The following is a 144,179-nucleotide window of genomic DNA, read 5'->3' as shown; positions in this document are numbered from 1 at the left end:
AAGAGAAGATGCTTTTTTGTATTAATTTAGGAAGGAAGGTGGGTTCAAACAGCTGAGAGGTGAACAGATGGCAGTGCATGCTGGGAGTTCCTGGCAAAAAATCAGTCGCTAGAAGGGGTGGTTGAACGAATGCTTTTGTGTCCAGGTTGCAGGAGAAACAGGAAGCTGAAACTAGATTTGGCAGCTTCTAATACAAAATTTGTTAAAGTGAAATGAATTTTATTATAAACAAATGACAATTTATTTTTCATATCGCTACTCAATTTCCTCAGAGACATTTCCTGTAAGAGTTGAGCCTCTTAAATCACTATTTTCAGGGAGTAGAAAATTCAAATATGACAATGGGGTTTCAACAGTCCATCCACATCATTAAGCTTTGAAAAGATGTCAGGAATCTATGAAAAAGATCCAAATATTGAGAAGATGTATTCCTTGCTTTTCATGAGGAAAATCACAGAAAAAAAATTGCATAATCATAGTGTTAATAAAATATTCAGATCTTGATCTGTCAATGAGAAAGCCAGAGCCTCTGGACAGCTCTAGAAAAAGCCACTGGAAGCTGCTGCTCTTTGTAATGAAGGGTTCTTCTTCCAGATAACATGTGCTGTTGAAAGGCAAGTCTTTGCCGCATGTTACTCTAAGCATGCCTCTGACAAGGACACTCTAGAGGTAGCCACTGTGTCTGAACCATGACAGTACCAAATACTCTTCCTTGCCCAGCAATGGACGCTACTTCTTTTCTCACTTTGAGGCCCGTCCCAAAAGCTGCCTAATAAGCCTTGCAGCAGATACCAAAGGCAATTCAAATTCACTCTGAACCACGCTTCAGGAATCAGCAGCAGCAAACAATGGTGCAATGACACATGCAAATTTCAAATAGCTAAGATACTTTAATGAGGCTTTACAACATCAGCTCTATTTTCAAGTCAAAGATAAATGTGTCTACTGTTTTTCTCTGAGGTCATCAGGTTGCTGCACTCAAGGGGAAACTTCTACCATGTCTGTCCACTCAGTATTTTTCATCCTTCTCCCTGTCCAGCAGAATGCCTGGCAGGTTACTGGCACTGTGCTGGATAGCAAAAATAAAATTTCCAGGGGCACAAGAAGGTCTTTTTAGTCCTTATAGAATCCCATGGAAAGGAAATTCAACAAGTCATATGATGAAGTGTGTTAACTATTTTGATAGAGGAAGTAGATTGCTGCGGGGATACAGAAAAGTGTTTCTAATCTAGACAAGAAGAAAACAGAGAATGTTTCCTAAAGAGAAGCTTTTAAGCCAAATGAGCAGAAGAGAGCCAGGGAAGGAAGAAAGGAGCATGTGCAATTAGTCAACAAAATCACAGCCCCTACCTTAACTCAGTGATTGGTTCACCAATGACCCAATTGCTTCTATCAACCTCTCCCCCAAGATATCCATTTGGTTCACTCCTTAATTTCATGTGGGTCTTTACACAGATGTCACCTTCTTACTGAGGTCTCCTCTCACCCCCCTATTTTAAATTATGCTACATCCCCAACACTATCAATTTATCTTCATAACATTCACCTAAATACATATTTTGTTTGTTGTTTCTTTTTTGTCTATTTTCTTCCACAGAACTATATGCTCCCTGAGAACAATTTTTTTTTTCTGTTATTTTCACTGCCGTATCTCAAGAATCTAAGACAGTGTTTACAATGTAACAGGCTCTTCGTAAATACATTTGGGCAGTCTATAAATACTTGCTGCCACTAATTGATTAAGGAGTCAAAATGAGTTTGTGGGACACGGTATGCTAATGTTGATGACCTTCACCCAAATCTTCTGACAGTTGCCAGTCATGATCTCAGTAAGTGAGCCTTGGCAGCAGAAAATAATAATAATATTTAATGTTTATTGAATGATCATGGTATGCCAGACCTGCTTAATAATCAAAGACATCACAGTTTCCTCAAAATAACTTTATGAGATAGGGACTATTATCATCTCCATTTTACAGATAAGGCAACAGAGACACAGAATGCTAAGCAACTTGCTCAATGTCTCACACGCAGACGTTTAGTCACACCTCTAATAAATCGGGAGCCAGGATCCAAACCCCAACAATGGATACAGAAGACTAGCAATCTCCAGAAACAGAACCCATTCTGTACTCTGAAAACACTGGAGACTGATGTGAAAGATTAAATCTATGCTGGTAAGAAGAACTACAAGAGCTTTGATTCAATATTTTACGCAGGAATAGATAATGCTTTGTTGCAGGGAACCTGTCCTGTGTGCTATCGCCTGGTTAGTGGTGTCTCCCTGGTCTCTACTCACTAGATGCTGCATGTTCCAAGTTGTGACAATCATAGTTATCTTCAGACGTTACCAATGTCTTCTTGGGGGAAGCAGTCAGGGGAGCAAAATCACCCCCAGTTGAGAATCACTGGCTTAATGTACTATAATAAAACTCATTATTCCATAGTGCAGCATTTTTTTTTTTGCCCAGTGTAATTATGGTATCATTTCTGAAAGTTATTTACAGAAGTTCCTCAAATACTTTTATTCAGCATTTCCATGGGGACTGTGTTTGCAGCTGCCCCTAAAGATGAGATTGTTCTAGAAGTCAGTAGAGACTGACAGGGGAGATAAAATAGCAAAAATGACAAAAGAAGATACTACGTAAATTTCCATTCTATTTACTTATTCTCCTTTTTTTTTTTTTTAGATTAGGGCTTTGCTGCCTAGGGGCCTTGTGTTTCCCTAGATTTGAAACATCAACTGACTGCAGGGCCCTGGTGATATCAGAGCTTCTGCCGTGGCTCCTAGAAGCCTCTGAAGCTGACAAAGAAAGGATGGAATCCACCTTCATCTGCACTTGCTATTTTTGCATATGATGTTCCCTCTACCTGAAATGCTCACTTCCACCTTCCTTCATCACTTGCAGTGGTAACCCCCAGGTCTATTTCCTTTGTAAATGTTACCTTCAGAAATAATCACGTTTGTTCATTGGCTTATCTGCTGAATGTCTGTCTTCTTCACCACTCCCTTGTTTTATCACTAGAATGTAAGCTCAATGGAGCAGGGACCCATAACTCTATCCCTAATTCCCAGACAAAAACATGACTGATGCATAATGTATGTTCAATAAATATGTGTTGAACTAATTCAATAATTCCAGACCCTAACTTATACTATTCAAGCCTTTTACCTGTCTCTCTCTGAACCACAGGCAAACCAATCATGAAATGATCTTTATGGAGAAGGCATGACACGAGTTAAAAGGAAGAATCTTAAGAGTTGAGTCACTGAACATCACACTATTGTAAGTCTAGAGGGATGGTTTGGTTTAAGCAACCAAGCAACCCTGGAAAGCCTCACAGACAAACTGTTGTCTATCTACCAAGATCTTCCTATCCTAGTGTGGGAACATTAGTCTCTCTGTGACTCAGCAACTTTTTGCTCCTACTGTGCACTCCACCCTTGTTATTCCTTCTTATGAAGAAAGCCTTGGGACTTTTCCCAACTGACGCTGTTCTCACACTTCATTGTTTTGTCCTCTCTTCCTTCTCATTCAAGAGCTCTCTTGGGAATAGAAGATTTTATGTGGGATTAAGAGAAACACAAATGTAATAAAAAAACAAAACTGGGAAAGAAAAAAATGTTTTTAAATGAAGCTATGTAATGACTATAGGTTGATTCATCAGTAGAAACACATGGAAACACGTATCTCAAAATTCAACAGTTATGAAACTTGAAACCCACTTCAATGTTTTATTCAGAACTATGTATTTGACCTTCAGGAATTCCATGTTAACTTTCTGCTCAAAGACCAAGGAAACATCTAATAGACTGATCAAAAGGTTCATAATTCGATCTATTTTTTAATCCTGAATCCATATTGGAGAAACAAGAAATAGATCACCTAAAGAAAAATAAAAGCCTTGAGTGGATATCTCAGCAGCCAGGAAAATTCCAAATAAAGTCTGCTTCGTGTCAAGGGCTGAAATGAGGCAAATATAATAGAAGTGATAGCAGGGAGCAGATTGCTATTCTGAACTTCGTCTACTCAGTCTGCTCCAGGCATGGCCATCATTATACAGAAAGTCCAGTCACATCAGGTGGACAGAAACTGGACATTAACTTCAAGTTTTCTTTCCAGTTTTTATCTCTTGTATGCCATTCCTCTCCTGGTATAATGACATAATACCACATGGATGTTGGCAAACCAATGATTCCAAAACTTATTTTCAAAAGTTATACAGTAACCATTACCATAGTGGTACGTCACCAGGACAATTCAATTTCAAGTCTCCTCAACAACTCCATGGGGGAAGGGAGAGGATGAAGGAGTAATCACCTTGTTCTGCAGTTTCTGAGTCAGGCACCTAATATTCTCATTCTCTCTCTCTCTCTCTCTTTCTCTCTCTCTCTCTCTCTCTCTCTCTCTCTCTCTTTCTCTCTGTCTCTCTCTCTCTCTCTCTCTCTCTCTCTCTCTCTCTCTCTCTCTCTCTCTCTTTCTCTCTGTCTCCTCTCTCCTCTTTCTCTCTCTCCAATCAGATGAATTACTCTTGCCTCCTCTAAGGTCTTTAGATTTTTTTTTTTTTTTTTTTTGCTATCAGAAAACAGACTTTGGAATCTCTGCTTCAATATCTTCATCTGAATATTAAAAAAAGAAGCGAAGTACCAACTGTCAGCCTATGTTTATAAAGCAAACTATCTGAGACAATAATAGAAGTTCATTGACTTAGACCAAACAGGCTACATATAGTGGCTCTAATATATTAAATATTTTTATAGTACACTCATATTTGAACATATACAGTCAACCAAAAGCCAAAGGTCTAATTAATTAAGCAAAAACCAGAAAATGTATTATTAAATTTTAGTGTAACAAACACCATAACACAGGAAGGTACCACAGAGATGAGCTTCAGAGGACTATTCGGGCAAAGAGATCTAGAAATAAACTTCTTTATGGAAAGAAAATTGAAAAGAGAACATTGCCAAATAAAAAAATTTTTGCTCCGAACACTTGTTACAAACGGCAAAGATATTCAAGACTATTGCAAAAGTGGAGAGGGATTGAATTAAACTACTAATTATAGCAAAGACAGCTGGAGATTTACAGCCAATGAGGAGAGTGAGGGGGTCAGTGGATCAAAAATTTCTAAAGATGAGAGATTGTTGCTAAACTGATTTAGCAGGACTGTTTGCAAAAATGGGGCTCAACAGGCCAAATTAGAAGCCTAGATGAGAAGAAGTCTCGAAAAAGCCTGACTAAAGTTGGCATAGGAGAGAAACTTTGTCAATGTGCAGGTGATGGATAGAAACAGACACTAAAAGCCACTGTCCTACACAAAGGTGGAGAAAATTCTATATGTGGTGTATTGAGTTTAGGGAGATAAAAAGCAGCCTGGTGAAAAGGACCTGCCCACCAAGTAGCCTGGGGCCTCCCAGAGTATTTGGAATGGAGCATGACATTCTAAGGACATCAGGAAATGTTTATTGAGAAACCTGAGAGAAAGTTTGTCTGAGTCACATGCAACAACAATCATGAAGTCAGGAACGTATGGAACTCTTAGTTCATCCACTCACCATTCACTCAGCAAGTATTTATGGAGAGCCCAAATGTATTTATGGAGAGCCTATTATGTTACAAGCACTGTCTTAGGTGCTTAAGATATAGCAGTAAAAATAACAGAAAACAAAATTGTTCTCAGGGAGCATATATTCATATAGGATGTAAGAGACAGTTTAAAAAACAACAAATAAGTAAAATACGTAGCTAAATGAATGCCACGGAGAGAAATTGGTAGTGTGGGGGTGTGGTGTGATTTAAATAGGGTGGTGAAGAGAGAGCTCAGTAAGATGACATCTGGACCAGGCACGGTGGCTCACGCCTGTAATCCCAGCACTTTGGGAGGCTGAGGCCTATGGATCATGAGGTCAAGAGATTGGGACCATCCTGGCCAACATGGTGAAATCCCATCTCTACTAAAAACGCAAAAAAAAAAAATTAGCTGGATATGGTGGCACATACTACTTAGGAGGCTGAGGCAGGAGAATCACTTGAACCCAGGCGGGTGGAGGTTGCAGTGGGCCAAGATTGTGTCGCTGCACTCCAGCCTGACAAGAGAGCAAGACTCCATCCCTCCGCCAAAAAGAGTGACATCTGAATAAAGACCCAAATGAAATTAAAGAGTGCACCTGTGGATATTGGGGGACGAAGTTAATAGAAGCAATTTGGATGATTTGTGAACCAAATCATTGACCATATTCCTTTCTTTCTTCCTTGGCTCGTTCTACTCCTCGCCCAGGTCTTGACTTAATAAGCTTCTCCTTTGGAAGCATTCTCTGTTTTCTTCTTGTCTAGATTAGAAACACTTTTCTGTATCCCCACAGCATTGTACTTTCTCTATCAAAAAAGTTATCACACTTCATCATATAACTTGTTGAATTTTGTTTCCATATTATTCTATAAAGACTAAAAAAACCTTCTTGTGCCACTCAAAATTATGTCTCTGATATCCAGCACAAAGCGGGAGGCAGCACTGTGCTGGGATAAGACTATCTGGATTTAGATAGTGGCCGCACCACTTTCTTAATATGCGCCTGTGGGCAAGTTACTTGCCCTTTTTGTGCCTCATTTTTAACCATGGGAGAACAGACCTAGCAAGTGCCTGGCCCAGAGTAGATGCTTGATATAGAAATCTAACAATTGCTACTTCCTCCGGAAAGATTTCAGTCTGCAGAGAGGACTTCCTTCTGTGAATGTCAAGGAGGGGGTGGCCCAATGAAATGAACATGAATTTTAAATTCAGATAAAATGAGTCAGTTTGAATACTCATATCCAATATTTTACAATTACATAAATTGGTATAAAAATCTTTATTTCAAAAGTTGGTTGAGGATTAAAAATAGACAACACACACTGGGGCCTGGCATTCAGTAGGTGCTCAACAGATGCTTATTCTGTCATCATCATTACTCATATTTATCTATTATCATCCTTCCTTTGCACTTCACTGTCTGATACCTCATAAACATCTCTTGTGTAGTCATTTAACTTTTCCTTAGGCCCACACTCTGGCTGCCCCAGTCGAGTGTAAGTTATTTGGAGTAGAACTATGTGTTTCACTTCTCAGAGATTCTCATAAGGCTTTGCACAAGACCATTCCCAGAGTAGGCACTCAATATGAATTGAATGAATAATAAATAGCAGAAAAAGAGGTTTTCATAAGTCAAGGGTTGTATGAAGAATAGACCTAGGAATGGTTCATGGAAATCGATGTAAATGACTCTTGCAAATGAACAGATTGAAGTATATTTAGAGCTCCCTTAGGGGAAAAAAATTTCATTTCCATTCCTAGGATAGATATTTATCTGTTCAGAATGCTTCAGATATAGTCCTGCCACCTGAAGAAAGAGGTAACCTCTCAAGATTCTTTCTTGACCTATTATATATATATCCTCACTCTCTCTGTTTCTGTGTGTGTATGAGTGTTTTTAAAATCAATGTATCAATAAATGTAGAGAGAGTGAAAACAACATGATTGCCTGAATGAGATGTCTATGTTTCCACGGGTACAAATGAGATATTCCGAGCGATAACACAGTTACAGTTCAAAGTATTACAAAGAAAAACTAGATATATTTTTATTAGATGAAAGAATCTCACTGCAAATAAACCAATGTGCTATTTTAATACAAAACATAAAAACTTTGAATTATGCAAAAAAGTAATGCCCCGCTTCTGATGATTATAAAATGCATTACTAAAGGCCATGATGCATCATTTATACACTACTATTGGAAATCTGAGCTCTGAGAGATGATTAGTTTAAATAACTCTCAGGGAAAGTGGCTTGGCATAGAGGAAAGATATCTATTTCACAAAATAAACCCACCAAATGTGAAACAACGAATTAAAGAATTTACAAGTCTGCTCAACAAAAGCATAGGTAAAAAGAAAAACCTAGGAATCCTTTTATCAATTGCTTAAGTATGTATGTATGTACTATTCATTTATTTATTTTTAATTAATGTATTTTTGTTGAAACAGGTCCACTCTGTCTTCCAGGCTGAGTGCAGGGGCATGACCACAGCTCATGCATTCTCAACCTCTTGGGTTCAAGCGATCCTCCCACCTCAGCCTGCCCAGTAGCAGGACTACAGGTGCACACCACCCGACCCAGCCTCCCAAAGTGCTGGGATTACAGGTGTCAGCCACTGTGCCTGGCATCTTCTTAAATATTTAAAAACAGCAGCGTTTCTCACTCTGAGAACCAAGGACGCTGGACTATCCAGAGACATCATTTCAGAGGTCATAAATTATGTAAAATTTTAAAATTATTTTGCATGTTAACAATCTTTTACAGTCTTAACAACAAAACTGTATTAGTTTTCTATTACTGCCATAACAAAGTGCCACAAACTTAGTGGGTTAAAACAACAAAATTTGTTATCTTACAGTTCTGGAAGTCAGACAGCTAACCCAGGTCTCACTAGACTAATATCTAGGTGTCAGCCATCCTGGGCTTTTTCCGGAGGCTCGAAAGGAGAATCCACTTTCTTGCCTTTGCAGCTTCTAGAGGCTAGCCACATTCCTTGACCTTCTTCCTTCTTCAAAGCCAGTGATGAAGCATGTGTCTGACTGCTACCACCGTCACTTCTCTTTCTCTGACCAGAGCCTGGAAAGGTTCTGCAAATATATGAATTCAGGTGATTAGATTAGGCTGACCTGAATATGCTCCCTGTTTCGAGATCCTTAAACATAATCACATGTAAGGTAACATATTTATAGATTAGAATGTAGATGTGTTTGGTGAGCCATTCATTATTCTGCAAAACACAAGAACTCTTTCCATGTACAACTGGAACTATAAAACATTTTTTTGGAATAATACTTTAGCTTTATAAATCAGCATTTTTCAAGTTGGAGTAGGTAGACATGCAATCTTGAATACCTTTGTTAATTTTAAGTTATTGGGACATTTAGTTTTTTCTATTAGTTGTAGACGTGTTGTCTAATCAGAGGTAAGATTCCTATAGGAAACAGTTAACTTTGTTCAGCTCTATCACCAAAGACCTCCTCTGATAGGGATGCCATCTTGCAAATATATACTTTGAGTTCAAGAGGGTCTATGCTAAAGGACACAGACAGCATTATACACAATTATTCTCATTTCTGGAAAACCAACTCAGCAATCATTTTCTACTCTAGTGTGTCAGTATCATCATTACCTAGTAGAAAGAAGAGTCCATTAGACAACTCTTCATAGAATAACATAGGAGACTCTTACCAAGGGACTGCAAGCCTGAAGGAACTCACGTTTCCTGCTCTGTTCTTTCACTTCTTATACAGAAGAAACAGGACTCTGCTCAATCAGCATTAGAAACAGAAACAGTTTGCCAAGTAGCAAGTGAAAGGTGTTATAAGCAGACAAGGAGCAGTGGGACAATGTTAGAGATAAATGGAAAATAAGATCATAGAGAATGGTGGTTCTTTATCAAGAGCCTATTGAACTCCTGAGGATCTCTGGACTTCCTGCTATTCTGAGTCCTTGTAAATTTTTCTTTTTTCTTTTTCTTTTTCTTTTTAAGTGATAGTGTATTCCTCTGTCATCTAGGCAAGACCACAGCTCACTGCAGCCTGGAGTTCCTAGATTCAAGCAGTCTTCCTGCCTCAGCCAAGTAGCTGCAACCACAGGTGTGTGCTACCACATCCCCCTAATTTTATTTTATTTTTTAATTCTTTTGGACACAGGGTCTTGCTTTGTTGCCCAGGCTGATTTTGAACTCCTAGCTTCAAACAATCCTCCCACACTGGCCTCCCAAAATGCTGGGATTACAGGTATGAGTCATCACCATTACAGGTATAAGCCCTGGGGAAAACTCAGCCTATAAATTTTTCTTAAGAGAAAAATCCTACTATTTATGGGATTCTCGAAAGTATGACTCCCACAAAATTGAGAACCACTGTTCTCACATGAAAAAAAAGCACTAATCCGAGAATTCTAAGAAATATGGTAATCAACCAATAAAATGGAAAGTGAGAATGATTGGCAGGGAAGAGGAGAAGGCAGAAGACATATTTATATGTTCATGAGTAAATGTTTCAAGAATGATATGAGCAGGGAAGACTCACAGATTTTTTTCATCACCAGTTGCCTTTTCTTTTCTACCACACTGCACAGCCCAGCACAGCCACCTGATCCTCACAGCAGCATGGAACTTGGCTTTTGCTTTTGGTTCTTGACACCATTCATTATTGTGTCCTCAAGTGTAGAGTCACTGCATTTATAAAACATAAGGAGTGCACATGTTCTAAAGACACATTTACACACCCGCGTACAAACACCAGCACACATCCAGACACAGAGCCTGTTGTAAAGGGAGCTATTACCATTTACTCACATCTCCCTAAATGTACTTTTCCTATCAAATTAACCCAAAATATATATATTTTAGAAATACCACTCTGAGATGCTTTTTTTACAGCTCATTTTTAATGACTCAGTTTACCACCAGCAGCAGCAACAGCAGCCCCACAAAAGAAGAAAGTGCATTACTGGCAAAAGTATTGGAACTGTACCCCAGAAACAGAAAGGGTGTGAGATGAGTCTTTTGGAATTATTTACTCACATTAACCTATGTTTAATGTGTCGAATGCCAAATTCTATGACTGAGTCAACATACTCTGATCTCTCATTGTGTCTTTTTATCACTTTTTCTCACATAAATAGTTTGAGTTTCCAAATCGCTGCCATTCCTTTATAAATACAGCTCATTCATGTTTTGTTAAAACAGTCCATTGCGACTTCTTGGGTTCCAATTGCCCAACAGAAGGTGCATTGAATTTTCCTGGGAAACAGGGACAATATCTGATTGTAAAAGTTGACGACATTCCCTCTCTTCCCTCAGAGCATTTTAGACATCTAAGAAAGTTAAAGCCTGGGGGAAAATATGAACAAGATGCTTGGAATATACACACAATTACATATCTTATTTGTAAAAGTTGCTGCCACCATCTTGCTAGGCAATACAAAAAGCAAACATCTATCCCTATGTAACTTACGCCGCTATTCTTTCCTTCATCTCCTCCAATGGCTAAATGGCCTAAACGATAACTACATCGCATCATTTGGCATAAACATACCAAGATTCCAAGTATAAAACTGTGAGACTGAATTTTGCTTTTATTAATAAGTGAGGCAGTAAATATTAGATAACATCAATAGCCTCACAGAAAATGATAGCACCAAAATTCCAAGAATAGCCCAGCAAAGAAATATATTTAAACAATCTTTTTTGGGGATTGGAAAAGACATTTAATTTCCAAAAAGCAAGAGACTTCATCACATATACATACACATATACATATATATGCACACATATACATACATACACACAAACATACACGTATCTCACACTGGATCTTGAACCTATAAGCACCTCATAAATTCAATAAAATTGATTGTATAATATGGGCCAGAGGGAAAAAATTAAGGATTTGGACTCACGTGAACCCATAACCTGGATTAGAATTTTATATTTGCTACTCACCAGCTGTTTTATTTGGGACAAAAGATGTTACCTCTCTGAGCCTTGGTTGTTTTCCTCAAGTACAAATGAAGAAAAAAATGTCTTCTTGTAAGAGTATCAAGAAGACTTACTTGTACCTAGCATATGGTAGGCATTGGATAAATGAAAGCTGTTAGTATTAATCATGTAATTGATCAATTCATTCACCAGACACTGAGATCCTACTCTCTTCGGCACTGCCATCATAAAACCCTGAATATACTCTGATTTAATGCAATAGTACGTATTTCAGCTCACATTTTTTATATTGTTCAATTTAATTTATATATCCATATCTACCATCCATATTATGTATAGTTTGTTGGTTTGTTTGTTTTTGAGACAAAATTTCACTCCATCACCCAGGCTGGAGTGCCGTGTTTGTTTGTCTTTTAGACAAAGTTTCACTCAGTTGCACAGGCTGGAGTGCAGTGGCGCCGTCTCAGATCACTACAACCTCCACCTCCCCAGGTTCAAAGTTTTCCTACCTCAGCCTCCCAAGTAGCTGGGATTATAGCCATGTGTCACCACACCTGGGTAATTTCTGTATTTTTGGTAAATAAGCGGTTTCACCATGATGGCCAGGATGGTCTGGAACCCCTGACCTCAAGTGATCTGCCCACCTCGCTCTCAGAGTGTGAAATGACAGGTATGAGCCACCATGCCTGGCCTAATTTATATTATTTTAAAATTTATCTTATTTTATTTAGAGGCAGGCTGGACTGCAGTGGCATGACCATAGCTCACTGTAACCTTGCACTCTTGGCCTCAAGCAATCCTCTTACCATAGCTCATGTGTGAGACACCCCACCTGGCCTTAATTTATATTCTGTACCCTCATTCTACCTGTTGAAGATACCTAATTCAGGTAAATCAATCTTTCCATCTTTTCTCTGGTGTTATTACAGGATTTAGAGAGTAATTAAAAGGAAAGATGTAAGTTCATGGTCTGGGAAAGGAAAAAAATAAATAAAAATTAAAAACCAATGATCAATATTAAAACAATATAAGTTCTATTGCAGTGTGATGATATTTTGAAATACTGGCACCATTTCTTATTTAGAACCCCATTCTTTTGCCCCATTTTAGTATTATGGGGTTTTTATTTTGGTTTTGGCAAGAGGGTATTATAGTAAAAAAGCAGAGGTAAAGTTTTTGAGTTTCAAAAGCCTAGCCCCAAGCCAACTCAGAGACAACAAAATGGGGTTAGATAGAGACTTCCCATATGCTTCCTCCCACCTTCCACCCATCTCACTCTCTACTAAGTAACACTTTTCAGAGTGTAGGGAGGGAAAGAGTCAGAAGAAACCAAAGAACTGAGAGGCAGCTGGGTCTCTATGAAAGGTCTGTATGCAGGTGAAAGGGGAATGACATGAGCCCCAAATAAAATGAAGAGCTCCCTGAATAGAAGAATTCAACCCCAGAAAAGAAATGTCAGCATGCTGTATCTGGGCAGGTTGGGGCCCCAGACAGCCTCTTTGAGTTAACAGAATGGCCTCTTCTTTCTGAGAGCAATCCAGAAAGAGACAAGAGTCCTAGCACCCTGAACATTCACATTTTCCAACGCTGCTTGGAAATACACACTTTCACGTGCTCAAGAAGGGCACCAAAGTAGGGAGTTTGGCTGAATATGAGGGTCTTTCAAACCTGAGGATAAGAGTGGTGCTATAGTCACCTGTCTGGACCAACAATCAAAAGAAGAGAAAAGGCAGAGAATGAGCTTCAAGTGGAGGTTAGCAAGAGTAGGTGATGACTAAGAACACATTCCTTATCTCATTTGCTTTGGGACTGTATAAGCCCTTTAAACTGCATAGCTTTAGACAGAACCCCAGAGAAAAGACAGAAATAATACCCTGATTTATCTGAGCTTAGATAGCAAGAGGTAGAATGAGGGTTCCAACTGCAAATTGTACTGGGCAATAGAAAAAAAATTGTGAGCTGAAATGTATACCTATTGCACTAAGATCAAGGTGTATCCAGGGTCACAGAATTCCACAGAGGAGAGGCTGGAGAAATCAGAAAAGGGAGCTTAACTTTATAATTGAAGGACGAAAAGGAGTTCTATGCAGGACCAGAAGTGCTCTGGACAGAGAGAAAAGCTCCATGCAATGGTACAAAAGTGGGCATGGTAAGTTTGGGAACTAGGAAGTAACTGGGTGTGTTTGGTCTTAAGGGACCAGACGTGGAATGGGAGGGGGTACAGCTGGAAAGGAAAACCTGGATCAGACCATGAAGACTATTAAATTGAATGCCCTAGTAATGTAGGGGGAACATTCCAGCAATTACATAGAGAGTGATTTAGGAGGGAGAGATGAGAGGCTTATCCTAAAATAAGAGACCACAAGTCCAATCTAGCTCAGACAGAAAATGAAAACAGGACAGATGAAGGCAGAAAGCAAATAAAATGCAAAAGGAGGCACTGAATACATCTAGGAAGAATTAATATAAACGAACAGGCAGAAATTGATTTAAATGGCATTTGTTTCACTTACGGAAGTCCTAGTTGTATGTCTAATTTTGATTTTCTTTTTCAGAAATCTTTTATAAAAAACATCAAATCCTAAGACAATGAAATATCTACATTCTGATTTGATATTTCTGGTTAGATAGATGTTCCCATTTCTGTACATTTTTAAAGGAGAGCTATGTGGCTAAGACATGAATGTGGTTAGCTTTGAAACAATGTTTACTTTTTCCATCAAAGTAAGTTTTCAATGAGATCCAGCTCTTCAAGGTAACATTCTTTTAGGCAAGTACAAGATTTCTCAGGATTTCCTTCATTATTGATGGATATAGTTCTTGTTTGGTTATGATTTTTCTTTTCTATTCTTGTTTAAAATTATTCAATTTACTCTTCTTGTTTCACTATAGTTAGGTGAGGTCATGTAATAAGAGGAATTCAGTATTTCTAAAAAAGATGGCAAACATGCAGAAAGATGGATCAGAGAAAGACACCTTGTTTGCTAATTTTAATTCCTTTCCATTTGCCTAGTTACACATTGCAGCTTCTCAGGTGCCTTTTAGTTTCCTGCTGTGATACATACCAAAATTGCTGGAATATAAAAATATTTCCTTCGGACAGAGAAATAAATACTTAAAAAGCAAAATTTAGTTCTTGAAAGCCAGAAAACAAAGTTCCTGTGTACTGCTATGTCCAAATGCACAATCAGCAAGGCTAGGTTTAAGCATTATGTATCTCTTAATCATTATGTCAATGCTAAACCATAGTAGAGAGAAGTGATGAAATGGCCTGACCATCCTAATTCTGTATCTCAAGCAGTGTTTTCCCTAATGTTTTTCTCTATTATATTCATTTTTTTCTGTTATAAAAGTAGTTTAATCATATGACTCAAAGAAAACTGGAAAAAAAATGGCACTTAAAAGACTAGAGTGGAGAAAGACTGCCTAAGGCCAATGAAACTGGAGTGTAATTGATTAGAAGCATTAGAGCACACAGGAAAGAATATATTGTAGAGAATGGGGCTGGAACAACAGTAGAAGCATAGAAAAAAAGAAAATCAGAGGGATAAAAATAATCCTACACTAGCTGGGTGCAGTGGCACACACCTATAATCCCAGCTACTCAGGAGGCTGAGGCTGAAGGATTGCTTGAGCTCAGGAGTTCAAAACCAGCATGGGCAACATGGCAAGAACCCATCTCGAAGAAAGAGAAAAATAAGAATAATCTTGTTTGATATGCAGTAATACTGCTAGATGTCCCATATCCTGCAAACAAGGGCAAATAGGGAAAGATTTCACATGCAGACCTGCTGGAGTCACATTGTGGGGAGAACTCACAGTAACAGCAATGGTGGCAAGTAGTGTGGGATTCTCTTGCTCATCAATTGGCAAATTGAAAAGACCAGGTATCAGACTCCAGGAGAAAGACCCCAACTCTTGGTTGAGAGGCCGTTAAATTACATGAGTAATATTGAATCCTCTCCTGACCTGATCAGGGACCAGGAAACAAGAGCGATATGAAATAGAAGAACTGGGATTCTAAAAGTGATCAGAAGCTGGGGCACAAGCCTTGCAAGTGTCCTGTATGATGTCGCAGAGTAGCAGCAGGGTTAGCTACATCTATTTTCACAGATGCGGAAGCACTCACCTTTCCCTGGAATGATGAGAACTGGGATCTAAACCTTGGGAGATCAGCCTTGGACAATAATCCCATTCTCAACTTTGTCCATCCTGATAAAGACCCTGATTTTTGGCAGATCATTTGGCTATGTAAGATAGAGACTTCATTATTCTGGTTTTCGATGGAGTTTCCAAGAGCCCATTCCAGAGAAGCTAAGCTTCCCAGTGGACTGACCAAATGAGGTTTTTGCAAACTTGTAGGCCAGTTCCTGAACAGAGCAAACTTCTCAAGATTATGGCAACTTATAAAGTCCCTTTGAATAATCACCTCACTTCTCCTTCCACTTCTTCACTCTTGCCTCACGCTTTCTTTTTTTGTTTTGTTTTGTTGTTTTTCTTTCTTTTTGAGACAGGGGTCTCACTCTGTCACCCAGGGTGGAATGCAGTGGTGCAATCTCCACTCACCGTAACTTCCACCTCCCAGACTCCAGTGATTCTTCCAACTCAGTCTCCCAAATAGCTGCGACCACACGTGCATGCCATGCCCAGCTAATTTTTGTATTTTTTTGTAGAGATGGGGTTTCACCATCTTGCCCAGGCTGGTATCAAACTCCTGGACTCATGCGATCCGCCCACCTTGGCCTGTCAAAGTGCTGGGATTACAGGCGTGAGCCACTGCGCCCGGCCATTGCCTCACGCTTTGTCTTCTAAACTTTTAACAATCATAATCGTAATAGAATGCAGTAAACTTTTAACAATCACCTGAATTGATTAAAAGAGTATGATATTTCAATACAATCCAATTCACAGAAAATAAAAAGAGTTTATGATAGTCTGTTGTGCTAGCTCTCATTAGCCAGGAACATATGGTACACAATAAACATGGGGGCAAAATATATATTCAGTGTCCTGTAATCACTGTCATATACATTTTGTTTTTAGAAAGTATTTTAAAGAAAAAATAAAAATGGATCGACTGCACAACTTGACTAAAAGACTTTTCTGGAGTCCTGCTGTCCTTGAGTGTAATTACTGGCTATAACACTTAGCAGCTGTGTGTGTGACAATGAGCAAGTTATTTGGTTTCTCTAAGCCTCAGTTTTCTCATCTGTCAAAAAGGGAGAAGAACAGCATGGTCTCATTAGGTTGTCCTCATGATTAGACCAGTATGATGTATGTAAAGCTCTGAGAACAGTGCCAGGCATACAGTTAGTGCTACTGGCTGTTATTCTTGTAAAACACTTAGCTTTCTGCCTGGCTCAATTTGTACGATCATTAGATGTTGGCTATTACCACTATTATTAGCCAGTCACTTAACATACCCCTCTCCTTGTTCAGCCAGCAAGGGGCAGGGCTGGTAGCAGCAGGAAGTGGACTCTTGCTGGGGGGGCCGTGTTAGTAAAGAGGGCTTCTGCTGTTATCTAGCCATCCTCCCCAAGAAGGATGCTCTTGCTACTGCGCAACTCTGGTAAGAAAGGGGAAGGATTTCCCAAAAAGACCTTCTATAACTCAAATGAGAAGTATCCCTCCACTTTCTTTCCCTCATCTTCAAGAAACAGACGCAAGGAAGGGCCAGGAATGCTTGTCTGAAAGGTTCTGAACCTTTTCAGGCTGAGATGACCCACAGTCCTCATAGGCACCTCAATAAACCATAACACTTGCATTATTAAAATAGGCTTTCTTTTGAGAGCAGTTTCAGGATCACAGCAAAACTGAATGGGAAGTTTTCATAATCCCTCTGCCTCCATGCACAGCGTCCCCACTCAACATCCCCCACCGAGTGGCACATTTGTTATAATGGATGAAGCTGCATTGACACAGTATCACCTGAAGTCTATAGTTTACATTAGAGTTCACTTTAGTGTGTTTCCCATGGGTTAGAACAAATATATGACATGTATCCACCTTTATAGTATCTTACTGAGTCATCTCACTGCCCTGGAAATCCTCTGTACTCTGTCTATTCATTCCTCCTTCCCACCTAACCTCTAGCAACCACTAATCTTTTGCTGTTGACATTTCCATGGAATCACACAGTATCCAACCTCTTCAGATTGATATCTTTCACTTAGTAATAGGCATATAAGACTTTTCCTTATCTTTTCATGATTGGTAGTTCATTTACTTTGTTTTTTGTTTGTTTGCCTGCTTGTTTTGAAAACAGGGTCTCACTCTGTCACCCAGGCTGGAGTGCAGTGGTGAAATCATGGCTTACTGCCACCTTGAATTCCTGGGCTCAAGTGATCCTCCCACCTCAGCCTCCCTAATAGCTGGGACCACAGGTGCACACCCAGACAATTTTTGCATTTTTGTAGAGATGGAGTTTCACCATGTTGCCCAGGCTGGTCTCAAACTGCTGGACTCAAACAAAACACGTGCCCTGCCCTCCCAAAGCACTAGGATTACAGGTATGAGCCACTGCACCTGGCCAACTTCATTTGTTTTTATCTCTGAATATGAGTTCATTGTCTGGATATACCACAGTTTATTTATCCATTCACCTACTGAAGGACATATTGGTTGCTTCCAAATTTTGGCAATTATGAATAAAGCTGCTATAAACACCCATCTGCAGGTTTTTGTGTGGACATAAGTTTTTAATTCCATTAAGTAAGTCAAGGAGTGTGATAGCTGCAACTTTTAACCATATGCTAAGAGGATATTTAGTTACATAAGAACTGCCAAACTCTTCTAAAGTGACTGTACTATTTTGCATTCCCACTAGCAATGTATGAGAGTTGCTGTCGCTCCCCTTCTCACCAGTATTTCATGTTGTCAGTGTTTTAGATTCTGTCTATTCTAATAGGTGTATAGTGGCACATCATTGTTATTCTAATTTGGAATCTCCTAATTACATAGGATGATCATTTGCCATCTGTGTATCTTCTTTAGCATGGCAACTGTTCAGGTCTTTCTCCTATTTCTTTCTTTCATTGTTTTCCTTCCCCTTCGCCTTCCCCTTCCTTCTTTCTTTTAGAGACAGGGTCTTGCTCTGTTATTCAGGCTGGAGTCCAATGGTGCATTTATATCTCACTGCAGCCTTGAGTTCTTGGGCTCAAGTAATCCTCATGCCTCAGCCCTCTGAGTAACTGGGACTACTGGCATGTAACACTGTGCCCGGCTAAGGTTGTTTTTTGTTTGTTTGTTTGTTTTTGTAAAGATTGGTATGTTGCCCATCCTAACCTTAAGAGATACTCAGCCTCCCAAAATGCAGGGATTATAGGCATGAGTCACCCTGCCTGGCCTGTTTGCTTATTGCTAATTATAAGAATTCTTTTTATATTTTGCATAGCAGTTCTTTATCAGATATTTATTTTTCAGGCTGGATGTGGTGGCTCACCCCTGTAATCCCAGGGAGTAATTTGGGAGGCTGAGGTGGGAGATTGCTTGAGCCCAAGAGTTCAAGATTAGCCTGGGCAGCAAAGTGAAACACCCACACCACCAGTCTCTACAAATAACAAGAAAAATTAGCCAGACATGGTGGTGCATGCCTGTGGTCCCAGCTACTCAGGAAGCTGAGGCAAGAAGATCACCTGAGTTCATGAAGTCAGGGCTGCAGTGAGCTGTGATCACACCACTGCACTCCAGCCTGGGTGATGGAGTGAGACCCTGTTTCCAAAAAAAGAAAAAAAGACATGTATTTTGCAAATATCTTCTCCCAGTCTTTTCATTCTCTTGATACCATTTACATTATAATATCCATTATAAAACTGTTTTTCTTTCTTTGCAGCAAGGCTAATGCTGTTGCTTTTGTGTCCATCATGAAAAGAATACAAATAGATGGCAGAAAGAGAGACCACAGTGCAAGAAACAACACACATTGCAGACACACCCAACTCAGGAAGGCCCGAGTGGTTCTCATTGGCTGAATGCGTACAGTCCAGTTTGCTGAGCCACTGCTTATTGGCCAAGTGCCTATGACAACAGAGCATGAAAACAATATTGATCACGATGTAGTGTAATAGATTATTAAGTATAATTTGTTTTAGGGAAATATTTTAGAGACAAATGCCATTCTGATGAGTCAAGCACATAAAATCCATGATAAAGAGAATGTTTTGGATGGGTAGCGGAGGTTAGTTTCAAGGGACCATTCCTCCTCCTGGAGGACTGCAGTGTTGCCCTTCCAAGTTGAAACAAAAGCTGCCTGGAGAAATGCAAGGGGTCTTTGTGGGACCCCGAAGACCTCCTGAATCTGGATTAAAAAGTGTATCTGTATTTGGTTAAGAAGACAAGAGTGCATAAATCCTGGAATCTGTCATAGAAGAAGGGTAGTCTGAGTCTGGTATGGTATTTGTATACTGTGCTGAAGAGTACAGCACTTTCTGAGAGATTATGCACAGAAGTAGGTCTTGAGTTACCTAAGTGCACTGTTCCTGACATGTGAAAATTGTACACAGAAGTGTCTTAGGTGTTGCCCAAACCACGCAAGACCTTTGAAGGAGATACCTTACTCTCTTATGCGATGCCAGGTATCAGACACACACATCTCCAAACTTAATATAAAATGCTGAGCTCTGATATTACATATAAAATATTAAACATACTATAAAGGTCACTTGCTGTTGGAAGTAACCGCTTGAGGAGAGGCTAAGGCCCAACACACTGCGTGTGGGAGTGGCCATTTACTTCAGCCATTCTCCATCCAATCCGCCACTAAGGAAGGGCTGCAAGATCTTGTAAGTCCAAGAAATGAATTCCCAGAGCTGCCTTCTAACGTCAGAAGGCTCTCTGCTCACATTATTATAATGTCACAGAGCTCAATGTGAAAGAGGTTAGAGCTTCCACTCTCAGCTACACCCATCCAAGTAGAAGCTGTGCTACATGTGCTCCTGGAGCCGGCTTACAACTAAGTGTCCCCACTCCAGGCACACTGACCCAGCAGAGATCCTGAGACACACCCTTTCTTTGTCTCTCTTCCTATAGCTTATCAAGTAGGGGAAACAGTAAATTAGAAGCCTCTGAGATTGATCACACCAGCTTTCAAGAAACTTGCATTTTAATTCAACATCATCCATAGGTTCAGAAAAAAAGAAGAAAAAAAACCCACCCATTTTAGACCTATACTCAATGCTGGCTTTTATGCCAAAAACCAACTGCCATAATAAAGGCCAAATACTCCATTTCTACTTCACTTCAACAGACTGTATTTGCCATTCTGATGTTTTACATTTAATACCTCTTTAAAAATACTCTGAAAAAAATACACTGAGTCATAGCCCATAAATTAGGATGTAATCTTAAAAACACAAGTCTAACCTCTTCATTTTAGAGAAAAGTAAACTATATTCAATTGAGATGAAATGTTTTCCCAGGTTATCTGTGATAGATCTCATGCTTCCAAGGATCTTATTTAAGCTAAAAGACATGATATAATACAGTTGTGCTGTTTTTGCTATCCAAAATCCATTTACCATTCTCTTGGGCCTCAATTTTTTGAAGAGAACACTTGCCTCCCTTGACCCCACTCCTCCATAAACTATGTGCAAAAACGGACACATAGATAGATACCCTCTCAGTCTATGCCCTTCTGGTAGAGTAAGTGACACAAACATAAAACAATCAGCACATGGCATTTGCGCTGACCATGGTGATTGGTTCAGAAATGGGCAGTAACTCAATCAGAGCAAAAAAGAGAAAATGAGACTTTTACTAGCAATGCTGAGACAAAGCCCTTCACTCTACCCACAGAGTTGAAGTACAAAGACGTAAGAACCAGAGGTATTATAGCTATCTATCTTACAGCCACAAAAGGCCAGCCTGTGTCAGAAGAAAACAACACAGCGGAAAGCAAAGCAGAGGATGTTCTCTTAATCCTTTTATCAAACCACATCTGAAGCCAGTCTTGAGCCCTCGACTTTTCAGATACATTGAGTGAATAAATTCCTTTTTTAACCTCGTCTCAGAAGTTAGTTTTGAACTAATTGTTCCTCTGCCTGGAACACCTTCCCCAACTGATAACCACACGGTTAGCTCTATCTCTTCCTTCAGACCTTTATTTTAAATAAAATACTTTTCAACAACAAAGCATTTTCAGACCACCATATTTAAAATTGCAACCTGACCTTTAACTTTTATTTTTAGACATAGGATCTTGCTGTTTTGCCCAGGCTGGTCTTGAACCCCTGGACTAAAGTGATCCTTCTGTCTTGGCCTTCCGAAGTGCTAGGATCACAAACGTGAGCTACCACACCCAGCCTCATCTTTAACATTGTCTATACTCCTTCCAGTTTTTCCCTCTGTGGCAATTATCAACATCCAATACTCTTTATGTTTTATTAACTTCCTTCATTGTCTCACACTAGAACGTCAGCTCAGTGAAATCACTTATCTTTGCAATGTTCATTGTTGAATTTACAGTCTCTGGAAGAACCCCTGGCACAGAGTAGGCACTCAAAGAAAACTGGTTGAATTGAGTGGATGAATTAATTCACTATATTTATCACACTGTCCACAAGTGATTTTCATTTTAGGAGACATTTTTTACTTTTTTTTTTTATTTTGACAGAGTCTCTCTGTCGCTCAGGCTAGAGTGCAGTGGCACAATCTTGGTTCACCACGATCTCCGCCACCTGGGTTCAAGCAATTCTCTTGCCTCAGCCTCCCAAGCACCTGGGATTACAGGTGTGTACTACCATGCCCAGCTAATTTTGTATTTTTAGTACAGATGGGGTTTTGCAATGTTAACCAGGTGGGTCTCAAACTCCTGATCTCAAGTGATCCCCTCACCTCAGCCTCCCAAAGTGCTGGGATTATAGGTGTGAGCCACCATGCCTGGTCAAGATTTTAATTTTAAACTTTATGCTGATAGTCATCATGGGCGCAGAGAACGACCACAGTAACAAATATGGACACGTTACGAAAGTACCAGAACCTGACAATAATCTCATTGTCTTTCTTTCTGGTCTCATTGTCTTTCTTTCTTTCTTTCTGACCTGTAGATACTGACTCCCCACTAACAGGATTACCTGAAATCCCAAACACCTTGGCTTTTTCTTCTAAAACATTGGAGTTTGCCTGTTTCCTCTGCTGGCCCTTACCTTTAGGCAAAGAGGTGTACTCCTACCTTCAGGAAAGAACAATTCAATCAAAGAAACAATAAAGTCAGCCTGGACAATATAGTAAGATCCAATCTCGACAAAAAGTGAAAAAAAAAGCCAGGCATGTTGATGCACCTGTCTTCCCAGCTACTCAGGAAGGCTGAAGCAGGAGAATCACTTGAGCCTAGGAGTTCAAGGATGCAGTGAGCTATAATTGTACCACTGCTGATGGAGCGAGATCCTGTCTGCAAAAAATAAAAATAAAAAACGAAGAAGAAACATACTAGGTTCTGTTTTATTAAATTGAGTAATTTGCATCTCACCACCCACAGAGATCAAGATAAAACCTTTTCTGACTCTCAGAAGAATAATCTGTCTTAGGAGATTTCCCATATTTTTCAATAACAAGAAAGATAAATTAGTATATTTTCTGTTATTAAAACCTATCCCCAGCACCCTTCTAATGGCTAAGATAAGAAAATACCCATAATGCAGCCCTGCATGAGGCCATTACCATTGATATTAACCTCCTCGGCAGCTCTAGGATAGAGTGTAACCACAGCTATTCTTGTTCCTTCCCATGTTCTTTCCTGTGACTTTAAATTAACACATAGGCCCCAGGAAATTCTCCAAACTCTGTGGCAGTCCAAAGCTAATGGTGCTATATCACTTTTTGAGCAGTTTTTTGAAACAGACCATCTATTAGTCCAAATGAAAACTTGGCAAAACAAGGCTGAAGGACACTCATTTTTGCAGTGAGTAGAATGAAGAGCAATAAACCAGCAGCCCTTAGATTTCTGTTGGAAGGGTGGAAAAAAAAAAAAAAAAGAAAGGGGAAAAAAAGCCCTGCAGCCTTGGCAGAACTCATGCATTACCTTTCATTTGTGTGAGCACATTTAAATAAACAAAGGCCAGATTTTCCCATGAGGACTCATGTTCCCAGGTAGAGTGCAGTTAACAGGATAAACAGAGACTAATAATTATTTCCTGCCATTTCCTGGTTATCACAATCTGCTGGAATTTATTAACAAGATTATAAAGGTAGGTGTGCAAAAGAAAACCAAAGAAGAATGTAAGAAGATGATACTATCTTCTTACACCAGTACTATAGCATGGATTTCTACTTATGGGTGTGGATTCCCACTGAATTCATTACAGATTCCATCCCAGTCTCCCTAATTAACACCCTCATGCATTCATGAATTGACTAGCTAAGTTTAAGGTACAAAGGACACTATTTCACATCAACTTTTGACTCAGCTTTCATATCATTAGAAACATGACATAATACTTTGAACGTTTCAAACTTAACCAAGATTTCAACTTTCACACACCTTTATTATTTACTCCTATGGACAAAGCCCAGTGCTAGTGTTCATCCTTAAACACAAACCTGTCCATTTTCCTGACTTAACTACTCTCTGGAGCTACCACCAACTAGAGAAGAGGTTAAACATGATGGGATTGGAAAAATAGAGAAATGAGTTCAAAATGGCAGGTCTCAGACAGTTTCTGAGAGGAGATGGGGTGAGGAGCATGGCCAGGGCTTTTAGAGCCATTGATGCATTGGTTCCTTGGGTATGGAGTGTGTACTGCTGGGTTCAGTAGAAGGAATACAATGGTGAACAAAGTGGTCTAGATCTCTTTATCCACAGAGTTTAGAGTGCAATGGGGAGATGGTCCTTACTCAGATGGTCTCACAAATATGTGTATAATTAAGAACTGTGGACTACAGTGACCTAGTATCTAACTGTATTAGTCTGTTCTCATGCTGCTATAAGGACATATCAAGACAGCATAACTTATAAGGGAAATAGGTTTAAAGGATTCACAGTTCTACACAGCTTGGAAGGCCCTACAATCATGGTAGAAGGTACATCTTACATGGCAGCAGGCAATAGAGGATATGCTGGGGAACTGCTTTTTATAAAACCACCAGATCTCATGAGACTTATTCACTATCACGAGAACAGCATGGGAAAAACCCGCCCCTGTGATTCTTACCTCCCACTGAGTCCCTCTCATGACATGTGGAGATTATGGGAGCTACAATTCTCATAATCCCAAAATGGAATTTGGCTGGAAACATAGCCAAATCGTATCACTGACCTAGTATAAAGGTAGGAAATGGGCAGTGACAGATCATGGAAGGCTTCCCTGAGAAGTGATCCTGGAGTGAGATCTGGAGAGTGAGTAACCATTATGCAGCAAGTACTGCTGTGAGAACAACCAAAAAGGGCCCTGCTGGCCATGACTGTTGAGAGAGGTCAGGGAGGACCATCAACTGAGAGGGGGCCTGTGTGGCTGAAGCCCAAAGAGACAGAACAAAGAAAGTGTGGGATGTGTTCAAGGAATGACAGTACACAATCCTGGCTGGAGAATAACATGCATGGCGATATACAAATTAAACTGGAAATCATGATTTGGGCCTTGCACATTCTGGAAGAATATGCAAATTAGGCTCAAGAGTTTGAAGGGCATTCTCTAGGCAATAAGAAATTATTATAGGCACATAGTGACCAGGTCAACCCTGTTAAAGGATGATCGTACTGGAAGCAATATTGAAACAGATGTTGGCAAAGAGGGAGAGTAGGGAGAGCCCTGGAAGGAAAAGAGAGTAATTATGGGCAATTGTAATAGCCAACTGAGAGAGAGCAAAATCCCAAACTAGGGCAGTGGGAACTGAGAAAAATGAACGGGTGTAGAGACACCGTAAAGGAGAATCAGCACATGTCATGATTAATTGGGTACAGACATGAAGGTGGTGGGGGATGTTGGGGAAACAGAGAGGGAAGCTCACAAATGAAAGAAAAGGTTTCAGCCTGAACATAATGAGAAGGAGGAGGATGCTAATAACAGAGTTTGGGAATAAGAGGCCTTTGAGAGGCCAAGGTAGGCGGATCGTTTGAGCCCAGGAGTTTGAGACCAGCCTGGGCAACATCACAAAACCCCATCTTGAAATTAATTAATTAATGCATTAATTCTAAAGAAGAGTCAGAGGCTTTGTGTCAGATCTGTTTCAGATATGCTGTAATGGCATCTGGGGAAGCCAAATAGCTAATTCTGATTATCTAACATCCTTCAAAAGTTGCGTTTGGAAACATAGATAGGCAGGTGAGTCAACGGACCATATCTACTGGGTGGCTACCATGTGCCATGCATTTTTTTTGCTTAATTTTACTCATGTTTACAGAAATGGGGTCTCCCTCTGTCTGCCCAGGCTGGAGTGCAATGATGCAATCATTGCTCACTGCAGCCTCAAACTCCTGGCTTCAAGAGATTCTCCCACCTCAGCCTCCCAGATAGCTAGGGCTACAGGCACATGTCACTGCATCCAGCCAGGCATTATTTTATGCAATGAAGACAGAATTAGAAATTAGACCAAATTTCTGCCTTCATGGAGTATGTCTTGTATATAAAAGGTAGTTTAAAAAAAAAAACCCATATGGAACCAAAGGTTATGTGGTTAATCCAAAAATAAACTGTAAACAAGTGATATATAAGCAAGACGTAAGTTCAAAGAGTTGGTCATTATCTCCTATCAAATTCACAAAACACAACTTTGTGAAGGTTAAGGCTCTCCCCTTAGGAGAGAGCCTTGCATTAGAATGCAAATTCAAATCACCAACTATTATCAAAGGGCAAAGTAGACTCTACAAGCTCCTTGTGAATTTCATCCAGGAATTTAGAGGACACAGCAAAGGACATGATAAATAATAGATTTCTATTCTGTGGGAAAGAGAAAGAGGACATACGGAAATCCCTCTAGCAAGGCCACTTAAATATCTGGGCCCTTCGTCAACACTCAGAGTACGTAATGAATTTCAAAAATATAAATAAACCTTCTTTGCCATTTTTACTTCCACATAGGTACCAAAATAATATCACATGGAGCAGCAGAAGTGCAAGGGCTTTCAGGCCTAATCATTTTTGAAAATGAACAGATAAGGGACAAAATGTAATATACTAAGTAAAATTATCTTCAGAAGGAAGAAATAACAGAAGATCATAAAGACTCAAAATAAAATCTGAAAACAGAAATAAAATAAATAAATATGATTAATCTAAAAGCTGAACATCAAACATGGGGAATACACAAAAATATCTACACATCTATATCTATATGTAAAAATCAAGGCAAGAGGTTAAACTTTTAATGGTAGGAGATGAAAATTAAAATGCCTGATTTGAGCAGCTTGCCAATGATTTATTAAAAATCTGGTTTATTTAATTAACTGGTGCTAAAGTTTCATGGCAGAGTAAATGTGAGAGAACAGCCAACAAAATGTTGAAAAATAATTCAGATGGCAGGGAGAGGGACTTAGTCAATGAGTTATCAATACTGCTTTTTGTTTTATTTATTTATTTATTTATTTATTCAGAGATGGATTCTCATTCTGTTGCCCAGTCTGGAGTGCAGTGGCATGATCTCAGCTTACTGCAAACTCCACCTCCTGGGTTCAAGTGATTCTCCTGTCTCAGCCTCCTGAGTAGCTGAGATTACAGGTGCCCAGCATCAGACCTGATTAATTTTTGCATTTTCAGTAGAGACAGGATTTCACCCTCTTGGCCAGGTTGGTCTTGAACTCCTGACCTCAAGTGATCCACCCACCTCAGCTTCCCAAAGTGCTGAGATTATAGGCACAAGCTACAGCGCCAGGCCTCAACACTACTTTTAATCTACAATAATTAAAAGCAGTGCTTTTTAGGCAAACAGTTCACAAAAATGAAGAGTATAGGCATAGACCAAAGTATGGGAATTCAGTAAATTAAGTTTTATTTCCGGCGGCTCATGCCTGTAATCCCAGCACTTTGGGAGGCCAAGGCGGGTAGATCACGAGGTCAAGAGATTGAGACCATCCTCGTCAACATGGTGAAACCACGTCTCTACTAAAAATACAAAAAATTAGCTGGGCATGGTGGTGCGCACCTGTAATCCCAGCTACTCAGGAGGCTGAGGCAGGAGAATTGCTTGAACCCAGGAGGCGGTGGTTGCGGTGAGCTGAGATCGCGCCATTGCACTCCAGCCTGGGTAACAAGAGCAAAACTCCGTCTAAAAAAAAAAAAAAAAAAAAAGAAGCTTTATTTCAATCCAGTTAAGAAAGAATTGATTGAAGTCTGCATAACTGGTATCAGAATAATGAGCAGCTTACTTAGAAAAATAAAATATATTCTCCACAGACAAAGTACATCTTGGCTCCATTGATTTAGCCCAAGACATTTTTGTACTAGTTTTATTAATACATTTTTTAAAATAATAATTTACCAATATTGATGAATTTTCCATGAGAAATTATTTGGGATTAAATCAGTTTTGTTTTTCCTTAACCAATTTGCCAATAGCATAATTAAAACATTCCGAATTATCACCATTTCTAATTTTTGTTTGTTTTTTTCCCCATTTCAATTTTTATCTTATTAAAATGATTTTCATTAAGACCAAAATTTATTTTCATTTAAATCTTCTAATGATTTGCAGCAAAAAAAAAATTTTAACAAACCTTTCCATTTGTTAGGAAAAAACTAGTGTTAGAAAAAATAGATTTTTTATTTTTATAATCTTACAGTAGAAAAAGATTCTATACATCACCCAAAAAGCCAAAGCCATAGGGAAGTTTTCTTCTATTACCACTGTTTCTACCAAGTCAAATATTACAGATAACAGTGTGTCAAAATATTCTATTCTTCTGGATGTAACTAGTTAATAACTTATTTTTACTATGTGCACTTGTAACTGTCAGCTTTAATTTGTATTGATGACTAAATAATAAGGTCAAAAATTCTATATCCAATTATTAGCTTACAGTTAATACACAAATAATTCCAGATGGATTAGAAATTGCACAATACAATAATCCCAAATAACAGAATATTGGGAAAAAAGCAGATTTTTTTCAAAATAACCTTGGAGTAGAAAAAGCTTTTCTATGCATAACCCAAAAAGCCAAAGCCATAAAGAAAGTTTAACGGCTTTACACATCCCAGATCAGCTATAATAGTAACGTTTTCCAAATTTTCCATGGTGGGGAATATTAGGGCTAAGCGACAGTTTCTTTCTGTGGAAGAGTGGGAATAAGGGGCTGATTAATAACAGATGTAGGTGGGACCACTGGATATTCAAAGATCTGTGGAAATATATGTGAGATCGGGATTTTAAAATTATTTTCAATTTTTTTATCATTACAAATGTAACACATAATCACAATTAAAATTCAAAACAAACCAACAAGTTTAGCATAAAGTAAAAATACTCAGGAACCGTGAATCTACTTAGAGATAACTACTGTTGACAATTCAGTGAGTACCATTCCAGCTTTTTGGGTTTTTTTTGTTTTGTTGGGTTATGTTTGTTTGTTTGTTCAGCTTTTTAAATTTTTTTGAGACAGAGTCTTGCTCTGTTAGCCAAGCTGTAGTGCAGTGGAGCAATATTGACACACTGCAAACTCCACCTCCTTGGTTCAAGCAATTAATTCTTCTGCCTCAGCCTCCCAAGTGCCTGGGACTACAGGTACACATTGCCATGCATGGCTGATTTTTAGTATTTTTTGTAAAGATGGGATTTCACCATGTTGGCCTGTCTGGTCTCAAAGTCTTGCCTTCAAGTGATTCACCCACCTTGGCCTCTCAAAGTGCTGGGATTATAGGTGTGAGCCACCACACCCAGTCATTGTTCAGCTTTTTACTTGTCCTTACATGCTGGACCACAAACCAGAAGTCCAAGTCTCTTTTAACACAAATACACAATATTCTTAGATACTTTCTCTCTCACACACACACACCTAATGTTTTTAATAGGGTCTTATTAGACAGAATTGATCTATCTGGTTTCATTGATTGAAATACTATCTGCATATGTCTGGGCACTCTTCAATAAGAAATGGAAAGAAGGAATGTAGACACACATTAGTAAATAGAGATTACCACTACACTGGTACTTTCAGAATCTTAGTTTAAACTTTCTTCTCTTTGATAGAAAAGAAATACATGTTTTCCTTAGAAGACATCGAAAAGTACAAAGAGAAAAACAGTCACCCACAATTCACCACATAGAGCCACTACTGTTAACTTTTGATGAAGGAAGATTCCATACTTAATAGACACAGAATAGCTGTGGCCAACAATCTTGTGAAAGTTGGAGTTCAAAAAGAAGGTCCCAGCACCTTAAGACAAAGTGAAGTCAGTAGAAAATCATAAGACCACACGCCCAGTAGACCTTACAAATAGGATGAAGAGGAAGCAAAAATGTGGTCCGCACCTTCTTTTGAAAAATATGCTGCTGAAATTAACAAAGGCAGAGCTAAAGGCAGAAAACCAGACACCTGGTTGGGGATGCACAGATTCATTTCTGTTGGCTCAGGTAAGCTTGCAACCTTGGGCTGCCAACCCAACACTGTGGACTGGCAGAGGGTGTCTGGAATGTGAAAATATCGTAATAAGAAGCTTTATCAGATCCCCTCTTTTGCCCTCAAATTTGCACTCAGGCTGCACAGACATCCTTGGAACATTTCACACCTGAAGTATTTGTTTGAAGGCCAGTATAGGATTGACTGTGGAGAGGGCAAGTACAGAAAGAAAGCTTTAGAAAAAACTTCAAAAATTTGTTCCATTTTAAACTAAAAAGAGGGGAAAGTGTAGAGGAAATGGTAGCATTGACGTTTTTCAGACAAAGGTGATGGAAACGCTGGGATTATGGACAGCTTCTCACCCAGCTAAACTTATCCTCAGACTTTAGAAATGGTCAAAAAGGATGGTTTAAGCCAGGCAAAAAGCTCAAAGCAGGGATGGAACTTTTTCTGTAAAGGACCCGAGAATATTTACCGTTCAGGCTGTAAAGGAACTCTGCCGGTGTTGCACAAAAGTGGCCATAGAGAATGCACAAATGATTTGGGGTTCGAGTAACAATTTACCTCTGGACAGTGACGTCTGCATTTCACAGAATTATCATATGCCACCAAATAGTCTTCTTTTGATTTTTTTTTCTGTCATTTAAAATATTAAAAACTCTCCGTAGCTTTTGACTGTACAAAACCAGGTGGCAGCTGGACACAGTGGCTTGCACCTGCAATCCCAGCGCTTTGGAAGACCTAGGCAGAAGGACTATTTGAGCCCAGGAGTTCGAAACAAGCCCAAACAATAAAGTGAGACCCTGTCTCTACAAAATATCAAAAATATTAGCTGAATGTGGTGGCACAGACCTGTAGTCCCAGCTACTCAGAAGGCTGAGGCAGGAGGATTGCTTGAGCCTGGGAAGTCGAGGCTGCAGCGAACCGTGTTTGCACCAATTTTACTCTAACCTGGGTGACAGAGGGAGACTCTAGCTCTAAAATAAAATAAAGAAAGAAAGAGAGAGAGAAAAGAAAGAAAAAAATAAAAAGGAAAGAAAAAAATAAAAGGAAAGAAAGAAAAAAGAAAGAGAAGAAAGAAAAGAAAGAAGAAAGAAAGAGAAAGAAAGAAAGGAAAAAAGAAAGAAAGAAAGAAAAAGAGAGAGAGAGAAAGAAAGAGAGGAAGGGAAAGAAAAGAAAACAGATGGCAAGCTGGCTTTGGTTCACAGGCTGGCCTGTGGTTTGCTGACCTCTTGTCAGCAGAGATCCTGACCCAAGTTATTCTAACATAGATAAGGGCAAACTGGAGAACAGGGAAGCATTTTAAACACAGAAAATTTCTGGTAAAATGGGAGGAGCGGTCTAGATGGTGAACACACTTTTAGTGTCAGCAATTCAGCTGGGATTCGAGTGGAGTTGTAGGGGGAGAGGGGTATAGGAAACAGGAAGACTCCCCAAAGGAGCCCATACCCAAGGTGTCTCTCCATGGAGTTGGCCTGTAGCAGCAAGGGAGAGAGGGGTGAGAAAACGCCTCCCTATCCAATTATGCATGCTCTACTTTCCCAGTGAATCAGGCCAGTGAAAAGATCAGCAGCAGCAAAGTTGAATTTAATTCAGAAGACTTTTTTTTTTTGGCATAAAGATGAGGCCCTACTTTGTTCACAGTTCTCCAATCACCTCCACATTGGTAATTCCAGGAAGTCTTTGTTTACCTGTATGTACAAGGCTCTTATGCAAATTTTAGCAGTCTGCAAAATAAGCCTGAGCTTGGCCTTGATGGATTTATTTCTCATTTGCTGCAGGCACAGACCACTTCTATTGAAGGGAGAAAAATAACCAACCCCTCCACAGCCGCTTGCCCAGGAGTCCCGGGCCTGCCTGGCAACGAGCCTCTTTGCCCCTTCTCCAGCTCCAGCCTGACATTACCTAGCCATTGAATAGTCTGATGGGAAGGGTTCAATGCAGGGTTTGCACTTTCCCAGCCATTAGCCAGCTGCAACGCATTTCATTATCTTAGGAGTGTTTTGTACATCAAAGAGAGCCCCAAACAGTGTGATCAAGTGGAAGTAACAGTGCCTGGTCAACATTATAACTTGCAGCATTTTTTTTTCATGGATATAATGCCATCTGGCACCCAGGAACAGCAAAGGCCAGTGATGGAAAAACCCCGCTGCCCTGTTTTGCTTATTGGTGTAACAGTTAATCCTGATAAAGGACAATGCCACAAAGCAACTGCCCTGTTATTATCTTGTATATCCATTGTCTTACCCAGGCCAGGCTGCCCTGAACTGGCAAAAGCAAAGGTTGCACATGGGATTGCCTGGGGGGAAAAAAATATCTAGGAGACCTGGGAAAAACGACATTTTTGTCTTTTTATTTAATTGTTTAGCATGTGCATACACATGCACACACGCGTGCACGCACGTGCACACACACACACAAACACACACGGGAAGAGAAAATCACTTAAAGGCTTATTCTTTCCAAACTTTCTGGGTAAACATCAAGCAACTGGCTTTGAAATCCACTAACTAGAAATGTCTTATAACAAAACATCAAGTCTTCTGCGTATCCCCTGCTTTCAATTATTTTGAAAAATCCTTTATCATCTCAGATTTTAGATTACAGAACACCAAGCATCCCCTAAATAAAAGACTTCTAAACTGGTTTCTGGTGGAAAATTTCTCACTAAAACCTTCATTGCTCTTTTAAAATTAAGGAAAAGAAAATTCTGAAATGACAGGTAATAGAGACTCTGAATAAACTCATCTGTAGTGTTTGTTGGGTAGTTTTCAACTGACAAATTAGGAAATAAAATGCTATGAATACATTGTTTTTCTTTTGACAATCTTTAAAAGGTGAAAGAACAAAAGCCAAACAGACAATCACCTCCCCTGTAAAAGGAGGACAAACGATTAGGTTTACAGTATTTCTTTCCACAGTTCTCAAATGTCATCTCTCTAGCGCAGAGACTGTTTATAAACTCTTCAGTGATGTTTTTCTGCTCATTACACAAACTCCTCCCCTCTTCCTATCTTCCTTACTAGCCCTCCCCTCCCCGCTACCGTCCCTTCCTCTCTGCAGGAGGGAAAGCCTGAAATTTTGAGTAAGATACTTTCTTCTCTGGTGTAAATTCGCGTCAGGGAATTATTTTGCAATTGCCATATGAGCAATTATGTAAGCTTTTCAAAAGCATAGAAAATTTCTAGGGCAATTGTCATCTATACACCATTGTAACAATCTAGATGGTTTTAAAAATAAGTAGATATCACCCAATAACAAACCTGTGGTCTGAAATTTTTCCCAGAAAATCCAACTGAATCTCTCTTCTCCCACTGTTTTTCTCTTCCCTGTCATAAATTGTAGTAGAATTATAATACGCATAAGAAAAGGCACTGGGTTGCTATTTTAGGTTGGCATGGAAATTGAATTCAAAGAAATTAAGCTCCTAGCCGCCAGTATTAAGAACAAAGTTCTCCTGCCTTAAGTATCCTCAATACAATCACTGTTTTCTTCATTCCTTTCCCTGCCTAAGAATCAGTGAAAAAGAGACAAAATAAGCCAGAATGAAGTGTAAATGAAATTTCTGGCAATGTGAGAAAAAAGCATATATGATAGCAAGCTTTCCAACACGTGGCAATCAGATATTAAAACTTAAATTATTCGTTTAAAACAAGCTTATTGCTTCACATTTTACAAAATGCTGTGGATCTCTTGCTATGGAAATAAACATTTGCTGGATTCAACTGCAGAAGAAGCAGCATTAAATCGAGAAGAAACATTAACTGCTCAAAGTAACTTAGTTAATGAAAGAGCATGAATTAGAATCCAGGACATTAATTAATTAATTTATTTTTATTTTTTTATTTAGTGAGACAGGATCTCACTCTGTCACCCAGGCTGCAGTGCAGTGGCATAATCAAGGTTCACCACAGCCCCTGTCTTCCAGGCTCAAAAGATTCTTCTGCCTCCATCCCCCAAGTAGCTGGGACCACAGGTGCATGCCATTATGCCTGGCTAAAAATGCCTAGCTAATTTTTGTGTTTTTTTGTAGAGACAGGGTTTCACCGTGTTGCCCAGGCTGGTCTCAAACTCCTGAGCTCAAGCGATCAGCCCATCTCGGCCTCTCAAATTGCTGGGATTACAGGCATAAGCCACTGTGCCCAGCCCAGGCCTTTTAACTACTAATGTATAATACTCATGTCATGACATGCATTCACTCACTAAGCATTAAATAACTGCCTGCCATGGACCAGACACTGTAGCAAACATTTATAAATTTTACAAGGGTAAATAAAAAGAGATTCCTGCTCTCACGGAACTCACAATCTAAGAGCGGAGGCAGGCATTTAAACTAAGAATTATAACAGAGCATGACAGGTACCAACATAAAAGGGGCAGTACAGTGGCTGCCAAAAGAAAAAACAGGTCAGTTAGATTAGAAAAGGTCTTCACTCTTCCTGCTTCACATTAATGTTAAAATAATGACCCACTATTGTGTTAAGTCAAATAAGCCCTTGCCCTCAAATTATCCTAGAAAAAATCAATTACTTGTGGCATGTTTTAAATTCCACTTTAGGTATAACTTCATCTGTTGAGTACTTCCTCTGATTTTTTGTTGGTGCATAATTTTAAAGTGGGGCTCCATGGTTCCCCATTCTCATTGTTCGAAAGAGATGTTCACTGCAGGATTTTGCTGACATGCTAAGTATTATAGCTGAAATTCAGAAAGGAGTGGGCAAAAGGAGACTAGTTTAGATTAGAAAATTATGCATAATTCCTTTCCTCTCATTTTGTGAAAAATCTAAGACTCACAGTTGCTAGGGATTAGAAAGAACTTTAAGCAAACCTCTGCCTTCTGCAAGGGTTTGTGTGTCGGAGGCGGGGGGTGCAGAATTTAAGTCCAAGTTTTTACTTTCTAAATTGACTATTCAACCATCATTTCCCTGTGGAATTAATTCCAGTCTTAAGGTATCCGTTGACATCTCCCTGATAGTTGTTTCAAAGTCTCAAATGTTGATTCATTTTTTTACTCACAACCAGGTTAAGTGTTCCTAAGGGAAAGTTAATGACTACCTGGAGTTAGTACCTGGTTTAAGGCAAATGTGGTTAAGTGGGAGATAAATGATCAACAAATAGTATAGTGCTTACTTTGAGTCTGACTTGATAGACAGATACAGGAGACAAAAACCTGGACTGCTTGAAATTCAGTATATCTTCCAGAATTTTTAATTCAGCACCCATCAGTTTCAAACTAAGCAAAATCAGTGAGATAGAATAATATTCTTATAGGATAGAATTTGTCCTCTTTTCTTTCTAAATTAGTTTTAAAAAGGAAAACAAAACTCATACTGCAATCAGGCATAATAATTTCTTAAAGATCTTCCCTTTTCCTCTCCCTCCTCTCTCTCTCTTTCTCCCCCTGTCTGTGCGTGCGTGTGTGTATCTCTTCTATCTTTGTCTCTGTCTCTCCAGACAACAATGTAAAACTAGAGAAAAGAGAGGCATGAAAGAAAAATAAGGAGCAGTTGAGACCTATTGTACATATAAAGAGCATAAAATACCCTACCATTATTACTTGTATAGTGTTTTTACTGGTTTATAAAATGTTTTCTGATATACATAATAATAACATCTGCCTCACAGAGGTATTGTGAGGACTAAATATGCAAGCAAAATTAAAAGATCCTACAATGGTTTCTGGCACATAAAAAGCCATCAATAAGTGTTAGATGGTATTACTATTATTATTCATGGTAATTATTTTTATCACTGTTATTATTGTCATAGCTTGCTAACCATATACTGAAAACAGTTCGGCAAGTCCAAGTTGACATTTAGTTGATTTAACATACTTAATTTAAAAATGAAGGATTCTATTTCTAAACCCTAAATTACTATCAATACTTATTTCACTACTGTGGGAACATTCATATTGAATTTCTTCCACAAACTAAAAAGTATAACCATACCTTAAGTATAACTTTATTTGAAGGTTTACTATAAAAGATTTTCCCTTTGTTAGGAGTGGTGGTGCACGCCTGTAGTCCCAGCTAAACAAGAGGCTGAGGCGGAAGGATGGCTTGAAACCAGGAAGTCAAGGCTGCCTTGAGCCATGATCACACCACTGTACTGTAGCCTGGGTGACAGAGTGAGACCTTCTCAAAAAAAAAAAAAAGATTGGCTATTAAAATTATTCTGAATAATTCTAAATTCCTTAGAAAAATAGTTCCTATTCTGCTTCCTATTCTGTACATTTGATGAACTAGACACAATGGACAACTTGCCACTCCCCAAGCATACGTGCACTTTCACATCATTCTACCTCTGCACTCATGCTGTTCTTTATCTCTTCAATATCCTCTTCTGCCTCTCCTTCGAAGGTTCAACTCCTCTCCTATCCCTTGTGAAGTCTTCCTTAGCCAGAAAATATCCTTCTTCCTCTTCTCTGCTTCCAGAGTTCATTCTTCATGCTACGTGCTGAGATATGTTCTTCCTCTATTTTGTTCTATCCCTCTGCATAGGAATCCTTCATTCATGGGTCTGTGAGCTCCTTTGAGGGTACAACCTATGTTTTCCTAAAGAATATTCACAGTACCAACTTTATAGTGCCTTAAAGATGCCTTTATTGTTTGCCAGATTTCAGCAAATATATTTCAAGTGGTAAAGACCAGACCCACGACAAATTACTAAGCTCCCGGTTCATGATTAAGAGTTGAGAACACAGCAAGAAAAAAAAAAGGCTGTTTTAGATTTTTCATTTGGTGTCCTTAGGCTTTCTAAATCAGCATTTAACAGAATTATCAAAACTATATCCCTTGTAATAGTCATAATAATAATAGTAGCCAGTTATTGAGCCAGCCACTTTCTCATATTTCATGTTTTTGTTTAATTCTCCCAACAACTCTATTAGTTATGTTCTTCTATTATTCCCATTTTATGGACAAAGAAACAAAGACACAGAGAGATTAAGAGTTTCTACCCATGGAATACAACCGGAAGAACTGGATGCACAGTGAGAGAATAAAATTTGAACCCAGGCAAATCCCTCAAGCCAGAGCTCTTAACTACCACTACACTATTTGTGGTTGGTCAAGGAAACTATGGTGTTTTATTGAAGACTTTAACACTTACAGTAGATAAAGGAATAGAGTTTTTCTAATCATTTAAGTGCTGTTAATGATGCTGACAATAACACGTTTTAAAATTTTTCATTACCACTAAAGACAGATACACCAGATTCTCATTTATTAAATTCATGACCAAATGCAGGCTTTGTACACTTTTCCTAATCTGGATGCATCTTTCCAATTCTGTGTCATCTCCCACCAGTTTCTAGCACACATGCTACACACTCACTGACCTGATCGCCCCCTATTCTGCCCCCACCCCTCAGTAGACAGCCAGAATACCTCACGGGCATTACTTAATACCGTTTTCCTGCTCTCCCTCTTCTCCACCCCCAACTATTTTTTCTTCACTTTTCATAAACCTATTTTTAATAATACAGCCATCACAGCTTTCTTTTGCATGATATAATCAGTTTTTGCATGATATAATTTCCCATCTTTATATTCAACCTCTTCAGTATATTTTAGGTATTTTTTTTATAAACAACATAGTTCTTGGTGGTTGCTTTTTTTTAAATCTAATCTGACAGTATTGGTCTTTTAGTTGCAGTATTTAGCCCACTTATATTTAATATAATAATTATTAATGCATTTAGGTCTATGACTTTGCTATTTGCTTTTTATCTGTACTCTCTGTCTATATTTTCTTTCTTTTGTATTTTTATGATTCCATTTTTTACCCTCTATTAACCGGGTAGCTATACATTCTTTTATTTTATTTTATTGTCACCCTAGAGATTTTTACACTCATTTATTTTAGACACATAGCTTACTGAAGTCTAAAATAAATACCATAGAACCAATTCCATTAATATGCTAAGCCACTTTTGTATTACATGGTGGTTTTTTCTGAATTTCTTGTTCTGTTCCACTAATTATTTATTTTTGTGCCAGTATTCCATTGTTTTTAATTACTATAGCTTTATATTATATTATGATTTATATATATAGTCAGCAAACACTTCTTTCTTTCACATAGGCCCATGATGCCTGGGCTTGTCTGTTTGTTTGCTTGTTTTTTCTGGCTAGTCTAGCATAATTAGTTTTATCACATAGACTTTAAAATCTTTTGTCTTGGCAGCCAGATCTATCCTCCCAAAAAAGAACGTCATTGTGGTTATTTATTAGGATTGTAATAATTTTAGAAACTAAGGAGAACACATCTTTATACTATTGAGCTCTTTTAGCTAGAAACATCTTAGATCTCTCAGTTAAACTGCATATATTTTCATATAAATAGTGCATGTTTCTTAATAAATATTTCAGCACATTTTATATCTAATAAATGAAATTCTTTTAATTGCATTTTTTAATTGGTTATTTTAATATACAAACTATTGATTTTTTTCCATTATTAATCTTATAAAAACAATCTTACTTATTATTTCTGATTATTTCTGACACATTTTACTAGTTCATCCATTTGGCTTTTGAAGATATGCTTATCTAGTAGTGAGAAATGTACTAACTTCTTTACAATATTTATAGTACTTACTCTGTTCCTTTGAATAATAGCACATTAACTTGAGTGGGAATGAATCTCAAGCTTCAACATTAGGCTTCAGCCTTAATTTACATAAACTAACCATTATCATAATGCCGATCCCCTCACCAAAGTGATTGGTTCAAGGATAAGTAGCACAGACCCAGACTCAGTGTGGCATGGCATACCATCATAGGGATGTGCTGGGGAGATAGATACGATTCGAGATCTATACGATTCAAGATCTTTCAAGGTTTTCAGAAGGGGAGCTCTTTCTTCTGCTGAACTATAGGGTATAAACACATGAAAGGCCTGGAACCAAACCTCTGTGGCCATTTTGCTGCCATGAAAGAAGCTGCACAACACACCAGGAAAAGAGAGCTGAAATAATGGAGAGAAATCAAGCCACAACATGCAAACCATGCCTGAAACCAGATCTGTCCTAGAACTTTATAAAAGCAAATGTATCTCACTCCGTTTTTTAAATCCTTGTGCATTATTTGCAACCCAAATTATCCTAACAGATACACCAGCTCATTACTATATTCAAGAAACATGCCTAAATCCAAATGACGAAGTTTTAAAATAAAGGCACATGGAAAATTACACCACGTAAATTTATGCAAACAAAAAGCAGAAATGTCAAAATTAAAATCAGATAAGAATTCAAGATCAAGATAATTAAGCAGGGGGAAAAAAAAAGGCATACTATGAAATCTAAAAACGTAATTCATGAATTCTTGTAGACCAGAATCTATAGCAGTAAAATATATGAAACAAAACTGTAACAAACACAGGCATACCCTTTATAAAAATCACAGTCATGATGGGGAATTCTATATCAGAATTTACTTTTTTTATTTGTTTTAATTATATTTTTTTATTAAAATTTAATTCATTTTATAGATTTGGGGTCTCACTTGGTTGCCCAACCTGGTTCTTGAACTCCTGAGCTCAAGCAATTCTCCCCTCTTGGCCTCCCAAAGTTCTAGAATTACAAGTGTGAGCCACTGCACCCAACCTGGCAATTTTACATCAGAATTTAATACATCAAATAGATAAAAATAAATAAGGATATAGAGAACATAAGTAATACAATGTAAAGAAAAGTGGAAAAAATTCTACTTCTCTTCTTCCTCATCAAATTTCCCCCTACCACATCTTTCTCATACAAACATGTTGTTTCTCCTGTCATTAGAAAAATGAAAAACACTCCTAACTCCGTCCCATTTTCAGCCACCATCCATTTTTCTGTATCTCTTCAAAGCAGAATTGTCCACACTCCCTACCCAAAATGCTTTCATTCTCACCTGAACTAATTCCAAGCAGGCTTCTTCTGCCATCATTGACAGAAACTGCTCTTGTCTCTATCACTAATGACCACATGTTGCTACCTCTGAGTACCTCCCCAGCCTCACCCTACCTGACCTATTAGCATCACTAATACATCCATCAATCATCCCTCCTCTTGGAAACACTTTCCCCACTTGATTTGCAGCATGAACTTTGTTCAGGGATATATCCAAGATCCCTGTGACATAAAATTTTCATAGTTTGAGAGTGGAAAGCATATCTTAAAGAACATATAAAACTATGTTTTTAATATTAAGCTGAAAATTAATTGTGTAATGAATATTATATGACAAAAGATATCTCAAAAATAAATTTTAAAAAGTTGGCAAAATCACAAACATCGCAAACTCAAAATATGCATTGTTATTAGGCATTAATTCAGTGCCTAACATATCTTATTTAGTGCACTTTTTGACCACATCTTTGATTGTCTTTTCATTTAACAACCACTTTGTTACATGTGTCCATAGAGACAAAAGGAAGACACTTCAGTCTGTTCTTTAGCATGATTGATGAATATTTGCTATTCATGCTGTCTGAAGTGCTAATTCCTCAATATTTATTATTATTATTATACTTTAAGTTCTGGGGTACATGCACAGAATGTGCAGATTTGTTAATTAGGTATACACTAGCCATGGTGGTTTGCTGCACTCATCAAACCGTCATCTATATTAGGTACTTCTCCTAATGTCTCAATCTTAACTAAAAAGTCAATTTCTCAGACAGAGCTTCTCTGACCAAGCCTAAATTTGAAACCACCTATCAGTATTTTCTATTCCACCTTTGAGTATTCTCATTTGCTATTCTGTCTGCCTGCAATTCCCTTTCTCTAGGCACCTTCACAACTCATTTTCTTACTTCCTTAGGTGTTTACCCAAATGGCCATAAGACCCTCCCTGACGATTCCATTTAACATTGCAACTATCCACCTCTCCCTCCACAATATTACAACACTCCCATCTTCCTGCCTGCTTGATTTTTCTCCATAGCATTTGTCACCATAAAACATTCCATTTTCTAAGATTTATTTTTATTTTTATTTATTGCATTGATATAAAGAAATGAATATTTGTTTTGTTTATTGTTTATACACGTGCATGAAAGTGGAAGCCCATAAAAGAGTAAGGCAAACTCAGTTGCCTGTTTTGTTTGCTTCTGTATCCTCTGCACTGAGAACAGTGCTTTGAACATTGTAGGCTCTCAACAATTTGTATTGAACTAATAAATTTTTGTTTTATGCCCACCTTAATAAATTTTCTAAAGTAGAGATATTAATTAGCCATTATCTAGTAAAACAAGGTAAAAAAATGACCAAGAAAGTTAAATGCTTGAATATTAGGAACGAGCCTTCTAAAAAATTAGTTTATCTTAAGATAAAATCAAAACTGAGAATGCAAATTATCTAGAATATCTTCATATAAAGACTAATAGAATAAGGTTTTTAAGTTGTATAAGAAAAAATGATAGATTTAAATGTTTGTTATTAAGAATGTTTAATTTATGGAGTATACAACTTAGGACACTTAAAAAATAACCACAATAACTGAAAAAAATTTATTAAAAGAAAATTAATAATGGCTGAAATTAATGAAGCAGCAAACAAAAATAATAGAAACATTAAATAAGTAAAGCTTAGATCCCTGAAATAAAAACAATAAAACAAATAAACTCCTAGACATACTGATCCAAAAAAGAATTACAACTTTGAAAATGGAAAAAGAAATATAACCACAGATACAGAAGATATTAAAATAAGTATAATTGCTGAAGAAAATTAAGTACAAATTAATATCAATACATCTATAAGTCTAAAGGAATCAGATTATTTTTTAGAAAATATTAATAATCATCTGGGTGTGGTGGCTCACACCTGTAATCCCAGCACTTTGGGAGGCCAAGGCAGGTGGATCATGAGGTCTGGAGTTCAAGACCATCCTGGCTAACATAGTGAAACCCCGTCTCTACTAAAAATACAAATATATATATATAATCAAAGTTGACCTTAGAATAAAAATAAAAGAAAACATGAAGAGACCAAAGAATAAATTGAAGCATCATGAAAACCGTAGACCAAGAAAGGAACTAGACCCAAACAGTTTCATTGCAGAATTCAATTTAACCTTCATAATAATAAATAAAAGTTCAGGGAGTATTTCTCTCTATCTCAGCTCTCACTATGCAACTTAAGAGCTGAATATATTCTGAAAATTTTACCAGATCCTTTGGTTTTTGAACTTTTGCTACTCACCATCCAAACCTCAAAAAATCAAATATGACCAGATATTCTGGTACCCATCTGAACTTTTGCTTTCTGAACTCCAGCACCAAATAAATTTGAATGTTAAGAAAATGTTTTTCATTCCTAATTTACCCATTTTATTCAAAATACACTGGACTTCCAATGGTAATTAAAAACTAACAAGATGATCTATTAACACAAGAATATCCAAACTTACTAATTTTAAAAAGCACAAAAAGAGAAAAATAATTTACTTACAAATATAAGTGCTAATGTTCTAAATAAAATATCAAAAGGTATTAAAAGAGTAACATAACCTGGCCAAGTAGAAATATTTCAGAAAACTATAGTTAGTATAGTAAATTTTAAAAACATATATCGTTAGATGCCAAAATGTAGATACATTTAAGTAAATGCCACCAAAAATTCCAAATAAAAATTCTGAATAAAATTTTAAAAATTACTTGTCATTTATCTAAATATTCTTGATCTTATTTCTATTTATTATTCTTATAGTTTTTTAAAGAAATCTAAATATAGGGGTCTCCAAAAAGTTCATAGAAAATACAGATTATAAAAAAAAGCAAGCATAAATTTCAAAATTTTGTTGCACCAAAATAAACCTGTACTAACTTGTTCTAACATGTCTGAACAGGATCTAGTTTGAGGCATGAAAAAGGACAACATCAGTTAGAAAAAAGTCCCTATGAGAGTAACATGAATTCTGCTAACATCGAAGTAAGAACAAACATCAAATTTATGGTGAAGCTTGGGTGGAAGAGTGGTGAAATCATGGATGTTTTACAAAAAACTTATGGAAACAATGCTCCAAAGAAATCAGCAGTTAACAAATGGATAATTCATTTTAAGAAGGCATGAGGCCAGGCATGATGGTGTGTGCCTGTAGTCCCACCTACTAAGGAGGCTGAGGTGAGAGGACTGCTTGAGCCCAGAAGTTCAAGTCCAACCTGGGCAATATAGTGAAACTCTGTCTCTAAAAAAAAAAAAAAAAGAGAGAGAGATGAGACAATGTTGACAATGAAACCCACAGCAGCAGACAATCCACATCAATTTGCCAGGCAAAATTCATTTCGTTCATGCCCTAATTGAAGAGGACTGATGATTAACAGCAGAAACAATACCCAACACTACAGACATCTCAGTTGGTTCAGCTTACAAAATTCTGACTGAAAACATGAAGTTGAGGAACTTTCCATTCCATGGGTGACAAAACTTTTGCATCCAGATCACCTACACACAAAAGCAGTTTTCCATGGAAATTCTAAACAAGTGAGATCAAGATTTTAAATTATTTCTTCAAAGAATTGTAATGAGATAAAACATGGCTCTCAAAGTATAATCCTGAAGACAAAGCACAAACAAAGCAATGGCTGCTAGGAAGTGAAAGTACTCCAGTCAAAGTCAACGTGGACCAGTCAACAGCAAAGATCACGGCAACCGTTTCTTTGGATGCTCAAGGCATTTGGCTTCTTCACTTTCTGGAGGGCCAAAGAACAACAACATTTGCTTATTTTGAGAGTGTTTTGATAAAGTTAGAGCTTTAGCAGAAAAACATCCAGGAAACCTTCACCAGGGAGTTCTTCTCCACCATGACAATGTTCCTGCTTGTTCATGTCATCGAACATGGGCAATTTTGTGAGTTTCAGTAAGAAATCATTAGTCATCCACCTTACAGTCCTGATTTGGCCCCATTGTTTGACTTCATTTTATTTCCTAGTCTTGAAAAATCTGTAAAGGGTGCCTATTTTTATTTTGTTAACAATATAAAAAAATATTTTATTCCCATGGTTAAATTCCCAGGACCCTCAGTTCTCTAGGGATGGACTAAATGGCTGGCATCATAATTTACAAAATTGTCTTGAATTTGATGCAGCTTATGTTAAGAAGTAAAGTCTATTTCTTTTTACTTTTATCTTTTAATTCCATTTTTCACAAACTCTTTGAAGTCTCCTCAAATATTAAGTAACTTTTAATAAAAGCAGCAATAAATGTGTTATAAATGATAACATTTAAAAGCCGATGCCACTAAATTCAGGATCAAATCAGAAATTCTTATCACTATTATTTTTTCAAAATTATTTTGGAGGATCCGAATAATGCAATAAGGCAAGAAAACTAAATAAACATTTCATATTAGAAAGATAAATTATGTTTATTTGTAGGTTTTATATTGTGTCCTTAGAAAACCCAAGAAATACAACTACAAAACTATTAAGACTAATAGGAAAACTTGGCAAAGAATCAAAATATGAAAAAAAATAGACAAACTAATCACTTTCATTATATCAATATTATAGATTTGGTAAAAGCATATACAATTATCTTATTTACAATAAGGATATAGAATAAAAAGTATCTAGAAATATATTTAACAAGAAAAAACCTACAAAAATATGTTTTATGTAAGTAAGATATGAATAAATATAAAGTTATACAGTTTCCTAAATGAAATGACTTGGTACTATTAAAATATCAATCCTACCAAATAAGAACATGTTAATACAACTACAATTAAAATTTCAAAAGCTTTTTGTTAAACATTGTCATAGATATTATTTTATAATATAAAAATTTAAGATATAATAGAAAAAAATTTTTCTGAATAAAGAAAGTCCTGAATATAAATTTTGAAAATGCCATTAAGCCACAGGAATAATTTAGTAGATCTCACAGTCATTTGCAAAGTATGAGAAATCTTATTCTCCCACATCCTCACCAGTACAAAACAGAGAGACATAAATAAAAATACCATGAACATCCAGCTTCCCACTACCTTACCTTAAAATACTAACCAATGCAGTTGAAGTTCACTGTGTATACATTTTAGATTCCATTCCCCAACCTCCTGGCTTAGCCGTTTTCTTGAATTTGGAGTTTATTATTCTCAACCATTGCTTTATAGTCTCATGTTATACACATAGAAATGTTTACATGTTTTCAAACTTTACAGTTTATAGGATTAAAAACTTGCATGCCTTCTTCTGCCATTTACTTTGTTTTCTTTTGGATAACAGTATGTTTATAAAATACTGATGCATTATTTAGCTCCAGCTCATTTTAGTTTTTCATCTCCCAGTACACAAATCATTCCCAATTTGTCTCTCCACATCAGAGTTCCTAGTTAATTCTTTCCATTGCCTTGTATTTTTCCGCTGCCTTCTCTGTGGTTTCTTCTCATGCCTACCCTCTTTACCTCTGATCTATTTTCAGTGTTGATTCTACTCCTTCTAAAGCAGTTTTTATTTCAAAACTGATTATATTTTCTCCTTCCATTTCTTAAACATGCCAGCTCTCCTTTCCATTCTCCATGACTTGAATTCCTTTGAGAGGACAAAGGAAATTTAGTCTATTATTTTTATTTTCTTAAGTAATTCTCTTTTGAATATGTATTATTTACCTTTCTTTTACACACCATGTATTTTTTTTTATTATATTTTTCTTTATGAATTTCAGGGAAGCCTCACTTTTCCTAATTCTTATTTATCTTTTATTAGACATAATTTCATCTAGTCCTGATATTTGCCCAACAGCGTTGGTGGATTACCATCATATCTGTTCAATGTTTACCTGATCCTCTTAAATTACTGTTCCTTACAACTTATGCTGGAAAGCTGGACACTTAGTGGTTGCAGTATTTTTTTCAATGATTCAGGTAACTAAAGAAGGAAGAGAAGGTAGGGATAGGTGGTGAGTAGCTAAAGTTCAGGTATGGTTATGTTACCTATAGGCACTTTCCCAATTAATTTATTCTCATTCCTGCCAATTCTGAGGAAACTATAGTCTTTCTCCTCTTCAAGGTGACAAGTTAATTCTATAGAAAGCCAGGCCAGTGTGAGAGCCCTTGGCTCAAAGACCTTTTGTTAGTAGCTATTAGAATTCTTACTTATCTCTGTTTAGTCAGCTTTTCTCAGGAGATATTTGACTCCCAGCTACCCCTAGCCCCACTCCTGTCCCAACCCAGTTTCCTTCTAGACTGCTGTCTTTTTGAGAGCAAGGCAAATAAAAATGTGCCTGATTAGGTCTCTCTTCTCCAGTGCCGCCCTTACTTTTGGGTATGCAAATGTACTCAGAATAAAGATAAGTCCCTCCAGTCCTCATCTCTCTGAGCATTCTTGAATAGGCCTTACAACGCTCAGTTATTTCCCGTCAACTTCACTATTTGAAACGGGACTAGATCTATGTGAACTCTGTGTCTTTGCTGAAATTATCACTGTTTAATAGAAATTCCTCTTAGTGTGTAGTATTAGACTGTGGCTGTTCCCTAGTTGATGAAGCATCACTATAAACATGAAGTTATCATGGAAAATAGGGGAATTGTGTGTACTAATATGTATATGATTTATTTAAAGATCTTGTTTAAATTGCAGGATAAGGGCCTGAGAATATGCATTGCTAATAAGCTCACAGATTATGCCAATGCTGCTAGCTGCAAACCACACATTAGTCAGTGTTCTCCAGAAAAAACAGAAAAACAGAACCAACAGAATATACACATAGAGTGATTACATAAAGATATAATGTACACACACTGTGTGTGTGTGTATGTGTGTGTGTGTATTTTTATTAGTAGTAGTAGTATTAGTAGAGAGGGGGTTTCACTGTTGCCCAGGCTGGTTGCAAACTTCTGACCTCAAGTGATCCTCCTGCCTTGGCCTCCCAAAGTGTGTGAGCCACTGCACCCAGGCCATATATGTATATTTACATATACATTTATACATATATGTATATTTACATATACATTTATACATATATGTATAAAGATAATTATTATAAAGAATTAGATCACCCAATGATAGAGACTGAGAGAAGTCCCATGATCCAGTCCACAAGCTAGAGACCCAGAAAAGCTAGGGGTAGCATTTGAAAGCCTGAGAGCCAGAGAGGAAATGGTGTGGATTCCAGTCCGAGTGTAAAAGCCAGAGAATCCAGAGCAGCAAGGACAGAAGATGGGTCCCAGCTCAGACAGTCAGGTAGATCTAGAATTCGACTTTCTTCTGCATTTTTGTTCTATTCAGACCTCAACAGATTAGATGAGGAAGAACAATGTGAGGTCTCCCCACACTGAGGAGGGCCATCTGCTTTATTCAGTCCACCAATTCACATGTTAAATTCTGCAAGAGTGCAGCAGAAACAGCCCCATATTATTAAATAATGTTTAACCAGATTTCTGGGCATCCCATTTCCCAGTTCAAGTTGATGAATAAAATTAACTACTATAGGCTGTCCTCATGCATCATCCAAAGGATGAAAGGGCTAAATGGCTGGCCAAAACATTAAAAATAATAGCTAATATTTATTAAAATGTTGACTACATCCCAGCCATGGCACTAAATGCTCTCTGTGGATTATCTCATTTAATTCTCACAATGGTCCTGTAAGGTACATTACAATCATGCATCACTTAATGACAGGAATACATTCTGAGAAATATATCAGTAGGAGATTTCTTGTTGTGTGAACATCATAGAGTGTGGTTACACAAACCTAGATGGTATGGCCTACTACACTACACACCTAGGCTATATGGTGTAGCCTACTGCTCCAATGCTACACACCTGTACAGCATGTTGCTATATTGAATACCTTTGGCAACTGTCACACAATGGTAAGCATTTGCATCTGAACATATAAAAATACAGTATTATAATCCCCTTGGACAACCATAGTATACACACAGTTCATTGTTGGCTAAAATATCACTAAGTGGCACAGGACTGTATTTCCATTTTATAGAGGAAGAAATTGAGGCACAGAGGCATTGGGTAACTTGAGATTAAACCTTTAGCAAGTGACAGAATTGAGCAATCAAACTTCAGAACCTCAACTTGAAACATCATTTCCTGGTGCAAACCCGAGGACTTATTATTCTACCATAGAGAAAGCAGGGTGGCTGCCATGCTTGTATAACAACTGTTTTTTTTTTTTTTTTTTTTTTTTTTTTTTTTATTGAAACTGAAGGGATGTTGGGAAAGACAGGCTGGGAGCTTTCTTTAAATTTTAATACAGCATCTGTGCTTCCTACAACGTCCAGGTTAGGAGGGAAGCGAATGGAACTTTACTAAGGAAGAGAAAGTGATCAATACCAGTGAGAAGAGGTGGCAAAACAAAACAAAACCTAAGAGAATTCAGTGAAAAAAAGAAAAAGCAGAACTTAGAATCTTTGCCCTTCAATTTAGGGAAAGAGAATTATTGCCTAGCAGAATCTTGAAATAAAATTTCCTTAGAAAGCCCCAGAAAGTTTTTGTGTGTATTACAAGTCCAAAGGATAAGGAGAACTTACATATGCTTTCTTCTTATTTCTACTGGGCAAAGTACTGCTCCATCAAAATTCAGCCTGCCATGAAGCTTTCCAATCGACCGTCGAATAGCACCTCAGTTAAGGCTTTTCCCTCTATGTTCCAAAACACTTTCTGCATAACTCAGAATGCAAAATGTATTCATTCATTTGTTTATTTACATTTTTTCCTCACTAGACTAATTTTTTTTTTTACAAGGCCTTACTTATACACATAACTTGTGCTCTAGGTAAACTGGAATACTCTATTCACGAAACACAGCCTGAGCATTTCAGTCCTGACAAATTCCCTTTTCACTATTGGCATCCTTCAACTCATCATGAATTCTACTAAATGCCACTTTTACAATGAAGCCTTCCCTCTGCTTCCTTCCCGAAACTCATTTCACTGTACCTATATCATAACATAAAACACTGCCTTGTTATGCTTTGTAAAGCTCTTTTCTGCATTAGTTTATAGACTTTTGGTGGTTATGACTATGTTTTCATCACCTTTGAAGTCTCATTGGGATTACTTAGCTGAATCCTGCACAATAGCAGACATTCACAAATCAGATATTGAATGCCTATTTAAAGAGAAAGGGCCAGGCGCAGTGGGTCAAGCCTATAATCCTAGCACTTTGGGAGGCTGAGGTGGGTGGATCACCAGGTCAAGAGATCGAGACCATCCTGGCCAATGTGGTGAAACCACATCTCTAAAAATAAAAAAAATAAATATAAATAAATAAATAAATAAAGGAAATGGGTCAGGCTTAGTGGTTCACACCTGTAATCTCAGCAATTTTGGAAGCCAAAGCAGGAGGATTGTTTGAGTTCGGGAGTTCAAGACAAGCCTGGGCAACTGTCTCTATCCAAAATACGAAAAAAAATTAGCTGGGGTGTGGTAGCACACACCTGTGGTCCTAGCTATTCAGGAGGTTGAGGCTGAAGGATTGCTTGAGCCTGGGAGACAGAGGTTGCGGTGAGTGAAGATCATGCCACTGCACTCCAGCCTGGGGGACAGAGTGAGACCCCATTTCAAAAAGAAAAAGAAGGAAGAAATTAAAAGGGAATTAAAACAAATTAAAAAAAAAAGGAAAAGATGTTTAGTTATAATGAATCTTCCTGGATTGGTTAACATGGGCTCACAACAGCTTAAAACAAAGTTTAAAAACCTCACAGGCCCCGTTAGAGAGATCTTCCAGATCCTTTCAAATACAGACCCTTTCCAGATCCTGATTTCTTTTTCTATTGATCACATCACTCAAACCAGGAGCCGTTTTTCCCCTTGTTCTTCAGAAAGTTATTATGTACATGTTCTGGGTATAGGAGAAAGGATACAGGAGCCACATTTATCTTCAAACTAAAATCAAAACTGAAACAACCAGATTGAAAAAAAAGAAGGAATTCAGAAAGGAATTTATGAGACAAAAATGTATTAAATTCAATTTTGTTTGAGAGGAAGCTCAAACTTTGCTTGTTGTTGGGGTGCCATACCTAGAGACTGAATAAATGTGGTGCTGATGATGGGGGAATTACTGATTTATTCTCAAGTGTGTGTGGGCCAGACGCATCTTAGAGAAGGCCAAGAAAAATGTGGTTATTTGCCCTCTTCCGTTACAGAAGAAGGAGAGATCTTTTGCAATTTCCTTCTTTTCCTTTAACTCCAAATGTAAGTGCTTTCATTTCCTACATATTGCTTATTTTTTCCTTGAGGCAACATTATTGGGGAGGGGCTGCTGTGCCATAAAGAACCAAGAAAGCCATTACAATTAAAGAGCAAAGTGTGGATTCTATTAAGAAAACAAAAACAGAGAATCATAGTAATTGTGGGTAAGACAAATTTATTTCTTCAGCTTCTAAAGTAACTGTCAGCAAGAACTGACTAGTGGCTGAGTGTACAAAGCAAACATAAAATTGTATCAAAACTAAGATTCTCAGTGCTCTATCTACATCTCCTTTTTACTTACGATAGTTTATTCCATTCCTTGTCTTTTTATGAAGACAACACAGAAATCCAGATCTTAGACTAGGATCTGAGAACGCATCTTAAGAGCAAAATAAAACACAACAAAAGCAAACACCAAGACTACTTTTAACAACTTAAAATATGTAATGGGGTACATACTCAGAAATAAAGTCTCCCTTTGCCAGTGTGGAAAACTGGCATGGACAGGCAAAATGAATTCACAACTTGCTGCCAGTTTGTTATTTGTTGTTGTTGTTGTTGTTCTTTTTTATTTTATTTTATTTTTTTAGAGACGGGATTTCACCATGTTGGCCAGGATGGTCTCAATCTCTTGACCTCGTGATCTGCCCACCTCTGCCTCCCAAAGTGCTGGGATTACAGGCGTGAGCCACAGCACCTGGCCCTAGTTTGTTCTTTTTTTTCTTACTAAGCATCAAGTTTTGGGTTTTTTTAATAATTATTTTATCACCATGGGACAAAAAGTCTTTTTTATTTCAATCAATACAGTTCTTCCAGTCTAGACCCATTTATTCTTATTCATACTCAACTTCCTAAATTTATGTTTAGGAAAAAGAAGTTTACCTTACCTCAGGCAACAGGCCTTACAATGGAGAAAACACCAAACAAAATGCCATTTGCTCCCACCCCTCAAATCATCTTGCATTTGTAGCCAAAGTTTTATATCGTGTGTATTCATTTTCCATTTCCCTCACTAAGTTGTCCCTGTTGAGAAGTTCTTAGCACCTGGCCTCTAAGAAAATGGCCTGAGAGCTTTATGGAATGACTGTTTCACATTTAGCATCTTTTAACTATTAATCACTACTCTCAGAGAAAAGCCCTGCAGCCTCCAAAGTAACCAGCTCTCTAGTTCCCTGAGATCAGAGGAAAAGGGCTTTTGAGCAACAGACACACACACACACACACACACACACACACACACACACACACGGGGGGGGGAGACAGAGAGAGAGAGAGAGAAGAGAGCGCAGGGAAGAAGAGGAGGGAGGATGAAAGGAGAGGAGCAGAGGAATAGAGAGGAAAAGAATACTATTTTTCCTCAGTTAACGAAGTGGAGTTAACGCCAAACGCAGTGGCTCACACCTGTAATCCCAGCACTTTGGGAGGCCAAGGCAGGTGGATCACTTGAGGCCAGGAGTTTGAGACCAGCCTGGCCAACATGGCCAAACCCCATCTCTACTAAAAATACAAAAATTAGCTGGAGGTGGTGGCGCATGTCTGTAATCCCAGCTACTTGGGGGGCTGAGGCAAGAGAATCACTGGAACCCGGGACGTGGAAGTTGCAGTGAGCTGAAATCATGTCACTGCACTCCAGCCTGGGTGACAGAACAAGACCTGTCTCAATAAATAAATAAATAAGTGAAGTTATGAGGGCAATGAGAAGAGATCTAAAAAGAAAATCAAAACCAACTTCAATACTCAAGACAGATATAAACCACAGATATAAAAGAAGCCTGTGTGTAAACTGCACAGTATTGTGCGCTTCCTACCACTATTGCAAAGTTTCATGGCTGTTCCTGGAGACAGACATACTTGCACGTGTTCAAGACCACAATACCATGATGGTCATAGCAGCCAACACTTACTAAAGTGTTATTACTGTGCCTCATCCTACATGTATTACCCCATTCAGTATTCCAAATACCCTCTGAGGTGGATATCCTTATCCAAAGCCCATAGGGCCAGTTGTATTTCTGGAGCTGAGCATTTTTTGGATTTTTAGAAAGACAAGATGGAGCATGTTCCTATAGCATGAATCATCTCCCATGGGAGCTGGAATTCAAATGCATTAATCTTCCTGCAGTACAATGTATAGATAGACACTAACGCATGTTGAAGACCACGTTAAATAGTGTCACATTGGGGCACCTCAGGTATTACTGCCGAAAGTGGTTTTACAAATCTGGATTTTTGTTTTAATCTGTTTTCAGAGTTTGAATTCTAGAGTTGAAGAATGAATATATTATCGACTGCACTTTAAAGGCAAAGGAACTGGGAGTCAAAAAGGATGAAGTGCTTTGCCTCTTGGCACTGCTGCCAGTGTTTGAGCTGGGATCCAACCAGGAAATGTCTGATTCCAGAAACTGTGCCTACGACTCCATTCTCCTGGCCCTCTGGCTGTCTCTGGGTGCCTAAGCAAATGCAGGGTTCTCTACAGTCTTTCTGCCTATCCTGAAAACTTTATCCATTCTCTCTGTTCTTCAGTATTTTTCTCTGCAACCTTACCCAAAAAAAAGGACTGCAGAAAAAAAGAAAAAACACTGTTTTTCCCTCCCTGATAGCAGAGAGAGACAACATCAGCTTTGGTCTCCTGAGACACAAAGAGAAGGGAAGGGAAAGGAGGGGAGGAGAGAGAAGACTGCATGGAGGGAGGGGGAAGGGAGAAGGAAGGGGAGATGGGGTATAAAAAGGAGAGGGGAAGCGGGGAGGGTAATGGATAAAGGACCTGGAGCCTGGATCAGGAAATCACCAAAGCATTAATAAATCCTAACAATTCAAGACATAGTTGTTGTTTCAGTGTAAGTCTCTGTTGTCATCTCACACCTTCTGCAGAGATGCCTTAAGTGAATGTTTGCAGTAGAAAGATGAGAGGAAGCTTCACATCTAGGTAGTAGGCAAAAAGGACAGCCCACAGAGGCTGATAACATGATCACCAAACTGACCTAATCTAGTAGCTGCAGGGGTCCAAGACCAGAGGTCAGAAGAGAGGATGTGCCACAAGGGAAGGTGCAAAAACTGGACAGTGACATTGGACCTTATCAGGCCAGAAGGATGGGGGTTGATCAATGCAGCTCTGGAGGTACAGGGTGACCCTGGCTGAAATGGAGGTAACCTTTTGCAGGCATGCATCTAGGGCTCTCAGCACTGTTACCCTTACCCTCCCATATGCTAATGTGCTTTCCTCAAGGAAAGAAAGGAGTAGTCACAATGAGTATACCTGGAATTACATGTAACCCTGAAATGTCCATGGGAGTATGTGGTTTGTGAATGTTTTCACTATGCCTATCAAATCAAGAAAAGGGCTGAGACCCATCATTTGTGCTTTTCATTTGAAATCCTAATGTTTAAACTTGAACTTGGTAGTCAGACTAACACTCCAAAAAATCAACCCCACATAAATCAGAGATGTGTAAGGGCAGGCACAGCAGATTCTGTGTCAATATTCTGGCCTTCAAATCAGGGCAGCTTGCCCGATCATAAGTACTCTACAGTGTTACATTCACAGATGGGCATTTGATCTAGGTCTAAGGTTAAAGGTAGGCTTTTAACATCACCCCTTCTTTCTGTAACCTGAGGCTTAACTTGTTATAATACGTCATCCTTTTTAAATGGTGTGGCATGTGGCACTTTACCACCAATGCACAGCTGAGGTCTTGTCAATCTGCCCACCTTGTATATTTCACGTTCCCAACATGAAGAGAGCACTTAATGCTAATGAGAGCCGCTGCACACAGCAGGCATTCCCTAAATGTTGGTGATCTGAAAAGCATATGAAAACTCTACCCTCTGGATTCATAAATTTTGTAGGTCCTTTAGCTTAAATTAAAAATAAATAAATAAATAAGGCTTCTTCCTGAGCTACAGCTAAAAAAGAAAGAAAAAATAAGGCTTTGCCGTCATGAACGCAAGTGCATTCTTTTCTGGTGTGTTGACAGATGGTAGTAAAAGTAGTATTTTTTAAATTTCTCTTTGTAACTTTATAAAAATCAGTGGACAGACATCAAAATAAACCATATCTTTAAAAAAAAAACTAACCTAGGCCAGGTGTGGTTGCTCAGGCCTCTAATCCCAGCACTTTGGGAGGCTGAGGGATGCAATCGCTTGAGCCTAGGAGTTTTAGACCAGTCTGGGCAACATGGCAAACCCTGTCTGTACTAAAAAAACAAAAACTGAGATGGGAGGATCACCTGAACCTGGGGAGGGCCAGGCTGCAGTGAACCGTGATTGCACCAATGCACTCAAAGCTGGGCAACAAAGTGAGACCCTATCTCAAATAAAATAAAGTAAATAGCCAACGCTGGACTGTGAGTCTTGCAAGAAGGAAAAATTAAAAAACTGGAAAAAAAAAAAAAACCACAGACATTTAAAAGAACTAATCAGCACTTTACTCTCCCTACACTAATTTAAGAAGGGCAAAGGTATACACATATGACTCACAAATGTAGGCAGAAATCTTCCTTTTGCACCATTTCTTGAGTTTTACTCTTTCTTCCTTCCAGTGCTAACTCTGCCCATCCTACTCTCCCAGCAAGGACATATGTAACACACCCACACACATACACACACAACTCTATTTTGTTCCTTTGAAATAAATTTCTAGTGAAAGTTTCCGCTGAAAAAACACAGCAGAGATCTGTGCTTGAGATATTGAAATATATTTTTACTCAACAATACCCTAAAAACCTTGAACTATGAAATAGGCTACTAAGCAACCTCATTTCAATTACGTTTATCGTAACTTTCTTGCCTAACATAAAGTGTTACACCAAATGACTAAGGTTAAAAATAACTTTGTCCAACTACACATTTGGAAGTTTTTATTTCATTCTACACAGCAGAGTATTTTCCTAAGTTGACAAGTTCAGTGTGAGTAGGTGGAAGAATAAAAACAAAGGGATACTCATTAAGAAATGAAGGCAGGACTTTTTTCATGAACAGAAGGGCAAAAACACCTTTCAGAGCCAGAGAATCTTAGCCAGCATTTTGATAAAGGACAAACTTTGATCTGCATTGATGAATCTGAGAGATCTTCTGGGAGAGATGCCACAGATCATTACAACAAATTATCAGCAGATCCGCAAGGCTATAATCACTATCTGTATCCATGGTACCCAGTTTCAAATTAACATGGTTATTTTACTTGTGTTCCCAAATTTAACGTTAGGGAATTTTTGGTTGTGGGTCTATTATCACTAGGCAAATACATATATTGGTGCTGAAGATAATTTTGAGATAATTAGACAAGATAGTTCAGCATTTACAAGAACAATTTTGGCAGTTGAAGAATCTATTTATATGACTTAAAAAGAAAAAATGATGTCAAGGCACCTGTGGTAAATGTTTGCTTTGGATAAAATTTCTAGATCTGCATAAAACCTCACATAATATCACCACTGCTTTTCAAAGTATAGTTCCTTTTCTTTTTTTCATTCATTCCCTTCCTCTTTCCCCCACAATCTTATCCCACCATTTTTAATCAAGTGGCCAGAATTACCTGGTTATTTTTAACTGGGAGCTTTGACAGGGATTCTTAAACCGAGAGATTTCTGCCTCCTTTTTAGCTTTGCTTAGACTCTCAAGAGTGGGAGAGAATCATATCTGATAGTGATATGGACCCAACGTTAACATTCCAGAAGTACTTATTCCATTTTTATGCAGCAAAAGGAAGATAACTTAGACTAGATAACTACAGCGTTTCAAAATGGAAGGAGACTTTCTCACTTCTTAGGCTGGGGAACAGGGGTGGGGTAGAATTCATGGTGAAACATATTTGAGAAAGTACCTTTTCATCCATCTTTGTTAAGGAAAGTGAAACCAGAGAAATACTTATTTTTATATTTTAACACCAGGGGCTTTCTGTAATGCAAGAATAGGTCAGATACTTGCCAGCACCCTGAAATAAGTTAAATGTTCCATGATGTTTGAGTGACTATGATGACGTCAATGCATTCTTGCTTTTCTCTTCAGTCACATATACAAAAGACCAGGGGCTCTAAATGATAACAAGTGTCTGTACTATAATCTCAGATTTTGTAAGTAATAGGCGTTTGAGATAACTTAATTTCCTAGGTATCTGTATATCAGCAAGCAAACATTTGTTTTCAACACTTGTCTGTTAGCTTTCCTAGCCCTATGTCCTACCAAAATATTGAGTGCCTCTCTGAACCTGTTCATTATACTGACCATCAATTCTTATTCTATATTTATTGATATATAGTTTTTAAAAAAATCAGACTTAAAAGTTCAGGTCTTCTTATCAGCCTGTTTATGATGATTTGCAATTATCTCTAAAAGGGAGAAGGTGTGTGGGGGCGGGGTGGAAACCCTGTTGAATTTTCCAGTGATCAAAGTTGTGCTGACTCCTATGGTATGCAATCACCAGGAAACAAAGAGTGGTCAGGAAAACAACTGCCATAAATCAGGTTGGTTGACATTATAATACAGCACCCAAGAATACCAAATTATAATTGTGTATTTGGGGAGAAGTGATTCTGGAAGAATTTTGGAATTCACTCAACTATTTGGAATGTTCTTTATCCAGATATCTCCTGAGCTGTTCCTCTGGTCTCCAAGTTTCTGCTCCAATGTCACCTTATCAGTGAGGCCTTCCCTGACTATTTTACTTAAAATAGTTCCACTTCAGCAACTAACTCCCTCCCTCTCTCCTTTTTCTGACAAGCTCACGCACAGTTTTGCACAACTCCAGGAAGTAATATTCACAGAACCAACACAGCAGCTCTGATCCTCAGCACCTGTCACCATTTAATATAGCAAACATTTTCCTTGCTTGTTTCCCTCTCTGAGGGTAGGGTTTTTGTTTGGTTCACTGCTATATCTCCAAGTGCCTAGAACAATGCTGGGCACATCGTAGGTGCTAAATAAATATGTATAAATGAACAACCTGTTAAATCCAATTTTGGCATCTTATAAAGCTCTGGTCTAAGAGTCGTCTCTGACTTTAGTATCTTCCTAATGGGAAAATCAGACATGACTGCAAACAACTACAATGCAATAGGATCAGAAAAGAAACCTAGTCAACACTGATAGACCTACCTGGAAGAAAAAGAATAACAAGAAACGAATGCTTGAGGAGGTGATATGCATTGGTTAGAAGCTAGTGCTTGATCTTTGACAAATCTGGATGCTAGCCCCAAATCAGCCCATAGTTGTGTAACCCTGGGCAAGTTATATAACATCTCTGTATCATAAAAGCCTCAAATGACAGATGACTATAACAACAAATGTCTATGCTTACAGGCTTGTGATGAGGAGTCAGTGATGAGATGTGCAGAGGTCCCTAGCACAGCCCTGGCACTCAGGAAAGCTGCAGGAAGTCCCTAAAGCATCAGGACAGAATTTTACAGAAGCAGAGCAGCAGAACAAGGGGTATAAAGCTGCCTAGCAGCACTGGGACAGCTTGCCAGGAAGAGGACTGAAGTAGGAATGGAGGAAAACTTGTCTCCAGTATGCGTAGAGTTAAATATCACATTGATTCGTCCTGTGCTTGATGAGCAAGATTTCCTTTTTAAAATGAGGAACAAACCTATTAGAGAAATGAATGTATAATCAGAGTAGGAGCTTTTCCAGTTGAAAATGGGTTATTAACAAGCCTTTCCACTGACCAAATCTGGCTTGAACCCACCTTATATCTTCACTGATTTGCCATTCTTTGTAAAATGGAGTATAGAGGGGGAAAAAAAAAGCAAAAAGCCCAACTGGTACTGAAATACTATGTATTACTGTACTGAGAAAGAAATGCCTAAAAACCACCACCACAGCCCACCAGGGCTTTGATAACAGAGGTTTTGCTAAGCAGAATACTTGTACCCTCTCAGGAAAAAACAGTTAATTCAAGATCTGGTTCCAGATCAGGTTCCAAACAAGAACCTGAAAACTACAGGGGAAAAAAGGAGTAAGTTCCCCTTTCAATCACTATCCCTCAGCAGATCCCAAACTCATTAAGAAGAGTGTTTTTAGGACAAGTCTTTGTCTCTGATTCAATAATCTTTCAAGATAGTGACATATAACCCTTCAATTGAATCAATTTCACAACTAATTGCACTGTAACTTAGGTCAGTATTCTAACTGCTCTCTGGCAACTGATGTTGAGAATTTTGGGAGGAAAAGAAGTACTCAAGGCTAGGACTCAGCTATATAACACTGGCTTGACGCTTGTCCCCCCTTCTTATTTTCATAACTCACTATAGAGTGACATAAACAGACTAAAACGAAAAATAGGAGAGAGAAGGGTATTATGTAACTAACATTATCACAATCTTTTTTGACCGATCAAGATTCTATTGCTTAGGCCTAATAATAAACAGGCAATCCTTAGTGAGCTTATGAGTCAGTGACGGGGATATGACTCAGATTTTACTACTCACTTTAAAGGATGAAAAAGCCATAGCAAATTGGGCAGGGATATACTATATTAGTAACCACTAAATCATAACTAGTCGAAAGGCAACAGTTTCTTCTGATGACAATTTGGTTTATGTTTAAAGTAACCACACACAGCCACATGTTTAGGGAGCAAAAATAAAGTTATAAAAGGAGAGGGAAAACAACTTATTTCTAATTTGAGGTCTGGCTGCACAGCCATATTCCTTAATCAAATTTTAAGTGTCCCAAAAGGGAATTTTCTGGGGTGGCAAAAGTGTCCTATCTCTTGAACAGGGTGCAGATTATATGACTGTGCAAAATCCCCTGAACTCTTTGCATTTTACTCTACAGATTTTTACATCAATTTAAAGAAAAAAATTTAAGTGGGCTATACTTTGAAAATTATTGTCCACGAGGTACTTATACTCAAAATGTAAACCTAAAATCATACTACTTTTTAAATCCTATTTAGGCCTGGTACAGTGGCCCATGCTTGTAATCCTCAGCACGTTGGGAGGCTGAGACAGGTGGATGGCTTGAGGTCAAAAGTTCAAGACTAGCCCGACCAACATGGTGAAACCCATCTCTACTAAAAATACAAAAACTAGCTGGGCGTGGTGGTGCATGCCTGTAATCTCAGCTACTCAGGAGGTTGAGGCAGGAGAATCACGTGAACCTGGGAGACAGAGGTTGCAGTGAGCTGAGATTGTACCACTGAACTCCAGCCTGGGCACTCAAGCCTGGGCAACAGAATGAGACTCTGTCTCAAAAACAAAAAATTATATTTAAATAAAAATCCTTTGCAAAAATGACAAGTGCTATAATTTTAAGATGTAATTGAAGATCTGTTTGAACCGTGCTGTTTCATACACCATGAAAGTGAGTTGAATCTAGTAGCACACATTAAAACCCATCTTTTTATGCCAAACTATTAAAACATGAAAGAGTCACTAATATCTGTATCAGAAAAAAAATTAAAACAATCAATCTAGCTGTTTGGAAAAACCCAGCCTTTGAGTTCTATTTGGTTCCTTTTTGGACTAACTCCCTGACACTTTCATTAGGAAGTAAACACACTGCTGGTTGCCAAGTCTTTAAAAAGGGATAATACTGTTAACAGCAAGGTGACCATATGTCCTGGCCGATGCTTATAGTCTGTGTTTAATAATTAATAGCACCCTTTTTTACTCTCAAGAATCACGGTTTGGTTGATAAATTTCTCAAAGTATATGGTCACTCTACCTGTAAAGCCCCACGATTTCGCCTCACTCACGTTAATTTCTCTCCACTCCAGTTGCACTGGTCTTCGTCCAACCCCTTCCATTCACCATCATTCTGGAGCCAGATTTTGTGCATATTGCTCTCTTTTGCCTGTTTTCTCCACTTAAACTCCTACTCATTCTTCAGATCTCAGCTCAAGTGTCCCTTCCTGTGGGAAACCTTTCTATAGCAGTCATATCTCTCTATGATAGCTCTCAGCCGGGCCCGGTGGCTCACGCCTGCAATCCCAGCACTTTGGGGGGCTAAGGTGGGTGGATCACGAGGTCAAAAAATTGAGACCAACCTGGCCAACATGGTAAAACCCTGTCTTTACTAAAAATAGGAAAATGAGGTGGGCATGGTGGTACCCGCCTGCAGTCTCAGCTACTAGAGAGGTTGAGGCAGAATAATCACTTGAAGCTGAAAGGCAGAGGTTGCAGTGAGCTGAGATCGTGCCACTGTACTTCAGCCTGGCGACAGAGTGAGACTCCGTCTCAAAAAAAAAAATATATAGCTCTCAGGACACTGCTTCACCACTTCCCTTTTCCTTAGCATGTCTCAGATCCAGTCCAATTTTTACATTCCTTGGTTAACCCTCTCTCTGCCACTGGGTTCCAAGCTCATTGAGGGCAAAGACAGTGACTATCTTTGCAACCCTAGCGCTTACCACAGTACTTGGCACATAGAGGGACTCAATACTCGATAAGTATGTGTTTAACAAATGTAAGAGATACAGATGATAGACACAAGACAAAACACCACTTGTATTTTAACTACCAGAAAAGACCTCAGGAAAGTTAAAAAATGACAGACTTAAAGGGTAGTGGGAAAAAAATGCAAGAAGCTGAGAGTTAGGAAAAAAGAGCTTGTATCTAGTCATATTAGCTAAGAGCTCCATCCTTAACTGTAACAATGACTATCTCCAGAGATAACTATTCCTGACAACCTTGGCCACCTAACCCTTGTTTTAATGGGTTCCAAACTCTTATTCTTACATCACAATCTTAGACATTATAGGGGCACATTGACTGATTTATAAGGCTATACACAACTTCAAGCAATGGCATGAACCACACAGGGGCTTTAAGATGCAGGACTTCTGAAGGGTTAGAGGCTAATTTTCCCTATAAGTCTCTTGAGGTTCTTTTAAGAATGGGTCCTTTGTTTCCTATACCATTGTAAAATAAATCAGCACAAAGCTCTGCTGGCTATCTACTTCACTCATGTATACCATAATGCTATACAAGCCCAACAGCAAGCTATTCATTCCATAGCTGCACATAGAAAAAGCAACTTGAGTATAGACTAAAAGAATCCATGGTCACTGACTCATTTATGACTGGCTAAAGGAAAATCAATTACATTATTATTGATTCAGGCAAACATTGCATCAGTTTACATCACAAGAAGAAACTCAAATCCAGCTGACAATTTATAAAAAGGCTGCTTTTCTTTGCAGTTAAAGAAAACACTCATACCACTCTAGATTAAGAAGAGATTGAGAACCACTGAGTTCTGTTTAAAAATCACTGTAAGTCTCTTGCAAAAGCATGGCCAAATACAAATGGTTTGAAGGACTAAAAACCCTGGGAAAAGTCAACTTCATATAGCAAAGGGCAGTTGTGAGGATTTAAAAACATAATGGAAGCAAACATGCTTTGTACAGGGCTACATTGCTACATATGTCGGGTCGCATTACTCCATCTCTCAACTTAAGGTGTCTTCAGTATAGACAAAGATCTGAAGGACTCTTTTTTACTGAGAAAATAGCTCTGAAAACACAATGTTTACGGACGCGGCTCAGGAAGGCTCTATAAACTAAGATACAAGGCCTGGGTTGTCTATTTCCATCCTTCATAATGGAAGAGCAGTTCATTTTCCTTCCTATATTACTGTATTCCAAAAACACAAGCACATTTCTAGCAACTACAGGCTAAAGCAATCTTTCAAGAAACTCCTACCATACTATGATCAAATTGTTACACACACACACACACACACACACACACACACGAAAACAATCTGCTATATTTTGTTGGCCTCCATCAAGTATTCAAATTCCAAGAATCCAAACATTCACTAGCTATATTTCATGTTTACCTTGACAACAAATGAGCTGTCTCCATTATTAAACATGGAATGATGGGCACAGAGAGGCTAAGCAACTGGTCCAAAGTCACATGTTGGTACAAGTCAAGGTTGCAACTTATTAGACTGAGTCTTAGACTAGCATTCTTTACGCTAAATTGCAACTGCCTCTCAAAGAAAGAAGCCTAATTGTAGACTGCTATATGCCTCTTGAACATAGAGAGTGAAAGAGTTTCAAGGCTGAAAATGACCAAAGATGGCCAACTGACAGAGAGAAGTTAAAATGCATGTTCCAACAGTGTGAAAGAAGGTAGACAAATCATGCATCACAGTGTAACTATAGTTAGAGCCTGGATTCTGTGATCAGAAAAGCCTGAATTCAAATTGTGAATTAGCTGTTTACTAGCTGTCTGGCTTTAGGGCAAATTACTTAAGCTCCCTAAGCCTCAGTTTTCTATACATAAAATGAAAATAAAAAATACTGACCTACTTGTCAATCTCATCCAGTTGTTGGAGGGTCAAATAAGAATATAAAGATAACTTGAAGACTCACAAGTACAGTTTGTGGGAATACAACCCCATTTAGTCTATTGACTTGAGGGGACAAAACTGGCATAAATAAAGACAACTCCTAGAAAGTGCACTCAAATCTGCTTACAGTACAATTGTCAGGTCTAACAATTTTACAGCTATGGTCATTTGTGGAATCTTCTCAAATAAAGTCCAATGTGTTAGCCATCTTTTCCTTCAAAAATTTAGGGATGGCTCAGAACAAGAGGGAAAAGATACAGGGCCTTTCTGTCTAAGCCATATCTACTAAAATAATTAAATCACCCATCTACAACTTCGATAATTCAGTTCTCTTATAACCATGCATATCAGTGTTATAAAGACCCTAACATTAAAAAAGCTTCTGAGAAACAAAAAAGTAAATTTCAACACACAGCATCATATAGTTGAATATATAGGAACATAGATTGGTGTAATACATTTAGATATCTGTTGGCTATAAAGGCTAACTTAATTTTATTATTACAAAGACTTAGGCAGATAAGCTAAACTTATATAAGACAACCCCCTTTGCAGTGCTACAATAGCTTTTCATTTTAAGACTTACCAATTAAAGGAAGAACATAATTATGAACTATTTGGGGGAAGGCAAATATTCATCTACTTTAGTGAAAATCTAAAGAAATAGTCTAAACATTTCTGATCATGCATTCTATCAACAAAATTTTTAGTGTATGTCAAATATATGTATATTTGTTTAGAAAATGTGCCAAATGCTTTTGCATGCACACATGAAAATACATACGAAAATATTCTAAAAGAATGACAAATCAACTTTGGAGATGACCATCAAGAGAATCATTAAATGGACCCATGGGTGAAGTATCTCCTATCAATGCTACAATTTAAAATTATAAGTAGTGTCTGATGTAGTATTTTCCAAATACAGAAATCCAGTTAACTACAATGGTACTAATATAATGTTAGATGTCTGGCCTACTCTTGGTCATTCATCTACCACCGGGGTCGCAAATGGCCTTCACAACTTAAAGGTACAAGACACTATAATCATCGAGAGATACCTAAAAAATATTCTCCCTTTAGAAAATACTGAGACGTGTGCATCCCATCCACACTCCCCAAGACCAGTTTCCATGAAGTTCCACCTGCAGTACCACTCTGACCTGCATGTTTAAAGAAACAAATTGAGTGCAGTGTCTGCCCCACAATTCGTGAACTGCAGAATCCTTAGTGATTCCCAAACTCTGCCAAGAGACTGTGCTATGCAAACCTGTCGATATACACCTATGGCCACAGCAAATGAATTTTTATCAACAAATCTTCACATTCCCTCTCAGTTGAGCTTCCCAATTTTCCTTTTCTCCGTCCTTTCCCTTTTTATCCAACTCGAGATTCAAATCATTTCACCTCCGAGCCTCAGTACTCTTAAGCATACATGACTCCCAGAATACTGCATCTTCAACACTAAAATGACAAATATCATGAAAAGGCTCATAAATAACAGAAGTTGAACTCCATTTTTTTTATTCCTATCTTGGACATATTGAGCAATATGAAAAGTGATAAGCCAAGTTAAACCTGCAGTCAAAAAAAACTGGTGTCGATCACACTCCACAAAGTGTTGAGGAAATGGTATCAATCTTCAGGATTAACACAATCTAAGGTTTACTTGTTTAGGAGCATCTCAAAAATACAACACTTAACAGCAGAAGAAAATGTATAAAGGTCTATAGGGATAATAAAAAAATCAGGTCTCAGGATGTACAGATTTCTCTATTTATAGTCCCATATATTAAATTATTTAAGGACTCAAGCAGCTAAGTCGGCTTGTAGTACAAATTATCTTACTGTAAAAGATTTTGTGATACTGTTATGTTACAAATATGAAAATAAACCAGTTACATTTTGATAGCAGCCATATCTAAAAGTTCGGTGGCACGGAATGAGAGATGGGTCTAAAACATTTGTAGTCTGTACACCCTCAGATAAATAAGAAATCTATTCAGTTTTAGATAATCCAAGATAAACTTTTTGAAGACTGCTATGCATAGATAAAACTATTGACAAATGTTCTCCATATAGCCTATCGAGACCATTTTATCACATCATCTGAAATAGGGGTGAAAAGGGGAGAGGAAATATCTTTAAACTTCAATATACAAAATACAACTTTGGTTATCACACCTCTCTTCTGTAAAGAGAAAGAAGAGAGAGTATCAGAAATGTTAACAGTCATCCAAGGAAAAGTCCAATAGCAGATTTATTTGCTCCCAAAATTAAAGTGAGCCTGGCAACCTGTAGTCATTAAACACTAGACATCAGGAATACAGCTTCCTTCCTTTTAACCTGAAGGCCAATTTCATGATCTGTAACACCTACATAAACCAAAATTAATTACTTGCAATGTGCGAGTTATAGTGACTTAAGGAACCTATTTGTGCAATCTACCAGAAAGCCACTTTGTGGTGGCCTTTCCAGTCTATTATTATAGAAATATTCTGAATAAGGGTAAGGACATGGGTTTCACATTCCAGATGGCAAAGATAACAGCCACATTATCCTGCAAGAACCAGGATAACTCTTGCTATACAATCCACTTGAAGCCTTGTTTCTACATTACAGAGGCTGGCACTACTTAAAATGTGGGAAAAAAGGAAATAATTTTAAAATTACCTGTTAAAACTTAGAAAGTAACATTCCTCAAGCTTATTGCCAATCACAACTGTTAATTCCTGGTGCCTGGCAACAATAATTTTGAAAGCAGTCATCCTATCTTAAGAGGATTTATATTTCAAAACATTCCCCAGAAACAGTGAACAAGAAATATGCAGCTACTGTACTACAGATATAGGTTCAGCTCAATTGGGGAAGGTAAGGTTAAAGTCACAGGAAACAGCTGGTCTCAAGAGTGATGTGTGCAAGCCTTTTGAAGAGAAACTTATAAACAGTTCCTCAGATGCCAGACATCACCTGAATTCTAAAATAAACATTTTTATTAACTGTTTCCATCGTTTTCAAAGACTGAAAAAGTCTGATGTTAAGATCTTCAAAACTTGAAAAAAGGCTTTATGACAAAAAAAGGTTTAGGTACTTAGTTTCAAAGGAGTTATCAGATGAAATGTAGTTGAACAACAGTAGTCAGTACTGGGGTGAGAACCATTTAAAAACTACACTACCCGGTGTTTTTATTTCAATTAAAGTTGGAAATACCAAGGAGCTTTTTCACAGAGATTTAAAAATAAAACCATAACACTTGGCAAGGGTACTCCACTTGCCGTGGGTCTACCAATTCAAACTCTAGAGAATGGTATGCCAATAATATACACAGACATTTGTACTCTAACTACCTGCATGTTCAGCAGCCTATGCCTATGTTGTCTACAAAATTAGAGTAATTTAATCCTGCATGTAGAAATAACTTCTCAAACTTAGATTACTGATTTCAATTACTTATTTTAAGTAATTTAGATTGCATATTTCCATTGTGAACATGTTTACATACATACCAAACAAAAGGCCATTGTATGGCAAGTTAACTGTGTGGAACAAAATTCAATTTTTCCACTGAAAAACGATGTTATCCTCTACAACTAAATTACCAGCAAATCCTTCTATTATATGGGGTAGTGGAGTAACCTGCACTACAGCATTATCAATGTTCACTTAGGTTCTTAGAATTTATCTAAAATAAAAGTCTGAAAATGAGGAATTGAGACAGTCAGCATTTCAACTTTTCAGAATAAAAGTTCATTAACATACCTTTTGTCGAATTCCAGCTTAAGTGATTTTTATGTAAATCTTGCAGGTGATGAAAAGCAAAAAGCAACCAATCTCTCTGTAGTGTTTAGCCTGTTCTTTAAGACTATGGGTCACCTGCCCCCAGAAATTCCTAATTGAACAAGGAATCCATGGGGCAAAATAACTGTTTTTCAAAGGTGGGTCAGAATGGAACATTTATATCTTCACTCCAACAGGGAAGCATGAAATGTAATCCTTTTGAGTATCACATTTTTGGTAGATGCTACCGTGGTCTCTTATCCTTACTTCATGGGATCATTAGCCTGGAATGTGTCCATGTTTTGACTTTAGAAATTTTTTAAACATGTGATTCCTGTGTTTCCTCTAACACCTAAATATGTATACACATCATATCTTCATTCCTCATCAAATGTTGTTTCAGCACAACCAGTGTGCAACTGATTTTCAGAGTTCACAGAACCTATCTTCTAAGAAAAAATACTTTTAGCTGAACCTCTATAATCATGACAAGAGATTGATTAAAATGCCAAGATAAGAAACAATTTATTATAGAGAGAAGAAAAATTTCTCATCCAAAATATAGAAATCTGTACAACTTTGCCACAATCAATATACATGAACTGTACAAATTTACACCAGTTCATAATTTACCAAATAAAAGATGACTAACAAAGTTCACAAAATAGATGGTGGTTTGTGGAAAAGACTTTTACCCAATTAAGTACAAGGAAAGTTACAAACCAGACCTCCACTTTCTAAAAATAAGAAGTTTACTCAGTCTTAGAAAACTACAAGCTAGCAAATGTACAGAGAGCTGGCTGGTGCTAACACCACAGTTGAGACAGTGTCTTTTTAAGGGTCTTTTTTAAAGCCTGTTGCCATGGCAGATTCTGGTCACTTGCTACTTTCAAGGCCAAAAACACAATACAAGATCTGACCATTTCCCCAGGTCATGCTTACTAGTTTGTCTTTATGTACATTTATACATATTTAAGTGCTAGGTAAAAGTCTTGTAAAATTTCCAGTACTATCATGTTTGAAACGTTTAGCTTTCCGATTGAGCTGCCAAAAATGTTAACAATAACAATTTTCAAGTGTAATAGTGCAAATTCCTCTGCAAGATTTACTGCAGAGACAGATTCTTTGAAATACAGATTTTCTTTAATGGGATTGATGTACAAATTTAGGTATGTCTGGGAGAAACTGAAACCACCCTAGGACTTCCCTCCCTAGCAAATAAAGTGATCATTTACTTGGACTCACAGGCTATTAAAATTAATCACTGAAAGGTACTGTCCAAACTATGGCACTGTCACTTAAAAAAATTTTTTTTACCACTCTATCTTGTGCCAGATCTTCACAGCTGTGACATGGTTTAAATTCCGTAATCCATCCCCAAGAGGAGCCCACCCAAAGCAAAAATCAAATTTATCCATCATTATAAGATGATCCATCCATAGACTATATCTTAACCTGATACAGTCATCATATTGTAGTTTTTGGAAGGGCTCGTTCTGCCCAAGAGAAGTTCCTCCTTACAGCTGATTCGGCTGTCTACCACTTGCACGTTGGTGTTGTTTTGAGTGCTACCTCCTGCTGGTGAGGCTTCATACAGCACACAGATGGAGCCATCCTCTCCAATTCTGTAGGACACTTCGTAAGGGTCAACCCAGAGTGTGAGTTCACTTGGGAGAAGCCTGAACAGCTCCTGACTGCTCAGTCCAATCCGCTGTGCTGCCTGTCCAATCAGAGGATCCATTTTATGGTTGATGCGAATACAACGGTAACCCGATCCCTTGCATGGCTTTTCTGGGAACCAGTGATGTTTATAATGTTCTATAGAAGAAAGAAGAACAGAGAAACAATGCTTAGGATCGTTAGATAGCTCCTGCTGTTGTTTCCTAATACCGCAGGCTCCTTTGAGGCGTGAAAATGAAAACTATCAACTTTTAAAAACGTCCAGGATTGCATCCGTTGTTGTGTGTGTGCGGGGACAGGGAAGGGGCTGGCAGGGTTTTGGAAATAACACAGTAGTACGGGACAAAACAATCTCCAGGAACCAACCGGTTGAGCCGCCAAAACAGGAATCAGGCGCGCAGCTCCGCCAGCCGGGAAGCCAGTGGCACCTACGGCCAGACGGGAACCTGTTTACTTTCTCCACCCCATCCCAGCCGCACACAATGGAGTTGATGGCTTTGGGGATGTGAAGCGCCACCGAACTGTTAACCCCGAAGGGAAGAAAAACAAGCAATCCTAAACCACGCTCTGGGCAGAGCTGTAATTGTGCTGGTGACAAATCCGATGATTAATGGGCAGGGGACAGGAGGCGCGGGGAGACCGCACGTCACTCCCAAGCTGGCTCCGGGGCAGCGGCGCGGCTTCCCATCCTGGGGCCGGGCCGCCACCACGCAACGGTTGGAGGGAGTTGGGGGAAGTGGGCGTCGAACCCACCCCAGCCCCGCGGCTCCTTTGTCCCCAAATCGGCGGACGGCCCTCGGACCGCAGCTCCCGCCTCAGTGGGCTTAAGTTTCTTTGTTGTGCGTGTTTTCTTCTCCCCTCCGTTCTGCCAGCTGGGGGGAGGGGGCGCCCTCCGTCCAGACCCCAAAGCCTCGCCGGGAGCCGCCGTTAGCGGGCGCCCAGCGAGACCACACCGGTCCCGCGGCGGGGCTCGAGCGCGACCGGCCCCGGGGCGCTTCCGAGGCTTCAGCGGCCCCGACGGCCGGACTCTGACCCAGGGATATGGAGCCCGCGTCCCCCCGACGCCCTCGCCCTGCTCACCTGCCAGCAGCTCCTGCAGGCTCTGGCTGAAGGTCTGCAGCTGTCGCTCGCTCGTGAGCCCCTTGGTGCGGAGGAACTTGGAGATGAAGGACACGGCGGCAGCAATCTCGCCTATCATGGTGGCAGCCCGAGTGTAGAAGGGATGCATGGGGGCGGCGGGTGGGGGCGGCCCGGGGCGGCCGGGGCTCGGCGGCGCGGCCCCGACGGCGGAGCGGCCACCCCGGGCTTCCTCACCGGGAGGAAGGCTGAGAGGAAGAGAGGGCGTGAGGAGCGGACGGCTTTTTTTTCTTTATTTAGCCTAAAAAAGTTATTTTCAAGACAGGAGGCGGCAGGAGAGAAGACGAGACGAGCGATGGCGGCCTGGTCACATCGCTCGGACCTCCCCAGCCGCCTCCGCCTCCAGCTCCGCAACATCCGACGATCCCAGCACCTGCATTTCCAGTTCCGAGGGGCGAAGAACTGCGACCGCCGTGCAGCACCCTTTATAGAGCCGCGAAAAGGAAGTGGCGTAGCTGGAGCGTGACGGCAGACTCCAACCAATCCGAAGATCGCACCATTGTGACGCAAAAGGTTCGGAGAAGAAAGGGGCGGGAAAAGGGTCCAGGAGGCGGGTCCAGAGACAGGGTAGAGAGGGAGGAGCTGACGTAATCCGCTTGTAAACAAATAAACCCCGAGTGGCGGCTGGAGAGCCAGTTGCTGGCTCGAGGGACGGAAGGAACCGGGGGTGCGCGTGTGAAAGCCCCGCCCCCAACCCTAGGTCTGCCTTCCCTCTTCAGCAGGTACAGGCTCTGCGCCAGTGCATCCTTCAGCAAGAGTGCGCTATTCGGACCAGCTTGCTCTGGAGGGTTAGTGCTGGGTAGAAAAGAACTGCCTGGCGCAGGCAGTTCCTTCACGCGCGCTGCCTTCCTCAGACTGGGCTGCATGTTCCCACTGCGCGTTTACATCTCGTTCCCGCTCCGGGTTTCGGTGACTGACTCCTCGAGCCAGAGGCGCGTATTGTGCGGCGCTATAGGGGCGCCCGCGCTGTGGGTTCGGGCGGTGCGCTGCGCGAGTGAGGGAAAAGTGAAGGGAATGGTCGCACGGGGTGTTCTGCCCGAGAAACAGAACTGCAGCCTCGGGGAGCCACGGTCCCCTCGCAGACGAGCCGCTTACGCCGGGAGCCGTTTCTGCTCCACCCAAGGGGAGGAGTAGGGGGATGTCTTTGTAAAAGTTTAATTGCAAAATAAGTGGGTTTGTAAGGCCATTTGTGGTTGCTGTTTCAGTAACTTCAGCAGTCAGCGGAGAAAGAGTGGAAACCTTACTGGATGCGGACAGGAGAGCCAGTTACTGAAGACAACGCTGATCCTGTAAAGCGTGGTCTGTAAAAAACGAACAAACAAACTACAGTGTATTTTAAAACTTGGGTACACAAAGCCAAAGATTTTCTTTTTTTTTTTTCTAGTCCAAATGCCGTCCTAGCCTTAGAGTCCTACTCTTTATTAAAAATAAGAGAAATAAAAAAAAATTGAGGCTTCTGAAAGTAAGTTTGTTTGAAATCCTACGAAAAAGAAAAAAAAAAAAAACTTTAGAAAACAGTGTAGCAGGAAGGCAGGAGCCTGCTAAAACGATTAGGCCTAAGACAGGGTTAACCTGAACTCCCATTAAGGAGAAGGGGGAAAAGAAAAAAACAAAAAGATGAAGGGAGGCAGGCAGATGGGGAAAGCAAACAGGAGGCAGAAGTTGAACTCTACCAGATGGAAATAAATATCCCCAGCTTAGTTGGTCATCAATATTGCAAAACACACCACTTTGAGTTTTGTTTTTTAATACTGAGCTAAAGGATGTAGAAATAAAGCAAAAGTATGACATTATAAAACAGGAGAAAACATTTTATTGTTTAAAAATGTGAAAAACTCGATTAAAAAACAACTTCTAGATTATTTTTCCTTCATTAGTGTACATAAGTAGTTACATGTGAAATAAATACTTTAAATATAGCGGGTTTTTTTTTTCTTGAACTTTTCAGATAGAACTGTGCTTAAAAATAATAATAATTTCACTGGAGGCATGAAACGTCTTTTACTACTCAAAAAGAAGATAGAGAAGCAAAAGTAAATTCAGGAAATTACCATAGCCCTAGAAGAAGAACTCCTGATCTCCCTTCTAACCTGACCCACCCTTCATCCCCTTCTATGTTCCTTTCCCTTACATTGTCTTTAACGTGTGACCAACTACAAGTTAGGAATCAAGTGAAAGTTTTTCTCTTCTAAAATTGGTCTCCATTTTGGCCTCTCAGTCACTCTGTTCTTAAATTGACTCATCTAAAAAACAGAAATAGTTAAATCAACAAAAATGCTAGGATTGGACTCAGACTTCCCCCAAGCCCATGTTCACCCCACTATTTTTAACTGCCTGCACTAGCAGCTGCAGGTCCTCTTCTGAAAGCCTTATAAAACCAGTTGAACAGGGTTAACAGAAAGTTTAACCCACAGACTCAGGGAGAGTTATTTTCTGAACTGAGTTATTTTTTTTTTAATCATATATGTGTTTCCCACCTTAAGTCATCCCATTAGTAGACAAATAGATTTGAGAAACTATAGTAATTTTTAACCTGGAGAATCTAGAGAGTACTCAGAAAAAAATGAAAATAAACATTGGTCTTAAATGTAAGCCTCAGATGGTACAGGGTGTTAATTGCTAATAGTTTTCAATTCTTGACATAATTTTTTTTTTCTTTTTTTAAAACTTTTTTTTTTTTAAATGGGGTTTCACCATGATGGCCAGGCTGGTTTTGAACTCCTGACCTCAGGTGATCCACCCCTCTTGGCCTCCCAAAGTGCTAGGGTTACAGGCGTGAGCCACCACGCCTGGCCCAATTATGGACATAATTTTGTGTGTAGTATCATTTTCTGGAAGTTTAGTCAGGCCCTTTCCATCTGGGAAACAAGCAGGGATTTCTTGACAGCCTTTAAATTATAAAGGCTTTCTGTGTTACTATGCTAAATTTACCAAGGCTCTCCCAAGTACTTTATTACTATTAGGCAATTTGATAGTAATGTTTCAAATTAATTTTTTTTTTTTTTTTTTTAGAATGAGTCTAGTTCTGTCACCCAAGCTGGAACGCAGTGGCATGATCTTGGCACACTGCAGCCACCAATTCCCAGGGTTCAACTGATTCTCCTGCTTCAGCCTCCTGAGTACCTGGGATTACAGCTGTGCACCACCACACCCAGCTAATTTTTGTGTTTTTAGTAGAGATGGGGTTTCATCATGTTGATCAGGCTGGTCTGGAACTCCTGGCCTCAAGTCATTCACTTGCCTGGGCCTCTCAAAGTGCTGGGATTATAGACATGGGCCACAGTGCTCAGCCTGTCAGATTAATTTCTAAAACTTAGAACAGTTCTAATCAAAGTATTAAAAATCTCAGGAATGCTATCAAAACAAATTTAAAAAATGAACCTGGGTTTTAAAATAAGTAGACAAATAAAAGCACAATTATCAGATATTGTTTTCCCAGTTGGACCTGCCCTTTCCCTGAAGGCACATTCAGAGCCAGGGCCTTCCAGACTGAGCCAGAGGCAGCCTGCCTGTTGTTACTAGCTGCAGTCACTAAAGTTGTGCATATTATGAACCTACTTCCAGATAGAGTGCTAGGTGTCTAGAAAACTCACAACTTAACCAATAAGTAGGAGTCAAGTGAGAGAGTTCTTGAGAGAGTGTTAATGGCAAATAGAGACAGGTCATTTATTTATTTGTGTGTTTTGAGGCAGAGGGAAAATAAAGCCTCAAAAGTGAGTGATGTCAGCTAAGCCAGTGAAAGTGACCCATGATTACTTCTCCTTGGAGGAAAGGAAAACAAGGGCCGGATCTTGGAGTATCTTAAAGGTATAAACCAAGGAGGATAAGTATTGTTGAAAAACCGGGTAGATGGAGGCAGGCATAGAGTACTTGGGAATATTTTTAGCAGGTAGATTATATGATCAGGTTTACTTACCTTTAAGTAATTTAGCTTTCCTGTGGGCTTATATCTTCAACTAGAGACCTATGCCTCTAATTTGTCTATTTTTTGGTTATCCATATAAAGCAGGAGACCACTTTTAGTTGCCTCCCCACTAGCACCCTGACTTGCTTTGCTTGGGTAAGAATCCAAGGACACAAGCTAAGACATTTGCACTGTGTTTAGATCTGTTGTGTTTCAGAAAGCACAAAAGAACTTGGCAATCAGAGGGTGACACATTCTGATTTTAGACAAAACTCAGTTTTTTTGTGGAAGCTATCCAGATTGTTTGGAAAGTGGGAGGAAGAGGGAGTGAAGCGTTGCTTAACAGCAAAAGTAATAATGCAGGTTATTATCATTTTATGAGTAACAGTGCATCAGTGCTAAGCGTTTTACATGTTTTCTCTCTCTCTTTTTTTTTTTTTTTTTTTTTTTTTGAGACAGGGTCTCACTCTATTGCAACCACACCTGGCTAATTTTTGTATTTTTCGGTAGAGATGGGGTTTCACCATGTTGCCTAGGCTGGTTTTGAACTCCTGGGCTCAGGGGATTCACCCACCTTTGTCTGTAATTCCAGCACTTTGACTTCTCATTTTAATTCTCTAAGAAACCCAATCAAGTGAATCTAGTTGACAGCATTTAACATATGAGAATACAGTCTTAAAGAAAATAAGTAATTTACCCAAGGTTTTAAAACCAGATTTGAACTCTCAAGTCACTGACTACAAAATTTGATCTCTAAATACCTGGTAGGGTTTTCAGGGGAGCTCCTGATACTAGCTTTCCTAAAAAGGATCTTGTGAAATAAAACTTGATAATAGTTAAAAGACCATCTGGAGATGAGTAGAGATTGTAGAAGAAAAAAAATCAAAACTCAAAGCAGCTGACGGGATATCTCATAGCTGATATACCCTGGAAAATATAGCTACATTTATTAAAAGGATCACTGGAAAATGAAACAAAGGACATATTAAAACGTTAATTTGCCAAATAATTTAACTGGAACGAAAATTATCCCTAAGTACAGATAAGTGAAAGTAGCAAAAATGCTTTCTATTTAAGACTACTTAAACTTTTCATTTCCCCTTTGGTCTAAATTGACAAGAGAAACTAGGGGCCTGGTCAGTTCCACAATCTCTCTTGCCCAGCAACTGAAGGAATCCCTGGAGGGTTGGGTGGAGGAGGTGGGAGGGAAAGTTTGTTTTGTGTGGAGGTCACTGTTGAATTGGATCAGTTGGCCTCCAGGAATTCTCACTAAACTTTGTATTGTAAATACCCTCAGGGCTATTTCTCAAAGCAGGGCTCCTCCCAAAACTTCTTTTCCTTCTGGCCTCAGAACCTCTGGGCCTATCTTTTTTTTTTTTTTTTTTTTTTTTTTGTAGAGAAGGGGTTTTACCATGTTGACCAGGATGGTCTAGATCTCCTGACCTGGTGATCCACCAGCCTCGGCCTCCCAAAGTGCTGGGATTATAGGCCTGAGTCACCGCACCCAGCAGCCTATCTCTTTTTAAAGCTCTCACCATCTATTTTGTCACCGGAGGCAACCAACTCTCTTGTGTTCAGGGTTGTTGATTGTGTATCTTCACCTCCCCAGCTGCCAAAGACCTCTTCAGTTTTAAGGTTTAACAGTAGAATGGGAAAAGAAATGATAAGAATCAACTCTGGAACATTGCAAACTTTGAAGAAGCCTACAAAGTTCTTACAAATTATGATCCTGGCCTTTAGTACTTAATAACTTTCTGAAGGGGGAGGAAGGGGTACATGGACCTCCCCTTCCTTTTATTTGCTTAGTTTTTGAGGCACAGTCTATCACTCTGTCACCCAGGCTGGAGTGCAGTGGCACAATCACAGCTCACAGCAGCCTCTACCTCTCAGGCTCAAGTTTTCTCCCCTGCACCCCGCAGCCCTCCCCACCTCAGCCTCCTGAGTAGCTGGGACTACAGGCTCACGCTACCATGCCCAGCTAATTTTTTTAGTTTATGAGACGGGGTCTCCCTGTGTTGCCCAGGCTACTCTTCAACTCCTGGTCTCAAGCAGTCCTTCCTCCTCAGCCTCCCAAAGTACTAGGATTACAGGCGTGAGCCACTGTTTTCAGCCTCCCCTTTCCCTTAAACTAATGAACCAAGGGATTGGGCCTTCTCAGTGGTTCTCCCAATGTGTTCCTCAAACCAGCAGCATCAGAGTCATTCTGGGAACTTGATAGAAATGCAAAATTTTGGCTTCACTCTAAGCCTATGAATTAAAAACTCGGGGGGTAGGGTGCTATCTAGGCACTAATAGATCCACTAATGTTGGAGAACCATTGCTTTGAAAAGTAATGGCAAAATTCTGTAATTAAAAACAACACTGAAGAGATACCTACACTTCCATGTCTATTGTAGTAGTATTCACAATAGCCAATATATGGAATCAACCTAAGTGCCCTTCAGTGGGTCAATGGATAAAGAAAATGTGACATATATACACAATGAAACATTCAGCCATTAATAAAAGAATGAAATCCTGTCCTTTGCAGCAACATGAATGGAACTGGAGGTCATTATGTTAAATGAAATAGGCCTCTCACTTTTTTCTTGTGCTGGAAAAACAAAAATAAGTTTTAAAACAATTGAAAAAATATAAGCCAAGCACAGAAAGATGAATATTGCATGTTCTCACTCATGTATATATTGGGAGCTTAAAAAGTCAATCTCACGAGAATGGAGAGTAGATTGATGGCTACTAGATGCTGAGAAGGTTAGGGAGGAGAAGGGATGAAAAGAGATTAAAAAATGGGTACAAAAATACAATTAGATAGAAGATAATCCAGGCGCGGTGGCTCAAGCCTGTAATCCCAGCACTTTGGGAGGCCAAGGCGGGTGGATCACCTGAGGTCTGGAATTCAAGACCAGCCTGGCCAACTTGGTGAAACCCTGTCTTAAGAAAAAAAAAAAAAAGATAGAAGATATAAGATCTAATGTTTGATAAATCAGTACATTCCAGAGTATGTTCCAGAAGTTAAAAAAAAAATACAGTGGCTGTAATAAATAATCTATTTTATATTTCAAAATAGCTATTAGAGAATAATTTGCATGTTCCCAGTATAAAGAAAAGATAACTGTTTAAAGAGCTGGATGCCATAATTACCCGTTTGATTATTACATATAATATGAATGTGTCAAAATATCACATGTACCCTGAAAATATGTATATCTATTAGGTATCAATAAAAATGACCTAAAAAACCCTTTTTTTTCAGGTATATACAGTATCCAATAGAAATCTCTTTCTTTAAAAGAAAAAAGCACATCAATTTAATAGATAAAAGCTGCCTTTTAAATAAACTAAGTTTTCAGTGAGTTGTTATTGCTTCCTTTAGGTTTCATAATCTGGGTAAACTCCATTCTTCCCAGTTTCTGAGACATTAAGCAAGCCAGAGCTACTCTTATCCAGTAATGGTGTCCACATTTTGCTCTCAAGAGATAGGATCATAGGAAGTTTGCTATAATACCCATATAAACAAATGTTTGCATATTCCATGCTTTATTTTCACTTCAAAGAAAAACAGCAGGGCTGGGCATGAAGGCTTGTATCTGCCATCCCAGCACTTTGAGAGGCCAAAGCAGGAGGATGGCTTGAGGCCAGGAATTAGAGACCACCATGGGCAACATAGTGAGAACCCCCTGTGTACAAAAAATAAAAAATGTACCCAGTCTTGATGGTGCATGCTTGTAGTGCTAGCTACTTGGGAGGCTGAGGCAGGAGGATTGCTTGAGTCCAGGAGTTTGAGGCTACAGTCAGCTATGACTGTGCCACTGCACTCCAGCCTGGGCAAGAAAGTGGGACCCTGTCTCTTAAAATGAGAGAAGGAGGAGGGTGAGAAGGAGGAATAGGAGAGAAAAACAGCAACTTGTTATTTTTATGGAAACTCAAAGTAGATTAGAATTTAAGTGCATTAAGATGAAGTCACGTCGTCCTCTCGAAACTAGGTAGTCAGCTAAAACAAAGGAACATTCATGCTGCAAAAGTACTGTACAATAAAACAAATATAGAAGTCCTACATATAGATATCCAACATGATTGTGGAAAAGATGTGAACTCTCATGCATCTGAATATACTTCAGTGGGAATTCAAGGGTTGAAATCTTACTAGTAAATACAGTTTAGGATATATTCACTTAACAGGGCATAGCAAGTCAGACACTCAAATTCCTGAAAATTCTAGCCACGGAAGAAAAGATTTCTAAAGAAAAGAATAGTTATTACTGGCATATCAAATAGCATGTATTTTCTTTTTTTTTGAGACTGAGTCTCACTCTGTTGCTCAGGCTGGAGTGCAGTGGCGTGATCTCAACTCACTGCAACCTCCACCTCCCAAGTTCAAGTGATTCTTGTTTCTCAGCCTCCCAAGTAGCTGGTACTACAGGCGTGAGTCACCTCGCACAGCTAATTTTGTATTTTTAGTAGAGATGGGGTTTCACCATGTTGCCAGGCTGGCCTCTAACTCCTGACCTCAGGTGATCTGCCTGCCTCGGCCTCCCAAAGTGTTGGGATTACAGGCGTTAGCCACCATGCTCCACCAAATTGCTTGTATTTTCTGATAAGGATGAAGGTAAAGCGAGAGCCTCCCCACTATTTTGTGTTCTCTTATCTATTTGTTTAATAAATACTTGTTTTCCTTAAGTGAGGCAGAAACAATCTTCAGCTACATAGTGGGCCTTCTGAATCTTCATGTTCTGCACTCATTAATTCGATCAACCATAGATTGAAAATATTTGGAAGAATCTCAGGCGCAGTGGCTCACACCTGTAATTCCTGCACTTTGGGAGGCTGAGGTGGGAGGATCACTCGATCTCAAGAGTTCGAAAGCAGCCTGGGCAACATGGCAAAACACCATCTCTACAAAAATACAAACATTAGGCATGGTAGTCCCAGCTACTTGGGAGGCTGAGGTAAGAGGATGGCTTCAGCCTGGGAAATGGAGGTTACAGTGAAACAAGATGGCACCACTGTGCTCCAGCCTGGGCAACAGAGGGAGACCCTGTCTCAAAAAAAACAAGAAAATATTCCAAGAAAAACCAAAGCAATAGAAAATAACAATACAACAATAAAAAAATACAAGATTTAAAAATACAACATGAAAACTTTTCACAGCATTTACATTTTATCAAGTATTGTAAGCAATCTTGAGATGACTGAAATTATTATCATGAGCTGCATAACATTTCGGTTAAATACAGGGCACATATAAGAAGATTCTTCCCCTAAAATTATAATACCATATTTTTACTGTTCCTTTTATACATTTAGTTATGTTTAGATACAAAACTACCATTATGTTACAATTGTCTACAATATTCGGTACCTTAACATGATGTATAGGCTTGTAGCCTAGAAGCAATAGGCCATATACCATATAGCCTAGGTGTATAGCAGGCTCTACCAACTAACTTTGTGTAAGTACACCCTATGATGTTTGCACATGGTGAAATCGCCTACTGACACCTTTCTTAGAACTTTCTTTAAGCAATGCATGACTGCATACAAGAGGATGTGCATAGGTTGTATGCAAATGCTATGCCATTTTATATTAGGGACTGGAACATCTCTGAATTTTGGTATCCTTGGAGGTCGGGGACCCAATTCTCTGAGAATACCGAGGGAGAGCCAAATTCACAATCTGATGTGGTTAAATGTTGCTGGGTGGAAGAAAACAATTCCCCAAAATATGGCACTTAACCATGCTGAGCACTTTGGAGATTGAAAGTCCTCAGAAATTAGCCCCAGAACCACCGTCTCACTGTGACCTTTCTCCTTTCTCCCTGTCTCTCCTATCCTGTTTCCCAAAGCACCAGGAGAGACTGGAATTTCCTTATCTGACTAAGAAAGCTTAAATGTAGTTGTCTTAATACTCCCTCCCAAGAAATCTGGTCAAATAACCAGGAAAGACCAACCACCAGAGAAGAGCAGAGACTAGAGTTACTATGCTAAGTCAGATTTTTCATCTATTCTTCTGAACGCAGCTCCAGCAGCTTACCTGGGGGGACTGGATCTGTGAAATATGACAATGATTGTTCTAGCCCAGCTCCACTCCTCACCTTCCCATAATCTCTGCCTTCAGCCTCCCTAATCTACCCATTCTCCCTAATGACTGAATACCCATTAGAACAATTCTGTACATTCCCCATCTCCCCTTGAAAAAGGGTATGTAAGCATCTGAATCTGTGATATTCTGAAATATACATTTGGTTTCCCTCCTGTTTGCTGGCATATAATCCTGAAAATCCTTGGAATCTCCAAAGTTCTTTCTTTTTGCATGCTAAAGTAGACTGATAGCTTCAGGGTGGGACTAGTCACCTGAAAGCCAAAAGCATGATCAGAGGGTTGGGACTAACAGCCCTACCTTTCAACTTCCACTGAGGGGAAAGGAGTTGAAGATCCACTTGCTCACTGTTAGCCAATGGGTTAATCAATCTTGCTTATGTAATGAGGTCCCCATAAAAAGCCAAGAGGACAGGGTTCAAAGAGCTCCCATTATAGCTGAACATGCAGAGGTTCCTGGATGGTGGTGGACTCAATGAGGGGAAATTCCATGCCCCTTTCCTATACCTCACCTGCCCAGGGAGGAGATCTTAGGAATCCCAACTTGAAGCCAGTAGACCAGAAATTCCAAGAGGCCTGCTTCTCGATGAATAGATAGTGAAAAGAAGGAAAGGAAGGAAGAAAGAAAGAAAAAGAAAAAGAAAGAAAGAAAAAGAGAAAGGAAAGAAAAAGAGAAAAAAGAAAGAAAGAGAAAGAAAGAAAGAAAGGAAGAAAGAAAGAAAAGAAAAGAAAAGAAAAGAAAAGAAAAGAAAAGAAAAGAAAAGAAAAGAAAAGAAAAGAAAAGAAAAGAAAAAGAAAAGTTCCAGAGGTCTGAACTTGCTACTAGTGTTTGGCAGTTTTGGGGTCTGAGCCTTCAACATGTGGGATCTGATGCAATCTCCAGGTAGACAGTATTGGAATTGAATTGGAGGACATCCTGTTGATGTTCACTCCAAAAATGATTGGTTGGTTGGTGGTGGTGAGAAATTCCCACATATTTTGGGGTCACAGAAGTGTTGATTGTTAAATTGTGTTGGTTTAAGAAACAGTACCACACTGGGTATTAGGGTAATTGCTCTGCGTGATTTTCCCCCCATGCATGTTAATAAATTTGCATACCGGTTCTCTCGTTCTACCTGTAGTCAAATTTTAAGAGAACCTTCAGAAGGCAAAGTGAAAGTTTTCCCTTTGACTGTAAAATATGAAAGCAAAGCATCCTTTTATTAGCATTAAGGCACGTGTTTAAAAAAATCCATATTTGTATGATTTTTTATTTAAACCTTTCATCAAGCGAAATGTTGAAGATTTTATCTTCTGAAAGCCAATTTGAATTTTAACTGTAATGCTGACCATCAAATTCAAAGAATGGTTGCCATGTGGTTTTTGTTGTTATTGTTTGTTTTCAATGTCCAACCCTACTGCTTATCTCACAAGCAGATTTAAAAAGTGAAACAGTAGTAAAGATAAACCATTAGAGTACTCAAGGAATGGTTCTTTTCTTGGTTTTCTCCCTTGTAGAAACAAAGCTGTCTGTACAATATTTAGATGATGGGAGATTGTAATAGTTAAGAGGACTTCTATCTTTATACTCAAAAAGATCTATCCTTAGTTCCTTTGAACAGATGATGTTCTTGCCTTTTTTTTTTAAGAAGCTTTATTGAGATATAGTTTACATATTATAAAATCCTCTCATATCAAGTGTACAATTCAAGGATTTTTAGTTAATTTACTGAGTTATGCACCATCACTAGAATCAGTTTCAGCACATTTTCAGAACCTCCAATAAAATTTCAACTTACCCTTTTCCCCCACTGCTGCCCACTCCTCCCCCACTTCACCTCCAGGAAACTGCTAGTCTATATTTTGTCTCTATAGATTTGCTTATTCTGGACATTTTATATAAATAAAGTCATATAATAAGTGGTCTCTCGTGTCTGACTTCTTTTGCTTAGCACAACGTTTTTGAGATTCATCGTGTTTATCATTTATCAATAATTCATTATTTATTTACTTAGCTGTTTAGCTGTTATCTTCCCAGATTTTTCTGTTGAGGAAAACTATATCAGGAAAGCTTAACTTTATAATTGCATGCCAGGCTGACCTCGACAGACTTTGGAAGAGTGTTTCTACATTTTTTCCGTGGCCTTTTCCTTTCAAAGATTCTTCTCTCTTATCTAACGCCTTCAAGATGTCATTTCTCTATGGCTTAACCTAGGCAGTCCCCTCCTAGCCCCTTACCTCATGCACAATTAATCGTGCTCACTATTGGTGCCTAGCATATTTCATACACCCACACCCCAACATCCAACTGCACAAGGAATAAGTTAACTGAATGAGAGTGAAAGCTTCTTCCTCAAGACACTTCCTAGTAGTCTTCAGGAGAGGGAGAGACACATATTTCAGGTTGGAAAGAGGGTACTGAGAGGACTGTGATTATATCATCCAAGGACAAATATTCGCCAGATAATTTAGCCAAGAGGATTTAACTAAACAGTTAAGCTCTTAACAGAAGCTTTATTTAGGCTCATTCTAACAAACATGATCAGCAGACAAGTTCTTTTTAAAGAAAGTTCTCTTTCATCTGACTAAAAAGAAGGAACACATTTAAACCAAAACAGGAACTACTCTGGCAATATATGTGTGCAAAAATAAGCATCCTATGGGGTTCTTTTTAAATTAGCCAGAGTGCACAGAGAAGTCTTTGAAAAGAAAACTGGGGAGGTAAACATTTTTCTTGATTTCATAAACACTCATTATTTAATCATCTGAAGAAAAGGCAAACTTATGATTAAATTCCCCTACCTCCTAAGCTGATGAACTCTTAATTCACCTCCTCTCCCCAGTCTGATATACTTAAGGAGGCAGGAGAAGTAACTTAAAAACCAGCCTACCAGAGAAGCAAGTAGCGGCTGACCTAGGATATCCTAGCCCTCAAACGATACATACACGTAAGGCTGCCCCTTGCAGGTCTGGTGCAGAAAGTAGAGTACTGTCAAGTTGCTGCCGTAGTATATTAATATGCTATTTACACTTCATAAGCAGTGGATAACCAGCTTCAGTTTATTTTGCTAACTTAAAAAAATATTAACTTCTAGGACACCACACCTCATCTTTTCCTCTCCCACGTGAGCAAGACAGTTATAGAATTTCAATCAGGACACTTAGAACCTCTGAGACCAGCTGTAACTTCCATCCTTATCAATTGTTCAGATATGACCCAAGATGTGCTATTTATATGCTTTTCTGGACTTACTCCGATGAGAAAAAATGAATCTTAAACAGAATCAAGAAACAATTATATGGCTTATGTGGCTGGGTGCAGGGGCTCACTCCTGTAATCCCAGCACTTTGGAAAGCTGAGGCAGGAGGATTGCTTCAGCTCAGGAATTTGAGACCAGTCTGGACAACATAGTGAGACCTCATCTCTAAAAAGCAAACAAACAGAAAACAGACTTGAGATGACTTAATATGAAGCAAATACTTTTTTGATCTTTCCCCCTTAGCCCCCCTAGTAGCTGGGACTCCAGGCATGTGGCACCATGCCTGGCTAATTTTTGTATTGTTAGTAGAGATGGGGTTTCACCATGTTGCCCAGGCTATGAAGCAAATGCTTAACAGATTTAAAAATAAACAAAAAGGCTAATAAGCTATGTAAATAAGATAGGAAGAAATTTTACCAGAAGTCTGGGTTTGGAGAGCATTGCTATAAATAAACAATAAATTTAATTTTGAGCTTCCTGGCCTCAAGGAAGAAAAAAGAAATGTAATAAAGTATACTGTCTCTAAAAAAAACACTATCAAAAGAAAAACATTAGCATTACACTCAAGTTAGTGGATCACTTCATAATTCGATCTTGATAGAAGGAACAACTTCACACAATTTTGTAAGACATTCAGAGAAATGTGCTTCAGGTCACTCTTCATTTGACTCTCTCAATAACTACTGAGTACAAGTTTACTGCAAAATGTCTGATGTGTGAGTGTACCAGTTGTTCATAAATTCATTCCATGAATTTGACTGTCTGCTGTGTATCAGGTTCTGGCTAAGCACTGGAGCTACATCCACGAGGAGCAAAAATCTGTCTTACATTTTAGGGAATCTAATAGACAAAACTAAGCAAATAGCATAAACAAGTACATATTTGCTATTCTATAAACTGCTATGGAAGAAAAATAAAGTAGCTATGAGAGTCTAACCTAGATAGGGACAGGACAGAGGAACATCACAGAAGTTTCTCCTAAAACAGTGATTTTTACTGAAGGATGAGTTGGAATGAACCCGGATGGAGGGTTGAGGAATAAGAGTTGCTGTTCAGACTAAGAAAACAAGTGTTCAAAGGGGACAGAGGTATGTTCAGAGTGGAAGTGTATGATCTCTCAGTCAAGAGACTAAAAGGAGAGACACCAAAGATAAGGCTGGAAAACTATGTGAGGTCAGAAACTGAGGCACCTTGTGATTGTATTTTAGATATTTATCATATCCAAAGAATGAGGAAGAAGTCATCCAAGGGTTTTAAACCAAGGAATTACATGATCAGATCTGCCTGTTAAAAGTTGCAGTCACTAGATGGGGCATAGTGGCTCACGCCTGTAATTCCTGTACTTTGGGAGGCTGAGGCAGGCAGATAACTTGAGGTCAGGAGTTAGAGACCAGCCTGGCCAACATGGTGAAACCCTGTCTCTAGTAAAAATACAAAAATTAGCTGGGCATGGTGGCACACGCCTGTAATCCCAGCTACTTGGGAGTCTGAGGCAGGAGAATTGCCTGAACCTGGGAGGCGGAGGTTGCACTGAGCCAAGATTGCGCCACTGCACTCCAGCATAAGCAAGACTCCATCTCATTAAAAAAAAAAAAAAAAAAAAAAAAAAAAGAAGTTACACTCATTAAGCACCAGGGGCAATGGGAACAAAGCATTCTAATATTATGAAAATTTGAAAGTAAAGACCTGTCCCTTATTTGCTTTGCAGGAGAGATATAAGAATGTCTATAAGTAAGGCTACATCCCTTAGGAATGAAAGGCTCAAATATTATTAGATCTGCTCAAATATTCAGTAACACTGAACTTGAAGCCCCAGGAATCTACATCAGTAATGGTCAAAACTTGTTCTATAAAGGTCTAAGTAGTACATACTTTTTGACTTTGTTGGCCAGAGGAGTTTTGTCATAGCTATTCAATTCTGCAAATTTTTTTAATTTAAATTTTGTCAATGTTTATATATCTAGGGGGTAAAAATACAGATTTCTTACATGGATATATTGCATAATGGTGAAGTCTGGGCTTTTAGTGTACCCATCATCCAAACAGTGAACACTGTACCCAATAGGTAATTTTTCAGCCCTCCTATCTTTTGGAGTCTCTAATATCTATTATTCCACTCTATATGTCCATGTGTACCCATTGTTCAGCTCCTACTGATAAATGAGAACATGTGGTATTTGACTTTCTATTTCTGAGCAATTTCACTTAGATAATGGCCTCCAGTTCCACCTACATTGCTGCAAAAGACATGATTTCATTCTTTTTATGGCTGAGTCTTATTCCATGGTGTATATATATATGCCACATTTTCTTTATTAATTGATTGATGAACATGTAGGTTGATTCCCTATCTTTGCTATTGTGAGTAGTGCTACAATAAACATGAGTGAAGATATCTTTTCGATGTAATACTTTCTTTCCTTTTAGGCATATATGTAGTAGGATTACCAAATCAAATGTTTTATTTTTAGTAATTTGAGAAATCTCCATATTGTTTTCCATAAAGGTTACACAAATTTACATTCCCACCAATGGTGTATAAGCATTCTCTTTCCTCCACGTCCTGGCCAACATCTGTTGTTTTTAGACTTTTCAGTAATAGCCATTCTGACTAGTAAAAGATGATACCTCATTGTGGTTTTATTTGCATTTCTCTGATGGTTAGTGATATTGAGCACTTTTTATATGTTTATTGGCCACTTGTCTTCTTTTGAAAAATGTCTGTTCATGTCTTTTAAAAAACAATTTTTATTTTATTTTAAGTTCCAGGAGACATGTGCAGGATGTGCAGGTTTGTTGCATAGGTAAATGTGTGCTATGGTGGTTTGCTGTACCTATCAACCCATCACCTACATATTAAGCCCTGCATGCATTAGCTATTTATCCTGATGTTCTCCCTCTTCCCGTTCATGTCTTTTGCCCACCTTCTTTTTTTAATGAGACAGGGTCTTGCTGTGTCACCCAGTGCAGTGGCAGGATCTGGGCTCATCACAGCCTCAACCTCCTGGGCTCAAGTGATCCTCCTTCCATAGCCTCCCAAGTAGCTGGGACGACAGGTGCACACCACCACACCTGGCTAATTTTTTCTACTTTTTTGTAGAAATGAGGAATTCCTATGTTGCCCAGGCTGGTCTCGAACTCCTGGGCTCAAGCTATCCTCCTGCCTAGGCCTCCTGAAGTGCTGTGACTACAGGCGTGAGCCACTGTGTCTGACCTTTGCCCAGTTTTTAATGGAATTATTTGTTTTTTCCTTATTGAGCTATTTGAATACTTTGTGGACTGTGGCCATTAGCCCTTTGACAGATTCATAGTTTGCAAATAATTTTCAAATTCTGAAGGTTGTCTCTTTAGTCTGTTATTTCTTTTAAGCTTTTTAGTTTGAGTCCCATTTGTCTGTTTTTGTTTATTGCATTAGCTTTCGAGGACTTGGTCATAAGTCCTTTGCCTAAGCTAATGTCCAAAAGAGTTTTTCCTATATCTTCTTCTAGGATTTTTTATAGCTTCAGGTCTTCTGTTTACGTCTTTAATCCATCATAAGTTAATTTTTGTATATGGTATGGGGTATGAGTTCAGTTTCATTATGAATATATGGCTATCCAGTTTCCCCAGCACTATTTATTAAATAGGGTATCCTTTCTCCAGTGTATATTGTTGTTGACTTTATTGAAAATCAGGTATTTGTAGGTGTGTGGCCTTAATTTTGGGTTCTCTCTTCTGTTCCATTGATCTACATGTCTATTTTTATACCAACACCACATGGCGTTAGTTACTATATAGTCCTTTAGTATAATTTAAAGTCAGGTAATGTGATGCCTCCAGCTTCAATCTTTTTTCTTAAGACTGCTTTGGCTCTTCAGGTTCTTTTTTGGTTCCATGTGTACTTTAGAAGTTTGTTTAATTCTCTGAAAAAACAATGTTAGTATTTGATGGGGATTGAGTTGAATCTGTAGATTGCTTTGGGCAGTATGGTCACTTTAACAATATTGATTGTTCCAATCCACGAGTGTGGGATGTTTTTCCATTTGTTTGTGTCATCTATGATTTCTTTCATCAGTGTTTTATAGTCTATCTTATAGAGATTTTTCACCTGCTTAGTTAAATATATTCCTAGGTATTTTATTTACTTTTTATTTTTGTAGCTATTGTAAATGGGATTGCCTTCTTGGTTCGGTCCTTGGCTAGATCGTTATTGGAGTACAGAAACACTACTGATTTCTGCACATTAATTTTGTATCCTGAAACTTTACTCAATTCATTTATCAAACCTAATAGTTTTTCAGTGAGGTCTTTAGGGTTTTCTAGATAAAAGATTATATCTTCAGCAAAGAGGGATAATTTGGACTTCTTCTTTTCAAATTTAGATGTCTTTTATATTTTTCTCTTGCTTGATTGCTCTGACAAGGACTTCCAGTACTATATTTAATAAGAATGGTGAAAGTGGGTATCCTTGTTTCAGTTTTTAGGGGGAATGATAAGAACGGGAACAGTTGAGTGCATTTGCATTTGTATTTCTGTATAGTATCATCAACTCTGCTATTGTAGTGTGGAAGCACTATAGACAATATGAGTTTGGCTGTGTTCCAATAAAGCTTTATCTACCGAAACAGAAGAGAGCAGATTTAGCTCTTGAGCAATAGTTTGTCTATCCCTCATCTAGATCAACAAGCATCAAAGAGATAATCATTATTGTCTTCTAGGTATGGGGATGAAGAAAGGGGGAAAAAGAGATGATCATGATAGGGGATTTTGGAGGCCAGAATAACCATCCAAGCAAAAACATTTTTTTTTAATTTTCATTTTATTTGTTCTTTGCAAAAACACTTTTAATAGGACAACTTTACTCCCCAGGGGCTTTAATTTTGAGCAGTACTGCATTGTGATGGGATTGCCAATATTAATTAAGGATAAAATACACCTTCTGTGAGCTGAACAAATTGACCCTGTGAACAGAATTATCATCCATGCAGATTCTGAAGTTTATTAGCTCGAGGCAAGAAGTTGTGTCTGTTTTGTTCAATGTTTTGTTGTTGTTGTCGTTAGTTTTTATGCTTTTTTTTTAACCCCAGCTGGATGCAAGGATTTCCAAGTTTTGTGAACAGAATCAGATATTAATGAACAGATGTACTTCACAAGGTGAATGTTTAATTAATAACCTTTCAGCAGTAGAGCTCTTGAAAAGTCTTGTCGCTATTGGTGAAACTCCTTTTTTTTCCCAGTATAAATACTTTTTCATCCCAAAACACTAAATATACATACTAAGAAATTGTCTCAACATTATGATTCCAGGCATGAACACACACTCACCAATTCACTCAACAGAGTTTCTAGTCATAATATCATAGAAAAAAAAATTAAATTGAATTCCCTATGTGGATAATCCCAAACATGTTTGTTTTGCTTGTGAACACCAAGCAAAAAGTGAAGATACAGCATCTTCATCTCTTATAACCCTTTGGTCTGTGTGTGCATGGACTACTTCCATGCGGTGTATGTACACTGTTTGCGCTTTGCTCTTTTTTTTTCCTGAAAAATAACATTTAAGGCTATTTTAAGCAAAACTGACCTCAGTAATAATAAGCCTCTTCAAAAGATTTAAAAAAATTCATAAGAAAAATAGTGCAAAAAGAAGGAGCTTTCTTTTTCTTTCTTTCTTTCTTTCTTTCTTTTTTTTTTTTTTTTGAGACAGAGTCTCACTGTATCGTCCAAGCTGGCATGCAGTGGCGCAATCTTGGATCATTGCAACCTCTGCCTCAGAGTAGCTGGGACTACAGGCGCACACTGCCATGCCCAGCTAATTTCTTGTATTTTTAGTAGAAACGGGGTTTCACCGTGTTGCCCAGGCTGGGATCGAACTCCTGAGCTCAGGCAATCTGCCCACCTCGGCCTCCCAAAGTGCTGGGACTACAGGCGTGAGCCACTGCACCCGCCAGAAGGAATTTTCTAAATCTAGATTCTCTCACTTCTTCCCTGCACATCCATCACCCACTATCAAGTCATCTCTTTCTCCTTTGCTGAGTACAAAATTATTTGTTGGATTGCTATACTTGATTACTTTCAAATTCTTTATTATTACACAGAAGTGCTCTTATTATATACATATGTGTATGGAGACATATTAAATATGTATATAATTTTTGAAAATTGTTTGGGTGTCTTAAGTTAAGATGTACTACATAAAAAACTTTCTCATTAAAATTAATGAAGTTTGTTTTGTTTAGTTTAAAGAGGTTACTTAAAAGCAGGACCTTAAGAAATTAACCTTATTAATCAAGGTATAAACCAATCAGTTTCCTTTGTAATCCAATGTATTTTAATTAGTACATTATAAAAATATTGTTTGGAGAAAAAGTTCATACTCTACAGACTGCTAAAATGCTCTATGGTACACACACATAAAAACCACTAGACCTGAACCCTAGAACAGTATCTAACATAGAGTAGGGGCTTAATAAATATTTATTGAATAACAAATGACTTTTAACCCAGAGAAGCAATATTGGCTTTGTTGAAAAGACGCTAAACTATTTAGACAAAAATTGTTTAAAAAGGGTCATGGTGATGCCTATGGCATAAAATTCTTCTCTTTTAGTTAAGGAACAGCATTGAACTTATTTTCCATGGCAGAAAAGCATAAGAAACACTAATATCTGCATCATATTAGTGTAAATGTTTCAAAGGAGAATTAGAGACAAAAAATGATTTCAATCACATTTAGGATTAGAATTTGCTCAAAGAAGTATATAACTATCCAGCACTGTGACTATTTTGTTCACTAGTACATTCACAGCACTTTATAGTACTTGGCAAATAGTGGCATCAATAAATATTTGAGGAATGAATGAACTCTGAAATTCTGTGGCAGTAAAAGCTCTGATAGAAGATTAAAAATATTGAATCAATATCAAAATCATATGGCTTGGCTAAGTGGTACCTGTCTATGGAATCAAAGATTGATGAGAGATCTATAAATATTGCAGGAGTCTTGGGTTATTTTTAACTGCATTTCCCCCTCACCCCCTATAGATTTAAAAAGTACCAAAAAGGTCAGTAGGAGAATAGTGCTGTTCCAAATGTTCCTTCTTTTACAGGCAGAAAATTAAATGGGGAAGCCAGATTTGCAACACATAGAAAAGAAAGCTAGTTGAGACTTGGGAGCTGATTGATTGAAGGGGGCACTTAGGAGGTTGCCCTTATTGAAGATAAAGGCTGATACTGTGACTCTGTCTCAGGGGAACTTAGTAAAGAACTCCTCAGAGATGTGGGACCGCTATTCAGAACAGGATTTGCAGAGCTGGGGCAGAGAAGATTTTACTTTGGGGATCTCTTCAGCTGGGAGTAGTAAATTGGTTATGCCTTAATGAGTCAGATTTGTCAGTTTTTAAGATAGGATGTTATTATGCCTTTTAAAAGAATAAGATAGAGTATACCAACTGATTTGGAGTTTCTTTCCAGCATTTTAAGGTCCTTAAAGAAAACAAACTGGAGAAAAATAAATAAAAACAGATCATGCTATACATATAGTATTTATTTTTGTATGTCTATATATATATACACAAACACATACACAAGTATTAAAGGGTTATATATACATAGAAAAAAGTTTAAGGCAACACATCAAGGGGGTACTCCTCTGAGGGGTATGTTTAGAGAGGTGGGCAGTTATTTACTTTTTATAATCCTGAGTATTGGCTTTCTAGATGAAAGAAAGTTAGATTGCTACATTGTATATAACATAAAGTCCATTTAAATTACATTACTAAAATAAAAATCAGTAAAAGAAAAATCAGGAAATGTGTAGATTTACAAGTGCAACATTCTTAGTCCGTGCTGCTGTAACAGAATACCATAAACTGGGTAACTTGAAAACAACAAACATTTACTTCTCACAGTTCTGGAGGCCGGGAAGTCCAAGATCAAAGCACCAGCAGATTTGGTGTCTGTGAAAGCCTGATTTCTGAAACAGAGGGCCATCCTCTTGCTATAGCCTTACATAATGAAAGGGGCAAGGAAGCCCTCTGGGATCTCTTTTATAAGGGCATTTGTTCTATTCATGAAGGCTCCACTCTCATGACTTAATCACCTCCCAAAAGCCCCACCTAAACATAGCATCACATTGATGATTTGAGTTTCAAGATATGAATTTGAATTTGGTGGGGAATACAAACATTCAGTCTATAGCAGTGAGGATGGGTGGAAAAACTAAGTAATTCAGGAAAACAAGAATTTATAAAGGAAAAGATTAAAACATCTGAGAAAATAAAACAAAACTAGATATTTATGTATAATAAAAAGCATCATTAAAAAAACGACAGAAATGCTAGTCAGTCCTTTTGGCAGGAACCACCATCTTCCAGTAATTTGCCAAAATGATGAACACTGGGAAAGATGAGAGGCACCCCATATTTGATTTTTAGGCCTTTTAGAAAACATGAAGGTGTTCCTTTGGTGACATATATGTGAATCTATCAGAAAGGTAATGTCATAGACATCAAAGGGGTGGGTAGTGTTCAAAAAGGAATGCCCCACAAGTGTTACCATGGGAAAGCTGGAAGAGTCTACATGTTCCCCAGCACGCAGTTGGCATTGTTGTAAACAAGCAAGTTCAGGGCAAGGTTTCTGCCAAGAGAATTAATGTGGCCATTGAGCATATGAAGCACTCTAAGAGCTGAGACAGCTTCCTGAAATGCTTGAAGGAAAATGATCAGAAAAAGAAAGAAGCCAAAGAGAAAGGTACCTGGATTCAACTGAAGTGCCAGCCTGTTCCACCCAGAGAAGCACACTTTCTGAGAACCAATGGAAATAGCCTGAACTGCTGGAACCTCTTCCCTATGAATTCATGGCATAGGAGGTGTTAAAAAAGAAAAAAAAAATCCAAGACCTCTGAAGTATAAAAAAAAAAACAAAAACCAAAGAGAACTAGGCAAACAAGGAAGATTGGTGACACATGTGAGAAACAGGGAATTAATACTAATATTCAATATATAGTAAATAAAATTTCAGATATAATACTTAATATCATCATATAAAGAACTACAAATTAAGAAAGATAAACAAAAGAAAAGGCAAAATATAAGAATAGGCAATTTATTAGAGAACAAAAAGGTGAATAATAAATATAGTAAACATTCGATCAGTAGTAGTCAGGAAAATGCAAAGCAATGCTATATGCCATTTATTATCTATCAGATTGATGGATAGTAAAAGATTAATAATGTCTGGTGTTCATACAGAGATAGGGAAATGGAAATCTCATACTTTGTTTATGGAAGTATAATTAGCTACAATCTTTTTGGAAAGTATTTGGTAGAATTTATTAATTGAAAATATGCTATGTTTTGATATCCCACTTTTGATAATTTTTTAATAGAAATTTTATAGAAAAAAATCCGTTTTTATAGAAAAACTCAATATATAAAAATATATAGATAAGCATATATGTTCCAGTATGTTAAGGGTATATGTTTATTGCAGCATTTAAAAATAATGGCCCTAAACCTGAAATAACCTGAAGGTCTAGCAATAAGAGAATGATTATGTGAATGATGAATCATTCATACTATACTAATTTCACATAGCTAATAAAAATTATATCTGTTGTACATTGACCAAGACTTAGAGGAATAAATATGATATATTTAAGTTAAAAAGGCAAGTTGTGGAGATATAAATAGGATTTCTAAAATGCTGTAATAGAAAAACCCTAGTGAGAAGAGAGAGTTATTAAAGGGCACATATTACAGTATGAACATACTCTGACAATTTATTGGTAAACCCCAGTGTAATTTTTTTTTTTTTTTTTTACTGCAAAGAACAGTGATTTTACGGGAAAATTAGATCAAGAGGAATTTATGCATCCATACCATTAGTAATGGGCCCCAAACATGAATTTTTGACCGTAATTGCTAGGCTCAGGGCCTCTTGTAGTCATAATGTTTTTTTTTCCCCTTCAAACATTCTTTGTAAAAGTACTTGTTAGTAAATCTCTGTTGTTTGAAAATAGTATTAGGAAGTGAGGTTTTGACGTAAGTAAAATCTTGTAGCAATTGACTGCTAAGCTTTTTATTGCTTCATAGCACTCTTTACCAAATCAAAATCCTGTTTCCTGCTTACTCAGATTATGGGTGGGCCTTTTCTACATGAAGTAAATAGTTACAGACTGAATGGAACGCAGAAGACAACATACAAACTGAGAAACTGTCTTGTAAATGTCATCTTTCTGAGCTCATCATCCAAGCTGAGAGTAGAGTCATTAGCAGAGAAGAGTTCAGTCAGGGGGTTTTGTTTTGTTGGTATTTGTTTGGTTTTAGGCTAGCCAAGTGAAGCAGTGGAAGTGGAGGGGGAACAAAGAAATCTGTAACTAGTTGTGATCAATTAGTTGTCGACACCATGCACTCAGAGTAGCCAAGTCAGAATAAGTTTAAAGCAGGAGTGATCACCTTTATCCCCAAGATACCCACCTATCTCTGGGATGGAGATAAACAGAGAAGTCCTAACTTATCCACATAGTACCTCCTTTCTTGGAAATCCCTCAAATACTCCCTCATTTTCTTTCTTCTCACTTTCATCCATGGCTACAGGAGTAGTTATAATGGGTACCTAAGCATAGCCAGTGAATTTATTCACTGGGGGTTTTAGATCTGGAAGCACTGGAGATCAAGATGGTCTCTCTCCTGTAGTTGTATGCTCTGCAAGTAAAATCTTGAAACCATTGGCAGCCATTTTTTTTCTACTATGTAAAGAATACAGAGAGAAAGAAAGAGAACAAAGAGAAACAGAGATAAAAGGCAGAGAAAAACCCTTGGGCATATTTAAGCTCCTGGCTTGAGCTGCTCCAGCGCATTCTCCTGTCCTGTAGGCTGGCCCTTCTTGTGACTTAGTTATTCACCCTCTCAGATTCTATGAGACCCCACTAATCTGCAATAAGTTCCTTTTACATTTTTTCTTAAGGTAGTGTTTAACTTATCCCTTGCAACCAATACAATCCTAAATAATTAAGGATTCTTATTAAATAATTAATATCTTGATAAGAATACTCCAGATGTAAGGACCTTGAGTTAACAATTACAAGTACTAAGTAAAGGCAAATACATGTTCTTCTTCCTCCACTTGGATTCTGACATCCCCTCTGGAGCACTCCAACTCCCTGTCCCCCACAGCGTTCCCCTGAAGCTCAGGCCTACCACGCTTAACTCTACTTAAGTTCTTTACGACTGACTTTTTCAAGAAAGGAAAAGGAAGAGGACAGGGAACGTCAGTAGCTCGTTCTACAGAGCATCAGGTCTGCATAGCTGACATGGTAGAGGTCAGACAGGCATGCTCCTGAGTGTAACTCCATTATCATACTGCTAAACCATGGAACACTGTGCAAGTTTGCTCTATTACAGTTATTTAAAACTGTTTTTACTTTTAGTTGCTCACTTTTAAATTTATATTTGCACTTAATTGTTTTTAAAGCAGGAAGTATAAGAAACTGACATAGAAGTACACACTAATAAAGACCACAGATTTGACTTCATTGAATTTGTAAACTTCTAGCCACCAAAATATCAGAATGAAAAAGGAAAAGATGAATGGCAAACTAGGAATATATATTTTTAATAGTTTAAGATAGTTAATATCCTTAATTAGATAGAAGAGTTGGCATCTTTTGAAATTTGTTTTTTTTTTTTGAGATGGAGTCTCTCTATATCACCCAAGCTGGAATGCAATGGCGCGATCTCAGCTCACTGAAACCTCTGCCTTCCAGGTACAAGCAATTCTCCTGTCTCTCCTTCCCAAGTAGCTGGAACTACAGGCTCCCGCCACCACACCTGGCTAATTTTTTTTTGTATTTGTAGTAGAGACGGTTTTCACCATATTGGCCAGACTGGTCTTGAGCTCCTGACCTTGTGATCCACCCACCTTGGCCTCCCAAAGTGTTGGGATTACAGGCATGAGCCACCATGCCTGGTCTTGAATTTCTAATTCAGCTAAGAATCAGTATCCAGAAAATAGGTTACAAGTATATAATCACATCGTTTTTTTCTTCTTTGAGACAGGGTCTTACTCTGTCACCTAGGGTGGAGTGCAGTGGAGTGATCTCAGCGATGGCTCACTGCAGCCTCGACCTCCCAGGCTCAATCAATTCTCCTGCCTCAGCCTCCCAAGTATCTTGGACTACAGGTGCATGCCACCACAAATGGCTAATTTTTGTTTTGTTTTGTTTGGAAGAGACAGGGTTTCACCAGGTTGCTCAGACTAGTTTCCAACCTCTGTGCTCAATTGGTTACAACTCCTATGCTCAAAGGTTACAGGCGTGAGCCACCCCACCTGGCCAGATTATCACATTTTAGAAGACTTTTTTCAGAGTCTATCCTCTGCCTGAAGAGATAAAATAGGGAGCTAGTATTATACTCCAACATAATAAACAATAAACAAAAACCAATTTTAAACATACAACATGCATTCACATTCATGTTCACCCAAGTAGACAAACAGGCAGTGAATATTAAGAGATAATTCCCAAATCAAATCCACTGATGAGGGAGGGAGAAGTAAAAAGAGTATAGCAAGGGCAATAGCAATTTGCTGGTCCTGGCCTTTGATACACTATGAGCAGCCTCTGGGGTTCTCTTTTCTGGAATTTCTAGAGTTGTTAGGGCTATTTACATTTTTCCTCAGAAGAGTAATTTAGCTTGTGGTCTTCCTGAATTCTCTAGATGAATATTTTTAAGGCTGTCTACCAGGCCTGGCAAGAAGATATAATTTGAAGCACAGGAAGGAAGGCTGTGGAGCTACCTCTGGGATGGACACTATTCTCTGAGGTGCTGCTTCCTCTTCCCCACTGCTAAAAGTGAATTATTAAAGGGAGACTAAAATAAGCTAAAAATTTAATTAACAAAGTAATGAGATCATCAGAACCAGCAGACATAATAAAAACAGGACAGATGCACCCACAGACAGGCCTAAGTCAGAAACAACTGAAGGTAATAACTTGTTCTGAGTAGCAGATGTGAAGTTGAGGGCAGGGACGTTTTTTAACCAGAGTTACAAGGTCCTTGAGGCCTCAAGCAAGCCTAAGACTTGCAAACTTTCCACTGGGCTACCTCACAGGCTTTTGTGCCCTGATGTGGCTATAGGCTTTTAAGCTGTCTCAGCTGTGTGCAAGTTCTTGCACTCTGCTGACCTCAAAGAAGTCATATGCAAATTTTAAAACTGTAGAGACAGAGAGTGTTTCCTTAAAAAGTGGGGTATGCATGGTACAAATTATGCTCCTATTTTAGATTCTGTTTTTGGCTCAGCATAGTGGCTTACACCTGTAATCCCAATACTTTGGAAGGCCGAGGTAGGAGAATTGCTTGAGGCAAGGAGTTTAACACCAGCTTAGGCAACATAGCAAGATTCCTGTCTTTACTTAAAAAAAAATAGATTCTGCTTTTGGGGAATGTTCATCTGGTTTATAGCTCATTTCCCTATGCAGTCCCATGCCAAGTCCATAATTGATTTCTTTATGGACACCAGGGGTGGGTTTCATAGAATTTGCAGTATCTATTACTTTAGCTTAGGAATTCTAGACTAGCCTGGGCAACATATTGAGACCCCGTGTCTAAAAATAATAATAACAATAATAAGAATGCTATGGAAAATCAGTTTGCAGCTGGGCACTGTGGCTCACGCTTATAATTCCAGCACTTTGGGAGGCCGAGTTTGGGTGGATTTTCTGAGGTCCGTAGTTCAAGACCAGCCTGATCAACATGGAGAAACCTCATCTCTACCAAAAAAATACAAAACTTGCAGGGCATGGTGGCACATGCCTGTAATCCCAGCTACTCTGAAGTCTGAGGCAAGAGAATCACTTGAACCCAGGAGGCGGAGGTTGCGGTGAGCCCGGATTGCACCATTGCACTTCAGCCTGGGCAACAAGACTGAAACTGTCTCAAAAAATAAAAAGAAAGAAAAGAAGAAAACCAGTTTGCAACAGTGAGAGGTAATAATACTACTAAAATTAAAGCAAGAATAAATGTCCCAGAAGAAAGCCTTTGAAAGCAGGCTCTGACATTTTGCTAGTCTGTGAGCACATTTTAAAGCAGTTGCCATATTAAGCTACTTTAGAAATTACTGATTTCGGATATTAACAATAACATTTTAATTACAATTGCATTTAGGATAAAAATGATATCAGTTGGCATAATAGTATATTTATAAGAGCATTTCTTTAAAGCAATTACATATTTGGTGTTCACCTCTCTCCCCATGAAAACTGTGGTATCAGTTGAACTCGTAAGGGGTCTCTTCAGTCGGAGAGGGGCAAATCCGAAGTCCATTTTCCAAGCTTCACTTTATACATTTTAAATCTTATCAGATTTTAAGCAGGTGAAACAACATAAATGATGTGCAAATCAGCCATTCCTCCTTTGGTTTTCTTTTACGCTTTCTAGAGGAGAAGGTTGAAACTTAGGTTTTTTTTTTTTTTTTTTTTTTTTTGAGACGGAGTTTCACTCTTGTTACCCAGGCCGGAGTGCAATGGCGCGATCTCGGCTCACCGCAACCTCCGCCTCCTGGGTTCAGGCAATTCTCCTGCCTCAGCCTCCTGAGTAGCTGGGATTACAGGCACGCGCCACCATGCCCAGCTCATTTTTTTGTATTTTGAGTAGAGACAGGGTTTCAACATGTTGACCAGAATGGTCTTGATCTGTTGACCTCGTGATCCACCCGCCTCGGCCTCCCAAAGTGCTGGAATTACAGGCTTGAGCCACTGCGCCCGGCTGAAACTTAGGTTTTTTATGAATTGTAGACCAGTCTTTCATGCATTATTGCTATAGAACCTGAAGAATCTATGCCTGATAATTACCCACATTATCTTCATTTAATTTCTTCACAGAAACACAAGGGAGACCTAGATTCAGAATAGGTGATGAGCTAGACCTGTGACATTTGTTTTATTGAAAGACAAAATCCAAAATTCAAATCAGTGAGAAAGGGGGAAAAAAACAGACGTCCTTCAGATGTGACAGGTGTTACGTGGGGGTAGCAGTGGCTGACGTGTCCTATTCAGCTAAAAGGGTCAATGTCAGAGGGGGAATAAATAACTGCCGCCTGGCAGGGAGTGGTTTTTATGGAGGATTTAGCATTTCCCCTTTTGACCAGGATTATAGAATAAAGAAGATGCTCTTTAAATTTCTGGACGCCACTAAATTTAAAAGCTAACGTATTTTATGAAGATGAGTTAGGATGAGAGAAGGGTTTGCCAGATAAAATACAGGATACTCAATTAAATTAGAATCTCATATAAACAGCAAATAATTTTTTAGTATATAAACAATTATAATTTTTAAGTGTGTTTCAAGCAATATTTGGGACATACCTATACAAAAAAATTATTCACTGCTTATCTGGAATTCAAATGTAACTGGGTGTCCCGTGGGTTTTATTGCCAAACCTGGCACCCCTTGATGGGGGACTTGTGGGAGAAAAGAGAATATCTGCTGCTGTCTGCTACAGGCCATCTTTTCCCTTTCGGACACCCTTCTATTTTGAGAGAGAGAGAGAGAGAGAGAGAGAGAGAGAGAGAGAGAGAGAGAGAGAGAGAGAGAGCTGCTCCCCTCTCTCCTTTCTTCTGCCTATTAAACTTTCTGCTCTTTAACCCACCCACGTGTGTCCATGTCCTTAACTTGGCCTGAGATGACAAATCCCAGGTACTTACCCTAAACAATGATGTTGCTTTATTCGGTGTGGTGACAGGTGCCAGTAGTTCTAGCTACTCAGGAGGCTGAGGTAGGAAGATCCCCTGAGCCCAGGAATTTGAGGCTGCAATGAGCTATGATGACGTCACTGCCTCCCAACCTAAGTGACAGAGAGACCTTGTCCTTACAAAAAAGAAAAAAAAGAATAAAGAGCATAGAGGAGGGCAGGGAGGTTGGGGAAGGGAAATGTGAATCCACTTGTACATACACAAATCCATTTGTATGTATGCATTCTTTGGGAAGAAGAGTACATATCTTCTATTATATTTTAAATAATTAAATTTATTTTTTCTTTACTTTTTTTCATTTTTATTTTACTTTGAACCCTGAGAAGCTATATATTTTAAAGAATTTTATACAAACCACTGTGCAGAGTAAAAAATATATCTTAAAAAAAAATTTTAAAGATGGCTTTGGCTGAAAGTTGGACAGGTAAAATGAACTCGAAGCAACAGCTGGAGGCCCAGCACAGTGGGCACATCTATAACGCTAATATATTATTTGTTGTGTGGGAAGCCAAGTCAGGAAGATTGTTTGAGGCCAAGAGTTCAAGACCAGCCTGGGCAGCATAGCAACACCCTATCTCATTTTTTTTTTCAAGATGAGATCTTATTCTGTCACCCAGGCTGGAATGCAGTGGCACTATCTCAGCTCACTGCAACCTCTGCCTCCTGGTTCAAGCGATTCTCCTGCCTCAGCCTCACAAGTAGCTAAGAATACAGGCGCACACCACCACACGTGGCTAATTTTTGTATTTTCAGTAGAGATGTGGTTTCACCATGTTGGCCAGGCCGGTCTCAAACTCCTGACCTCAAGCGATCCATCTGCCTCTGCCTCCCAAAGTGCTGGGGATACAGACGTGAGCCACTGCACCCAGCCCCATCTCTATTTTTAAAAAGCAAAAGAAATAGTGGGAAAAAACTTGCTTCCTTTTCTAAGCAATGAGATGTCATGGTAGCATATTTTTCTCATGACAGCCCTATTGGTTCCTTACCATTTCTTAATTCTTAAAGGAATAAAATATTGTTTTAAATAAATCAAGGTTTACTGAAGCACACTGAAAATCTTTGTGTTCTCTTTGCTTATTCAGATTCAGTATATAAAGCAAAGGGAAATAAGAAGATAATGAAAAATTTACCTACTTTATGCTTTCACTCATGGTCAAGTACCCTTGTTTACCTACCTCAGATTAATAATTGCTCCTTAGTAAATACCAAGGCCTTCTGAAAACAAAGACATCCTCAATATAGCTTTAGAGCCTGGTTCTAGGGTGAAACAGCTTTAGAACACCTGCCAACAGTATTTGTCATAGAAATATAATAGAATGCTTGACATACTTTGCTCATGTGATTTTCTGTCTGAGGACAAAACCTCTATCACAGAAAACATAACACCTACACTCACCAAGAATCTAGCTGGGATGGGAGGGGAGGTGGAGGTGAACTTCACAAAATCTAGAGATCACACATTTCACACATTCCAAGTGCTGAAAATAAGTGTTCTTGCACCTCCAAAGTTATTCTCACAAAACAAGGTGCAATGATAAGTTAACATCTAGGTTTCAGTTACCACTTAGCTGCAGGAGAGTTTAAAAAATTATTACATTTATGAAATTAGATTTAATAAAAAATTTCTTATAAACAAAACATAACCTTAAAGAGAGCCTATATATTGTCATGTATCATGGCAATCTGTAATCAATTAAATAACTTAGAGACCAGTGACCTTTTGTTCCAGTGAATTGATAATCATAAATGTATACATTTTCCAATACAGTCTCCTCATTTAAAAAATATACATTTTTTCATAAGCAGAAGACTCAAAATAAATGTTCTAGTTTTTTTTTTTTTACCATTTTTCACAGTATAAGGCACTTATTTTTTATTTTAATATCATTCCCTTTTTTTTTAAAGGCAAAGGAACCACAAGTGAACACACTAGTCATGACCCATCAGAATAACAAAATGCTCATCTACAAAAACATTTCCCGATTTCTTTCTGAACCTCTTCCTACTGGGAAATACTGCTGTTTGCTTAAAAAGTGGTGAGAATATATTATGATTCTTCCTTTTAAAAAATTAAATTTGGATACATTTAAGGTATACAAGTGCAGTTCTGTTACATGGATATGTGTAAAGTGGTGAAGTCCAGGCTTTTCCTTCAACCAACACCAGAACAGTGTACATTGTACCCATTAGGTAATTTCTCACCCCTTACTCTCCTCCCACCCTTCTGAGTCTCCAATGTCTATTTCACACTCTATGTTCACAGGTATACATTATTTACCTCCCAGTTATAAGTAAGAACATGAGGTATTAGACTTTCCACTTCTAAGTTATTTCACTTAAGATAATGGCCTCCAGTTCCATCCATGTTGCTGCAAAATACATGGTTTCATTATTTTTTATGGCTGAATAGTATTCCGCTGTGTATACATACCCCATGTTCTTTATCCAATCATCCTTGGATGTGATTTCCTTTTCTTAGCATATTCTTGGGGTACTTCTAAATCAGTTCTTTTACTTATTAAGTTTTTGGGGAAGGCAATTTGGTAAGTTTCATTTTCATTACTTTTACATCATCCTTCTGCAAAGCCATGTGCCACAATTCAGAGCATTTTTTGTGTGTAAGACCACAATAAGGGCTCCTTCTCATTTGCACCTGGAGAAGACCCCATCCTGGAAATGAAGCCCTCTGTCTTTATGATCCAAGTGTCACCACACGCTTTTATTTTTGTTTTTTATTTTTTATTTTGGGGGGGGGGAGACAGAATCTTGCTCTGTTGCCCAGGAGTGCAATGGCACAATCTTGGCTCCCCACAACCTCCATTTCCTGCGTTCCAGCAATTCTCCTCTCTCAGCCTCCCGAGTAGATGGAATTACAGGTGTGCGCCACTATATCTGGCTAATTTTTGTATTTTTATTCTTTTTTTTTGAGCCGGAGTCTCCCTGTGTCACCCAAGCTGGAGTGCAGTGGCGTGATCTCGGCTCACTGCAGCCTCTGCCTCCTGAGTTCAAGCGATCATTCTGCTTCACCCTCCTGAGTAGCTGGGACTACAGACGTGAGCCACTGTGTCTGGCCCAATATGTGGTTGTTAGTAGCTATGACCTTTACTGAACTCCTTTTCTTGACTTCCTATACCTACACCTGCCTGGGCTATTTTTGTATTTCAGCAAGGGGTTGTGTGCAGCTGCTGTTTCTGGCAGAAAATAAAAAAAGAGTGCAAGTAAAAAGTGAACGGAACAGGAAAGACCGTCATTTTTTCTTTATCAAATCCATGAGATCGTCTTCTATTCCTTTCTCACTCAGCTCATCCAGACTGTAGTATCGGTGAACAATTTTGTCAGCAGTGACCACCACAACTCGGAGCCCGTGGGGGTCTAGGCCCAGCTGGCATCCGATGGCGGATGACACCACCATGTCGAGGTTCTGGTAGGTGCCCCCAGCATTCCTGTGGTAGTGGCCTGAGAACACGGCTTTGACACCTGCGTGGATGAACTTGTCTGCCAACCTCTTCCGAGCGGGCTTGCTGAGGTTGAAGTAGTCGTCGTCATCCTCATCGATGCTTTTCAGGAACAGTGGGATGTGCTGGAAGACGATGGCATGCTGGCAGTTCCGCTGCCTCGCGATGTTCAGCTGCTCATCCAGCCACTGGTCCTGTGCCTGCTTCAGGCCAGGACATTTGGAGGGGTTCTCGTAGAACTGGGAGTTGAGGACCAGGAACAGCACACCTCCGACCCAGAAGCTAAAGTAGTCATCTCCCCAAGTCTGGCAGAACTCCTCAATGGTCTCGGATGTGGGGACATTGCCAATGTCGTGGTTGCCGCTGACAAGGACCAGTGGGATGGCCCTGTCCACTGTCTTGAGCACTCGCTGCAGGTCCTCTGTCTGCTCCTTCCGCCACGGCTTCCCGGGCATGGCGTGGATGAGGTCGCCGCACAGAACAAAGAATTTGGGTTTGGGGTTCAGCTTGTTGACAGCCTGGACAGCTTGCTCAGTTAGACGGATCTCCTGTCCCCATTCGTCACCACCATTGTCACAGTCCCCAGTGGACCAGGCCTTCATCAACCCAAACTGTGGGTCTGTGCCCAGGATGAAGTAGAATGGGCCTTTCCATTCCCCTTCCTTTTCTGCGGGAAACGCGTCCAGGGTCCTGTTCCGGGCTTTATGGAAAACACCCGCCGCCTCTGCAGTCGACATGGCGATCAACTTTCCGGGGTTCACTCACAACACTGCGTGGGAGGGAGCCGCGCGATTTCACACAGGCCAGCCGCTAGACCTGTCCGGCTTTGGGCAGCGCCCTTTGCTCTCGGGGCGGGACCGGGGAGGGACTGGGTGAGGCCTCAGTGTTCTAGTTTTTAATGCAATACTACAATGCAGAATTTTAATCTGTTATACATTGATATCCATGTGTCTGGAATGTCGGATGCAACTGTATTTGAAGCAAGGGATTGGGCACTCAAGAGACCATCTTAGTTCTGCTTAATCTGGAGGGTAAGAATGGCCTGTCCAACCAAGTCTGTTTCCTTCTTTCTCTCTTATATTTTCATTTTCCTCCTGGACCTTTGCATAGATGAGTAAAGAACTTGTGAGAACTATAGGTTTTATCTACTTCAGCAACTGCTCCCCACCCAAGGTACAGTGGCTCATACCTGTAATCCCAGAACTCTGGGAGGCTGAGGCTGGTGGATCCCTTGAGCTCAGGAGTTTGAGACCAGCCTGGATAACATGACAAAGCCAAGTTTCTAAAAAAATTAGCAAGGCATGGTGACGCGTGCCTGCTGTCCCAGCTACTCAGGAGGCTGAAGTGTGAAGATCACTTGAGCCCAGGAGGAAGAGGATGTAGTGAGCCGAAATGTTGCCACTGAACTCCAGCCTGGGCAACAGAGCAAGACCCTGTCTCTGGGTGTCAGAGGAAGACCACCCTGAGATAATGCACTTTTATTCCCCTTCTTTGTTACTATTGCTCCAGAAGAGCTGTTTAATATACACCTTTCTAAAAACATTGCAAACTCCTTAATAAAGTAATCTGCTTTGCACCTCCGTGACCAGGCTCTGTATGGGACACACAGTAGATACTCCCAAAAATGTGTGTTGAGTGCATGGGTTAAAGTAAAAATAAAGTAAATGGCAAGGAGGAGTTAGATATTGTTGGGTTTCAGGAAGCGAAACCCTGAAGACAGGCACTTTGGCATGCTGAGAGACTTTAGAAGCTGCCTAAGAATCAAGACCCTTCTAAAACCTTGTTTCTGCCTCCCCTAGCACAGGGTGAGTTTCTGTTTTAGTTTTTCTTACCTGATCAGGAAAGCTTCTTTCCAAGAGAAATGCAATTGTCTTAAGACTCCCTCCCTAGAAATCTCATCGAGAACCAGAAATGATCAACCATCAGAGAAAAGCAGAGACTGGGGTCACCATACTCAGAAAGACTTTGTTTTGTTGAGAAAAGGTCTCACTCTGTCATCTGGACTGGAGTGCAGTGGTGCCATCTGGGCTTACTGCATTACTGCAGCCTTGGCTTCCCGGACTCAAGCAGTCCTCCCATCTCAACCTCCCAAAAAGTGCTGGGATTATAGGCATGAGCTACTCTAACCAGCCCCAGACAGACTTTTCATCTATTCTTCTGAGGGCAGCTCTAAGAAATTACCTGGGGGACTCTATCTGCATAAAGCAATGTGTGGCACAGTTCCACGTCTCACCTTCCCTTAATGTCTGCCTTCCACCTTCCTCACCCATTCATTCTTCCCGATGATTTATTGCCCTTCAAAAGAGATGCATTCCTCATCTCCTCCCACCCCTATGAAAAAGGGTGCATAAACTTCTATACCACACTGGGTATTCAGGTAATTAATCTGTGATACCCGCCCCCCCCCCCCCCCCGCTGCACCCTTGAGTACATTAGTAACTTTGTACTCCTGTTCTCCTATTAATCTGCCTTTTGTCAATTGCTTTTCAGCAAAACTTCAGAAGCAGAGAAAGTTTTCTCTTTACCCCTCCAAGGCATTTGGAAAACCACTTCTATAGTGGTTGAATAGTGTCCCCTCAATATTTCTATCTGTTCAAAATCTTAGAGTGTGACACTATTTGAAAACAGGATCTTTACAGATATGAGTTATGTATTTCAAGATGAAATAATCCCGGATTTGCAGTCTACTTTAAATACAATGACTAGTATTTTTATAAGGAAAAGGAGAGGCCAGGCACGGTGGCTCATGCTTGTAATCCCAGCACTTTGGGAGGCTGAGGTGGGAGAATTGCTTGAGCCCAGGAATTCAAGACCAGCCTGGGCAACATATTGAGACTCCATCTCTACTAAAAATTAATTAAAAAAAAAAAAAGCTGGGTGTGGTGGTGCACGTCTGTAGTTTCAGCTACTAGGGAGGGGGAGGGGGAGGGGGGGAGAATTGCTTGAGTCAAGGAGTCCAAGAGGGCATCGAGCCATGTTGCCCCACTGCACTGCAGCCTGAGTAAGAGTGAGACTCGAAAAGAAAGAGGGAGAGAGAGAGAGAAAAGAGAGGGAGATTGGAGACAGATATACATAGAGAAGATGACCATATGAAGATGAAAGTGGAGATTGGAATTATGCTGCCATAAACCAAGAAACAGGAACCAGCAGAAACCAGAATAATCAAGGAAGGATTCTCTTCCAGAGTTTGCAGAGGGAGCATGGCCCTGCTGCCACTCTGACTTTAGACTTCTGGTCTCCAAAACTATGTGAATAAATTTCTGTTGTTTTAAGTCACCTAGTTTGTGATAATTTGTTATAGCAGTCCTAGAAAATGAACACACCATCGTTTGGACTGCAACTGTGATCTGAGATGATTGAAAAATGACTGCAAACTTATTTTCTCTTCTCATTCCCACAGAACTAAGAAAAAAATACACAGGCATACCTCAGAGATAGTGCGAGTTTGGTTACAGATCCCCACAGTAAAGATAGTATCACAATAAAACAAACCTCATAAAATTTTTGGTTTCCCAATACGTACAAAAGTTATGTTTAAACTATACTATAGTCTGTTAAGTATGCAATAATGTTATGTCTAAAAACCTCAATGGACAAATCTTAATTTAAAATTTCTTTTTTTTGAGTCTTGCTCTTTTGCCCAGGCTGGAGTGCAATGGCATGATCTTGGCTCACTGCAACCACCACCTCCCAGGTTCAAGTGAGTTTCCTGCCTCAGTTTCCCAAGTAGCTGGGATTACAGGCACATGACACCATGTCCAGCTAATTTTTGTATTTTTAGTAGAGACAGATTTTGCTGTGTTGGCCAGGCTGGTCTCAAACTCCTGATCTCAAGTGATCCGCAAGCCTCAGCCTCCCAAATGCTGGGATTACAGGCGTGAGCCACCAGGTGCAGCCTAAAAATATTTGTTGCTAAAAGAATGCTAATGATCATCTGAGCCTTCAGTGAGTTGTCATCTTTTTCGCTGGGGGAGGGCCTTGCCTTGATGTTGATGGCTGCTGACTGATCAACATGTTGGTTGCTAAAGGCTGAGTTGACTGTTACAAAATCTCTTGAGATGAAACAATAATAAAATTTGCCACATCAATTGACTCTTCCTTTTGTGAAAGATTTATCTATAGCATATGATCTGTTTGATAGTATTTCACCCACAGTAGAACTTCTTTCGAAATTGGAGTCAGTCTTCTCAAACTTCGTCACTGCTTTATCAACTAAGTTTGTCATATTCTAAATCCTTCGTTATTTTAACAACATTCAAAATGTCCTTCCCAGAAGTAGATTTCATCTCAAGAAATCACTTTCTTTGCTCAACCATTGGAAGCAACTCTTCATCTCTTCAAGTTTTATCTCGATATTGTAGAAATTCAGTCACATCATCGGATGCCACTTCTAATTCTAGTTCTCTTGCTATTTCTATCACATCTGCCATTCCTTCCTCCACCAAAGTCTTGAATCTCTCAAAGTCATCTATAAGGAAGAAGAATCAACTTCTTCCAAACTCTTGTTAATGTTGATATTTTGACTTCCTCCAGTGACTAATAAGCATTCTTAACGGCATCTAGAATGGTGAATCTTTTCCAGGTGTTCAACTTTTCCCAGACTCATCAGATGAATCACTATCTATTGAAGCTGTAGCTACCTGAAACATATTTCTTAAGTAAGAAGATTTGAAAGTCAAGGTTACTCTTGATTCATGGGCTACAGAATGAATGTTCTATTAGCAGGAATGAAAACATTAATTTTGCAGAACTCCTTCAGAGCTCCTGGGTGACCAAGTGCATTGTCAAAGAGCAGTCATACTTTGAAAAGAATCTTTTTTTTTTCTTTTTTTCCCTGAGCAGTAGGTCTCAATGGTGGGTTTAAAATATTCAGTAAACCATGCTGTAAACAGATTTTCTGTTTGAAATATCAGAAAGTTTGAATTGTTGAGAGAATCACCAAAACTGAACATGAGACACGAAGTGAGCACATAATGTTGAAAAAAATAACACCAGTCACCAGTAGACTTGCTGGACACAAGGTTGTCACAAATCTTCAATTTGTAAAAAATGCACCAACAGCAAAGTGCAATAAACCAAAGCACCATAAAACGAGGTATGCCTGTATTATACTAAGTGTATAATAGGATATGCAAAGACATACACATAATTTTACATATGTCATTGCTAAAATTATTTCCCCATTTAACAAATGAGCACATAGGGGTTGAAAGAGTTTAAATAACTGGTGTCAAAAAGTGTGTAATAATAAGAGCTAATATTTGAGTGACTACTCTGTGTTAGACACCATCCCAGGCTCTTTATATAAATTAGCTTATCCTGACAGCAAAACAATACAGATAGGTACTTTTCAATATTTCTCTTTTTAAAATGAAGGAACTGAGGCACAGAGTGTAAATGATGTGCCCAAAGTCTCTAGCACTTGGCAAAGGAAGGATTTGAACCCAAGGAGGATGATTCTAAAGCCCAGGTGCTATGCTGTATGTGGACACTGTTGCTCACCCCCTGCCCCACCCGCAACCCCGCCTCTGATTTCACAGGCACTCCACACACCCACTAACTGCCCTTTAGCATCTTGTCCATGTGGTTCCATTATCTCATCAATTTCCAACAGAATGCTTTCTTTAACTCTCTTGCCAGTGCTCTTATCACATCAAAATAGCAATAAAGTATGCCTATTTTTCCTGATTTCAGAGCTAATCTTTACAAAATGCTTTTGATATTTGAAGCAAATCTAGTGGCCAAAATATAACGTAAGCTTCTATGATGTGTTCTCTTTGGGATCCCAGCAGCAAAGCCTATCTGTTTTGTCTGCATCATTTGATCAAAGTCAGTATTCTGCATTTATAGGTGTAGGCAGTTCTGAAGGCACCTTCTTATTTGTCACAATTATACAGTTGTAGTTTGATAAATGTTCATCACCTTGGTACAACAACTGATTCTGTTTTTGTTGTTTTTTCTCCCTTTTCCAGAATTGTATGTTTTCACATATGTTGGATAATAGGCAGAGAGTGGAGACCCAATGAACTTGTGATATGAGGGAGGTAAGAAGCTTCAGTTGACCTCAAATGTGAAATAATATCCTTCCTGAATAAGCAAGAATGTCAAGCTTTTACTTTCTACATCTTGCCCTGTACTTTGTACCAATCTCAAGTCCCATATGATGCACTTTCTAGATGAGAAGTTTTGTTTGTTTTTTTTTTAATTTTTTATTGCATTTTAGGTTTGGGGGTACATGTGCAGAACATGCAAGACAGTTGCATAGGTACACACATGGCAGTGTGTTTTGCTTCCTTTCTCCCCTTCACCCACATTTGGCATTTCTCCCCAGGCTATCCCTCCCCACCTCCCCCTCCCACTGGCCCTCCCCATTTCCCCCCAATAGACCCCAGTGTTTAGTACTCTTCTCTCTGTGTCCATGCGTTCTCATTTTTCATCACCCACCTATGAGTGAGAATATGCGGTGTTTCATTTTCTGTTCTTGTGTCAGTTTGCTGAGGATGATGTTCTCCAGATTCATCCATGTCCCTACAAATGACACAAACTCATCATTTCTGATTGCTGCATAATATTCCATGGTGTATATGTGCCACATTTTTCCAATCCAGTCTATCATCAATGGGCATTTGGGTTGATTCCAAGTCTTTGCTATTGTAAACAGTGCTGCAATGAACATTCGTGTACATGTGTCGTTATCGTAGAACGACTTATAGTCTTTTGGATATATACCCAGTAATGGGATTGCTGGGTCAAATGGAATTTCTATTTCTAAGGCCTTGAGGAATCGCCACACTGTCTTCCACAGTGGTTGAACTAATTTACACTCCCACCAACAGTGTAAAAGTGTTCCTTTTTCTCCACATCCTCTCCAGCATCTGTTGTCTCCAGATTTTTTAATGATCGCCATTCTAACTGGCGTGAGATGGTATCTCAATGTGGTTTTGATTTGCATCTCTCTGATGACCAGTGACGATGAGCATTTTTTCATATGATTGTTGGCCTCATATATGTCTTCTTTCGTAAAGTGTCTGTTCATATCCTTTGCCCACTTTTGAATGGGCTTGTTTGTTTTTTTCCTGTAAATCTGTTTGAGTTCTTTGTAAATTCTGGATATCAGCCCTTTGTCAGATGGGTAAACTGCAAAAATTTTTTCCCATTCTGTTGGTTGCCAATTCACTCTATTGACTGTTTCTTTTGCTATGCAGAAGCTGTGGAGCTTCATTAGGTCCCATTTGTCTATTTTGGCTTTTGTTGCCAATGCTTTTGGTGTTTTGTTCATGAAGTCCTTGCCTACTCCTATGTCCTGGATAGTTTTGCCTAGATTTCCTTCTAGGGTTTTTATTGTGCCAGGTCTTATGTTTAAGTCTTTAATCCATCTGGAGTTAATTTTAGTGTAAGGCATCAGGAAGGGGTCCAGTTTCTGCTTTCTGCACATGGCTAGCCAGTTTTCCCAACACCATTTGTTGAACAGGGGATCCTTTCCCCATTGCTTGTTTTTGACAGGTTTATCAAAGATTGTGTGGTTGTAGATATGTTGTGTTGTCTCTGTTGCCTCTGTTCTGTTCCATTGGTCTATATCTCTGTTTTGGTACCAGTACCATCCTGTTTTGATTACTGTAGCCTTGTAGTATAGTTTGAAATCCGGTAGTGTGATGCCCCCCGCTGTGTTCTTGTTGCTTAGAATTGACTTGGCAATGCGGGCTCTCTTTTGGTTCCATATGAAGTTCGTGGTGGTTTTCTCCAGTTCTGTGAAGAAAGTCAATGGTAGCTTGATGCATATAGCATTGATTCTGTAAATTACTTTGGGCAGTATAGCCATTTTTACGATATTAATTATTCCTAACCATGAACATGAAATGTTTCTCCATCTGTTTGTGTCCTCTCTGACCTCGTTGAGCAGTGGTTTGTAGTTTTCCTTGAAGAGGTCCCTTACATTCCTTGTGAGTTGTATTCCAAGGTATTTTATTCTTTTTGTAGCAATTGTGAATGGCAGTTCGTTCTTGATTTGGCTTTCTTTAAGTCTGTTATTGGTGTAGACGAATGCTTGTGATTTTTGTACATTGATTTTATATCCTGAGACTTTGCTGAAGGTGCTTATCAGTTTCAGGAGTTTTTGGGCTGAGGCGATGGGGTCTTCTAGGTATACTATCATGTCGTCTGCAAATAGAGACAATTTGGCTTCCTCCTTTCCTATTTGAATACCCTTTATTTCTTTTTCTTGCCTGATTGCTATGGCTAGAACTTCCAGTACTATAATTGAATAGGAGTGGTGAAAGAGGGCATCCTTGTCTAGTGCCGGATTTCAAAGGGAATGCTTCCAGTTTTTGCCCATTAAGTATGATATTGGCTGTTGGTTTGTCATAAATAGCTTTGATTACTTCGAGATACGTTCCATCGATACCGAGTTTATTGAGGGTTTTTAGCATAAAGGGCTGTTGAATTTTGTCAAATGCCTTCTCTGCGTCAATTGAGATAACCATGTGGTTTTTGTTTATGGTTCTGTTTATGTGGTGAATTACGTTGATAGACTTGCGTATGTTGAACCAGCCTTGCATCCCCGGGATGAATCCTACTTGATCATGATGGATAAGTTTCTTGATTTGCTGTTGCAATCGGCTTGCCAATATTTTATTGAAGATTTTTGCATCTATGTTCATCATGGATATTGGCCTGAAGTTTTCTTTTCTTCTTGGGTCTCTGCCGGGTTTTGGTATCAGGATGATATTGGTCTCATAGAATGATTTGGGAAGGATTCCTTCTTTTTGGATTATTTGGAATAGTTTCAGAAGGAATGGTACCAGCTCCTCTTTGTGTGTCTGGTAGAATTCAGCTGTGAACCCATCTGGACCTGGGCTTTTTTTGTGTGGTAGGCTCTTAATTGCTGCCTCGACTTCTGCCCTTGTTATTGGTCTATTCATAGTTTCAGCTTCCTCCTGGTTTAGGCTTGGGAGGACACAGGAGTCCAGGAATTTATCCATTTCTTCCAGGTTTGCTAGCTTATGTGTGTAGAGTTGTTTGTAATATTCTCTGATGAAGGTTTGAATTTCTGTGGAATCTGTGGTGATTTCCCCTTTATCATTTTTTATTGCATCTATTTGGTTGTTCTCTCTTTTCTTTTTAATCAGTCTAGCTAGTGGTCTATTTTGTTGATCTTTTCAAAAAACCAGCTCTTGGATTTATTGATTTTTTGGAGGATTTTTCGTGTCTCAATCTCCTTCAGTTCAGCTCTGATCTTAGTTATTTCTTGTCTTCTGCTGGGTTTTGAGTGTTTTTGATCTTGCTCCTCTAGCTCTTTCAATTTTGACGATAGGGTGTCAATTTTGGATCTCTCCATTCTCCTCATATGGGCACTTATTGCTATATACTTTCCTCTAGAGACTGCTTTAAATGTGTCCCACAGATTCTGGCATGTTGTGTCTTCATTCTCATTGGTTTCGAAGAACTTCTTTATTTCTGCCTTCATTTTGTTGTTTATCCAGTCAACATTCAAGAGCCAGTTGTTCATTTTCCATGAAGCTGTGCGGTTCTGGGTTGGTTTCTGAATTCTGAGTTCTAACTTGATTGCACTATGGTCTGAGAGGCTGTTTGTTATGATTTCAGTTTTTTGCATTTGCTGAGCAGTGCTTTACTTCCAATTATGTGGTCAATTTTAGAGTAGGTGTGATGTGGTGCTGAGAAGAATGTATATTCTGTGGATCTGGGGTGGAGAGTTCTGTAGATGTCTATCAGATTTGCTTGCTCCAGGTCTGAGTTCAAGCCCTGGATATCCTTGTTGATTTTCTGTCTGTTTGATCTGTCTAATATTGACAGTGGGGTGTTAAAAGTCTCCCACTATTATTGTGTGGGAGTCTAAGTCTCTTTGTAAGTCTTTAAGAACTTGCCTTATGTATCTGGGTGCTCCTGTGTTGGGTCCATATATGTTTAGGATCGTTAGCTCTTCTTGTTGTATCGATCCTTTTACCATTATGTAATGGCCTTCTTTGTCTCTTTTGATCTTTGTTGCTTTAAAGTCTATTTTATCAGAGATGAGAATTGCAACTCCTGGTTTTTTTTGCTCTCCATTTGCTTGGTAAATCTTCCTCCATCCCTTTATTTTGAGCCTTTGTGTATCCTTGCATGTGAGATGGGTTTCCTGGATACAGCACACTGATGGGTTTTGGATTTTTATCCAATTTGCCAGTCTGTGTGTTTTGATTGGTGCATTTAGTCCATTTACATTTAGGGTTAGTATTGTTATGTGTGAATTTGATACTGCCATTTTGATGCTAGCTGGCTGTTTTGCCCGTTAGTTGTTGTAGATTCTTCATTATGTTGATGCTCTTTAGCAATTAGTGTGATTTTGGAATGGCTGGTACTGGTTATTCCTTTCTATGTGTAGTGCCTCTTTCAGGAGCTCTTGTAAAGCAGGCCTGGTGGTGACAAAATCTCTGAGTACTTGCTTGTTCACAAAGGATTTTATTTTTCCTTCACTTCTGAAGCTCAGTTTGGCTGGATATGAAATTCTGGGTTGAAAGTTCTTTTCTTTAAGGATGTTGAATATTGGCCCCCACTCTCTTCTGGCTTGCAGAGTTTCTGCCGAGAGATCTGCTGTGAATCTGATGGGCTTCCCTTTGTGGGTGACCCGACCTGAGAAGTTTTTTTTTTTTAAGAGACCTTAAATTTTTCTATATTTACTTTTTAGAGTGATGGTATAGTTTCACCATGTTAGTAATTCATGTTATATAAATGATAAGCCAAAGAAAGAAAAATAGTGAAACCAACTGTAAATCCAGCTAAATTTAGTTTCTATAATTACTACAAAATTTGCTGTTGGTGCACCTGATCCAAGAAGAGTCATTCACAATTTCTGCCTTGCATGTTTCCCTCCTGGGTACAGAAAATTGGTTTAGAAGTCGGCTTCTGACCCAAAATCAGCCAATCCAATGCCTGCAATTAGAGTTTTGGAAAGGTGCCTAAAAAGACATTAATTTTCCTCCAGATGACAGAAACTAAAGTCAGGTAAATGTGGCAGCTCTTGGTATACTTAGATGCTGAGGATCAGACAGAGTGGCTTGGTAATGAGAGAAACAAATGAGGCAGTCACACAGAGAAAAAGGAAATTAAGGAGCAGTAAAAGCCTTTTATGACCCTCCCTCCATTCTGCCAACCTTCACGGCTCATGCACTTCTGCTAACTATAATACTTACCTGCTGTTGTTTACCAAATTGCCTCAAAACTAAGTGGCTTAACACAAAAGCATGTATTATCCCACAATTTCTGTGGGTTGAGAATCTATACAGGATGTAGTTGGATCCCCCATCTCAGAGTCTTTCATGAGATTGCAGTCAAAGTCCTTACTGAGGCTGTGGTTTCATCTGAAATTTCAAGTGGGGAAGGGTCCTTTCCCAAGTTCATTCATATGGTTGCAGCAGGATTCAGTTCCCTGCAGACTGTTACACTAAGAGCCTCAGTTTCTCACTACCTGTTGGCCAGAAGCTGCCCTCAGTTTCTTGCCACATAAGCTTCTCAGCTTACAGCATGACATCTGCCTTCATCAGAGTGAAAAGAGAAAGAGCAACCAAGAAGGAAGTCACAGTCTAACTAATCTCAGGGGAGATTACTTTTGCTGCATTTTGCTTGTTAGAGGTCACTACAGCCTGCCTGTAGTCATGGTAGGGAAATGGCACAAGGTGTGGGTATCAAGAGGCAGGAATCTTTGAGAGACATTTTAATGGCAACCTAGCACACAATGACACATTTCAGTCCTTAGGCACTGTGAAACAACCCTAATATCCCTTCAATACCTCTTAATGCTTGCCTAAATTAGTCAAAATTGTTTTCTATTATTTCCAACCAAACTTCTTACATATATCCTATAGTTTAATAAAATCCAAATTTAGAATCAAGATGTAATTGTATTATGAGAAAATGCATTACTACAATTCTAAGTTCCCTTGTCACACATACGCAGACTATTTAATGGTGATAACAGACTATTTAATGGTGATAAAGGCTGATATATGAGAAAACGAAATATTAATAATTCTTACTACTAGGAAAATAAATCCTGTGAAGATTAAAATTACTGAAATTTTCAACTAGTCAGTGAAAATATATGATGGTTGTGACCTTTCTTCCTCTCCTCCTTCTTTCCACCTCCTCCTTCTTTTAAACCCCTAAATACTACCAGGGAGGACATTTATTTTTCCAAGCTTTTAGTTTTCTAAACATCTTAATTTTCTCTCATCATTTTATAGAGTGGGAAAAGTAAGCAAAAAAAAAAGGATAATACTATGACAACTTTGAATATTTCTCTGCTTTTGATGACAAAGTACATTTTTGTGGTAATTATAAACATTGAAAAAAAGAGAGTGAAAACCCCTTGTCTTGGGTTACTGTGTCAATCTGTAGGAAATCAAGCAGCATTTCAAAAAACACCTTTAGCAAAAAGTCCCCTCCCTGGTTTTTCCTGCAAACATTAACCTCAAGCATTTACTTCCTTCCATATTATTTATACATTTAACCTCAAAATTTTTTTTAAGAAGTCACAAGTAGATCTAAGAAAAGGCCCAAATGTCAGCCATCTGTAGACCAGACCTGACAAGCTTCCTGGAGGAGATGAAAACCTCTCATTTCATAGAACTGAAAAAGGACCATTGTATACACCAGAAGCTGGGGTGCAGCTCCTCCAGGTCTCACCGCCAAATCAGGAATCCTATAAATATGCACCTCAGCCACATAAACAGTTTCTCTTCAGTTTCTGCATTGGAGTTTATCTTTGCTGTGCAGAATCAATTTATCTTTGGACAGAAAAATTGCAAGAAATCAAAAAAGTTGGTTTAAAAAGCAAACAAAGAGACAGGATGGGCATGATTTCCTAAACAAACTAGAACAGAGCCATGTGTTGGATGCTATGTAAGAAAGCAAAGAAATTCCCCAAAGATTACCTTGAGTTGGTTTCTCATTTTAGTAGATTTCTTGTGTCTCTTGGTTCTATCAATTTAAATACAGCCTTAAGGATACAATGACAGTATAAACTATGTTTAAAAGAGACCTTCGAATCAGAAAAGGAAGTTTGGTGCCTCCCAAAAGGAGTGTGAAGGGCAGGAAAATATGGTGAATATATATCACATTTCCCAGGCACCTCTTCTGGATTTTGACAGTTATAAAGCAGAACAAATAGATAAAGAAGACCCACAAATGTTTTTTTTTTTTATTAAGATGACATACATTTCATTTCTACTCTTTCTCAGTTCATGAGACCCCAAATAACATATAGACACTGAAAAAAACCTTCTTACAACCTTCTTACACTTTTCTATACTGCTGGTTTTGCCAGCCTTTTCAGTGTTGGTTTGGACCCTACTGATCTATAATGCTGATTTTTTCAATAGGGTATCCACCAGCTGGTTCTGATTGGCACTTTTCATCTTCAAATCTGCAATGTTCTGCCTCACTGACAATAGCAGATGGGCCAGTAAATCTTGTTCTTCACTTCACATTAGGATCACCTGGGAAAGTGTTAGAAAAACAAAATCCCAATGTCCAGGCTTCTCCCTAGACCAGTCAAATCTGAAGAGTCATTCACAATCTCTTTAGTGGTAGGATTCATGCACTGATATTTTTTGAAGCTTCCCAATGACTCCCATGTGCGGCCAAAGCTGAAAACCCACTAGATTCTATTTTGGTATATTAACTATGATCTTAACCAATGAAAATTGCTGAACTGCTGGGGATTTGATTAAGCAACGGAATATTCCTTAGAAACACAATGAATACCCACTAATTTTAGGCAGTAACAAAAGATTATTGGGCCCTTAATATTCTTTTTAGGGAAACACATTCCACAGAATTCCACAGCTGTAGAAGACATGTTCTCTTTTATGAAAGAATATGCCAACAGGTCCATAGGAAGAAAAAATATGGTGCTGCTTTTACTACACTACCAAAGAGAGCAACACAAGAAAAGCATCAATTCCTAACTAGGGCGAAAGTGCCTATAATATATCACAAACGTGAGAAGCAACTTTTTCACCATTAAATTGACCCGGACAAAGCAGTTAATAGAATCTTAAAGTCTAGACGGAATCCTTTAAAATGTATAATCATATTATTCTACATCTGAGGAACTTAGAGTCAGAGGTAAGTGGCTACTCTAAATGTATTGCTCATGAGGGGTGTTATAAAAACTGCCCTTCTCCTCATTCTAGTCCAGGAGTTGCATTTTTGATGTGTGCAAAAGCATTTTATTTTATGTATGGCCAATAGTAAATGCTCAATAAATTGTAGCCATTGGGAGAAGTAATGATGGCAGTATTAATGATCACATTGGTAATAATAACGTCTGCAGGGTTTTATTTAGTGTTATAATCACTGCCTTAAAATCCTTAGCAAATAAAAACTATTTCTTGCTGGGCACAGTGGCTCATGCCTGTAATACCTGCTACTCGGGAAGCTGAGGTGGGAGGATTGCTTGAGGCTAGGAATTTGAGGCCAGACTGGGCAACATAGCAAGACCCCATCTCTAAAAACAAGCAAACAAAAACTATTTCTTTTGTTGATGATACCTTATTTATTTGAAACACAATAAATTTAAAAGCAAAATAATAAAAGGGGGAATAAAAAAAGCTTTTACTTAGAGCTTCAATGAAAACTTAGCATAGCCTTTCACTATTTAATGACTCATCCATTGAACATTTTATGTAATTAATTATAAAATATACGTAAGTTGATCTGATTTTGTCTAGAAGATTCTAGAGTATCATTTTCCTGATGAATATACTATACATATGTTTATATTTAAAGAGTTAAAGGTACTTTCACATGTTACTTAATTCAGTTCTCACATATAATCAGAAAACAGAGATATTATCCCCCCTTCTTTAAAATGAAAAAACGTAAGCTCAGAGAACGAAATGGACCTAGCTAAAGTGGCTCCACTAGTAAGTGGCATGGCTAGTATTTCATCACAGGTTTCCTGCCTTTGAGAGCTTCCTTACGTTACTTCTTTGGACTGTGTCACTCTAGCCATTTGAATAATTAACTTTACAGAGCAATGGTCTAATGCTATATCCCTAGCTTTCATCAGGCAAAATGTGAAACATGTCTATTTGAAAAATTGCATTTTGAAAACACAGGACCTCATTATGTTGTTCAGTGTTTCTCCTTTAAATTCTCAAAGATGAATTATTCTCCAAGTTCAGAGTCAGGAAAATATCAATATAACCCACCAAAGCTGGGAGCTTTCTTTTGTTAGATCTGGAGTGATATGATCCACTGAAAGTCCCTCCTTACCTTGGCTTCTAGGGTGCTTGGAGACAAGTTTTATACTTAGTCACTCCAGTTCTGATTCTTCTCAGTCCAAGTTTCTACTGCATCCCCTCTCTCTTCTTTTTCCTCCCAAACCACTATCACCTTTAATATATGACTTTTGCTTCCTTGTGTTTATCAATGATTCAGTTTTACTGTACTGTGATTTTGGTAAACATCTGTAGTGTTCAAGAGGAGGATTTGTCCCCCTTTTGGTGATAATAGAACTCTAAAACTTCTTGGTTACATCATATTTTTGACTATCTGATGATTATGTTGTTATCAACGCTTCTTCTGCAAGAAATGAAATATAACAACATTACAGTGCATCATCCTTTGTTTTGTTTTCGCTGATTTGGGTAGAATATAGCAAAAATAAAAATATGTTAATTTTCTGTCATTTTGGTAGTAAATCATGGTTAACAGAATAAAATAAAATAATTTTATGAATATTTTAACCTTTTAAAACAAGGATGTCTCAGTTCTTATGGCATCAAAATGCTCAAATTAAATTCACAAGGCTCTTTGGGACCAATTATATTGGTGTTTAACCCTCCCAGTGTCTTTTTTGCATCTTAACGTAATTGATTTCTTTATCAATAATGTCAAATATGTAAACCACTCCTGCTTAATTGTATATGTGTACTATGATTGTTTCTCTAGTTGGTATTATTCAGATTCAGTGCCTCAAAATTGAGGATAATCATCTCACCCATGGTCCTCTTCTTAAAGGTTCAAAATGTGGCTTAAAGTATGTTATGTGTGGTTTGCAGAATCAGTTTGATATCTTTTAGTTATACCTCCTGTTACTGACTGAATGTTTATGCCTCCTAAAATATGTATATGTTGGTTGGGAATGGTAGTTCACACCTGTGATCCTCGGTGTGAACTCTTAGCTTAATCTCAGGAGGCCAAGGTGGGAGGATTGCTTGAGCCCAGGAGTTCGAGATCAGCCTGGGCAACACAGATCTCCTCTCTACTAAAAATAAAAATAAAATTAGCTGGGCATGTTGGCATGCACCTTTAGTCCCTCCCACCTGCTCAGAAGGCTGGGGTGGAAGGATCACTTGGGCCTAGGAGGTGAGTCTGCAATGAGCTATGGTTGCACCACTGCATGCCAGCCTGAGCAACAGAGCGAGACCCTGTCTAAAAATATGGATAAGTTAAAGCTTTATCCCCCAATGCAATGATATTTTGAGATAAGACTTTTGTCTTATCTCTGTGGTAATTAGGGTTAAGTCAGTCATGATGGTAAACTCTCAGGATGGGATTACTGGTTTTACAAGAAGAGAAAGAGAGAGAGAAGGAGGAGAAAGAACTCTTCACCACGTTGAGGACATAGCCAGGTGGCAGCTATCTGAAAGCCGGAAAGAGAGCTTAGACACAGACTCTGCCAGCACCTTGACCTTGGACTTCCCAGCATCCAGAACCATGGGAAATACATTTCTGTGGCTTCAGCCACTCAATCTGTGGTACTTTGTTACGGCAGCCAAAACTGCGTGAGACACAGCCTATGAATACTTCCAGTCTGTTTTCAAAAAAGTTATAGTCTTTCCTTTTTATTTGCTATAAATATAGCAGTTAAGAAAAAATATCTGGTAAAATCAAGAATAAATAACCAGCCAGGCACAGTGGCTCATACCTGTAATCCCAGCACTTTGGGAGGCCAAGGTGGGTAGATTACCTGAGGTCAGGAGTTCAAGACAAGCCTGGCCAACATGGTGAAACCCCTTCTCTGCTAAATACAAAAAATAAGCCAGGCATGGTGATGCATGTCTGTAATCTCACCTACTTGGGAGGCTGAGGCAGGAGAATCACTTGAACTTGGGAGGCAGGCATTTCAGTGACCTGAATTGTGCTATTGCACTCCAGCTTGGGCAACAAAAGCGAAACTCCATCTCAAAATAGATAAATAAATAAATAACCAAGCTTGTAAAGTAGTATTTTATCTCCATGACGGGAAGAAGATTTCCCATTAAAAGGCAAATCTTCCCTTTCAAAAGTTTGAAAGAGTTCTTTAAAAAGAACATTATCTGGTTAAATATAAGTTGTTGGAGATGCAAAAATCTAAGAAAGTTTTTGGCTTTTATCCCATAACAAATTCATTTGAGAGTTAATTGGATGCATTTTAATTCATGCACAACTCTGACATTTCCTCCTTGTTTCTTTCCCCTTTGTGGACAGGCAAACAAGCACACATAATCAGTTTCATTCTATTCTTTCCATTCTTTAACATTGTCTCTTTTTGCTTTTTTTTTTTTTTTTCTGGAAGCACGCTGGTATGGTGAAAGAACACTGGTGTCAGAGTTTTAAGAGTTGTGTTAGCTAGGAGACTTTGTGCAAACATTGAATTTTCTCCCGGATTTCCTGTCAGTAAAATACAAACACTGATACCTGCTGAATTTAGCTCATGTGATTTTTGTAGATTATATGAATACTTTAGTCAACTGTAATTTTATTCAGTAAGCAGAGTCAACAAAGAAAAACTGCCATGTGCCATGGACTGTGCAAGGTGCTTGGAATAGAATGATAAAAACTACAAGTTCAAATTTTCTTAATTTTTTTTTTTAGACAGTGTTTCACTCTGTTGCTCAGGCTGGAGTGCAGTGGCATGATCTCAGATTACTGCAGCCTTAACCTCTTGGCCTCAGGTGATTCTTCCACCTTAGCTTCCCAAGTAGCTGGACAACAGGCCCGTGCCGCCCAGCTAATTTTTGTGTGTTTTGTAGAGAGGAGGTTTCTCCATGTTGCCCAGGCTGGTCTCGAACTGCTGGGCTCAAACAATCTGCTCTCCTTGGTCTCCCAAAGTGCTGGGATTACAGTCATGAGCCACTGTGCCTGGCCTTAAAATAAATAAATGATTTAAATAACACATTGCTTTGCTCAAGAATCTCTCATTCTGTTAGAAAAAAACAGACAAACACATAAATGTGGGTCCAATAATGTGCTCTTTTGGAGCACTTTGTCCTACTAGTTTTATTATAACTTATAACTCTTATTCTGCCTCTGCTTCTGTTAATGTCTCCTTTCTTTACAAGGTTATGAACTCCATGAGGGCAGTGTCTATTTTGCATACTGTTCTCTCCACAGTGTATCCAGTATAATTATCTAGGAATTGAGAGAAAAAAAAAAATCTGGTAAGCCACTTGAAAATTCAGTGTGACATTATTTTTAAAGCCATTCAATGTTAATTGACATTTCCACTTTAATCTTGAGGAGGAGAAAATCCCAACCTTCCACCGTTACACAACCTGAGAGCTTTTACTTACAATTCTTTACAAATCAGTTAACTATGTGTAATTCCTATCACTGGACACCATTCTTCTCTAACATGATTTTGTATTAGTAAATAATCAGGTCAGGTACCAGTTCTCATCCTCTCAGCCTAAATACATTAAACCAACAACAGTGAAAGAGGAAAACGAAATGGGCTTTATTTCCCATGTACACAAGGGTGCTTGGTTTAAATAATAGCCTTAAGTGTTCCATGGTTAGACTCTTTCTACACATTTCTCATTTCAAGCTGCAACCTGTTTGTCCTTGCTGTAAATAAATCAACAGGGTGCATAATCTTGTCCTGTAACCACCTGCAAATCCCAGGGATGTGCAGAATTCATCAGCTTCAAGGTATATGAGGCTGGAATTTGAAAAGAAAATCCTCTCACTTTTAAAGAAATGCCCTTAGCAGGGATTTATACTGAGAAGTCACCTTCACCTTTAGTAATGTGAATATGTGTTTAATTCTCTTACCAAGAAGAGTTTATGGAAACTGGGATCCTGAAGGAATGCTGGGTTTTCGCCGGTGTCTGCCATTAATTTATTTTGTTTTCTAAAATCTGATTCCCTAGAAAGATAGATGCATTTGAAATTATAATTAAAAACAGTTAATTCCGGTTCAGTTGATATTATATTTCAAAAATATATGCATTTATAATTTATATTGTGTCCTAAAAATTAGAAAACCAAATCAGAAAAATGCTCATAATTTGGAGAAATTTCAGAGATTCTCTAAGTTATTTTTTTCCTTTCAAGAATGATGGGAAAGGAGAAAGGATATATGGGTATAAGGCAAGCAGGCCCCCTGGCTCTAAAAATCAACTTAATGGTAAACGGCTGAGATTTTCTAGCCATTCTGACCCCATTTGATAAGATTGTATTGCTTTGTCAGATCAGACCTTGTGTCAGAGAACCAGGTGTCTACTTTCCACTTAAAGATTGAGCAGCAAGAGTCAGTATGTCTGGTTACATAGATCACAGTCTCCTCTTGACCTGTAGCATTACACTTGCTCTTTGCTGCAGCAACAGTTTTCCTAGAGATCTCAAAATGGTGCTGATGTGTGGGAAAGAAACCTTCATCTCCTTATTTCTCCCCAAGCAGCAGATGCTACAATATAATAGGAAAATAAGAATTTTATTGAGTTTTCCTAATGGCACCAACTAACTACCCTCGTCTCTCTCTCTCTCTTTTTTTTTTTTTTTTTTTTTTTTTTTTTTTTCAAATCCCACTAAAGGCTAGAATCTATAGCTTTTTAAGAAACCCCATCCTGGCCGGGCATGATGGCAAACTTTGAGAGTCCAAAGCAGGTGGATGACTTGAGGTCAGGAGTTCGAGATCAGCTTGGCTAATGTGCTGAAACCCTGTTTCTATTACTAAAAATACAAAAATTAGCCCGATGTGGGGGCCAGCACCTGTAATCCTAGTTATTCCAGAGGCTAAGGCAGGAGGATCACCTGAACCGGGGAGGCGGAGATCGAGATGGCACCACGGCAATCCAGCCTGGGCGACAGAGCCAGACTCAACAAACAGAAACCACAAAGGAGAAAATTTTGCTATTGTGTATATTAGAATATTATGTTTTCAAAAGGTGTGAATAATCATTTATTAGTGAAGAATAATCTAGTTTCATCACATTGTAACTTTCCTTAAGAGCAATTTATACTATATGAAAGAGAGAGAGAGAGGTATGTGTGTGTGGGTGGGGGTTTGGGGAGGGAATTACTAAAATCTCTCCATCATCTAAGTTTGTCAGGGTAATTGGATCTTTCTGTCTGAGGTGCATAGGGAATGGTATTTACTGAAACTAATGTTACCAAGATGGTGAAAATTGGCCATTAATATATAGACTTTCAAATGCTCAAGTAAATGTAAACAGGCAGTGTTAACTTTTGTTACTTACTTAGGAATATTATCCCCCTCCCCTACTAACTTTCCTTTCTCAGCACATACTCTCCACCACACAAAGTCTGTTTCTAAATTTATAATCAAATTACAGACATCTGGAGAACCCAGCCACTGAAGTAAATTGTTTTCCATAAGTCACGTTTGTGATTTGCAAATGCTGAAAAAGCAAATACCAAATCTGTAATTTTTAGATGAAATATTACCATTGGAAACATTTCTTTTGAAAACAACCCATATAATCCCAAACCCTAAGCTTGGCATATTTGATTTGGCTTTTTGCAAAAATCCATCTTTTTTTTTCCTGTCTTAATTCATATGATGAAAATTAAGCTAATTAAAACCTAATATGGAAAATTTTCAAAATACTTACGAGTTGATGTTATACTTTCTTTAGTAACTTAAAAAATTGAATTATTAAGTAGACATATGGTGAATTGAATATAAATTCAATTCACCATATGTCTACTTAATAATTATTTGGAAACAACAAGGAACAGACCTCCCACAGACAACTCTCTGTGTTACTAGATTTCTTCAAAGCATGGACTCAGAGTACAATTTGTCTGGGTCACACAAGAGCTGATTAAAAAGAAAAAGAATACAATTTGTTTTGAGCTTGAGAATGGTAAGAAACAGGCCCCATGTAGACTGGCTAATGAATTTAATGGTTTGTTGGATAGTTACTCAGGGATGGTCTTTATTTAAATATATACAGTGGGCCAGGCAAGGTGGCTTACGCCTGTAATCCTAACACTTCGGGAGGCCGAGGTGAGCAGATCACCTCAGATCAGGAGTTTGACGGGTCAGGCAACATGGCAAAATCTGTCTTTACAAAAAAATACAAAATTTAGCCAGGCATGGTGACAGCGCACCTGTAGTCCCAGCTACTTGGCAGGCTGAGGCAGGAGGATTTCTTGAACCTGGGTGATTGAGGCTGCAGTGAGCCACAGTCATGCCACTGCACTGCAGCCTGGGTGACAAAGTGAGACCTTGTCTCAAGAAATATGTTTATATTTATATATACACATAAATATATATATATATATTTATATAACATTTATATTTATACAATATTATAAATATTTATATAATATTTATATTTATATAATATTATAAATATTTATATAATATTTGGTCCAAGGGCTATGGGTATTGTTAAGCTGATTTAGCACTGTTTCTCCCCACAACCATCACAGCCATGCTTGACTAGCTAAAGTAATAATAATAAGGATAATACTAAAATAAATCAATAAATGTATACAATCAATTGTAGCCTTAGGCATTGTGCATTCAATATCAGAAAATGTGGAGGAAAAGAGGTTATAACAGCCTCTAGAAATGATGAAATCCAGAGTTTAAACTGTGTGCGGTACCAAAGGATGTTAACTCTGGAGAGAAAAGATTGGGGCTCAAGTATGGCCAATTATCTAGTTTTAGCATCTTTATTTCTCATATGGCAATGTAATAACTATTGCTCTTGGTTCTTGTAAAAATTAAAATAGATGAATGTGGAAAATGTGAATTATAAAGCAAAGACACTATGTAAATAAGATACATTATTATTCTTTGAATTATACAACAGAAAAAGCCTAGGACATCAATACATATAGTAAAGTAGATTTTTGGTTTGGGGGATGACGTCAGTCTGTCAGATCTGGCTCATGCTGGTTTGCACTGAGTTGTTACACATGATAAATTTTCAGGAATTACGTGAGCTGGCTGACATCATGTTGATAGCTTGACATTGGCTGTGGCGAGAGGGTGGTATTTATACCATGGTAATTGTCAAATAACTGCAGAGAGGGTTTATTCCCCTTCCTCACCTCCCTCCAAAGGACCAGTTGACCAGCACATCATTGGATAACTTATTCTATATATTTGGATAGTGTTCTGGTAATCTGTTACTGTGTAACAAAGCCAGTCCAAAATTTAGCAGCTTAATGCAACAGCTACACTACCATCCATTACATCTCACATTCTGTTCAGTGACTAGTCTCAGCTCAGTGGTTCTTCTACTTCATGGAGGGTCAGCTAGGGCTGCAGCCATCTAGAGGCCTAGCTGGACTGCAGTATCCAAGATGGCTTATTCTAAGGGCTGGCAGTTGGTGCTAGCTGTTGACTGGGAGCATGCTGTCTATAGGAGCATGTAAATTCTCCTCTTCCGGGTCCCTCATCTGATTTGAGCTTCTTACAGTATTAAAACTGGGTTTTCAAGTGGGAGCTACAGATCTCTTAAGGCCTAGTCATCAGAGTTATAGAGTATTATTTCCATTATAGTCTATTGATCAAAATAAATCGCTGGGAAAGAATTTGCTACCATGTTTAATTCATCAGAGATATTATGATATCCAAATTTATATAAACTTGAGTATTCATTAAATTGTGGATGCTAACATTTTAAGTAATTCTCTCCTCTAACTTCTTACACTGGAGGTAAGAGTTACTGCTATATGCCACGTATTTTGTCAAGCTTAAAATTTCTTTTAGTGAAGGGCATGGTGGCTCATGCCAATAATCTAAGAACTTTGGGAAGCCAAGGTGGAAGGATTGCTTGAGGCCAAGAGTTTCAGACCAGCCTAGGCAACAAAGTGAGACCCCCATCTCTACGTAAAAGTTTAAAAAATTAGCTGGGTGTGGTGCACTCCTACAGTCCTGGTTACTCAGGAGGCTGAGGTGGGAGGGAGGATCTTTGAAGCCCAGGAGGTCCACTGCACTCTAGCCTGGGTGATAGCATTAGACCCTGTCTCAAAAAAAAAAAAAAAAAAAAAAAAGTTTCCTTTAGTCTTGGTGTTCCACCTATATAACTGGCCAAATATATCAAACTACTGAAGACTTTCTGAATATAGAATTTTTTTAAAATTTACAACATATTCTTTAAAACAAAATGAGTGTTCCAAAGTGCAAAAATAAAAATAAAAGGAAAAAAAAAGAAAACAAAATGAGTGTTTAGAGGGGTGTATCAAGTGTTTTTAAAAAAACAAAAGGAAGCCAATCATGAGCCTAATCGGAAATCGTTTGAATGGCTGGATGATTCAAGTTTGTAAGGCTGCAAAAGGCAATCTCACAGGCATCTTGTTATGGAAACATCTATCTATCTATCTATCTATCTATCTATCTATCTATCTATCTATCTAAACAGCTAGGTTAGATGTAGACTGGAATGCTACAGTCCTTAAGTCTTGGGAGATCTTGTGATTAATAAACATTATAGGATATGGGATATGGTCAGTTAGAATGCTCCCAGCTACAAGAAATAGAAAACCTAATTAAAAGAGATCTATCATCTCACACAATAATAAGTCTTGAGTTTGATGATTGCAGGGTTGCTTAATTTAATAGCTCATTCATATCCAGGTTTTTTGTGTCTACTTGTTTTTTTCTCTGGACAATGCCCCTTACAGTGGGTGGCACTACATTGTATGGCCCAGATAGAAACACCAAATCCTCACATAGCATGTCTACAGGCAGAGCAGCCAATGGGAGCAGGTGAAGGGTCTCTCTTTTTATTTGGGAAGAAAAATACTCCCTCGATAACACTTCTCAAATTCTTCTTGCATCTCTCCGGCCAGAATTGGCTCTGATGCTCATCCTTTAACCATTCACTAGCAAAGGCGAATGGATTAATCATGGTTTAGCTCAGCCAAACTTCTGGAACTCTATAGATAGTGGTCTAAGTCTTTCTTGAACACATCATTATCTGATACCTGAACAAAATTGGAATTGTACCAGCAAGGAAGAAGTGGGATATGGCTACTGGGGCAATCAACAGTGTCTTTCAGGTTTATCCATAAAATCTCAATATGGTTTTATGGGATTAATCCATTTAGTAGCACCATTTTTCAGGAGCTAGAAGCACAAAAACATGGTGAAGACCCAAGAAGTAGGTGTAAGGCTTTAGACAAATAGGATGTGGTTCAGGACAGTCTCAGCAGAGAACTGAACAATGACAGAAAGTTATTTAGATTTATTGAGCACTCAATGTGGAACAACCAGTATGTGAGGAATCCCTCCACCTTCTCCAACATCATATTTAATACTCAAAAGGAAGGTATTATTAGCTCCATTTTAGAAATAAGGCTTAGAGAGAAAACTGTTAGGAGTTAGTAGAGCTAGACAGTAAACTTGAAGTATTTTCAACTCCAAGGATAATCTAGCTCAACCCATGTTGATGAGCAGCTATTTCCTGCTCCACCTAACAGCAAATACCCCTCTTTCCCCATTTAATTCCCCATTATTTTCACCTCAACCATCCCCACACCAATGTTGAAAGGGAAGAAGGCAGTGAATAATAAGAGCCAGAAGCCTCCAAACTTTCCAATACATCCCAATCCACCCTCTCAGTGTTCTGTCCTGAGAAATAATGAGAAAAGCAAAAAATAGTCATACAAACCATAGTGACAATATATTGCAATCCTTTATTTAATGTCACTGACCTCATCAATTTGACCAATTTAAGGTGGACTGATGATTGGATGCATCAATATCAAGGGTGAATACCTTGAATACTCAGATTAAAACTCAAATTGGTTTTGAGATTCAGAATTATTTTGATATTGGATATTTTCACAGTTAATGGTACTAAAAGACCTCACTGCATAAATGCTTTGACCTCAGAAATTTGGTGAGATATAGAAGGAGATTGCCTGTATGTCCTTATTCTTTTTAGCTGTTCTGATGGAGAAAGTGGATGATTGACCTCTGCTATAGAGGACATTGGGGCAAGAAAACAGCCATTAGACTCTTCATATAACTTTCCTTACTAGGAAGGCAAGTTTATCAAAGATTATTATGTTTTCCCCTGAATCTTCAGGAGGCCACTGTATATAGGCTTCTGTCTTTGGGAAATATTTGCAAGAGAAACATATTCTATGAGGCTTTCTTGTGGGATGAAGGTAGCCAGGGCTCCATTTTGGCAGGATATTTTCAGCCCTACATTAGGTCATTTATGGGCCCGCAAACACATTGCCCTATGTTAAATAGAGTGAAGCAAACTTGCATCACTTGCCATATCATTTTCTAACATATATTGTCTCTTTTTGGAAATATCAGATATTTTGAAGGATGATAAACATCCAGAAGGAATTGCAAACTTCAGGCAATTACTCAGATTCTCTAATCCCAAAACGTTTTATTAAAACATTTTGCAAAGGGCCACAGAATTGTCTATCTAGGTTTTGCAGCTTTCATCCTAAGAAACAACGCCATTTAGACTGTGCTTTAGGTTTGCATAAGTGGTATCATATTTATAACTCTCTCTCTCTCTCTCTCTCTCTCTCTTTCTCTGTGATAATGCCTTGTTTTCAGTAAAAGAGATCAAGCACTTAGTGATAATGGAATGGGAAACAAAGGAACAGCAACAAGTAAACGACCTACTAGGGCCTTTATCCTGGTTTCTCTTGGCTCAAGCACCCCCTAAAGTGGCAAGCATTTCTCTAGGGAGATCATCCAACCAACGGTTTGAAAAAATAGTGCTTCTAGAAGCCTTTGTTGTGAGAATGAACTGAGGTGGTTAGAAGGGTGCTTGCCTGGTCAGATTCTTTGTTTCAGTACTAAATTGGCAGCAGTGAAAGATGGAAGAAAAACTCACTCAAAGAAAAGAAAAACAATTCAAATAAAAACACGTGGCACTGACTATCATGGTCCTTCCGTTCTGGGGCTGTTGTTCCCAGTGCCTCTGTGTGGGATGTGTGTGGCACAGGCTTGTATTGGGGAGGGGAGGGAGCCATCCTGCCACTGGGCATCTGGAGGGAAAAATCCATCCAGCTTTGCTAATGGATGGTGTAATTCATACAGAATGCAAGCAGTCATTCTGCATGCCCATGCATATTATCAGATATATGTCATAGAGGGAACAAACAATCATTTTCAACCACAAGTCCTTCTAGGGAGGGAAGAATGAAAGGTCCCTTTGCCTTTTTGTGTACCTTGAAGGTGGGTCTGAAGCTAGGTCTACAGGTAGGGTCTTGAGGGAACCCCTGGGAACCTCTGGGAACCCCTCTTTGACTCGTCCAGAGGAGAAATGTTTTGAAGCATATGTTAACAAAATATGTATCTGATTATTAACTCACTTCAATGGGAAACATAAACTATCTGCTTAGTTTCTCTTAGGACTTCACACACAATGCCATCAGAAAAGTGTATCAAGCTTTTTCATCACCTACTCTTTCTATGTAATCTCCTTCAGACATCATGATCAGGAAGAAATTAATTTCCTGCTTTGGTGATGAAAATTTTAGCTTCCAAAATAGACCAGACTTTCCTTCCTGCTCTCTGTTTTATAATCTCTTTTTCTTTGGACCTTACAAAGAATAAATCCTGTAATGACAAGAGTATAAATTTAGACCTTCTTTCCAACTAAACCTGGACTGCCATCTTTTGCTGAATTACTATGTGGTAGGGTGATATGTTTGACAGATATCTAAAGAAAATCAGAAAACTTCACAACATACACATTTATGAATCTAAGTTATGAATACATATGATGAATCTGTATAGTGAAAAGTTCATTAGCCTCCCTCCCTCGTACTTCTCTTTCCAGAATCTACTGTCTGTCCTTGTCACCTCCATCCAGAAGGCATAGCAGAGACAAACATGTTATGTTGTAAGTCAGATCTTAATTTGGGGTGATTAGTTCATGGTTAGCTAGTGAAGTAGGATGTATTTTTTTATTGGGATAAAGAAAATGTGCCAGTCTTACTATTCAGAGCTGTACAATTCCAAGATGTTGGCTGTAATGTTTTCCATATGTGGCCAAAGCTGGTCTGCAGTAATAGGAAAGGTTAATCCTGACAATTTTGTTGTGCGTGGTTGCAATTTCTTTTTTTTTCTGAGATCAAGTCATATTCCCTTCTTGAGTTCCCTGAATCCTCTCAGTGTCCTCATTAATAAGAAATCATCTTCTTTGCTTAAACTAGTTTGAATTAGGTCTCTGTAACTTACTGGAAAAAGAGTTTCAAGTTATACAACATCTGTCTTTCAAAAGAAAGTCAAAACTTTGCTCCTGCGGTGGATCTGTGTTCCTTGCTGTGAAGAGAGGGCAACACCTTGGCTTAGTGAAAAGACAGCAGGGTTTAGCACCCACGGTTGTTTTAAATTCCTGTTTTGTCATTTACCAGCTCTGTACCCTTGAGTAAATCACTTAGCTACTCTGATATTATTATCTTCCCTGGAGTATTGTTCTTAGGGTTAGAAATAGCACATGTAAAATAGCAAGCATAATAAGTATCCAATACTCAGTAATTACACTCTAAAACTTCCTATTGCAGTGACTTAAAAAGGACTCTCAAAAGTACAAAAAAACACAGCTGGGTGCAGTGGCTCATACCTGTAATCTCAGCACTTTGGGAGGTCAAGGTGGGAGGATTGCTTGAGCTAAGGAGTTTGAGACCAGCCTAGGCATCATAGTGAGACCCTGTCTCTAAAAATTTTTTTTTAGATTAGCCAGGCATGAGACATTCCTGTGGTCCTAGCTACTGAGGAGGCTGAGGTAGGAAGATTGCTTGAGCCCAGGAGTTGGAGGCTTCCGTGAGCTAAACTGTGCCACTACACTACAGCCTGAGTAATAGCGCAGGACCCTGTCTGAAATTAAAAACAAAAAAAAAGGACTAAGTATAGAGGCTCATGCCTGTTATCTCACCACTTTGCAGGGCTGAGGTGGGAAGATTGCTCGAGCCCCAGAGGCCGAGGCTGCAGTGAGCTATGATTGCACCACTGCACTCCAGCCTAGGCAACAGAGTGAGACTGTGTCTCTAATAAATAAATACATATGAAACTGCAAAGTGGAGGTTAGGCACGGTGGCTCACGCCTGTAATCCCAGCACTTTGGGAGGCTGAGGCGGGTGGATCACGAGGTCAAGAAATCGAGACCATCCTGGTCAACATGGTGAAATCCCGTCTCTATTAAAGATACAAAAAATTAGCTGGGCATGGTGGTGCGTGCCTGTAATCCCAGCTACTCAGGAGGCTGAGGCAGGAGAATTGCCTGAACCCAGGAGGCGGAGATTGCGGTGAGCCGAGATCGCGCCATTGCACTCCAGCCTGGGTAACAAGAGCGAAACTCCATCTCAAAAAAAAAAAAAAAAAAAAAGAAAAGAAACTGCAAGGTGGAGTCAGAATTTATTTGGCTCATTTTTTCTTCTTTGCTCCCCTGTCTTTTCCCTCCCTTCCTCTATCTCTTTTCTTTTTTCATTCTTCTTTCATTTTCCTTTTTGAGAACCAGAGATGGCAGAGGAGTTTAAGTATTCACTCATGATTGCTAGGGGTCAGCTTCAGGTGTCGTGAGAATTCATTATGAGCACACATTTTTGCCAGAAGACTATTCTCAGTTGTTACAGATCCTACTGCTCTGGGTCCAGGATTCTCAATGTGACTCTCTGTCTTAGGTTGGAGGCCTCAGGGATTCAGAGGCAGAGACGTGCACACAGTGGCTGAGTGGGGAGTGCTTGTGAGAGCAGCACCTGTGGGCTAACCAGAGAGCCAACAACAGAATGGGGCAGAGGGAGAAATTGACCTGGGAGGTGGGTACAACTGGGGTCCCAGCCCATCCATCCCACACAGGAGGAGCTCTGTAATGGAGATGACTCTTCAGAGTTGTCCCTGCATCCAGGATAAATCACAGAATGCAGGTAGTTCCCAGTAGAGAGAGTAACCTGGGTCAACCAGCTAAATTTTTGAAAAATATTTGGTAGAGATAGGGGTCTCCCTGTGTTGCCCAGGCCGGCCTCAAACTCCTGGGCTCAAGCAATCCTCCTGCCTCCGCCTCCCAAAGTGTTGGGATTACAGCATAAGCCATCGTGCCAGGCCAAGAACATAATTTAAAAATATTACTTTTTGCTTCCTTAATCTAGGAGTATCTGTTGACTTCTGTGATTTGGGAAAAATATTCTTCAGTCACAGCCTACCACAAGGAAAAAAAATTTTGTGGCAGAAAGTAATAATAAGACATTACCAATTATAGCCTCTTTTTAAGTCTACAAACAAGGAACTGAATTCCACTATTTGAGGCCATCACTTCCACTTTAAGATGGTGCATTTTAAATCCCTAGATGGGCTGATCCTAAGAAACATTTCCACTAATCTCTGTAATCCAATAGGGCACAGAGACAAAAGACCTGCATTGTCAGCACAGGCTAGGAAAGGGCCCGATGTACTAAAACTGATGAGGCATGAAATTCAGGGCCTTTAAGGGCCAGATAGAATGGATTAATAAAAAAGAGAGAATAAATAGAGGAGAATTTAAACTTTCACCCTGCCTTTTTATGTCTTTCACTCAAAAGAGGATGACAATATACTTGATTATTTTAATCAAGTTGAAAATCATTCTCTCTGAGGATGACTGAATGATTCATTATAAGCTTTATTTGAGTCTCAAAGCTGGGGCGTTTACCCTTAAATGATTCTGTTGTGAGAACTCCACATTTAGAATTTTGTTGATGACTCAATTATTATTTTATTTATTGGGCTCCCACGATACTAAAAGTAATTAGGTAGCCCTATTTATGTTTTCCAGTAATTCTTTTTGCTACCAATGCGCCTGTCTAAATGCTAGTCAAGTGATTAAGTTCATAGTGGGAGAAAATATTGTCTATTGTTTGGCATGATGCTTTTGAAATAATGTATGGATAGGACGATATACTTTTAAGCTAATAATATTGATTTATATATCAGAGTAGATATTTATGGGTTTAGAATGAATGTCTAGAATTTTTTTCTTTCTTTCTCCTGGAAACTATTGGCTTTCTAATCCAACTCACATAGTTGTATCAAGGAATAAAAGGTTTTTATATGATCATGCCCTGTGCCTGCCAGCTGATTGTTTTAAGGGTGAGCATTTGACCAAGACTGGACCATTGTTTTCTCTTTCCAGAATTCTAAAGCTGGAATGAGGAAAATCAAGGCTTTGGGAGAGCCGCATTTTCTCCAAAGGCTCCAGGAAAGAATTCTTCCTTGCCACTTTTGCTTCTGGTGGCTGGAGGCTTTTCTCGGCTTGGGGCAGTATAATGCCAATTTCTCTCGTCTGACATTGCCCTTTTCCCTGTCTTTCTGTATCTCCCAAATACTCTCTGGCTTTCTCTTATAAGGACATCGTCATTGGATTTAGGTTGCACCCTAAATCCAGGATTAGCTCACTTTGGAGTCTTTAACTGTATCTGCAAAGACCCCTTTTCCAGATAAGTTCATATTTACAGATCTGTTCCTGGAAAGCATCTTTTAAGGGGCCGCTATTCAATGTACACTTGATTCTCAAGCAGGAGAGATTTTGCCCTCAAGACTTTATCCAGCTTGGAAACATCTTTATTGTCACTATTTGGGTGGTTGGTGGTAATGACATGTAGGAGACCAAGGTAGGGCTACTGCTCAGCATCCTACAATGTCACCGGATAGACCCTCACAACAAAGGATTATTGAGAACCGTTACTTTAGACATATGACTATTGTGGTAATATACAATATGGCTAAAGCTGACTGCGCACGACTAATACAAATGGTAACTAAATACTGAGACTGATCTTACAGAATTGGCTATCACTTAGGGGAATCATTACGACATAATTTAATAAATAACCTATTGAAATTAATAGAAGTGTCATGAAGCAAAATAATCACCTAATTATTTCACACTTGTAAAGTCTTATAGTCCCCCAAAAGCTTACATTCTTATTTCTGTAAGCTTAAGAGTCATATTTTTCACATTTTCATCTTTCTGAAATCTGAAGTGAATATATATGTATACATTTAATGTGTACATTCGATGTGACATTGATTCTTGTTTTGCCTTAAAAACTGGCCCAGACATGGTGGCTCATACCTGTAATCCCAACACTAACTTTTCTTTGTTTCTTGAACTTGAAATTTTTGAAGATTGTGTGCCAGTTACTTTTTAGAGTACACCTTAGTTGGGGTTTGTATGATGTTTCCTAATGCTTAGTATAGGTAATGCATTGTGGCAGGAGTATCGTCAAGTGGCATTGTGTTCTTGGCGCAACACCTCAAGAAGCATATGATGTCACTTTGTCCTTATGTTGGTGAGATTAGGTTTGGTCAGTTTGGTGATGTCTGCCAGGTTTGTATACTATAAAGTTACTATATTTTACTTTGCAATTGATAATTAATTTGCAAGGAGATACTTTGAAACTATATAAATATCCTGTTTCTCAGTAAAGTTTTACCACTAGTTTTAGCATCCATTGATGATTTTCTAAGTCTGTGGCCCCTTCTCTATGTAGTAGTTGACATTGTACTGTAAGGAAGAGCTGTCTTTTCTCCCTCATTTACTTACTCAACCTTTTGTTCATGTTATTATACAGTGGTGGATTCTCTGAGTGTTTGCGTTGGTCAAGATGATTCTAATGCAAACTAAAGTTTAAGAACCAGCATTTGAGTGAAGCAAGTGATTTCCAAATAGGTCAATTAGCTTATTCAAGGTTATATAATTAGTGGAGGATTAAACCCCTCTCTTCAAAATTCACATTTATATGTTCTTCATGTAGAAATCTCCAGATCTGAAGAGTGGGCACCTACTGGATTATCTAAATGTGAATGAATCACCTGAGAAACTTGTTAAAATGCAGCTTTCAGGTCTCATCTCCAGAGATTCTGATGCAATACTTCTGGTATAAGGCTTTGCAATTTGTATAGAAAAAAGAAAGAACTCATAAAGCGCTTTTTATCTACTTAGTACTTTTTAGAAGGCAAATATAAATTATGATGTTATATCTTTGATTCTGAGATAGCATGTATAATAAGAAGCACTATCAATTTAATAACAGTTATTTTTATATTTATGTATTTGTTTATTTATTTATTTTGAAACAGTGTCTCACCTTTTTGCCCAGGCTAGAGTGCAGTGGCACAATCATGGCTCACTGTAGCCTCAACCTCCAGGCTCAAGCTATCCTCCCGCCTCAGCCTCCAGAGTAGCTGCAACTACAGGCACCCACCAACGCACCTGGCTAACTTTTGTATTTTTTGTAGAGACAGGGTTTTGCCAGGTTACGCTGGCAGGTCCTCAACCCCTGGGTTCAAGCACTCCCAAAGTGCTGGGAGTTTTCTAGGCATGAACCACAACACCCAGCTTTATTTACTTTTTAACTTTTGCAGAAGACAGTCAACACAGTCACTATCAGATGAGTTCATGGACATAAAAGGAGGGACAGCAAAGGCATTAAAGGCAGCTTTCAGGGAAGCCCTTTGTAAAAGCCCTGGAGTAGAGGTCTCATACTTTAACGTTCATAAAAATTGCCTCAGGGCCCTGTTAAATGCAGATTGTCATTCAGCAAGTCTGGAATGAGACCTGAGAGTCTGCATTTCTAACAAGTTCCTAGGATCCTGCTGTTCTGAGCAGGACACTCTGACACTCTGAAGAGCAATATTTAGTCGACAGCCAGCATCTTCAGACCTGCTGCCCATTTTTGTGAAGTTTTATTGGAGCACCAAAACGTGTCAGTTTGTTTACATGTTCCCTGTGGCAAAGTTGAGTAGTTGCAACATAGACTATTTAGCCCATACATCTTAAATGTTTATTAACTGACCCTCTTGCAGAAAAGGTCTGAAGACCTCTGGTCTAGAGTGATTGCAATCACAGAAATCTGGAATAAGAATGTCTTAAGTTTGCATTTGGGCTTTGCCACATTTATCTTTGTGCCTTGTCAGTCAGCTTCTCTGAATCACAGTTTCCTGTCTATAGGGAGAGGATAAGAATAGCACATGCTTCATAGAGCTGTTGAAGGATTAAGCAAAACAATACCAGTAAAGAGCTTAGCACACAAATAAATATAAGTGTGCTTCAGATACCTGGGGAACATGTATAAAGTTTACATCCTGGCTGGATGCAGTGGCTCATGCCCATAATCCCAGCACTTTGGGAGGTTGGGGTGGGAGGATTATTTGAGCCCAGGAGTTTGAGATCAGCCCGGCCAATTGTCTATCTCTACAAGATACTGACTCTACAAAATATAAAAAATTAACTGGGTGTGGTGGCATGCACCTGTAGTCCCAGCTACTGCAGAGGCTGAGGTGGGGGGATTGCTTGTGCCTAGTAGTTTAAGGGTGCAGTGGGCCGTGATCACACCCTCACTTCAGCATGGGTGACAGAGCAAGACACTGTCTCAATCAATCAATCAATCAATCAATATTACAAAATGCCCTAAAAGCTGCCTAGAATGCAATTAAAAAGAAAAGTGGAGTGTTCTTGAGTCACTGCAACCTCTGCCTCCTGGGCTTAAGTGATCATCCTACCTCAGCCTCCTGAGTAGTTGGGTCTACATACAGGTAGGAGCCACCATGCCTGGCTAATTTTTGTATTTATTGTAGAGATGGGTTTTGCCATGTTGGCCAGGCTAGTTTTGACCCTTTTTCTGTAAAAGGGTCAGTTAATGCACACTTGAACTCCTGGCCTCAAGTGATCTGCCCACCTTAGCCTCCCAAAGTGCTGGGATTACAGGTGTGTCACTGAGCCCAGCCAGAAACATGCTTCCCAGAGGATTTGGATGCAAATTATCCACAGGGCCACACATTGAGGCAAATATTTAGCAAGTTCTCTTGTTCACTTCACATTCACAACTCCATCCCATTCTCCTTCCTTCCCTCCACCCTCTTTTCACTATCTGTATCATCCCCAAGAAGGGCTGCTGAGCCTTGATGCGCTGCATCTCTCTGGATCCAGGTACTCCACTCAACCAGCCCTATGCCTAAGCTTCTTTTCCAGGTTGTCCGCAGGACTCCAGCTTTACACTCTGTTCCTAAATTAACAATATCCCTGAGTGGACATATTACTTCATGCTCAGAACTGCTTTTGAATGATTAGCTTTTCTCTCCTTTGCAGATCTGTTATTGCCCTCCCTTGACTCCATTTTAAGACAGTGTTCTGAAGGTCCACCTGGCTATGGCTTAAACTCATGTTTCAGGTGGGGTCTGACCATTATTTAGGTAGTACTAGAATAGACCATTGAGTGTGGGGAAGTGGTTCTTACCGCTATTGTCAGAGGATAGTTGATGGAGAGACTGATATCTGGTGCAAAGGTGCTTTGAGCAGGTCATTATGGTTTCTGAACATGTGGCTCTTTCCTTTGAAAGTACTGTGCCCTAGAAATAGTAAGTTCCAAGTTTTTTGGAAACCAGCGTGATTCATATCCTGCCTCACAATATATAGTCACTAATATAACATAGGACCTTGCAAAAGATTTCTCAACTGCCTCCTTACTCCCCCATGTATCCAGACACACACACACACACACACAACAACAACACACAACAACAACAACCCTCAGTAATTTGAGTGAATATTATTTCTGAAGAAAGAAATCTATAAATGAGCCTGGGTGACATGGTGAGACCCCATCTCTGCAACAAATACAAAAATTAGCTCTGTTTAGTGGTATGTACCTCCACTCCCAGCTACTCAGAAGACTGAGGCAGGAGCTCCCTTGAGCCCAGAAATTCATAGCTGCAGGGAGCTATGATTGTCTCACTTTACCCCAGCCTAGGTGACAAAGCAAGATCCTGTCTCAAAATTAAAAAAATAAAGCTACAAAATAAATATTGAAAGCCTGAATGTCACCAGTTTACACCCCAAGATTTCTTAAGAATGTTTTTTGATCTGTCAAGAATTCAGTAGTGTCTAGTAATTTTCATTTTGTACCAGTAATTAGTTAGCAGTTAACAAAACCAGACTCTGAATCTTTTTGAGTAGCCTCAAATTGCCCTTTGATACCCCAATTACTGGAGGAATAAAAGGTGTCACTATTTCTGAATATGTGAACAGTATTAGAATTCATTTCTGATCTAATTAAAAGTCACATTTTAATATCTTTTTATGGTTCAAAAATTCCAGTCTAGAGCTACCTATGACCCCTGATTATGACTATTCTCAGAGTGTGATTTTTTTCCTCCATGTAAGCAAGAAATATCTAGCTTGATGAAAATCTAAGGTATTTTTCAAATGCTTTTAGTTTTTATATACAAAGTAAAAAAAAAAAAAGAAAGGAAAAAAAGGAAGAGTCATATTTATCTATTTTTCTTTCTTTTTTGGTAGAGACAGGATCTTGCCATGTTGCTTAGGCTGGTCTGGAACTCCCGAACCCAAGTGATCTGCTTGCCTCAGCCTCCCAAAGTGCTGGAATTACAGGCGTGAGCCACTGTGCCCAGCCCAATATTTGGCTTATTTTATTTCTAGTCCTACATATGACATTGTTTTAGTTTAAAAAATTAAAGCCCTGACTATACATACAAACTATTTTGATTGAAATTGACTTACACCAAAATAGTTATACTTTGTTATGATTTTAATATTTTATTATTCCTTTTTGGCACAAGATGTAATGGCACAAGTTGTTCAATTTTTTTTTTTTTCACTTCTTAACAGTATGTTGAATTATAAGTTATTCTCTTCCTTCATTGCCTGTCTGGGCTCCCTCTCTTACCTCATTCTATAGTTCAGGCATATTAATATATAGAAGCAGAGATGCAATCATGAAAAGTTGAAAGAATGGAGAGAGTTATGTCAAGAATGATAAGAGCATGAGGAAGAAATTAGTCTTGTGCTATGGTTTTGATATTTGTCCTCTCTAACCCTCATGTTGAAATTTGGTCTTAAGTGTTGGAGGTGGGGCCTAATGGAAAGTGTTTGGGTCATGGGGGTGGGTCCCCACAAACAGATTAATGCTTTTCTTCAGGAATGAGTGAGTTCTCAGTCAGTTTTCAAGAGAACTGGCTGTCTCAAAAGAGCCTGGGACCTTCCCCTTCTCTCTCTCACTTCCATTCTTACCATTTGATCTCTGCACACAACACCTCCCCTTCACTTTCCACCAGGAGTGGAAGCAGCCTGAGGTTGTTACCAGGTGCAGGTGTTGGCACCATGCTTCTGGTATGGTCTGCAGCACTATAAGCCTATAAACCTCTTTTCCTTATAAATACCCTTCCTCAGGTATTCTTTTATAGCAACACAAAACAAAGGCATTTGTATTTCCGTGTCAAGTTTGGGAAGAATCATGAAAACCCAAATATGAATAAAATAGAAAAAAATTAACATTTTTTCTAATCTAAGAGAAAAACTCAATATCAAAGCAATTATGCCATTTATTGATTACTTTTTGCCAGACTATGTGCTAAACAATTCATTCTTTTTTTCATTCATTTAAAAGAAACATTTATTGGCCAGGCACAGTGGCTTATGCCTGTAATCTCAGCACTTTGGGATGCTGAGGCAGGAGGATCACTTGAGGCCAGAGTTCAAGACTAGCCTGGGCAGAATAGGAAGGTCCTCATGTCTACAAAAAAAAATAAATAAATAAAAATAAAAAATTACCTGGGTGTGGTGGCATGCCCTTGCAGTCCTAGCTACTTGGGGAGGCTGAAGTGGGATGATCACTTGAGCCTAGGAGTTTGGGATTACAATGAGCTATGATCACATCACTGCATTCAACCCAGATAACAGAGTGAAAGCCTGTCTGTTAAATAATTATTGAGCTCCTGCTTCATGCACTGTTTTTAATCCCATGGGGCTGAGGATAAACCATTTTTTATTTTTATTTTTTCTGAGACACAGTCTTGCTCTTGTTGCCCAGGCTGGAGTGCAGCAGCACGGTCTTGGCTCACTGCAACCTCTGCCTCCGGGTTCCAGTGATTCTCGAGCATCAGCCTCTCAAGTAGCTGGGATTATAGGCACCTGCTACTATGCTCAGCTAATTTTTGTATTTTTTAGTAGAGACAGGATATCACTATGTTAACCAGGTTGGTCTCAAACTTCTGACCTCAGGCGATCCACCCACCTCGGCTACCCAAATTGCTGGGATTACAGTTATGAGCTACTGCACCTGGCCACAATTTTTTTTCTGCCACAAGAAAAGGCATTCTAATCTAGGAAGAGAGACACTAAGCAAAGAAACAAATATATACATTAAGCATAATAATAAAAAGAGAGAGAGGGGATTGAGGGTACCACTTTATATAAGCTATTCAAGGAAAACTTTAACAAGCTGGAGTTGGAACATAGACCTGAAGGAGGTAAAAGAGTGAGCTCTGAGACTTTCTAGGGGACAGAGTGGTTCAGGCAAAAGAAAGAGTAAATGCAAAAGCTATGCGGCAGAATGCGATCAGCATTGTTGAGGGAGAGTGTGGCAATCAGTGTGACTACAGTGGAGTGAGCAACGGGAAAAATGCTAGGAAATGAATCAAGAAGGTAGTGGGAGGTAGATCATATAAAGCCTCAAGATCAGGATAAGAACTTTGGAATAAACAAGGGAGATGGAAAGCTATTGGCAGGCTTTGAGCAACGAGGAACATAATCTAAATTAAATTTTAAGTTTCATCAGGTTGATAGGTTGAGAGAAAACTGTAGGACCCCAAAGGTGAAAGCAAGAAAATCAATAAGAAATGCTTGAAATTCATGTTGGTTGAAAGTGGCAGAGATGGGCTGGCTCTTTATCAAATCCATTTTCTCTTTCTCCTAGGCATAGCTGGAGTATTTCTCAGACATCTTCATAGTTAGGTATGACTATCTGACTGAGCACTGGCTGATACTATATGAGTAAAAGTAATGTATGCCACTTCCAGGCCTGGCCCACAAAATTTCTGATATACAACCCTTCATGCTCTTTTCTTTCTGCAGCTTTAGATGCTAATGTTGAAGATGCACAACCAAGAGAATGTAGGAGACTGGACCCCTGAATCTCTCCATGGATAATGGCAGCAAGCTTCTTCGGTGTTAAACAACCTAGATTCTGATAAAGCATCTACTATTGTCTTAACTAAAAAGTGAGGGATAATATTTTCTTGGACAAAGGTGATAGAGATGAATATGAAGGGAAGTGGTCAGATTCTACATACACTTCGCAGAGAAATAGGAGTTCCTGAGAATGTGGATATGGTGAAAAGGTAAGAGAAGAGCACTAGATGATCTGAACGTTTTTGCCTTGTACATTGGAAGAAGGAGTTGCCGTTTATTGTGCTGGAAACATTGGAGGAGGAATAGTTCCACAAGCAGAAAACCCATAGTATAATTTTGGTCATGTTACTATTGAGATGCCTGGTGTTATCTTCATAACTTTACATAAATATTATTACCTTTCCTTTTTTAGCTGAGGAAATAGAGGCCTGGCAAAATAATTTGCTCAAGAGAATAAGTTTTAGGACAGGAATTGTTTTGTTTTGTTTTTGGAAACAGGGTCTCACTGTCACCCAGGCCAGTATGCAGTAGCATAATTGTGGCTTACTGTAGCCTTGACCTCCCTGGTTCAAGCAATCTTTCTGCCTCAGCCTCCTAAGTAGCTGGGACTAAAGGCACACACCCCTGTGCCTGGCTACTTTTTTATTTTTATTTTTTTCTTGTAGAGACAGGATCTCACTTTGTTGCCCAGTGTGGTCTCAAACTTACGGGCTCAAGCCATTCTCCCATCTCAGCCTCCTAAAATGCTAGGATTACAGGTGTGATCCCTTCCCCCTACCCTCCCCAGCATCATCTACTTTTTACTTCTGTGAGATCAGCTTGCTTTAGCTTCCACATATGAGTGAGCACGTGTGGTGCTTAACTTTCTGTTCACTTAACATAATGTCTCCCAGGTCCATTCGTGGTAACAGGATTTCATTCTTTTTTATGGCTGATTAGTATTTCATTGTGTATATATACCACATTTTTTTTTTACTCATTCATCTGTTTTTGGATATGTAGGTTGATTCCATGTCTTGGTTATTATGAAAAGTGCTATAATAAACATGGGGGTACAGATGTTTCTTCAATATACTGATTTCCTTTCCTTTGCATAAAATTCTCAGTACTGGGATTGAACCATATACTGAATCATATGGTAGTTCTATTTGTAGTTTTTTGAGGAATCTTTATACTTCTTTTCCATAGTGGCTATATTAGTTTATATTCCCAAGAAGAATACATAAGAGTAGTTCTCTTTTTGCACATCCTCACTAGCACTTGTTTTTTTAATTCGTTTGTTTTGGTTTTGAGGTTTTTGTTTTTGTTTGTCTATTTGATTAATAGCCAACCTAACTGGGGTAGGATAATACCTCATTGTGGTTTTGATTTGTATTTTTTTGGTGATTAGTGATGTTGAACTTTTAAAAGTATATTTATTGGCTATTTGTATGTTTTCTTTTCAGAAATGTTTGCTCAGATAACTTGCCTGTTTCTTAACTGGATTTTTTTTTCTGTTGTATATTCTGGATATAAATTCCCTGTTGAATGAGTACTTTGCAAATATTTTCTCCCATTCTCTAAGTTGTCTCTTCACTCTTGACTGTTTCCTTTGTTTTGCAAAGCTTTTTAGTTTTTGTAACCCCATTTGATTATTTTTTGTTTTTATTGCCTGTGCTTCCAAGGTATTCATAAATTGTTTTCCCAGACCAATGTTCTGAAGCATTTCCCCTATATTTTTTTCTAGTAGTTTTTATCATTTTGGGTTTTATGTTTATGTCTTTGATCCATTTGAGTTGATTTTTGCATAGCATGAGAAGTGGGGGTCTAGTTTCATTCTTCTGCATATGGATATCCAGTTTCCTCAGTACCATTTCTTCATGAGATGGTTATTTCCCCAATGAGTGTTCTTGGCATCTTTATCAAAAATCAGTTGGATATAAATATATGGATTAATTGGCTGTCTATTCTGTTCCATCTGTCTATGTGTCTGTTTTTATGCCAGTACCACCTTGTTTTGGCTACCATAGCTTTGTAGTGTATTTTGAAGTGTGGTAGTGTGATGCCTCTAGCTTTGGTCTTTTTGCTCAGGATTTTTTTGGCTATTTGAAATCTCCTGTAGTTCAATAAAAATTTTAGGATTTTTTTTAAATTTCTGTGAAGAATGTCATTAATATTTCAATAGGGACTGACTTGATTTCTTAGCCATTCCAGCATACTGTCCTTTACAGAATGTGTTAGGAGAGCAAATATAACCAAATATATTAAATATGTTTAGGAGATTAAAAACTTCAAAATTTAGATGATACTCTCTGATTTAGTTTATTTAAAGAAGAGAAGGGGTGGACAGAGGAAAAAAGGGAGAAGAAGGAGAGAAAAATGCTACAAAAATGATCCTATTTTATAAAAAGCAGAATTGATGTGCATTTTCCATCTGTGTTATGTAACGTGAAACCTTCCTTCTTATTCTGAAATGGACATCCTTTTGCCCCTAGGAAGATTAGAATCTTCATTAGGAATACTAAGAAGTTGGAATAAATATTGCCTCTAAGATTTAGAGTAGGGTATTTTAGATTCCTCAGCAAGACAGAAGTTTTGAAAGCAGGACTTTGTAATGAGCAAAGAACTTACTTCTAAACTCTCTTAGTGACCCTTAATATTAAAAGGCAGGCCTAGACTCTCTGATCATGGAGTTTAGTCTTCTAGAGTATAGTGAGGATGACTCTACCATTTAGATTAAGCAGTGAGGTTTGGTGCCCTTAAGGAAAAGAACATCATGCCTTAAGGAAAGTCCATCCCTGAGATTAGAATAAGGAGAAAGCCTGTTCTTCCAACTAGTGATATATAAAAGAAAAAGGAAAATTGTATCGCTTCTCAGCCTTTTGGCTAAGATCAAGTGTGAAAAAGGAAAATTGTTCAGGCACATTGGCTCAGTCCTGCAGTCCCAGCACTTTGGGAGGCTGAGATGGGTGGACTGCTTGAGCTCAGGAGTTCAAGACCAGCCTGGGCAACATGGCAAAGCCCCATCTTTACAAAAAATACAAAAATTAGCCAGGCAAGGTGGCACACACCTGTGGTCCCAGCTACTCGGGAGACTGAGGTGAGAGGATTGCTTGAGCCCAGGAGGTAAAGGCTGCGGTGAGCTGAGACTGCACCACTGCACTCCAGCCTGGTCAACAGAGCAAGATCCTGTCTCAAAAACAAAACCAAAGAGAAAAAAATGAAAGAAAGAAAATGAAAATGGACTATAAAGAATTCTCTATCAAAATCTACATTCTGGCATCAATTTCTTCCTCGTGGGCTAAAATTTTGACTAGGAGAGAGTATGATAAATTCATTTTGATGTGTAAGGTCTTTCTTAAGGCAGCTGTATTGGATTACTTCCCCTGGCCAACCCAAGAGAGTGCTATAGGCTGGATGTTAGTGTCTCCTCCCAACAAATTCATATGTGGAAACCTAGTCCCCAAAGTAATGGTACTTGGAGGCAAGGCCTTTGGAAGGTTATTAGGCCATGAGGGCAGAACCTTCGTAATTGGAATAATGCTCTAGGAAGGAGTCTACCTTGCCCCTCTCAGCAGTGAGAACACAGGGAGAAGGTGCCTTCTCTGAACTAGGAAATGGGCCCTCACCAGATACCTAATCTGCCGGTGTCTTGACCTTGGACTTGCCAGTCTCCAGAACTGGGAGAAATAAATTTTTGTTGCTTGTAAGCCACCAAGTCTATGGTTTTCTGTTACAGGAGCTCCAGCAGACTAACATAGGTAAGTTGCAGGTTTTTGGATAGAGCCCAGCTTGTGGCATTGGACTGTCTGTGTCCAGCATGGCATGGAACAATAGTGTATTGATAAAGGGAGGCAACTCAATAGGTGAGCTTGAAAACGTTTTTCTTCTTCCCGGTGGCATAAGTAGTCGTTCATGGACTTTAAATGTCCCCATGTGCCCTCATGAAGCAATACAGGAAGTGCTGAGAGCACGGCAGATTAGCTGAGTCCTGAGATTGGAACAATGCAGGTGTACAATGCAGCAACTTTGCTTCTTGATGTTGCAAATCCAGCATTTTAATACAAGTTCTGGTAAGTTATAAGTCAGGAAGAACCAGCCATATCTCAGTCTATTATAGTCTAGAAACCAGAACAGATGAGAAACTTCATGGCAGAAACCAATGAAGACCTTCTGATAGTCTCCACATCAGAGGTCCCTCACAAAGTTACTACCAAATTGTGAGCTGTCACTCTCTCATACAAAGATGGCATCTTGAGGACGAGCAAGGAGAAGAAAAGCAAAACCTAGAAAACTGAGCAGTTTTCTGAAATATTGTGAGTCATTCAAAAAAGACTATTCAAATGGAAACAGTGAGACACTACTAGTTGGTAAATTTAAAATCTGCCACCTTATCTCTCACTGGAGTTAGGGTTCATATTGGAGATATAAAATCTGATCACAGCCATAGAAAAGCAAAGTGTTTCTCTCTTTTTTTCTTTGTCCAATTTATTCTCTATGTATGATAAATGGATCACCCATTCTACCACTTAGGGTTTTTGTTTTGTTTTGTTTTGTTTGTTTTGTTTTGTTTTGACAGAGTCTTACT

General features: G+C 38.8%; 2 protein-coding genes and 1 pseudogene across 7 annotated transcripts; 1 reads left to right on the top strand and 2 right to left on the bottom strand.

Annotated features, from left to right (window-relative positions):
- Window positions 1–66,739: 66,739 nt before the first annotated feature.
- BTG1 (BTG anti-proliferation factor 1) lies at window positions 66,740–69,452 on the bottom strand. The gene is made up of 2 exons (XM_002752814.5): window positions 69,000–69,452; window positions 66,740–68,057 (listed from the first exon to the last, which is right to left on the bottom strand). The coding sequence occupies exons 1-2, from the start codon at window positions 69,145–69,147 to the stop codon at window positions 67,690–67,692; spliced, it is 516 nt and encodes a 171-aa protein (XP_002752860.2). The 5' UTR covers window positions 69,148–69,452; the 3' UTR covers window positions 66,740–67,689.
- LOC144577781 (uncharacterized) lies at window positions 67,893–139,941 on the top strand. Of its 5 annotated transcripts, none has more exons than XR_013522368.1 (4): window positions 69,691–69,988; window positions 70,262–70,355; window positions 107,453–107,524; window positions 139,556–139,941. XR_013522368.1 is itself a non-coding variant. In XM_078338076.1 (2 exons), exon 1 carries the CDS (start codon window positions 69,142–69,144, stop codon window positions 69,520–69,522), a length of 381 nt encoding a protein of 126 aa, XP_078194202.1. In that variant the 5' UTR covers window positions 67,893–69,141; the 3' UTR covers window positions 69,523–69,569; window positions 70,262–70,968. The 5 variants fall into 5 exon arrangements, 1 of the variants encoding a protein (XP_078194202.1); XR_013522369.1 differs by lacking the exon at window positions 139,556–139,941 and adding an exon at window positions 112,115–114,647 and having other exon boundaries at window positions 69,691–69,844; window positions 107,453–107,668; XM_078338076.1 differs by lacking the exons at window positions 69,691–69,988; window positions 107,453–107,524; window positions 139,556–139,941 and adding an exon at window positions 67,893–69,569 and having other exon boundaries at window positions 70,262–70,968.
- LOC100404671 (serine/threonine-protein phosphatase CPPED1 pseudogene) lies at window positions 99,872–102,328 on the bottom strand (annotated as a pseudogene). Its single transcript, XR_013522366.1, has one exon. The product of XR_013522366.1 is annotated as a serine/threonine-protein phosphatase CPPED1 pseudogene (transcript).
- Window positions 139,942–144,179: the final 4,238 nt, after the last annotated feature.

The sequence above is a fragment of the Callithrix jacchus genome, chromosome 9, assembly GCF_049354715.1.
Source record: "Callithrix jacchus isolate 240 chromosome 9, calJac240_pri, whole genome shotgun sequence".
In the NCBI taxonomy this organism is placed as follows: Eukaryota; Metazoa; Chordata; class Mammalia; order Primates; family Cebidae; genus Callithrix; species Callithrix jacchus.
This window is presented reverse-complemented; position numbering and strand designations above follow the sequence as displayed.

Coding starts and splice junctions, on each gene's coding strand:
- LOC144577781 (XM_078338076.1), top strand. CDS start 69,142: ATGCATGGGGGCGGCGGGTGGGGGCGGCCCGGGGCGGCCGGGGCTCGG.
- BTG1 (XM_002752814.5), bottom strand. CDS start 69,147: ATGCATCCCTTCTACACTCGGGCTGCCACCATGATAGGCGAGATTGCT. Junction 68,058..68,999: donor CCTGCAGGAGCTGCTGGCAG/GTGAGCAGGGCG, acceptor TTTCTTCTATAG/AACATTATAAACATCACTGG.